Genomic DNA, 144179 nt, shown 5'->3' with positions numbered 1-144179 from the left:
TGTTTAGGGCATATATTCATATGAAGTTTTTTTTGTTAGAATTGGTCCAAGAATCGCCTCCTTAAATATTAGCACGTCATTAAGGAACACCCTGTATACTGTGTCTTATACAGGGTGTTTCAAAAAACATGTGCCATCTCTCGTGAGGATGTTCCTCACGTAAAAAATAGGATTTATTTTTTATATCAACATAGGCCCGATTCTCCTTTGGTTGGTAGCTACAGGGTGTTAAAGTTTATTTTTTTTTGGGATTTATTATAATTTTTCTAAGTGCTTCTAGCGATTCACTAAAAGCACTTGGAAGAAAATTATAATAAATCGAAAAAAAAAAATTAAGCCCCTGTAGCTACGATACAAAGCAGAGTCGGACCTATGTTGATATAAAAAATAAATCTTATTTTTATGAGAGGAATCTCACCACGAGAAATGGCACATGTTTTTTGAAACACCCTGTATATGAATGCACACTACAGGATAATATAAAATAATAGGACACCCTGTATATGTTTAGCTGTGATATATTTTATTTTATTAATAATAGTTAATTATTTGAGATATGTATTTTAAAGCGTATAAAAATTTCATAGTATTAATAATAATACTTTAACGAAAATAAAATTAATTGTTGCATTACTTATTTCTTTATACAGGATGAGTCTTAAGTAAGTGCAAATATTTTTAGAGATGGTATATTTTGATCTCAAGAACACGTCTATGTGGTTTCTTTCATGAAAAAAAAATGAAAATTTTGCATTTTTCGAAAAAAAAAATAATTTCAATTAAAAATCATAATACCGTATAATCGAAAAAAAAAAATGGCGTCAGCGATTGCTATGAACTGAAGATCGCTGTCATTTTATAGCCATCGCTGACGTCGCCTGTCGGAATGTCATCGATCGTCTTTTTCAAGCCAACTGGACGCCATATTTTTTCGATCATACGGTATTATACATACAATACAGTACTGTCATTCTATTCAGAGTGTCATTTTCTATCGAATAAAGTAAAAAAATACCGAGGGTGCCATTTAAAAATCAAAAGTTGTAGTCATTTCCGGTGAAACAGGAAGCGACCAAAAACAATTGAATACGTCAATCAATCCTAACTTATGTCATATACTAACATACCAAATCTCGTTTTTTTTTATCTGAAACAATAAAAAAGTTATAGGGGTGAGTCAACTTTGAGACGCACCCGGCATACTCAGGTCTACAGCCTCTTGAAGCTGTGAAAAAAAATGAGTATTTTCAGTTGACCTAGAACTATAAAATTTGCCAAACAATATCGTCTTTTACTACAAGTATAAAACTAAATCATGTTCATTATAATTGCACTTACTTAAGACTCACCCTGTATGAATCATTCGCATAATTTAATAATCACTGACGATTCTGCACTATCTCGTCCCTATTTTTTCTATTTTTCAACTTTCACTCATTCCAAACAAATCATTAAGATACGTATATACACACGCATCTCTCAGTGATAACCAATTGAACTTTTCGATAAATTACTTAATAGTAACAAAATAAAAAGTAGTGTCGCACACAAGAAAATGCGTCCTAAAGTTTACCATTGTCTGAGTATAGCAAGAAGATTCCTGCATTCAGACCAATCGTTGAAGGTAGGGGTTCTAGGAGTGCCCTTTGACAAGGGCCAAGCTAAGAAGGGTGTAGGGAATGGACCAGAGTTCATTAGGAAGAAGGGACTATTGGAAAGAATAGCAGAAATAGGTACATATAGTTTAATAAGGAAAGAAGTACTTTTTGACTCACCCTCATAGAGAGTATAGTCATCCCATTTTTTTTAAATAGAAACAGATATACAAGGTCAAGCAATAGTGCCTCGGGCATCTGTAGCTCCTATAATATAAAACTTTTGAATTTTGTTTAAGTGTAAACCTAAACTTCTCAAAAAAGTATTAGTGGACCGGGATGGCCTTTTTTAAACGGAACGCCCTGTATATTATTGCATTTTTGGCTTCCTTTCAGATCACTTTACATAATCCTAAGATATGAGTAAATATATTTCGATAATTTGGGAGATATTATTAAATAAATAAAAAATATATATTTTTCAGCCTTTCTTAAAAATATATTAAATTTACAAGAAAGAAAATCCAGAAAAGATCATGTGGTTCTCAAAATTTTAGCAAAAAATCCTTTTTTTTGGAAATTTTTATAGTATTTAGAGATAATTTGAAAAACGATAAAGAGAAAATATGGTTCTTTTATCGAGATCTACCACCCCTTATAAATAAAATATAAATACTTGCACTTATTTCTGGGATGCCCTGTATAAAATGTTCATTTTTTAATTCTCCATCTGATAAAAAAAATTATATACAGTGTTTTGAAATTAAAAAAAAACGAAGAAAAACTATTTTAAATTTTAGAATGTTTGGCGTAGAATTTTGAACACCCTGTATGATTTAAGATAACTATATTTTTAGCAGGACCATCTAAAGTATTGTGTGGCACATCGTTTCAAAATACCGTTGCTTTGTTTTTACAGTTTTCTAGCAAATTCAAATGTTTAGAAATAATATTAAAAAAAAAATACCCAAGATATACAAATCAGATGTAAACAGAAAAATAATAATAAATCATTGCATATTATGTATTTGATATTTTCCTAGTTATGTTTTATTTTGCCTAAAAATGAGATATATTCTATACATTCCTGTATGGCATTTTTTTAAACGTTCCTTTAGAACAAAAAATAGACGTCAAAGACTATGGAGACGTTTCCTACAAAATACCAGACGAGCTACAAAAAGAAATTGTACCCAACATGAAAGCGTATGCTGACATCGCTGCTTGTAATTTTGAGGTATCCAAAATGGTCGAAGATATCATTAAAACTGGCAGAATTTGCATTACCCTGGGTGGAGATCATTCTTTGGGTAAGCCACAATTTTTAATAAAAAAAAATAACGTCATATTAGGCTGAGAAATAACATTTATCAGGTGTGGGCACGGTCGATGGTCATATAAAAGCCAAAAACGAAAACGTTTGCGTCATTTGGGTGGATGCTCACGCTGATCTGAACACTAACAAGACTTCAAGTACGGGAAACGTCCACGGTATGCCAATGGCGCTGTTGGCAACAGAACTGTCAGACTACTGGCCCTATTTGCCTGGAATGGACTGGCAGAAACCTGTTCTGTCACTCAGAGATGTCGCTTATATCGGTCTGAGGTCTGTCGATACTTATGAGCGATTGGTTATCGATAAATTGGGTAAATAATGAAGAATATAAAATTAATAAGAATAAGCCTAGCATGAATTTGTTTAGGAATCAACGCTTTCGGTATGGAAGACATTGAAAATTTCGGGATCAACACTATAGTAGAGATGGCTTTGAACAAGATCGATCCGGCCGGTGAGAAATCGATACACGTCAGTTTCGATATCGATTCGTTGGATTCTCTGGAAGCTCCGAGCACAGGAACTGCACGTAAAAAGTTGCTTCAAAATGCTTATTTTCTTGTTTATTTTTTTATACGGTATTTCAATATTTCGTGGACATAGAACTACCACGTACTTTTAAAATCAAAATAAGTTTAGTGATGAGCCAAACCGTGATTTTCTGTTCACAGGCTTACCTGTGACAGCGACTTTGTATTATCTGTGACTCTTTATTCTTTCGATTATGAATCCGAAAGCACAATCACGGCTAAAAAAACGGAAGAATTTCAGTGAAGCTTTGTGGTCTTAGATTTAATATTTTAAGGAACCGATTTTGTGACACATCCTGTATAAAATTCCTTGTTTCAGTCAGAGGAGGTATGACTCTAAGAGAGGGAATACAACTGATGGAAATCCTTTACAGAACAGGTAGATTAGGAGCTTTGGATTTAGTGGAAGTGAACCCAAGTATAGGCACGGAAACAGAAGTAAACCGAACTATAGACGCGGCAATCCACGTCATAATGGCTGCTCTGGGACACTGTAGAAGAGGCATAAGACCCAAGAACGTTCATACTTTACCTTTACAAACATTCCCACCTACCAGACAAGTTATTTGAAAAAAATAATAAAAATAAAACAATTTTTAGGACATTTTATTGAAAAATCAATCTAAACATAAGTTAACAACATTTTAAATTATTCTTGCTTCGTACATTGGCTTATCTAGTAACAATCTATCGAATCCTAACCTCGTCAAGTCTATGGACTGAAATCTTCCTTCTAAAATCAATTCAGAGATGGCTCTGCCCACTGCAGGCGCCTGTTGGATGCCTATCAACAAAATATTATGTTAGCTTCATCAAAAAAATTGAAAAAAAAATAACGTCGTAGTAAGCGTTCTATAGTTAAAGTAATATAAATCCTTACCATGCCCACTAAACCCAGTGGCGAAAAATATATTCCCATACAAAGGATGAGGTCCAATAATACCATTCTCGTCATAAGTGTTATACTCGTAAAACCCACTCCAGGCACTACATACCTGTAAATTTCAATATACAAGGTGTATTAAAATTAAGAAAAACACATTTTAATTCGAAATCACCACCTACTTTCAGGGCATTGAACGCTGGAACCCTATGGGCCAGGATGGGCCACAATTTTCTGTCAAAAAATTCAAAATTGACGTCTAGGTTTGTCGTTTCCGGTTCCTCATCGACATCCGGTGAAATGCCGGCGATGAAATTGCCTCCGAGACCGTCTCTTCGAAAGTATGCCCCTGTATGATCTATGGTCATTGGTGTGTTCAACCCTGGAGCATTATCCTGACAAAGATATGAGTATACATATCTTTTTCTGCAATAATTTACACGCCATAATGTTATTTTGTTCTATTTTACATCTAGTGATGTGCTAACAATGGATTACATTTTTTAACCAACTACTACAACTTCATAAATTAAGAACAATCTTGGATTAAACGTTAAAACGGATAATATCATTTATAATTAATAAATCATAATCCAGTGTTGGGATACCGTTATTCACATAATCCATTGTTGGGATAACGGCATACATATATTCATATAATCCGGTGTTTGGGTAATAACTTATACTGATTAATGTTACCCGGTTTTTGGACACCGGATTACATTTACGCATGTAATCCGGTGTCGGGATAACGGATTATATATATTCCTATAATCCGGTGTTTGGATAATATATTATATTTATTAATATTATCCAGTGTTGGGGGACCGGATTACATTTATCCATGTAATCCGTTGTTAGGATAATGGATTATATTTTGTAATTTTATTGTCTTGTAATCCAATGTTGGGATAATTGATGATAATGGATTATATTTTGTAATGTTATTAATTTGTAATCCAATGTTGGGATAATTGATGATATATAGTAATCCAAGATTCAACTCAATTATGTTACATAATGTAAATTCAATTACAATAGGATTACAAATTCCTTATTAAACTGGATTATATTTATTCAAGTAATCCAGTGTTGGGATAAAGTATTATATTATGGTTAACATTAAAATTGATTATAATTATTATAATCCTATGGCTTTCTATCAGATTATTTATTATTTTTATTATTTATTTATTATTTTATTAAAAGAATAATCGTTCTTGGATTTTGGATTACAGATTGTCATTAGTGACTATAGATTTATGGTTATAGTAAGATCAGCAATTAAATGGATAACATTCTTTTCCAGAAACTAATGTTTTAGTTTAACTACAGAATCCATAGTTACAGATATTATTTTAAAAGTGAATACCTGGGTTCTACAGGCAATGGGATATTCAAAATTCCAGATCCATTGCCTATTTTTAATAATCTTGCCACTTGACCTGATTGGGGACCAGCAGCTACAACACACAGAGCAAAATTGACAGTTCTTGTCTCACCATCGGGCATTTTTACCTAAAAAAAACATTATGTACATAACTATATACATATTTTTTTTTTAAAATAAAACATACCACAAGTTCATTGGACTGTTCATACACTTGATCATCAAATCCCGATACGACAACCTCTGGTTTAGCTTCAAACTTGAAATCAACTACTTCCGCGTTCAGATATCTGGCTCCTTTTTCGACAGCTGCTTTCTTGAGGATTTGCAGTAAAGACCAAGCATCGAACCAACCTTCTTTTTCTAATCCCAGACATCCAATTGCCACATCTTCCACATTCATCCACGGAAATCTGAAATACTATCATTAGATAAAACATACAAACCTTCAGAAACAATATAAAAAATCTTCAAAATAAGGAATTGTTAGAATTGGTTTATGTTGCACAAAATAAAAATATAAACATCCCTTATTAATACAAACCTATCTTTGATTTCATTTTTGGTCAATACAACATTATTAGCACCTAATTCATTTTGTACTTTGCTATTTGCTATGAGTAATTCGGCACCTTCTTCACTAGCAAGCAGGAGGTACCCGTGAGGAGTAAAATTCACCTCAGCCTGAGGTCCAAACCTTTGTTTCAATGTCCTGAGAAACTCATACCCGTATAAAGACATTTGAATATTCTCTGTTAAAGAAAACTGTTGTCTTAAACCACCCACAGACAGACTTGTTGAACAGGTAGAATACTAAAAAATAATAACATTTTGTATAACTAATAGCAACAAAATGGTGAAGGAACTTGTGAAAAAAAAAATGTTAATCTTGTTCGACTTACTGTTAAATCTTTTTCAATAACAAGCACATTAAAACCGTCGAAACTAGTGTGTTCTTTCAACCAATAAGCTATAGAACTTCCTATACCACCACCTCCAATAATAACTACGTCTGTGTAACTAGGAAATTCTTGTGTCACGACTGTGTTTCTTGACTTTTTATTCGTAACACCCTTAAAGGTATTAGCCACATCGTTTATCAAAATTCTAAACGTCCTCTGAATGGGATTCTCGCGTTTTTTATACAACGAAACACTAGTGTTTAGCGACCTGACTAGGAGGGTGATTTTTGGTATGGTCTTGTTTGCAAACATCTCGCTTGTGCTTGTTTAAAAATAGCGAAAGTTGTCATATATACTTTTCTTGATGATAACGTCCCATTGATAACAGCTGTTAATAATTATAAACAATAGGATAAGAAAAACATTTAAAAACCGTACAAGACACTATTTTAAAAAAAATCGTCACAGGTCTTTGAGGTTATCAATAAATTGAGGTTGTGTAATCTATTAGTGCTGTAGTTGAATGAAAAACTTCGATTTTTTATTGGTTTCTGATGTTATTGATTCATGTATTAAAAATATCTAATTTTGTAGAAATGCAACAAAATATAGAAACAAAACGGGTACGTGTTGATGTATTAATGTAAGCTTGATTTATTTTTTTTCAAGTCCTCAGGATGGCTAATTGAAACTATTTTGACGATATCGATTTTTTTTTTTTGATGAATTGATGTCTGATCACTAATAAAAACGATTATGGCGCTCTCTAGCAGAATATTTATACATTTAATGTCGCTTGTGCCATCTATTTGTCAGGAGTTGCAGTTTAACTAATTTAAAATTAAAGGTTTCTGTAAAACAAAATCTAAATGATGCAGAAAGAAAATTTACAGAAACCTTTAAAATTTTCGAAAATCATATTTTAGCTATTTAACACTAGATCCACTAGACTCATTTTGCTCGACCAGAGGTCGTAACGAGAAATAATTTAAAAAGCGATTTAGGACAAACGCGCTAAAAATCTAGTTCTCTTAGTTGAAGAAAAACAAATAAACAGAAACTGGGAATTGAATTAAAATAATTTATATTTATGTATGTGCGATGATAATGAAGTTTTAAGTAGTAAGTATGTATATGTTATTTTTTTTAGGCAAAATACAGTGCGTTTTTTTACATGGAACATATAATTTTAGGCTAAAACTCCAAATAATTTAGATCAAATCATAATTATTCCTGGATATGACTTTGTCAAGCTGTTTTTGTACTGAAAATCAACATCTGTTTTTTAGTTTAACAATGAATGTTTTACATGATAAATTAATAAATAGGTACAATTTATATTGTGACTATACAGCTAAAACGGAAAAAATATTATTGCAAAGCCGAAATTTAGTTGATAAATATTTTATTTTAGATAACTATGACAATACCTATTTATACAGGGTTAGTCTTAAATAAGAGCAAGTATTTTAGGGGTAGTATATTTCGACCCCAGAAACACGATTATGATGTTTTTTGAAAAAAAAAAATTGGAAACTTTTGTTTTAAAGTAAAAAATATGAGTTCTTGGGAATATGTCAACATAGGTTGTAGATTAAATTTACAAGAAAGAAAACCCAGAAAAGATTCAGTGGTTCTCAAAATTTAAGTAAAAAATCATTTATATTGAAAAAGTAAAATAACTCGGTTGTTTTGGATTTATTTGAAAAACCGTAAAGAAAATATATGCTTTTTTTATCGAGATTTAACCAGCCTTGAAAACATTTACACTTATTTAAGACTCGTCCTGTATATACCAAAACAAAGTTGGAAAAGAACTATATATGTTCATACAATTTAGCAATTACAGAGGTATTCATTTTAAATATTTTAGTGGAGCATAATACAACAGCTAATTGTGACTCACCCTATATATACAGAGTGAGTCTTAAATAAGCGCACAGATTTTAAGATGTGATATATTTCGATCTGAAAAACACATCTATGAGAATTTTTCACGAAAAAAAAGATTAATTTTTTTATTTTTCGAATTTTTCATGCCAAAAACAAAATTCCGCATATATTTTTAAGCAAAACCCATAAAAAAAAATTCTTCCAACTCTCTATCCAGCTGATTATTTAAATCATTTAAACCTTTATCCGTGTAAGGAGCGTAAAAGCTTCATTGTATCCAACGTACACATACACGTACTTAGCCCAACTTAAAGTATAAAAAATAACTCACCCCCGTGAGTGGGGTTGCTCGCCGATTCTGCCCGGTTAGACCGAAGATAATGGACCAGAAAAACCCGATGAATAGAAAACCTTTCGTTCTATCGTCAACCCTTCCCAGTTTGGACACCGGAGCCCTGCCCGCCTGTCGATATACCGGCTGAAATATGCGAACGGGGCCCCTTTATTCCTACAACGAGTCTGTTGTAGTTTTAAAAAGCTCTTCATTTAATATTTTACGTTTTTTATGAAGTGTGATTGATGAGAGACTTATTTGCATACTATGACGCGTACTTATTATTTTCCTATGTCTCTAAAAATTGATGTAAGCGCGTTACAAAAGTAACAGATGTTTTTGAATTGGAAATAATATAATAACTATATATTTATATATACAATACTTTTCTCAAATCAAAAATTTAGATGGCCTATACTTATCTTTGCTATGAATACGTAATCTTAAATTATACAGGGTGTTCAAAATTCTTAGCCAAACTTTCTAAAATATAAAATAATTTTTCTTTGCTTTTTAAATGGAACACCCTGTATATTAATTTTTATTAGATGGAGATTTAAAAAATAAATAGTAGTTTCTTAGATACACGCAGTATTATTTCATATGGCTGTTTCAACGGTAAAATACGAGAGAAAAATCATTGGGTGGCGTTGATAAAAATTTACTGTGAAAAATGCCATATAAATTATAAAACCACGAATATCTGCGAAACCGTTAAAAATTTTGAAATATTCTAAATACAAAAAATATTCAATTTTTAAGTCTCCATTTATTGGAAAAATAATATACAGGATGTTCCATTAAAAAAAAAAACGAAGAATAATTATTTTGTATTTTAGAAAGTTTGGCGTAGAATTTTGAACATCCTGTATCATTTACGTTTACCATATTTATAGCAAAATAAGTACAGACCATCTAAAGTAAATACCTGATATATTTTTGATTTCAAGACAGATTCTTGTATTTTTAATATTTTTTTTAAGAAAGGTTTTGAAAAAAGAAAAAAAATTATTATTTATTAGTATCTCTGAAACTATCGAAATATATTTACTCATATTTTAGGATTATCTAAAATGATCTGAAAGGAAACCAAAAATGCAATAATATACAGGGTGTTCCGTTTAAAAAAAATCATCCTGATCCCTTCACAGTTTTTTTATGACATTTATATATTCCCCAAATATCTTAATTTACGTCAAATAAAATTCGAATTTCCTCCAAACAACCGTTAAAACCAATAATCCGAGATCACCATAAAAACGAATGCCGGAAATTTTACCTTTCTATAGTGGCACAACAGGCGGAAACTTTGATTTCATGGCGTATGCAAGTAGCAACCTCAAATCTTTCTCTACGCTCGTTACAGGCGGCTTTTAGCAGCTGCACGCAGCAACCAGTAGACCATAACAACCCCCGGTAAGTCGCGGGATACCCTTGTACCCCGTACGGACGCCTCAGGGCAGGATTAAGGATCTATTAGGTTTTATTTGATTTGTCTTCTTTAGAATTGCTGTCCGGATCGAGTAAATAGAGGTCTTCTTTTTATTAAGTTGAAGGGATCAGAATGTTGATTTGTCTCGTCAAAGTCTAAACGAATCCACTGTTTATACAGGGGTTAAAGTACAAAAAAAAGTAGAAAAAAACTACACACACCGGAAAAATCTAGGGATATCATTTTATTAAAGTTAAAAATAAATGTTTTTAATAAACATCCACATATTTGTAGGCCGATTCTTTCTACTTCGATTGAAACGAAGTAGTCACACTAGTTATTTCTAAATTTGGGATATTTGCAGAAGTGTTTATGCATTTTTTGTCAAATTTATAAAAAGCACCTAGCATCAATTGTTCGAATTTAACCTCTACTGGCTATGCTTTTATGATAAATGGCCAGAATTTATTCAAATAACTCTGTTTAGTATTAAACGACATTATGGAGCGTAGATATCTTAACAGAGACGAAATGCTAAGGGCCATGGGTATGCTTGAAGCTGGAATCCGCCAAATCGACGTAGCTAGAGCATTAAATACAACGCACAGTTAAACAACGCGATTAAGTGCACGCTATCCTGAAAGTGGTGATGTTGCTGAAAGGCACACAGGGCGACATCGCATTACTACCCCTCAGCAAGATCATTTTTTACAATTAAATGCTCGACGCCGACCGACTCTTACAGCACCAGAGCTTAGTTTAATTCTCCAGGAAACACATAATGTAACCGTTAGTCCTGACATTGTTCGTAATAGATTAAGAGAGGTCAACTTAAGACGCCCCTGGAGAGCTCAACCCTTAACGAGAGGAAATCGAGAGGTACGATATTTGTAGGCTCAAGATCATGTTTAGTGGTCGAATGAGCAATGGGTCAATGTTCTCTTCACGGATGAGTCACGCTTTGGAATTCATCCGGATTCGAGAAGGCTTAGGGTATGGAGAGAACCGGGAAATCTTATTCGGTTGGATCTTGTTCAGGAAGTGCACCCTTATCAAGGTGGAACAGTTATGGTCTGGGGAGGAGTCCAGTTAGGCCGAAAAACCGATCTCGTTTTTCTTGAAAGGTTTCGAACAGGAATCACATATCGTGATTTAATTCTTGAGCCTGTCGTGTTACCATATGCCAGTGATTTTGAGAGAAACTTCATTCTCATGCATGACAATGCACGGCCTCATACCGCCAGAGTGGTAAGTGAGTTTATCAATGTTCATCAATTAAACATCTTACCCTGGCCGGCACAATCTCCCGACCTCAACCCCATCGAGCACGTATGGGACGCGGTCCAAAGAAGAATTTTGAGAATGAGTATGCCTCGTGAAACTCGTAGGGATCTGGTTCGGGCCGTGAATGCAGGGTGGCAGGCTGTACCTCAAGAAGAGATCGACAACCTGATCAGGAGCATGGAGAGACGATGTAGGTCTGTAATGAACAGTAGAGGAGGTCATACCCTTTATTAAGTAAAAATGGTTTTATCTTTTTTTTAATTCACAGTTTAGAATAAAAAAAAATGTGCGTATTTTTTTGAGTTCAATAAAAATCAAGGTAAATTTGAAAAATTCGGTAAATTTCGCATTTATATTTCCAATACGTCCTGTAAACTATTTGTTTATTTTAATTTTATTATATCAGAAATGCAAATAATAAAATTACTGACGATGGCTGGATAAAATTGTAATATCCCTAGACTTTTCCGGTGTGTGTATTTAAAATATTTATATGCAACTATTCGAGAACACTTCAGTTTTTTTTAAACAGATACGACTACAAAAATCGTTGACGTTCTGTTAAAAAATATATTTTTTTTATTTTTATTTTATTTTTATTTTTTTCCATTTTTTATTTTTTTTTAACAGAACGTCAACGGTTTTTGCAGCCGTATCTGTTTAAAAAAAAAACTAAAGTGTTCTCGAATAGTTGCATTTAAATATTTTAAATCGTTTTTTTTTCTTTGTTCTTTGTATTTTTTGCTTCCGACGACGGAAAGAGATAAACTTTCCGAAACGTTAAGCTTTTTTTTGCCCTTTTTTTGTTTATTGGTAGACCATCGCTAATAATTAGTCTCCGTTGGATTAACGCAGCGGTGTTTACAAAAAATAAGTCACTATTTTATTTTGTAGATTTTCTTGCAGTGGCGAAATACCCATATAGGAATTTTTTGGAGAGATGAATCCGTCACATAGGTATAGACATTTTTGACGTATTTATATTGTCAATCACGTCAAAATTAATACTTTTGTAACATTAAAAAAAAATGTTTTTGCAGACTAGTTAATTACCGTTTTTTCAGCAATGTCTGCCTTCAAAACCAAAATTCGAAATTTAAATTAAAATTACAGAGTTAAAACCGAATAAATGAATTGAATAGAGTTCAAATAAATGTATTTGAATCCTGTTCTGTAAACTATCGAAATGGTAGCCTTATTTATACGCGCCATTCGAACAATACAGGCCCGACACAAGGGTACATTCAGCCAGTTCGTACTTCAGTGTTATATATTTTGTAGTGTTCCCGAGTCAAACCACCCCTTGCGATCGCGCACGTGGAGGGTTGCATTCTACCACAGGCGTAACATGCTGGTTTTCTTATATTTATTTTGTTTTTTAAAAAAGCTGCTGTAAAAAATAGAATTTCTACCTTGTTTGATTTTTTTCTTTTGTTGCTTCATCTTCTCTCTATTTATTTGTTGGCCAGTGTGTTGTTGAGTCTCTATACTATAGCGTTTGCCGATAACTTAGTACGGAGATGTATAAGATAACCTCATCAAAAGTATCTTGAATACAAGATACTTAAGAATCAATTTCACTAGCCCGAAAAAGTATCAAAATAAGCGTTTGGCATTTAACGTTTTAAGTAAAACTGGCTAGGTATTTTTACACAAATGAAGAAGGAAATTAAAGATAAAGGATTATACTATGTCGGTATTGTAGCACATTTTTAGATAACTTCTTTATTTTTAAGATTTTGATGGTCAAATATAAACAAAATATACTTTATGCTTGGACTAAATTTCCTCGAAAATAAAGAAATAATTTAAAATATAATCTGTCCCCCCTACAACAGAAATACTTATCCCCATGTATGATGAGTTATAGACTGTTTGATGAGCTATAACACAAGAAAGGGGGACACCATACTTTTACTAATTCTACATTCAACATTCTACACAGCTTGGTAGTGCTTATTGTTTATTAAAACTGGTCAAAACTGGACATTTCTGGAATGACTACGCCACTGCCTGGCTGGTGATGAATGGTAATGTTTATGTGCGTGGCTGGGGGGCGACAATAGCCCACCCCTGCACGCCGGTGGCGCACCTGTTAGGCAAATCGTACAGATTTGACAGCCAGATTTTAACGCTTATCATTTTATTGGCGCACGCGGTCTGTTAGTCTTGCCACTTCATTAAGAAACCATTAAGTCTTGCCCAGTTTGTTTGTTTTGATTTTTTCGATAATTTTAAACACGTAGACATGTAGAAAAGATAGATAGGCCACATATATTGAATTATTTTGGCCATTTAACGGAATAAGGGTCTTAAACATTTTTCGTCCGTGCATGGGCGAATATCTTAGCTCGCAAAAGGGCAACCAGAAACAATAAATATAATAACTTATGATCTAAAGATATTTGCACCAGACCTTCAACTTTAGCGTCGATCTCCGTAACCAGGGACTGCGTACCTACGGGTGGGGACCCGTTAAACTAACTTTCTTCAGTTTTGAACGATATAAATGTGGCATGTTTTGAATGTGTTAAATTATAAACCTAGGTATGAGGACAGTTTCTATATTATTATTATTTCTCTTTTATTAAAGTTCAGGACAGCATAGTTAGATTCTTTGGAATAGTGATCATGGTTTTCTCTGCCGTGATCTTTTACATGTGAATTCCAGGCAGAGTACGGCACTCCTTTCATTTCATTTAATAAATTAAGTAGGCCTATTTACTATTTACAAATTTAGCGTTTTAATTACATAACCTATTCTCCTCAAATTTCCCAAAATATTGCTTCTGTCGAGGCGCATCCGAGGTAATCACAATAAAAAAATATTTAACACTACGTAGGTTCCTTTCTTTCTTTTAAATTTCTTGTTATACAGTTGGCCAAAATATTACCTCTTCAACTTTGTTGACGAACATGGGTTGTTACACTACACATTAAAAAGATTTAAGTCTTTAAAGGTTTTTATATATTTTTATAACATCTAAATTTGATCTCAACAGTTTTTAAACATCTAATTTACGACCAAAAACTGCGAAAGTCTTCTGAACTAACTGAAACTTCTAACTACACACTCTCTCGTTAGTATTTTCATAACATTATTGGTTTCTAACCGTCTATTTACTTTAGACCATGTTAAGTGCGTATGCATACGTGTATACAGGTCCTAGCTGGCAAAACCACCCTAACCCTAATCCTCCGGCCTTCCCCGAGACAATGGGGCCAAATTATCGGATTTCGGGGGCTGCTTCGACCCCCCTGGGGCCCTCGTGGCTCATTATTGCCGCTCTAGAAAAGATAATCGGGGCAGTTTTTTAGTTGCGGCCTAAAGAAAGCACTAATAAAATTGTGGCAGGTTGTCGAGAGAGTCCCTAGAGTCTATAAAATACAGTATATACTTTACTATAGTCTGTCTGGTAAAAGAATAATGTATAGTATGTCCCCGGAGCGTTTTTACAAAAGGCAAAACTTTTTTATTAATATCATTTTGGGAAAAGGTGTTGCTTTCAATGATCTTTATGTTCTTTAATTCGAACACATAAGGATCTAGATGTTTCACTAATATAAAATTTATCAAACTCACATGGTATTTTGTATATTACATTTTTTGTTTGTTGTTCAGTATTCGTTGATTTAGTTTGTCATAAAATCTTGTTCTAACCTATTCCTAACTATTTTAAGTGATTTTTCTACCGGTAGATTAGTTAAAAGACTAACAACGTGAAAACTAACCATTAAACTGTTACAGTTTAATGGTTATTAACTGGTTTTTCAAATTTTAATTAATAAAAAATAATGAACAGTGCTTTCCATAAAATCAATAAAATGAAATATATAGGAAATAATATACAGTACTGATTTCTTTCGAAAATCGACAACTATGAAACTAAGAACCCTTCCTGGACACAAACGGTACATTGTGAGACAGGAAATTGTAGAGAGAAACAAGCCCTATAACATAGGATACAACATTTTAATGAACAGTGCTTTCCATAATGTTTGAGAAAAAGATAGAGTTTCTATGATGAGAAAAAATGTGACAATATAATTGAATTTATTTAGTATTATTTTATTTAACACAACATAAACTTTAATACGACTGATATCGGAGATGGAGAACTAACATCTATTAAACCGTCTCAAATTCCCGTGTGAATACATTCATTTCTATTTCACAAAACCTTTTTTATAAAATTTCTCACCCAATATAAAAACAGCAGACTATTTCAAATTTCAATGACCATATCATCACCACTACTATCCCACTTAAACCACTAGTGTCTTTTTATTTCTTTTAAGGCTAATATGAATTAATTTTTGTTCTAATAGAGCACACGCGTTTAACACGTGTCTAGAGGAAACGATATGATCGGATGATCACTGGCACGTGCCGGTCACACTCTTTCGGAAGTATGATTGTGTTTGGTGTTATTAGAGGATCATTAGGGTTGGAGGTTTACACTTCTAATTTTTTTATCTTTTTGTCGTTATTGCGATTCTTTCTTGTTAAGAGGTGGCAGATTTTTAATACCAGACACGCGTTGAGATGATAGCTTTTTTATTATTACAGTAAGCTCTAGGGATGTAATTCTATTAATATACAGGGTGGTCCGAACTGTATTCCGAAAACTTTGGCAGCATATTCTGCAGATAAAAATAAGTAAAAAAGTTCCTATAAACGTATGTCCTAAAATGCTTATTTTCGGAGATACAGGGTGTAGAATTTTCATTTTCATTTCTACTTTTTTCAAATAATTTATAAAGTAACGTCAATATTTGGATGAAAATTGTTGCCTGGGAGGTTTTTTACATGAGAAATTTGATTTTGATGTCCATATGACTCCTGTAGAGGGCGCCATCTGCATATTTTTTAACTGGTTTGAAGAGTAATAACTTTCCGTCCGTACCTGTATAAAACTACCGAGTAAAAAAATAAAGAGTTAAGACACTACACCCTGTAACTCCGAAAATAAGCATTTTAGGACATACGTTTATAAGAACTTTTTCACTTATTTTTATCTGCAGAATATGCTGCCGAAGTTTACGGAATACAGGTCGAACCACCCTGTATACACAAATCTCAGAGAAATTCTAAAAATTAGAGGGGTATCTAATATAAAGGTTGATACAATCATTGTTTTTTCTTTACATTTAGCTATATTTAACGTGTTTAAAAAATTAGAAAATTTACACACATCCTGTATCAAGTAGTACTCAATTTCTCAATAGCTTAGTTTTAGTAACCTATAAATATTTTTTAATATAAGACCTTTTATAAAACGTACTAATGCGTAACGATAAAACCACATACTGCACATCTGCCAGATCGAATATTTTTCGGCTATTTGCGTAAAAAACGAAAAAAATATAAGAAACCGTTGTTACAGGCATGGTAAAAAACTGTCCACGCTTCAGGTGACATAGGATTAGGGAGGGTCCGACACCTCTTTTTATTCACGATTTTGCTTTTATGGTATGTCATTTGGAATAATCTACAGGTAAGTAGGGTAATAGGGGAGAGTTCTTTGTAAGCTTAAATGCAATTTTTTATACCATATAATATTCACATTTCTGAGATTTTTAGGTTCAGCAACTATAAAATTAAGCAAGATTTTTTCTTTATTGGTATTTTTTACCTTATTTGGTTTACCTTTGGTACCTGAACGACCCAGTCCAGGAAAGTTTTCTCGTTATAATTCGGTTTTAATATATTCTTTTGATAATAATGTTATTTATTAATGAATTTATACCCCCCAACTCAAGAATTGTACTTCTTCAGCTAATGGTAAACTGCTGATGGACACATGCCATCCAGTTCAAAAGGACCCACTCCAGGAAAGTTTTCACGTTATAATTCGGTTTTAATATATTCTTTTAGTGATAATAATGTTATTTAATAATAAATTTATACCCCCCTATCCAAAAATCGTACTTCTTCAGCTAATGGTAAACTGCTGATGGACACATGCCATCCAGTTCAAAAGGACCCACTCCAGGAAAGTTTTCTCGTTATAATTCGGTTTTAATATATTCTTTTGGTGATAATAATGTTATTTAATAATGAATTTATACCCCCCAATTCAAGAATTGTACTTCTTCAGCTAATGGTAAACTGCTGATGGACACATGCCATCCAGATCAAAAGGACCCACTCCAGGAAAGTTTTCTCGTTATAATTCGGTTTTAATATATTCTTTTGGTGATAATAATGTTATTTAATAATGAATTTATATCCCCCAACTTAAGAATTGTACTTCTTCAGCTAATAGTAAACTGCTGATGGACACATGCCATCCAGTTCAAAAGGACCCACTCCAGGAAAGTTTTCTCGTTATAATTCGGTTTGAATATATTCTATTGGTGATAATAATGTCATTTAATAATGAATTTATACCCCCCAACTCAAGAATTGTACTTCTTCAGCTAATGGTAAACTGCTGATGGACACATGCCATCCAGTTCAAAAGGACCCACTCCAGGAAAGTTTTCTCGTTATAATTCGGTTTTAATATATTCTTTTGGTGATAATAATGTTATTTAATAATGAATTTATACCCCCCAACTCAAGAATTGTACTTCTTCAGCTAATGGTAAATTGCTGATGGACACATGCCATCCAGTTCAAAAGGACCCACTCCAGGAAAGTTTTCTCGTTATAATTCGGTTTTAATATATTCTTTTGGTGATAATAATATTATTTAATAATGAATTTATACCCCTCAACTCAAGAATTGTACTTCTTCATCTAATGGTAAACTGCTGATGGACACATGCCATCCAGTTCAAAAGGACCCACTCCAGGAAAGTTTTCTGGTTATAATTCGGTTTTAATATATTCTTTTGGTGATAATAATGTTATTTAAAAATGAATTTATACCCCCCAACTCAAGAATTGTACTTCTTCAGCTAATGGTAAACTGCTGATGGACACATGCCATCCAGTTCAAAAGGACCCACTCCAGGAAAGTTTTCTCGTTATAATTCGGTTTTAATATATTCTTTTGGTGATAATAATGTTATTTAATAATGAATTTATATCCCCCAACTCAAGAATTGTACTTCTTCAGCTAATGGTAAACTGCTGATGGACACATTCCATCCAGATCAAAAGGACCCACTCCAGGAAAGTTTTCTCGTTATAATTCGGTTTTAATATATTCTTTTGATAATAATAATGTTATTTATTAATGAATTTATACCCTTCAACCGGAGAATCATACTTCTTCAGCTAATGGTAAACTGTTGATGGACACATGCCATCCAGTTCAAAAGGACCCACTCCAGGAAAATTTTTCTCGTTATAATTCGGTTTGAATATATTCTTTTGGTGATAATAATGTCATTTAATAATGAATTTATACCCCAACTCAAGAATTGTACTTCTTCAGCTAATGGTGAACTGCTGATGGACACATGCCATCCAGTTCAAAAGGACCCACTCCAGGAAAGTTTTCTCGTTATAATTCGGTTTTAATATATTCTTTTGGTGATAATAATGTTATTTAATAATGAATTTATACCCCCCAACTCAAGAATTGTACTTCTTCAGCTAATGGTAAACTGCTGATGGACACATGCCACCCAGTTCAAAAGGACCCACTCCAGGAAAGTTTTCTCGTTATAATTCGGTTTTAATATATACTTTTGGTGATAATAATGTTATTTAATAATGAATTTATATCCCCCAACTCAAGAATTGTACTTCTTCAGCTAATGGTAAACTGCTGATGGACACATTCCATCCAGATCAAAAAGGACCACTCCAGGAAAGTTTTCTCGTTATAATTCGGTTTTAATATATTCTTTTGATAATAATAATGTTATTTATTAATGAATTTATACCCTTCAACCGGAGAATCATACTTCTTCAGCTAATGGTAAACTGTTGATGGACACATGCCATCCAGTTCAAAAGGACCCACTCAGGAAAAATTTTCTCGTTATAATTCGGTTTGAATATATTCTTTTGGTGATAATAATGTTATTTAATAATGAATTTATATCCCCGAACTCAAGAATTGTACTTCTTCAGCTAATGGTAAACTGCTGATGGACACATGCCATCCAGTTCAAAAGGACCCACTCCAGGAAAGTTTTCTCGCTATAATTCGGTTTGAATATATTCTTTTGGTGATAATAATGTCATTTAATAATGAATTTATACCCCCCAACTCAAGAATTGTACTTCTTCAGCTAATGGTAAACTGCTGATGGACACATGCCATCCAGTTCAAAAGAACCCACTCCAGGAAAATTTTTCTCGTTATAATTCGGTTTGAATATATTCTTTTGGTGATAATAATGTCATTTAATAATGAATTTATACCCCAACTCAAGAATTGTACTTCTTCAGCTAATGGTGAACTGCTGATGGACACATGCCATCCAGTTCAAAAGGACCCACTCCAGGAAAATTTTTCTCGTTATAATTCGGTTTGAATATATTCTTTTGGTGATAATAATGTCATTTAATAATGAATTTATACCCCAACTCAAGAATTGTACTTCTTCAGCTAATGGTGAACTGCTGATGGACACATGCCATCCAGTTCAAAAGGACCCACTCAGGAAAGTTTTTTCTCGTTATAATTCGGTTTTAATATATTCTTTTGGTGATAATAATGTTATTTAATAATGAATTTATACCCCCCAACTCAAGAATTGTACTTCTTCAGCTAATGGTAAACTGCTGATGGACACATGCCACCCAGTTCAAAAGGACCCACTCCAGGAAAGTTTTCTCGTTATAATTCGGTTTTAATATATACTTTTGGTGATAATAATGTTATTTAATAATGAATTTATATCCCCCAACTCAAGAATTGTACTTCTTCAGCTAATGGTAAACTGCTGATGGACACATTCCATCCAGTTCAAAGGACCCAGTCCAGGAAAGTTTTCTCGTTATAATTCGGTTTTAATATATTCTTTTGATAATAATAATGTTATTTATTAATGAATTTATACCCTTCAACCGGAGAATCATACTTCTTCAGCTAATGGTAAACTGTTGATGGACACATGCCATCCAGTTCAAAAGGACCCACTCCAGGAAAATTTTTCTCGTTATAATTCGGTTTGAATATATTCTTTTGGTGATAATAATGTTATTTAATAATGAATTTATATCCCCGAACTCAAGAATTGTACTTCTTCAGCTAATGGTAAACTGCTGATGGACACATGCCATCCAGTTCAAAAGGACCCACTCCAGGAAAGTTTTCTCGCTATAATTCGGTTTGAATATATTCTTTTGGTGATAATAATGTCATTTAATAATGAATTTATACCCCCCAACTCAAGAATTGTACTTCTTCAGCTAATGGTAAACTGCTGATGGACACATGCCATCCAGTTCAAAAGAACCCACTCCAGGAAAGTTTTCTCGTTATAATTCGGTTTTAATATATTCTTTTGGTGATAATAATGTCATTTAATAATGAATTTATACCCCCCAACTCAAGAATTGTACTTCTTCAGCTAATGGTAAACTGCTGATGGACACATGCCATCCAGTTCAAAAGGACCCACTCCAGGAAAGTTTTCTCGTTATAATTCGGTTTTAATATATTCTTTTGGTGATAATAATGTTATTTAATAATGAATTTATACCCCCCAACTCAAGAATTGTACTTCTTCAGCTAATGGTAAATTGCTGATGGACACATGCCATCCAGTTCAAAAGGACCCACTCCAGGAAAGTTTTCTCGTTATAATTCGGTTTTTTAATATATTCTTTTGATGATAATAATATTATTTAATAATGAATTTATACCCTTCAACTCAAGAATTGTACTTCTTCATCTAATGGTAAACTGTTGATGGACACATGCCATCCAGTTCAAAAGGACCCACTCCAGGAAAGTTTTCTGGTTATAATTCGGTTTTGAATATATTCTTTTGGTGATAATAATGTTATTTAAAAATGAATTTATACCCCCAACTCAAGAATTGTACTTCTTCAGCTAATGGTAAACTGCTGATGGACACATGCCATCCAGTTCAAAAGGACCCACTCCAGGAAAGTTTTCTCGTTATAATTCGGTTTTAATATATTCTTTTGGTGATAATAATGTTATTTAATAATGAATTTATATCCCCCAACTCAAGAATTGTACTTCTTCAGCTAATGGTAAACTGCTGATGGACACATTCCATCCAGATCAAAAGGACCCACTCCAGGAAAGTTTTCTCGTTATAATTCGGTTTTAATATATTCTTTTGATAATAATAATGTTATTTATTAATGAATTTATACCCTTCAACCGGAGAATCATACTTCTTCAGCTAATGGTAAACTGTTGATGGACACATGCCATCCAGTTCAAAAGGACCCACTCAGGAAATTTTTCTCGTTATAATTCGGTTTGAATATATTCTTTTGGTGATAATAATGTCATTTAATAATGAATTTATACCCCTCAACTCAAGAATTGTACTTCTTCAGCTAATGGTGAACTGCTGATGGACACATGCCATCCAGTTCAAAAAGGACCCACTCAGGAAATTTTTCTCGTTATAATTCGGTTTTAATATATTCTTTTGGTGATAATAATGTTATTTAATAATGAATTTATACCCCCCAACTCAAGAATTGTACTTCTTCAGCTAATGGTAAACTGCTGATGGACACATGCCATCCAGTTCAAAAGGACCCACTCCAGGAAAGTTTTCTCGTTATAATTCGGTTTTAATATATTCTTTTGGTGATAATAATGTTATTTAATAATGAATTTATACCCCTCAACTCAAGAATTGTACTTCTTCAGCTAATGGTAAACTGCTGATGGACACATGCCATCCAGTTCAAAAGGACCCACTCCAGGAAAGTTTTCTCGTTATAATTCGGTTTTAATATATTCTTTTGATGATAATAATGTTATTTAATAATGAATTTATACCCTTCAACTCAAGAATCATACTTCTTCAGCTAATGGTAAACTGCTGATGGACACATGCCATCCAGTTCAAAAGGACCCACTCCAGGAAAATTTTTCTCGTTATAATTCGGTTTGAATATATTCTTTTGGTGATAATAATGTTATTTAATAATGAATTTATATCCCCGAACTCAAGAATTGTACTTCTTCAGCTAATGGTAAACTGCTGATGGACACATGCCATCCAGTTCAAAAGGACCCACTCCAGGAAAGTTTTCTCGCTATAATTCGGTTTGAATATATTCTTTTGGTGATAATAATGTCATTTAATAATGAATTTATACCCCCCAACTCAAGAATTGTACTTCTTCAGCTAATGGTAAACTGCTGATGGACACATGCCATCCAGTTCAAAAGGACCCACTCCAGGAAAGTTTTCTCGTTATAATTCGGTTTGAATATATTCTTTTGGTGATAATAATGTCATTTAATAATGAATTTATACCCCCCAACTCAAGAATTGTACTTCTTCAGCTAATGGTAAACTGCTGATGGACACATGCCATCCAGTTCAAAAGAACCCACTCCAGGAAAGTTTTCTCGTTATAATTCGGTTTTAATATATTCTTTTGGTGATAATAATGTTATTTAATAATGAATTTATACCCCCCAACTCAAGAATTGTACTTCTTCAGCTAATGGTAAACTGCTGATGGACACATGCCATCCAGTTCAAAAGGACCCAGTCCAGGAAAGTTTTCTCGTTATAATTCGGTTTTAATATATTCTTTTGATAATAATAATGTTATTTAATAATGAATTTATACCCCACAACCAAAAAATCATACTTCTTCAGCTAATGGTAAACTGCTGATGGACACATTCCATCCAGTTCGAAAGGACCCAGTCCAGGAAAGTTTTCTCGTTATAATTCGGTTTTAATATATTCTTTTGATAATAATAATGTTATTTAATAATGAATTTATACCCCACAACCGAAGAATCATACCTCTTCAGCTTCAACATTATAAAAAACCACAAAACTAAAGCGTCAAAACGAATGAAAATGTCAGGAAATTAATAAATAACTGTGGCAACAGTTTTTATAGCAGGCTACCACTTGAATCCCCACCGGGAAATTTTACTTTTAGTTGTATGATGTTTTAGGAAAATTTGCTCACAAAATTATTGCACAGTGTGTTTTACACAGAGTTTTAAAGATAGTGTAAAATACAACTCTTCGATTAACCCTGTATAATAACTCAAATACTAAAGGTTATAATAAACTGAGTTTACAAATGAATATATATATATATATATATATATATATATATATATATATATATATATATATATATATATATATATATATATATATGTATATACAGTTTGCTAAAAAAATCGAGGAAATAGGACTAAAAATAAAAAAAATATTACACTTGAAACTTAACGAAAAATTTTTCCGTTGCGTTTTTTTTGCATCTGAGTGGACATTTGAAAATTTGAGCTAGTTTTTTACAGAATACGAACATTACTTGAAAAGAACTTGCACCTAAATTGTGTTAAACGCCACAATAGTCTGTTAATACAACCTTATACCTCATTCCTTAACCCTGTCCGACAAATTACTTATTCATAGAGACCCAGTCAAGTAGACGTTTGATCTGCGTGAAATGCTTTAGTTTCACCATTTCTACCACCCTAAAATTTTACGTTTCTTCAACACGGTCTTTATTATTACCCTGCATAAGGACGATTTTGGACCGCTTTGCAGGCACAATGGAATAAGCTCGGGCACCCCACTGATTGCCAATGGCAATTATTTGCTCCCTTTGAATAATTAAATTTCACTAGAGCTCCGTTTTCTGGCCATCTGTCCAAATTTTTATATCGTACCTCGTAGAGTTCTAAAATTTCGAAAAAAATCTGATTTGTCAATATTGGTTTGGACAAATTAAAGACAAGTATGTGTTAACAGTGGTTGGGACGGTTATTTGATATTTTTGTTTGTCTTAGGACTTGTTATAAGGGTCGAAAATAAAAATTCTGATGGTTTAACATATGGGGTGGTTCGGTACTTTCTAAATAAATATGTTAATTGATATATCTAAGAGGTAATAGATACAGGTGATTTAGTATATAGAATATAGCGTGTACCAGCGACTTTTCGCGTCGAATTAATCATTTTTAATGGTAATGATAAAGCAAAGCAAGAATTTCCGTTAACATATAAACTGGATAAAATTTTCTCACATTTATGTCAGCATGAGAAAAAACAATATGGCGATATTATTATATAACTTCGTAATATTTGAGGGGTAGTTTCATCTCGTTGGAATTTGACTTTCGAAAAAACCGTTTGCCAAAAATAAGCTTTTTACGTCAAGCAGTTTAAGCAGAATCGTGGTTAAGAAATTACCCAACTTTTTGGAACACCCTGTGTGATTTTTTAAAAAATTTCAAAATGTGTTAAAAAACCAAATAAATTATGCTTGTCCAAGCGTTTTCCCGAAAGACTAACCGTTTTTTAAATAACAAATATTGTAATATTTGGGGGGCGTTTTCACCCTCTTGGAATTTGAGATTCGAGAAACCCCTCCTTATCGAACCTCTACACCCCACAGTCAATCCGTTTGCCAAAAATCAGCTTTAAACGTCAAGCAGTAGAATCGTGATTACTCAATGATCATATTTTATAAAACACCCTGTATAAATTTTTAAAAAATCTTAAAATATGTACAACAACAAAATAAAATATACGGTTTCTAAATAAAAAATGTTTTAATATTTGAGGGATAGTTTCACCCCCTTAGAATGCGAGTTTCGAAAAATCTCTTCATATCGAACCTCTACACCCTAAAGTCAATCTGTTTTCCAAAAATCAGCTTTTTACGTCAAGCGCTTTAAGCAGGATCGTGATTAATCAATGACCAGATTTTTCGAAACACCCTGTATATATTTTTAAAAAATCTAAAAATATGTAAAAAACAAAATAAAATATACTTGTTTAAGCGTTTTTTCGGAAACTTGACCGTTTTTTAAATAAAAAATATTGTAATATGTGAGGGGTGGTTTCACCCTCTTGGAACTGGAATTTCGAAAAATCCCTTCTTATCGAACTTCTACACCCTAGAATCAACCTGTATGCCAAAATTGAGCTTCTTACGTTGAGTGGTTTGAGCAGGATCGTGATTAATCAGTATGTCAGTCACTTAAGGATTTTATACAGGTTGTTAATTTGTTTATTACTCGCGGCAAGAGCTTTATGGTCGAAATATGGCAACCTCGGCCCGCTCGTCGATAGAGGACGCGCGACGCGACGGGACGAGTCGGCAGAAAACCCTATAAGTGCATGCGTTCTCAATAGGCAGTGTTGCCATTCTGTTCCCCTATAAGTAACTGTCCAATTAACAATCTGTATATTAGTATAGATTTATTTTTGTTTCCTAAAATATTTTGATTAAAAGAAAATATGTAAAAGTGGGCAACACTGTGCCGGTCAAGCTTAATCACGTGACACGTGACGAAAAGTTTATTTGGTGTAAAAAAAAAGGAAAAATTATACTGAGCTTTTTCGGAATACTTGGCCACCCTGTATATAACCAATTAATAATACTGCCATTTGATCAAGCGATTAGGATACACAGTGGGCACATTAACTAATACAGCATACCCAAATCCGTTATAATCTTTACTGAAGGGGAGTCAAAATACAATGGCTACATACAAAAGCGTGCGGAATGTCCAAAATTTTAGGCTTTTTCTGATAGATTTTCTGGCACACGTACAAATAAATCGTCGAATAATAAAATTCTTTGTCAGAAAGATTACCATATAAAATTAGTAATTTTATGCGGTAAGCTCACGCCATTTAGCCGAATTGGTTTGGATTGCTTTGGAGATAAATAGGTGGTATAAAGCACCCCGTACACTACGGTTATTTTGGACGGTTTGAACCGAACTAGTAGGAGTTCAGTTAATAACGTCATCAGTGTATGTAAATTCTGAACTGTCCAAATATACCGGCTCTCCTGTTAATTTTACAGCAAAGTAGTAAATAGGTTTTTTAAATGTTGGCGAATGCTGAATATACAGGGTGGAGTCTCTCATACGACGCTATGACAGTTTATATCGAAATTGATTATTATATTGAAATGAAAGCATTTTATAAAAATATGTAGAATTATAGAGGGTGTCTCCAAAAAAGTTACACATCAAAGTTGTGATTTTTCTAATGATTTTCGGATTCTAGGAAAAAAATTAAGGTGAGTTTTATTAAAGATGCATATCCCTAAAATCTAAGGATTTTGACATATTTCCCATTTTGTGAAAACGAATAGTAAATTTTAAATTTCGATAACAGCTACCAAAATTTTAGTTGGCCTAGTATAGCTTGATATTATTTAATTACAGTGACCATTGTATGTTAAACCAAATTGAAATTTGACCCGAAACGTTATACAGGGTGAGACAAAATTAATATAGAACATTAGTCACTTTCAAAGCAAGTTACTACTTTATTTTAAATAGAACACCCACTATATTATTCCTGTGTTCAATGGGGAATTTATATTTCTTCAAAATATTATTAAGGTTGCCTACCCCTCAGACAACGATTTTCCTACATATTTTAATTTTTATGATTTTGCGTCAGTAGATCTTTATAATTTGAAAAAATCTAGGGTGGCTGTGATATACCTTTTGTTAATTTAACGAAAATTAAAGATTGTAGAGTGAAATACCCAAGAGTAATAAAAAGACACGTTTAAAACATCTTTAATTATTACAGAATTAAAACGAGATATTACAACTATGATAGATATGATGATGATTAACACTATGATAGATAGTTTATTACTAATTTTGATAACTGCACCGTTAAAACCGAAACAAATAAAAAAAATGTATGAGGACCTTTAATCTTTTTCTTAATCAGTACATTCTAATTAAAAAAAATATTTTTTTTTCTAAAATATTTTATTAAAAAGAAAAACAATTATACTCATTTCTCTTAAAAATTATGTTCATACTTTTCAGCCACCCTTTCTGATAGTCCAGCTCCTCCCAACTAAATGCCCAGCCGTCAGCCAATGACAGGTCGGCTTTTGTGCCCTAAAAAGGGCCTAAACGCTGGTGGGGGCACGGTATAAATCACCCGGCACCCTATTTGTCGGTTCGAGTCGCATTGGCAAACTGAAATCAGTGCGTCAAAGTGTCGTAGGGACAGTCGGGCAGATTTGCCGAGACGTTTGTGATAGTTCGGTGATTTTTTTGGTGTTTTTACTTGAGTGAAAATTATATCAAAGTGCATTGAATTCGGTGATTTGAGCAATTTTTTGATGGATTAGTATTAGTCTGTATTTTTTGAGAAAACAGGTAAGTGGGTAAAATTATTTTTTCGATTAAGATTTTGTACTGTACTTTGAGTCATATTGACATCAAAATCAAATTTCTCATGTCAAAAACCTTCCGGACACCAATTTTCATCCAAATATTGACGTAACTTCAGAAATTATTTGGAAAAAATCGAAATAAAAATAAAATCTCTACACCCTGTATCTCGAAACTAAGCATTTTAGGAGATACATTTATACAAACTGTTTTACTTATTTTTATCTGCCGAAGTTTCGGGAATACAGTTCGGACCACCCTGTATTTTTAGAAAGCTCATAACAAGGAAAATAAAATAAAAATATATTATACAGGGTATCCCAATTAATTTTTTTTTAAATTCTAATTCCTCATCAAAAAATATGAACTTTTTTTTATAAACATGGGTCTGTATATGTATATTATACAGTATGTCCCCTGATTTATTATTGAGATTTTGAGAAAAATCCATTCTTCATAAAAAAAAATTTATTTTAAAATACCTAATTACGTTATCCTAATTTCCATACCGTTTTAGAGAAAATTAAAAAAAAATATGGTTGAATTTCCTAAAAATCAAAAGACGTTTTTATGGTAGTATAATTTCGGTTTCATTCTTTGATAGATGTTTGTTATTAATTTAACTATATTTTCATGTTTTTTTTTTAAATTTCCTCTAAAACGGTATGGAAACCTCGAAAAGTATACACGGGACTAACCATTTTAGAACAAGCAAAATTTTTATGAAGAATGCACCTATTGTTCTAAAAATGTTAATAACAAAAAAGTTTTTCCTCTTGTAAAGACAATCCCTGAACATACTGTATAATATACATATCTGGACGAATATTTAAAAGAACTTCTTTCATAATCTTTAATGAGGAATCAGCCCCTTAAATTTGGCCATGCATTTTTCGAACATCCTGTGTAAGAAAAAATTGAGGTATCTATTTAAATGATTCTAACTTTATCTAAAAAACTCATTGTAGATATTATAGTAGACTACAAACATCTAAACCATGTCCATAAAAACAACTAACATTTTTTTAATTTCTTACAGGATGTCCCACTATGACACCTTCAAATCCTACGAGTCCACCTACGACGACAGCTGTGACTCCGGCCTGGAATTCTCCTACAAGTCCGAAACCACAGACCTCACAGATGACCGCAGTGACCCCTACGACTTAGATCATGACTTCCACACACCCGAAAAGAGCCTCAAAACCCCAAATATCAACACCACACTGTACAACAAATTCAATTCGGCCTTTTACAACAGCATAAAGGATTTTGATAGAAGACCAATTCAACAGGAAGCATGGCATTCGACTCCGAATTGCCGAAGAAACCTATTGAACGACTTTAATGAAGAATTTGAAGACTTTGAAGAAGACAAAAACAAACTTTCTAATACAGAAAACAAAGATAAACCAAAAAAACGTTATGCAACTGGTCGAAACAGAGTTTCCAGAGCAAAAAGCCCAACACAAATCATGAGAATAAAGAGAGTAAGAAGACTGAAAGCCAACGACAGAGAAAGAAACAGGATGCACATGCTGAACGAAGCTCTGGACAGGTTACGATGTGCCTTACCAACATTTCCTGAAGACACCAAGTTAACCAAAATAGAAACACTAAGGTTCGCTCACAACTACATCTATGCACTTTCTGAAGCTACTAAAGATGTTGACAAGTACACCAACGAAGATAGTGTTATTCTTAACGTAGGGAACGTTATAGTGTCGATTAACAAAGATGGAAACACTATAAAAACTAGAGGGTTTGAAGAAATTAAATCAGGTGCTTCTGTGATCAGTGGAAGTATAACGAATGCAAGTTTTATGCAGGATTATAATACTGACAACAGTAGTAGTCCGTATTCTAGTCCAAATGAAGGATATCAGCAAGTTTTTTGTGCGACAAATGTGCCTTTTGGATCAGGGTATTCTGCTAGTACGCCTTATGATCACTACATTCCTAATAGTGTAGCTCATTATCCTAGTCAGCAATATCCTAGTCATATAAATGGATTTAATAATAATGTGGCTTATGAGTATAATTCTTTTATGAAGGTTTAGCAATATATTTTATGATTTTAATGGGATTTGATATATACAGGGTGTTCTGAGGTGAAATTGATATGAAGAATTGCAAAGGAATGCTTTAATACAGAGCGAGTTTAAAATAAGTGCAAATATTTTCAGGGTTGGTAGATCTAGATGAGAGAACACATATTTTCTCGTTACCGTTTTTGAAATAAGTCTAAAATTACTCAGTTATTTTACTTTGACAATTTAAAAAATATATTTTTTGCTTAAATTTTGAGAACCACTGGATTTTTGTTCTTCCATGTTGCCATATTATCAAGATATTGGGTTTTTACCAAAAAATAAACTATTTTTTTGCGAGAAGTACCTCATAGACGTGTTTCTGGAGTCGAAATATACAACACCTAAAAACATTTGCACTTATTTAAGGCTCACACTGTATAAAATTTAAATAAAAAAATATGGTGATATGGTTTATCTTGGGGCGTAGTAACATACAGGGTGATCTAGTGTAACTCATATTTTATAAATAATTTCATCGTAGGTATGCAGATATATAAAATTCAAACTTCAAAAATGTCATAATCTATATCGAGATGTTACTGAAATATGACCATTTTCGACAAATTTAAAGCTCCCACAAAATTGTAAAATCGCAGTTTTTTATGCTTTTAATTGTCGGTTTTTATTATAGTGTGTATTCTTTTAAACTATATAGTCATACTAAAATAGGCTAAATTGTTTCGTATATACAGTGCGAAATCAAAACAGACACAGTGTTTTTTCCTTATTTCAAAGGAACTGGAATGTTTTTGAATCACCCTGTATATCTGTTAAAATATTTTGTGCTCTTATATTATGTTTTGGAACTTTTTGGGAACACTGGATCACCTTGTAGATATTAGGTATTTTTAATAGAAAAATTTTTTAATAGAAATTTTTAAAGCAAGCTGAACTAGGAACACCCTGTATACATAAATAACAAAGATTGTTTTGTTGCTTAGTCAAAAATTATCAAAATTACTTAAAAATGAATTTATTGTGAACATATTTTAAGTTTCTCAAGCACTGTAAAGAAATTTGTAATTTTATGTAAATCTTTTTTTACTTTTTAGTTGATCTCATGTGTTTTTTTATAGCAAATTAAATTGTGCTAATACCAAATATGAAAAATTATATTTTTATATCTATTTAATAAATCTCTAGTCAAGTAATCTAGTCAATCTAAAGAAATGATTCTTATAGCACAGAAACAAAATGTGATTTTATATTATATTTCTACAAAAAATATGTATATTTAAAAAATGTAAGAGTTATATCGATTTAACAAATATGGATATGTATATGAATATTTTTATTCAAAAAAAGTATGAAAAAGGTTTTATATACATTTTCCGTTTATAAATATTTGTATACTTGGTAGGGGTATATATTTTGATATAACTTTAAATATGAAATTTTATATATGTAAATTTTTATAAATAAAGATTTTAAGTAAAATAAAATATCTATTGTGTGTTTTTACCCATTAGTATAGTTATTATTAAATGGCTTCATCTTATATTCTTTAGAAAATAGTCAATGCCAGACCAAGACTAAGATTCTTTTGGTCTTAGTCTTCAAAATGAAACACTAATTCACCACAATACATTAAAACACTTTATTTTTACACTGAACGCGCGTTTCGCTAACAATGTTAGCATTATCAGCAGGTAACATGGTTAGCGAGATGCGAGTCCAGTGCAAGAATAAAGTTTGTAGCTGTTGTGCCATCAAAGGTTCCAACCCTCAACTGTAGTCTTGGTCTTGCTGTAAGACTCTTGCAAGTCTTACAGTTATTAAAATTTTTAAATTTCGAAAAAATGTTAGTGTTTTTTTCAAAAGCAAATATGTCCAACAAAAATAAAGCTATTGAGATGAACCAAAAACCAAACTATCAAGAAAAGATGCATCTATATGATAAAATAATGTTTAAATTCCTTGCTTGCTTAACATATTCCACAGCGTGTTTCAAACTTTCACCAAAATATCAACCTTTCGATTTTCTTCGTATAATTAACAGTGGGAGACTTTCATTTTAAATTTAGAATAAAACACTAAAAAGTCAAATATTTTAACTATAAATTTCTTAAAAATTCATCAAAATCAGTCCACAGAAACAAAATATATTAAACTTTAAACTACATCAAAATTTTTAGATGCCCGCTTTGAAGTCAAAAAATTATATTTTCATATAGAGCATTTACATGACGATTAACAGCCCCTAAAATGTTTAAAGGGCCCCGCATGGGTCCAAATGCGACCTTTTTATAGCGGTCTTTTGTAGTTAGGGCTTTAGCCACCTGCCCTGTGCCTAAACGCTCCGCTACAATTCTATCTGATGCTGCAGAACAAAATCTAATCTTCCTAATCTCGCAAACGTCGGTGAACTGGTCTGTGAAATCATCCATTCGTAATCTGTACCAGAGATAAAAACTATATGTATTTAATTCTAACAGTTTTTAAAGCAGGATTATGTATACAGGGTCGTTGACAAAACTTATTCACTAAAAGCTAGTTTAGTGAATAAGTATAGTTTACTAGTTTAGATATAGTCTTTCCAACGAGAAGATCCTTGACAGATGTGTCTGTCATTTTAATTTGATTAATTATTTGATTAATTAACTTTAATCTTAATTTTTTTAAACCAGTACCTTTTGACATTATTTTCCTGCATTACTAAAATCCATTATTTACCTATCGTGTGATGTCGTTATTTTGTATGGTATACAAACTTTATTGATGGTAACTTTATTGGCACAAGACTTTCTACCTGGGAACCGAGTATTAACTATAAACTGTGCTCTGGGTCTACGGTTAATTTTCCCTTGATTTTTCCTCCACTTAACTTCAAAAGACACAAAGCACACGTAAAAACACGAATAAACGAATAAACGAACGTAAAAAATGTGTTAAATACGTGTTAAATACAACAAATGTAACAATCTGGAAATTTATTACATTTACTTATATTTGATGAGCACCCACGAGGTTTTATAAAACCCGGCGCCCCTGGGTTCGCACACGTAAAACGCATGAACGAAAACAGGCTACCATGCATAGCTCTTGAAGGAAAACCAATGGGTAAGAAGACCTCCAAAAAGACGGAAAGACAGTTGGCAGTCCATCTCCCAAGAACTCCTACAGAGGCAACCTTAAAATTAACAGATCGACTAGAGAATTTTAGATCGACTAAGAGAATTTTTAAGATTTACATGGGATTTTTTGAGAAATGAAACTCACGGTATATCTAAAAGCGACAAAAAAATAAAATTGATACGGAACATTATTATGTGATAAGAAAACATACAAGTATGCACGGTTGCTATCCACAAAAACCACCTATAATAATTGAAAAAAGAACTCCAGCTAGGACAAGGCAAAAATCAAAATAATTACAAAATATATCTACTGTTTATTTAGGTGTCCTACACACCTATAATCAAAATTAATATATACAAACTTCTTTTTTTGTGATTTTTTCCAATTTCACTTTCCAGGGGGTACGCTACCTCTGTTTGCCATCGACTATATTAAACGGAAGCCCACCTAATAAAGCACGGCTTGGCTCGGCTTATATTTTATTTTGTTAGAAACAATTGTTTACAAATCACTCGTGAAGTCTGTTGGTTCGGTGATAAGACCAAATTATCACTGTCACCCGAGTTAATTAAGTTTTTTCTTAATATATTTTCGCGCTTTATTGGCCCAGATAGGTTGAACGGGAGCTAGAATCAACAGAATGTGATTTGGTGTACGATGGATAAACAATATTATCAGAAAAAAGGTAATTTTAATAAAAAAATCGGTCAGATTCACGAAAAAATGCATTTTCTTTGGAGAAAATGGCTTAGAAATTAGTCAAAGTATTCCGGGGAGAGATAAATATACCTGTTGAGTGTGAAAATGAGATAAAAAAAACCCGAACAGCTTGATTTCGTGCGTATACAGGGTTTTTTACATAAATTTTTTACATAATTTAATTGCTTTCATTTTTGAAAATTTTTGTATTCCTTTTCATAAGTTATTCGGGATTTAAATGAAAGTAGTTTGGATATGGCGTTTGTCGCCTCAGCCTGAATATCTGTGGGTAATTTACTTATTTCGTTTTGAGCCATTTCTGGCCCCAATTCAATCAGCAATCGACACGAAAGAGAATTAAAAAATATTGACTCAAAACTGACAACTAAAGAGACAGCTTTATTTATTTGTCAAATTACGTAAAAACCATATAATATTTCTTCTACTCGTAATAAATTCCTTGAAATAATAATTTCTGAATATTTTTTAAAAAAGAAACTCGCTATGGAAAAAATATTGTTTTATACACGACGATAAAATTGCATTATCCTCTCCCGAAATTAATGAATAAATACCATTTTGTATAAAAAAATAACTATACATTACCCTAAACTATACATTACTATTTTCCGCATATTTTATAAGATTTGAATAAAAATTTTAAATGAAAAACCAGATACGTTGCTTTTTCGGAACACTGTGTACCCCTTTATAACGACCTTTATTATAGAAAATTCCACCTATAATTTTATTTATAGGCGTAGATAAATGTTATACCTTTTTATCCCTTTGCCATAATTTATTTTAACCAGCAGCATGTACTTTTTTTCCTTTTTCTATGCCACCAAACTTACCGTAGTACTTCCCATAAATATCATTCGACATATTAGAGTCAAAGGGTTGGCTTTTTCAATAGAAATATTTGAAGGGGATTGGTTACGATCGAAAATTTAATGTTTCGAAAAAAATCGGAACACAAAATTTATTTATTCTATTTTTCACAGTAGTTATCTTTCCAGGACAGATGTGTTAGCAGTACGCTATATTAAAGTCAGAGTTATTATGTTTTAAAGATTTTGTTTAAAAATAGTTATTTTTTATACAAGACGATAAAATGGTATTTTATCGTCGACCAAAAAGATTAATTCAGGAGTTAAATTAAAAAGATTAATTCAGGAGTTATTAATTCAGGAGAGAAAAAAGTTTAAAAACATATTTTAACCCCCTAAAGCCATCTAGCGGACATCCACCACACCAAACAACCCTCATAAATCCATTTCTGTATTTCTACCCTTATATAATCGATTTTATCCGTGTCATTATACTATTTCAACCCCTATGGGGTGCGCAGATCCAATATCACAGTGTAATTTTATTACACTTGCCTTAAAAAAAGGGTTATTGTGTCCTTATTTTGGACACCGACTGCAAATTTTCAAGAAAAAACGGAAAAATTTGCGTATTAAATAAAAGAGATGCCTTCAGAGCCGGATTCAGGGCTTCAGCCCAACGAAGAAAGGCCAAGAATTTTGTTTGTAAGTCCTGGAAATAATTTGTCTTGGCCTGATAAGGACAGAAACATCAGTTATCATATTCCTTCAGGTAAGTTTTGTGTATTTTTTGTTTAAATTATAGAATACCGAAGTGAAACATGTTACAAATTGACAAAAATAAATTAAATTAAACAAATTTAAACTGCACAAACGCTATTGTTTTCAGATTGTAGTATACCGAGTGCGTCTCAAAAGTGGCTCACCCTTATAACTTTTTTATTTCTTCAGATGAAAAAACGAGATTTGGTATGTTAGTATATGACATAAGTTAGGATTGATTGACGTATTCAATTGTTTTCGATCACTTCCTGTTTCACCGGAAATGACTACAACTTTTGATTTTTAAATGGCACCCTCGGTATTTTTTTACTTTATTCGATAGAAAATGTCACTTTGAATAGAATGATATATCATATATCAACTTTTGGCATTTTCGTATATGGTTTATTTGAAATTGTAACATGCAGTTCATAACGACAATTTGACTCGAAATATTAAGTATGTGGTACTAAATTATTCGTAAAAAATGCTTTTCCTAAAAATGCTAATGAGCCACCATCGTTCCATTTGAAAAAATTGAGATATGATTAAAAATACGATTTGAATGACAAGACACTAAAAATTAGTGTTTTTAACACAATCATGGCACTCTGATTGAAATTTAAAATACGATTTTTTTAACGGGATTGCGAAAAGTTGACATATGAGATGTCATTCTCTTCAGAATGTCATTTTCTATCAAATAAAGTAAAAAAATACCGAGGGTGCCATTTAATAATCAAAACTTGTAGTCATTTCCGGTGAAACAGGAAGAGATCGAAAACAATTGAATACCTCAATAAATCCTAATTTATGTCATATACTAGCATACCAAATCTCGTTTTTTTATTTAAAAAAATAAAAAAGTTATAAAGGTGAGCCACTTTTGAGACCCCGGTAGATCATAGAAATAATTTATTTATTTTAAATTATTTTTTTTGAGCTCTCTGTATAAATATGTAGTGTATTTTTGTCAGTTTATATACTATGTGTCCTATTTTTAGTGAATATTTAGATATACCTGTGGTTTATTTAAAATGTCTAGGTGCGATTTAAAATATGCATTTTGACAATATTGCTAGAGTGTGTTGTAATTTTTAAGCAATGTCAAATAAGCTAAGAAAGTATCTTAAAATTTAAAAATAGAATCAATTGAATGACTTTACTACAGACACACTAATTTTACACTAAATATGGCCATGTCACATATACAGAGTGATCTATTATATTACAAAAATATCTTTTTTTGTTTAAATTACTGCAATAAGTCTGTTTAAGCTTATTGTCTAGGTTTAAAAAAGGCTAGTTTGTAAAACTTGGAAAATAAGTTCGTTATAATAATGCTTTTATTTATTCACTGTTCTAATAAAGAATATGCATTCCTTCGGAAACTCTCTATTTATTTATCTAGTAATGCTAAAACACTCTATTTGAAAGTCGATTAGAGAAAATAGTATGATTCATTGGCAAGCGATGTAAATATTTGTGATCAGGTAAAATTGTGATGTAAGTAGTTTGCCGGCGGCGGGTCAGTAGTAGACGGGCCGGCCGGCTGTTGTGTTGTGTTTTGTCGCAGAGCTGACATTTGGGGGTTGCGAGTCTTTTGACTATAAAAGTTGCATGTCGTTTGACTGTAAGGCAACGGGTCTTTGGACCATTCCTCCCTGGTTGCAAGTCGACTGTAAGGCAACGGGTCTTTTGACTACTGAGAAGAAAACCTCTTGTGACGTCTTGTCTTCGAGGTTGGTCTTGAGAGTTTGAGGTCTCCCTTGTCTTCTCGATTGACACGATGCGGCGTTGGGGTAGTGAGGTACCCCAATTAGCCTATTCGATTGGGATGCCAATCTGTTTAGCGGCAGGTTTGCGTCCGGGGGAAGCCCCTATACTATTTCAGGTGACACTAGCTAGTTGTTGAAGATTATTAACCAATAAATCCGAATAATATTTGAATTAGACCGAAGATATAGAATGGGATATATTGAATAGAATGTCAGTGACGTCAGTGGCTAGGGGGCGGAGTACTCCCGAGTGAGTTTTACTATTTAACTTACAATTTTATCCAGATCAGTAAATGTTTGTTTTGTTATTTTCATATACAATGAGAGAGTGCTTGCCAATGACCACCTAAATGGATATTTGAGGTGAATTTGCATTGTGAGACCCGGTTCAGTAAGCCCAAGAGATAAGCGATTTTACAAGTTTTATACTACAAGCTTGACTAACAGTCTTTCAAACCATATTGTACTATTTAGCTTATTTTACATTGTCTTATATGTGTTTATTTACCCTGCAACCTATTTTTTCCTAAAAAAAATCGATGTTTTTGTGCAGTCTGTGACGATTTTTATTACGCCAGCGACGGGCGTAAGTTTACTGAAGAGATCAGAAAACTTTTTGATGTCTTTTTTGCAAATTCCACCAGTGGAGGTATAGAAAAAAAGCTCTTTCATGCTTAATTATCATTCGAAAGACATCAAGAACTAGTTAAAAACAATAGAATACCGTTTATTTACATCTGATAAACATTTAGAACGATTATTGGTTTAGTAGTATGCTGTAATATTATGCTGCTTTACTGAAATAAGTATGTTCATTTTTTAATCTTGCAAAATATTTTAGAAAAATGTTTTTGGAAAGTTTAAAAGGGCTAGCTTGGATAGGCTTCTTTATTTAGTTGATACTTCCAATTTTTAGTTGATACATAGTTAATAGATAGATATGTGCTCAAAATATAAACAAAAATACAAGAATGTCCAAAATATTAAAATTTATTTTGAGTACGTAATTTATTCAGTAGTAAATCATTAATTCAATTTGAGTAAATTTGGTTCTGTTCCATTCTAACACATTATACTTATCTAGTTTTGCTTCTATAAGGTACGTGGTGGCCTTGGTGCGACTACTGGAAAGATCCTCAACACATTTTGTACCAACTGGCAAATGTCTGCTTTGTTCTGGCTTACTCGTCAACATGCTCCAAAAAAGGAGTACTCTTCATGCATTGCTGGCTGATATTTGGTAAGTATACAATAAAACTGATAAAAATTTTTTTAACCAGATGTATTTTAATGTTATTGTGGCTGATTTCTGTAATTTTAAATACAATTTAAGGACTAATGTTATTCTCAACATGGGCCTGGAACATTATATGTGCCCCAGATGTTTTTACATGGAACTTTGCCTTTATGCTGATGAATATGGCTCAAGTTTTCCATATTTTGTACCAACTAAGGCCTGTGAAGTTTGACCCAGAGCTAGAAGAAGTGTACCATACTCTTTTTGAACCGTTTAAAGTAAAATTTTTATTTTTTTTTGTATTAGATGTCAAAGTAAAAAGTTTTTATCATATTCTAGTTATCAAGACTTCAATTTAAACGGATGGTAAGTCCGGATTTTGCCCAAATCATGTCTCTCCATGCTGGAGAAGCTTACGCAGTCCAAAATTTGACCAGGACAGACAGATTGGGTCTTTTACTATCAGGAAAAGTAAAAAAAAAAACGTTGAAATTAAATTGTTACTGACCAAATAATACTAAAATTTCTATTTTAGGTTAATGTATTATCAGATAATCAATTCCTGCATCCAATATTACCGTGTGAGTTTATGGATTCACCTGAATTTGAATCTAGCAGAAATACAGTGGATGATAAATTCAAGGTATGTGTGTATTTAAGTGTTATGACTCTTATCCCTTTTAATATTATCAATAATCAATGTGTCATTGTCAATATTTGTTCCAGGTGTCAATTGTAGCTGCCAGTTCTTGCAGATACCTCTACTGGCAAAGATCTTCCTTGGAATACCTTTTCGTTAAAGACACTTACATAGCAACTGTCCTAACAACACTAATTGCAAGAGATATAACAACAAAACTTTATGCGATGAACAATAAAATTGTTACAGCTAAAGGATCACATCTGGATATAAGACTGCCCAGCATAACATCGTCACTGACCTCCGGAGGTGAATACAAAAGTCCAATAAGGACTAAAAAAGCAAACGGAGGTATGACTATTGTCATTTTTATAGTTTTATAACTCTCTGATCAAAACTGATGATGTTTTAGGTATGTGTAACGCATCCATAGAAGCGTTTTGTAACGAGAATACCACTCCGAAACCAAAAATCTATGATAAATTTAAAGAAAATGGTAACGTTTCCCAGAATTGTTATGTCAGTGAGATGGAGCCACTGACAGAGCTTCCGTCATCCGATGATCTAACTTCCAATGACGTGGAAAGCTGGTTGGAAACTAGCTCTAAGTATCATAGTTGTGAAATTGTAGATATGGATTAAGAATGGATCGTATTTATATTTTATATAAAATTATATGTGATAGCAATCCGTATTCCTGTAGTTTTATTTATAATTTTTATTTATCCTTAAAATTCTTATAAATTCAGTTGAAAAGTAAAACTAAAACATTAGTGCACCACAATACATCAAAATACATTATTTTTAATACTATGTTAGTATCATCAGCAGATGATAACAGTAAAGTATTATACAGGGTGAGTGCAAATACTTTTAGGGGAAGTATATTTCGACACCAGAAGCACGTCTGCGAGGTTTTTTCGCGAAAAATAAATTTGAAAATTTGGATTTTTTTACTTTTTAGTTAAAAATATAATTTCTTGATAATATGGAAACATAGGTAGTAGATTAAATTTACAAGAAAGAAAACCCAGAAGAGATCCAGTGGTTTCTCAAAATTTAAGCAAAAAATCATTTTTTATCAAATTTTTAAAGATTGATTTGAAAAATATGTTTCTTTTATCGAGATCTACCAATCCTGAAAAAATTTGCACTTATTTAAGACTCACCCTGTATAAGCAGATTGAAATATAAATTAGTATGTATATATAAACGAAAATGTCAAAAAAGTTAACACATTATATCTTATTCTATTCAGAATGTGATTTTCTATCAAATAAAGTAAAACAATGCCGAGGGTACAATTGAAAAATCAAAAGTTGTAGTCATTTCCGGTGAAACAGGAAGTCACCAAAACTAACTGAATACGTCAATGAATCCTGATTTATGTCATATACTAACATACCAAATCTCATTTTTTTACCTAAAAAAAAAAAAAATAAAAACTTATAAGGGTGAACCACTTTTGAGAAACACCCGGTATAGACATGACTCGTCTTTACTGCATAAGTTTAAAATTATCAGTTTAAAATAGACAGTTATTACTCTAAAACACGACAATGTTCCATAACATATGAGTCTTATATTACTTTTAACTAGTTTATGCATCCTTGCATGCATATGCAAAGTTATATTAACTTCTGTAATATTCTGGAAACTAGTTCTTGAAAAGATTATTGTAAATTTATCGTGTGATCGAGAAAATAAAAAAAATATGACCTATCGATTTCTGGGACTAAGAATATTGCAAAATATATGCCCCACTAGGCTTTATACGACTTGATATAAAACTTTTATTAGTCTATCTTATCCTCTGATGGAACGGGAATTACATTTTGAATTTTATGTCCCCGCATTAGAGACTTTTTTTATATTTTTGTTTTTATTAGTCTGAAAGACAGCGTGAAATATCGATTATGTCTTGAATTAGTAGAATTATTATAGTAAAGTTTTCAGACAAATAAAATAAATATTCAGAAACCTTACCTTAGAAAACAAAGGTACCCAAAATACAGAAACAGGAATTAAACAGAAACATGGTTGCCATTTATTTATTAAAAAAGTTTTTTAACAAAGTCTGTATATGATTATTATATTATGCTTATAGTATTCTATTAATTTATAGACATTTTTTGATTTGGTTTGGCTATTCATAATAATATAATTCAGAATTAACAAATCATAGACGTCAATTTTTAGTTTTCAAAATTCAATTTGACAACACTGCAGTTGATTATCTAGAAGTTCTTTGCTTGATATTTCTGCTTCGTTTACATTTTTAAGTTTCACATTACGTTTATTTTTAAAAAATAGATTTGATCGTCTATTGTTTTTTGTGTCTTGTCCCGGCCGGGTCAAAGATCGTATTTTAAATCGTATTTTTAATCATATCTCAATTTTTTCAAATGGAACAAGAGTGGCTCATTAGCTTATTTGGAAAAAGCATTTTTTACGAATAATTTGGTACCAGACACTTGGTATTTCGAGTCAAATTGTCGTTATGAACCGCATTTTACGATTTCAAATAAACCATATATGCGAAAAAGTTGACATATGATATGTCATTGTGTTCAGAGTGTCATTTTCTATCCAATAAAGTAGAGACATACCGAAAATGCCATTTAAAAATCAAAAGTTGTAGTGATTTCCGGTGAAACAGGAAGTGACCAAAAACAATTGAATACCGTTAATTAATTCTAATTTATATCGTATACTAACATACTAAATCTCGTTTTTTTGTTTGAAAAAAAAAATAAAAAAGTTATAGGGGCGAGTCACTTTTTAGACGCATCCGGTATACATGTCTATGACTAGTTTACATTAAAATAAATTTTAAATTTTGAAGTCTATATTTATACTAAACAATATACATAAATTTTATAAAGTCAATAATAAGAAGCAATATTAAAAATTAAAACAATTTTTTTTCTCACGCGTATTTCAATATCTTGAAAAAACCCTGCGTAGTAAAACTCTATAATTTATTGAAATTTCTAATAACTAATAAACATAGAAATGATATTTTATCGTTGTTCCCAACATTTTAAAAATATTTACCACAAGTTATTAGAGTATGAAAATCGTTTTATTATTTATTTTTTTTAGATCATATTTTCTTGCTAAATAAAAAACTTTGTAGTTGACGAACAAAGAAGTTCAAACTCGTCAATTTAATCTTCATAATCTTTGCATTTTTTTTGAAAGTCTATTTTTTCATAACTTAGTAAGGTATGATTAACGTTTCTTTAAATTCTTTTTTTGTCTCACGACGATTCATAACAGACACACTCTCTATCTTTCTCACTCTCTCAAATATCGATTACTCGTGTCTCAGACTCGCCGTAGGTAGGGTACACAATGGGCCAGTCGTCCAAACAAAACACTGTAACAGAATCGATCACTTTCAGTTGGAAAAGCTTGCGCTGGGAAACAGTGTCTCTGGGCGTGTCATAGAGTCTGTCACGCTGACTCAAGTTATTTTTTATCTCGGGAAATACGATTCGAAAACACGTCGCAATGATTGTCAGTGTTTCCCTGTGACACTGGCTGGTTACAGTGCAACATGGTAAAACTTGAGATCGTATAAGAGAAAGATATAATCAACTCTTAACAAAATATGCTTTTTGTAAGTTTTTTATAATGTTTTTAATATTATACTTCCTTATTTCTTATCGGAACCTTTTTTTAGAGGGTTACAAAATAACACAAAATTTAAACGTTAATACATAAAAGAATAGTTTAATGTAGCTTAGAATGTCAAGTTTGCTTTGTCAGAAAAATTTAAAACATATTGTTTACTATTAGATCAAAATCTAGAGTATTTCCCTACTATTCAGTGTGCTTATATAATTATTTTTATAACTAAAGCCGCTTTTTTATTGGTTTTGTATGTAAAATTGGTGTTTCTATACATTTCTAATGATATTACATATCCTGTTCTACGTAGATCTTTTGTTTACATTAAGCTCTCTATTGGTGTATTCATTTTTTATTAGTTTTTCTATAAAAGTTTACTAGAATAATTCCAAATATTATGGTAATACTGTTTTACATCTGTTACAAGAATTTAAAAAATGCCAAAAGAAAATTAATTACTACAATTATTATGCTCAAGATTATAATTTATTAGACACATATTGACACTTCTAATTAATGGATGTGGAAACAATAGCGTCATTAGTTCCTTTCAAGGCGTGGTTTATTTTGTTTTTATAATTAGTGAAGAATTATTGTAGATATGTAATTTATAGCATCCTGTTTTTTTGAATAAAATAAATACTTATTATATTGAAAAACAATAACGATGATACCTGCAAGAAATTTGTTATAAATTCGGTCTTTTCAAAATGTCCAAAATAATGTATTATACATTATCAATATTAACCTATTAACCTTACCACAAAGTAATAGAATTACTTGTATGTGGAAAGGAATATAATTTCATTACGACATAATACAGGGTGGTTCGAACTGTATTCCAAAAACTTCGACAGCATATTCTGCAGATAAAAATAAGTACAGAAGTTCGTATAAATGAATATCCTAAATTGCTTAATTTCGAAGATACAGGGTGTAGAAGTTTCATTTTTATTTCGATTTTTTCCGAATAATTTCTGACGTAACGTCAATATTTGGATGGAAATTGGTGTCTCGGTGTTTTTTGACATAATAAATTTGATTTTGATGTTAATATGACTCCTATTTGTAGGAGGTGTCACCTACATGTGTTTTAACTGTTTTAAACAGTAATAACTTTTCGTCCGTACCTGTATAAAACTACCGAGTAAAAAAATATACATTTTCGTGACTTTTTACGCAAAAAATGTCTCTTGATAAAAATCGCTACGAGCAACCGTTCTCAAGATATTTAGAATGACTTTTACCCTGATAACATTTTTATTACATCTTGGTAAGTACAGTTGACGTATATCCAGAGATGAGAAGATACTGGCTGGTATTAAATAAGCTGTTAACAGCTTAATAAATGTTTTTTTTTCTCTTCATTTCAGTGACTTAATTATGGAAATATCTGTGATCCAATCGAGAACTTACGCGACACATTTGGTTCCTGTTAAAACGAATTTTTCTAGATTGAATGTTGTTGATTCGTCAAAAAACTCGCGGCATCAGTTACGCAACGACATGCACGTGGAATTTAATAAAACCATGCCGAAACTGAACGCAACCAAGTCGAATTATACGTATTTGGAGAACTTGGTCACGTGGAACACCAGTGACTTCTACTACAACGTATCGAATAGTTCGGATTTGGACTATGACTATCAGATGATGAATGGTGAGTCTAGACACTATATTCAATATACAATTTCTTTTTTTGAAAATCTCTGGGTATTAAACTAGTAAAAACTTAAGGAGGTATAGGCTTGGTGAATTCTCGGCCGGTGCTGCTACCATCGGAGAATATCGTAAACAACTAGTATATACAATAATAATTGTAACAAAGTATAATTGGTAAAAATTCTAAAAATAAAAATAAAAAGTAAATATTTTGATATCTTCAAGAGGGCTAATTTGTATTATAACTTATTATTCCAGCTAAAAAAACTTTTTAGATGTGTTCAACTACGGTAGCATAGTTTTAATCAATGGTTCTGTTAGTGGAGTTATAATTAGGGCTATTTCGGTTGTAACGATTTTTTTTAAAGATACATAATTATACTTTTAGAAGATGTTCATAAAACATTTAATCACTAGTTGATTCAAAAAAGTATACCATTAATATCTGTAATTAATATTGCAAATTATATTTTATCCTCTTATAGTATATGGCTATTTAATTTTATGATTATGTAACGAGCGTTTTGTTTAGTCACTTGTTTCATCGAACTGCTTGAATCTATTTTTGCCTTTGATCAAATCGGTGTGAGAAACTATGAAGCTATAAAATGTTGTTTCGGGAGAGTTGAATATCCGAGAAAGTTGAGTTATTGAATGTTATTGCCCCAACAACGCCTTAATTATGCTCTCCTTTGTGTGTTAACAATTTTTCACAGCACGAGCCTAGTTCGATACACTAGCAAAAATTAAAATACTTAAATATTACGACAAAATCACGATTTAACCTATTTTTTTATTTTTTGGCTTAAGGAAAATCTTAGAAAAGGAAAACACTTGTTTGAGAAAGATCATTATGAATTAAATCTGATATTCTCTCTAGCTGTTAAGTACGTTTATCAAACTCCTTTTCAAACTTCTGAGTTTGTTTACGAACTTTCAAGAACAACGTCAACACTTCAAGATATTTAATACTGTTTTCTGTAGTCCAAAAATAGAAATAGATTTATTCAAGCTGTATTTTTAGTTCGTTCTAAGGAAGACTACGGAACGGAACTAAAAACTAAAAAGTACGGAACTAAAAACAAAAAAAAAATCCAAAAAATGTTTAGAAAAATTCTAAATTTTCATGTTTTTTAACTGGGACAACTTGCATACTATAATTAAAAAAAGAATATTCAATGGAGATAGGTAAAGATAGAACAGAATAATATTAAAGATAGAATAAATCTGTATATTGCGATAATATTAAGATTATTAAATATTTTTTTATCTTTATACTTTATAAAATACTCAATTTCGGGGTATTAAAGAAGGTTAATAATATCTGGGATATTCCCTCTCAGACAGGAAAAATAATGGAAAATAATAAACCAGAGACCTAATAACATTCCATTAAACTATACGACATACATTTTCCAAGCACTAAGCTCCCGCGCTGTTTCTCTACTTTCCTTGGAAATTTATCGAAGACCGTGGGCTCAGTTTATTGGACTGCGAGGAGGAAAGTAAAGTCTACGGTTGGACCTGGAAACAAACAGATATAAAATAAATTTACGATTCAAAGGCAAGTCCACAAACATGACTTTATTGGAAATTTATAAGATCTTGGTCTATTTTAGGCCAAGTTCTTGGTTTTAAATTTGTCAGAGAATATTGTAAAATATACAGGTTGGTACAGTATCCCAAAAAAACTCTATAAAGGAGATTTCCCTTATTTTTATCTCTTTAACGCAGTTTAACCGCAAAACGGACCATGCTCAAAATTGTTTAGTAGAGACGAGACAAGTTGGCGATTATATTTAATGATCTAAGCAGATTTAATTTCAGGAAAAGAACAATCACAGAATAAAATTCAAAATGACAAATATCAGATTAGAAAAACAAATATCATGATGAAACAATGCTAACTTGTCATTTCAGATTGATTTAATTCAATTATACAAATAAAATACAAATCGTGTATCATGTTCTTTTCAATTATGAAATATTTTTCTATATTTTTAGGTACCATAGATGATTCATCGTGGTCAATGTGTAAAGAGTGGACACCAGCGCAACATAGTCTATTTCAGACAGCTAACTTTTTCTTTGCAGCTGCATTTCTTGTACCGGGCAGCTTCAAACAGAGTGTACTTCTAGTCAGGTGAAATTAACTATTTTATACTTAGAAAAATGACAAGAACAGACAGATATATTCCTAATGACACTGATGAATTTGGCAAACACAAGATGGCTAGTTTAAATTTCTTAGCTCATAGACTACTTAGTTTTCTAGGTGCTAATGTAGAAATATAGCTGGTTGTGTCCCTTTTTTAGTTGATGAAATAATTAGAAAACGTAGATATAAGTTTACGATTTTTGCAAACTTTTTTTCCTTAATAATTCTATCCTTTCCAGAGCTCTACTGTCCTTCGGCTATTTTTTTCTGGCAATCTGGGGAGGCATGGAAGTGTGTGCTCCGGACATCTTACTTTGGAATTCCATCATAGTAGTTTTAAATTGTACCCACACAGCGATGCTCACGTGGAGATTTCTGCCTCCCACGTTAACTCTGGAGTTGACGGAACTTTATATTAAGGTAGGATCACACGTACGTGACTGTTTTACGTTAGTTAGCGTCAAGTTAAATGAGTTTACTTCAGACTTTCTAACTAATAAATAATAAATAGAACAAAGTTATGTTATATTAAGACAATTTATAACTTAAGAATGACCGGATTGATTTTAATGATCTCTGATTTGTTGGTCTCTGTCCCGAATAGCAGAATAACTATTAAAATATCGAAAAAAATATATACAAAATTATTTTTTTAATAAATCAGATTTGGAACTCCGCCATCTTCAGTAATTGACAGCTCACGTCACGCACGCTTACAGTTTTTTTTTTCTAATAATTGCGATCCATCGCTTGTCATTCGTTTTGAAAGTTTAGTTTTGTATTACGAGATTTTCGTTTAAATAAATTGTGTTTTGATACTTTAAGCTTGCAAATTTTTACTAGCAAACCATGCGGTCGAAAATTGTTCTTTTTAGAACCTCTGTTAGTGCAAAGTGAACAAAATTAGCTTAATAGCCGTTGCAAAAAATTCATCGTAACCTTATTAGAATATTTTGAACGGGAAAGCGGTAGTAATGGCCCTTTATGTCACTTAAGTGCTGTTAAAGAGGTGAGTTTTTTTGATGTAAATAAAAACTGTTTATATATTTATAATTAATTTAGTTTTATTTGTTAAAATATTTTGATTAAAAGAAAATATGTAAAAGTAGGCAACGCTGTGCCGGTCAAGCTTAATCACGTGACTAAAAGTTTATTTGTTACGATCTATAGAAAGATATAATATAGAGAACAATAATTATTGACAACAAAAACAAAAAAATTAAAAAATATGTTAGATATTTTAATTTATAGAAGATTGATGGATAGAATTTCTTTTTCCGATTTATGTTCAACAGATTTTTGAGGAAGACTGAGTAAAATAAATATAATAAAATTTGTAAAACAGATTTTGAATGAAGAATTAAAAGGACATATATATAAAAATAAAAGAAAAATCCTTAAAAGACAACTGGATGAACCATAAAATACAGATAGCACGAATCGGGAAATGGCACGTCAAATGTTAAAAGAAAATTGCTATATTTTTAGAATTTTCACGCGATTTTCCATATCATTTAGAGCAAAGTTCGACTTTAGAATATAAAGACATATCTTAATATACATGGAAATTTCGGCAGCATATTTTGCAGAAAAAAATAAGTAAAAAAGTTCGTATAAATGTATATTCTAAAATGCTTTGCTTAGGAGATACAGGGTGTATTAACAAATCAAATTTAATAATACATTATTTGAAAATCTCACAGATGAAAGACTTATCTATATTACAGAGATGGATCCAAAAATTAACGAACATTGTTAGTTTAAAAAAAAACGTTGAACTAACGAATTATTTAGTTCAAATTTCAACCCTTCTGTGGTTTTAAGTGTCTGTCTGGACAAACAACAGATCGATAGATCATTAATGCATATTTTATGTTTGTTACCAAAACAATAAACTTTTTACTCTGTAAACTTCTTTGAAACTGAAATAAAATTATCAAAATTACACATGGTAGGTATATACATTTTATTTTACAAAGTTGATGTATACAGGGTGGTCAAAACTGTATTCCGGACACTTCGGCAGCATATTCTGCAGATAAAAATAAGTAAAAAAGTTCGTATAAATGTTTGTCCTAAAATGCTTAATTTCGGAGATACAGGGTGCAATTTTTACCAAGAGACATTTTTTACGTAAAAAATCACGGAAATGTATATTTTTTCACTCAGTAGTTTTACGGATGAAAATGTATTACTCTTCAGAAGAGTTAAAACACATGTAGGTGGCGCCCCCTACAAATAGGAGTCATATTGACACCAAAAAATCAAATTTCTCATGTCAAAAAACTCCCAGAAGCCAATTTTCATCCAAATATTGACGTTACTTCAGAAATTATTTGAAAAAAATCGAAATAAAAATGAAACTTCTACTCCCTGTATCTCCGAAACTAAACATTTTAGGACATACATTTATACGAACATTTTTACTTATTTTTATCTGTAGACTATGCTGTCACCACGAACTTATACTCGTAGATCTATTATGTCCTCCTTTCTTGAGTTATAACTAATTATACAATCTCAGTGCTTTGAGAAAAGCCAGTATCTGAGACGGTTTTATAGGAGACAGTGTCCTGCTAAAACCCATGATAATCCGAACATTGCTTTTACTTAAATCAAAGAAAAAATTTGATTTTTCTCGGTCATAAGTTCTGAGAAAATGTCTTAGAATCCATGTTACCGATTGAGTCTTCCAGATTCTTGAGTTCTGCTTTAAGTTCATTAATTAGTACCTTAAGGTTATTAATGCTAAGTTCTTACATTTTTTTACAGGTATTTAAGCCACTTAGAGTCAGCAAAAAACACTTCAAAGAACTGGTAAAGGAAGCCAAAGTGATGACGCTAGAAACTGGTGACATCTACGCGGTGGAAGACATAAGTCCTGCAGATGAACGTCTATCAATATTACTCAAAGGCAGGTAAGAATAGAGAATTAGCTACATTATTTTTGTATAAGTACTGTAATATTTCTTCATAGTGGGTCCATCATAATTACTATAGTCTTGATTCCAAAAGAATTTTGAACTTACAATGACAATTTTGGTCAATTAATGTAAAAAAGTAGCCAAAAACAGACAATTTTTCAACATTTTTCCATACATATAGTCATGAAAATTGACGATTTTAATAAAACTACTGTTATCGACTAAATAAAAGACGTAGATTATGAAAATATAGACTATTTTGGACGACGTTACTAGATGTAGGCAAAGATCTAACAGCCATAAAAAATCGTTCAAAAACACGAGTCGGAAAATTAATTTTCTTACAAAACTGGAGCATTTAAATTTTTAAACGCCCTATACCTTCTAAAAGTACATAGAATTTTCTACTTATCCTGAAATTTGCATAATTTTATAACTCTGTTTACTATTTTTTTGAAAGCCTCGGAAATGTGTGAAAAAATAGCTAAAAACAGGCAATTTTCCAACATTTTTTTAGTCATGAAAATTGACGATTTTGGCAAAGTCACTGATTTGGATAAAACTGCTCTTGTTGACTAACCCAAAAACATAGATTATAAAAATATAGTCCTTTTGGATTGTATGAGTACGGTACTAGATGTAGGGCTAAGATTTAACAACCCTAAAAATTCGTTCAAAAACAAGGATCCAAAAAATTAATTTTCTTACAAAATGGGAGCATTTAAATTCTTAAAAGCTTATATACTCTAAAAGTACATCAAATTTTCTACTAATCCTGAAATGTACATAATTTTATATCTATGTTTACTATTTTTTTGAGAGCCTCACATAATATAGCCAAAAACAGGCAATTTTTCAATATTTAGTCATGAAAATTGACGATTTTGGTAAAGTCACCGATTTTAATAAAACTACTCTTATTGACTAACCAAAAGACACAGATTATAAAAATATAGTCCTTTTGGATTGTGTGATTACGGTACTAGATGTAGGCAAGGATTTAATAACCATAAAAAATCGTTCAGAAACAAGGGTCGGACAAATCAATTTTCTTACAAAACTGGGGCATTTAAATTTTTAAACGCCTATATACTCCAAAAGTACATAAAATTTCCTACTTATCCTGACATTTCCATAATTTTATGACTATGTTTACTATTTTTTTGAGAGCCTTGAAAAGTAGGGCCAAAAAACAGGCAATTTTTCAACATTTTTCGATACATATAGTCATGAAAATTGACGATTTTGATAAAACTACTGTTATTGACTAACTAAAACACGTAGATTATGAAAATATAAACCGTTTTGTTCTTAAGAGTTCGGTACCAGATGTAGGCAAAGTTTTAAACTATAAAAAATCGGTCAAAAACAAGATTTCGAAAAATTAATTTTCCAGAACAAGTCCAGAACATTTAAAAGGCTTTAAACTCTAACTACTACTCTAAAAGTATATATGGGAAATGTCAAATACATCCTCATTCGATATGTTATAGGTTGAGAGTGACCTGTGACGACACACATCTGCATTTCATTGGTCAGCATCAATTCGTGGACTCGCCAGAATGGGAGGCCAATCACGAGCAGTCCGATGACGTGTTCCAAGTGACAATCACAGCGGAAGAGGACAGCACTTACCTTTGCTGGTCCAGGATGAAGCTGGAGAGGGTTTTGAGGCACAGACCCATGCTCAAAACAGTCTTAGACTCTGTTATAGGTAATTGTTTTACCATAGACCTCAGCTTAATCAAAGTAATTATCTATTATTATTTTATTTTATCTTTTATCTTGGCACTTTTTAAGTCGCACCTCAGATATGCCCCTCCATTCTGGGGTACATGTTGTGCGACTCCGCATTTTCAAGCTCCAGAAGAGAACTGTTTGATATTCACTGGGACTAAATAGAAGAACTCATTGCTAGGACTTTTTTAAAAAATTAAAAATGTTAACTCTTACTTCCTTATTTATATCTGAATCCGTTTGCCTAATACGTAGGCATGAATCAGCTCTCATCTCTTCAATATTATACAACTCGAAAAAAATGCACATCACCTACCATTTGAAATCAAATCCATAACATCATTTTCTTCATTTCGCAAAGCATTGAAATCTTATTTACTAGACAAGGCTTTCTACGCCGTAAATGACTTATATTTTGATAATCGAATTTGATCTTGTAAACACTGGTCTAATATTTGCTATTAGTGTATTTATTATAAACTTACTAAATATTTTTGAATCTTATTTTTATTTTTTTATTCTTTTACATTGTAAACATTTATAAACGTTTATTTTAAACAATAAGACTGACAATGTAATTTGTATACTTGTTTTGTATTCTCTTTTGTTTGTTTACTTTACCTTTGTCTAAAAATTGTAAAATTTGTTGACAATAAAGGTATTTATTTATTTATTCGTATTAGGTAAGGATATTACACAGAAACTGTACGCTCTCAACGAGCATCTCAGTGGACTTAATGATGAGAGAAACAGAGGTAAAAGAAACGAAATATGGGCAAAAACGCACAATAGAAGCATGTCAATGGATGCTGTCAACACCGGTACCACTGGATTGGTCAGATCGCAAGCTTATAAGTCAGCTGTGAAGAACTGTAATCCTTTTAGTCCTACAAACAGTAAGTGTTGTCATCTGAACCGTCCTAGAACTCTGCAGCGCATGCGCAAATGAAATAATATCTTCATATTTCCTTCTGCGCATACGCATCACAGTTCTAGGACGGTTCAGAATCGGTAATAACAGGAAAACGAAAAAAGCTTATGTTCTTTTATATTCAGGTTGCCACTGACTTTTTTTCTCATGTTAGCGATATAATTGTTGTGGGTTCAATTTTTTTTCTATACTTTTTCAGTGGGCTCCATAGGAAAACTGCAACAAAACAACCACCAACAGAGCTGGGTACCGATAGTTGTTAGTCAATTTCCAACAACTTCACCATTCATCACTCAAAATTCAACAAATACCACCAAAATACCCGAAGTTCATACACCACAAAGAACCAGATCATTGAAAGGATCGAAAAAAGACAGGGAAGTCAAATTTCAGGCTGAAAAATAAAAAAAATTCAGATGAAATATATCCAAAAAATCGAGAAAAATAAGACTTGTTTTGAAAAAAAAATTCTATCACCTTGTATACATATTTCAAGGCAAATTTTTATTGTTTTTTATAATTTATTTTCTTTATACGTCTAAGAACTATAATATCTGCAAAAATACTTGCATATCGATAGTTCTTTCCTTTTTCAGGTGTATAGTCATCAAATTTTTCACTCAAAATGAATAAAAATATCCTCATGACCACTCACCAATACATATTGAGTTAATTTCTTTATTATGGACTAAAAATTTGCTTTTATTTTTTGTTATTACCAACATTTTATCACAAAAAGTTTGAAAAATATGATTTTTCTCCATATTTCAACAAATTACAAACCAAAACAATTTTATTATTAATCACCATCAGTTCAAGCATCAAGTGTGCTTTGGAATGTAACTCTTCTTCTTTTAATTTTTTCGTAAACTTATAATCATAGTTCCAGGGGCCAACCTTGCCTACTGCGAATTGTAAAAAGCCTTATATTATGAAATAAAAGCTTTATAACGATCGTACAGGGTGAGTCAACTACAGAGCAATATTCATTATCACACTTCTATTGAGAATTACGAATTTTTAAGTGTAACACCCTATTTTTATGTATTCTGCGTAAAATTCTATAACGGTTTTTGAAGTCTGAACATTACTCTATTCGTTGATTCATCCTGTATGTATGATATGATCGAATATATTCTTGATTTTAATTACTTATTTAGTATATTCAAGATTTATTCGATTATAAATATATATCTACGTAAAAAATGGTCTAAAAGACCAACCAAGCATAATATTGTGCCTTTAGAACCAAAAAATATATATTAAAAAATAACCGTACTTCATTTTTGACCTGCACAACTTTTTGTTGAAACTTAGCAGCATACAAACTACATGTATATTATTGTGTAGCTAGCTAAATGTCGTATTTACATGTATACTCAATATAACAAAGTATCTATACAGGGTATATTAAGAATTATATTATTTAGTGCCAAACCCCTATATACTACGATGTTAAAAAATTATTAAAGTATTTTTTAAAATACCCTGTATTATATTTTATACATACACATGTTACTGGGTGTTTGTTTAGTCATAAACTGATGTCATATTATTATCAATCATAATATAAGTGTTGTAAAACCATATATGTAACATTAAAATAATTAAAATATATAGAGAGACGAAAATTATAAACTGAATTAATATATAATTCCACAACTTGCCTTCCAAACATGTAAACTTTATATATATTTTATAAAACTAAACCTCCAGGTATTGCAACTAATTCGTTTTTATATAATTATTATATTTAGAAAAATGCAGTTACTGTAAATAATAGAGGTATATGTTAATATTGTTTATAGATACGTGTACATATTTATATTTGTATGTTTATATTTGTCGTGTTTATAACATTATATAGTTGTGATGTAATAAAGACTTTTTGAAAACTACGCATTCGCATTTATTCAAATTCAATTCTCTTTATTCCTCTTTAATCCATATGCAACTCTTAATACACTCAGCGTGTATGAAAAGTTGCATAACCACTTCAATGAAATTTGTGATTTTTTGGTTGCCTAAATAAATATATCAATTTTGACATGTCAGAATCAGAATTTTAGAATTATTGTATCCTGTTTATTAAAAATATAAAGTATTTAAGAAATATAACTGAAAAAAGCAATAAGTTCTGTTTAAAAGAATAGTAAATATTGTTGGAATACACTCAGTGATATTATATTGCTTTATTCTTTTTAGCAGACAACGTGTTTCTTAAATAATACAAGTAACCTCAAAATCCAATATTTTTATTACCTAAACACATTTTTCTATAATAAGACTAAGTTACAATGCCGAATAAGAAGCAGCATCATACAAGAAGAGGCTTCAGAGGAGGGAAAAATGTTACCAATAAATATAACACACCCAAACTGACAAAACAAGAATATTGTAACACAGAGCAGCTTGTCGAAGAGGAAGTTGGTATAACGCAGTATCTCAGCGAATTAGAAGGCTACCAGGGCGTGATTAAGCAGAGATTTTCCGATTTCCAAGTAAACGAAATCGATTTAAACGGTAGAATTGCCAAACTGACCAATACAAAAATGCCGGAAGGTTTTTCCACCAAACTACAGAAGTTTTCGTATAAAGAAACTGAGAAGAGTCCTTGTGATAAAATACCTCAAGAGACTTGGGAGGCTGTGAGAAACCTGATGAATACTTCTGAAGGGGAATCAGTTATTCTAGATGCACAGCTTTTAAGTAAAGATGATAGACGTGAGATTCATGAAAGTATGAAGAGTTATTTCGGACAAAAAGTGATTCCTACGACTATGGAGAAGGATGGTAAAACAGTTATGGAGTTTAAACGGTGTACTAAGGAATGTTAGTACTATCTAGATTATTAGTTAGTTAGTTTTTTGTAATTTGTTAAACTTTTTAGTGGTAGATAACAGGTTTACATGGCCTAAAGATACACCTGAATACGTACATTTTATTGTTTATAAAGAACTAATGGACACAATGGAGGCTTGCCATAGATTAAGCCAAGCTATCCGGGTGCCTGTACAAAAAATAACCTACGCAGGGCTGAAAGATCGCAGAGCGAAAACTTCCCAGTGGTTCAGCATTAAAAAACTTATACCCTTCAAACTGTTTAAAAAAAGAGTAAGAAATATAAGGATTGGAAACATTGAATTCAAAGATAAACCTCTAGCTTTGGGTGATTTGAAAGGGAATAGATTCAGGATAGCTTTGAGAAATGTCCAGGCCGATGATGAGTTAATTTTGAAGAGCATGGAGCATGTTAAAGAGAGTGGATTTATAAATTATTACGGTATGCAGAGGTTTGGAAATAATAAAGAGGTTCCCACTCATTTGATTGGAGTGAAATTGTTGTTAGGTGAATGGAAAGAGGTAGGTATCTTATTTTTAAAGCTACTATGACTGTTTTTTTTTGGTCTCACAGTAAATATTATGACATTTATATTTTTAGGCAGTTGATTTAATACTTAAGCTTAAAACAACAGATAACCTCGAGTTAGATATAAACAAAATTAAGAAAAAATATGCCGAGACCGGTAGTGCAAAAGAAGCACTACAGTTGGCTGACAGAAACAGTGACAGTTGTATAGAACTGTCATTACTAAGAGGACTTGCCAAAAGTAACACAAATGATTACGTGAACGCATTAGAAAATGTAAGATTTATACTTATTATTCTGTGTTTTAAGATATTTATTATTATTTTTTCCTTTGAAGATTCCTAGACCTACAAGACTCATGTATATTCACGCTTTTCAAAGTTTGATATTTAATAAAATGGCATCGTGTAGGATAAAAGAATTCGGCGTGAAACCGGTTGTTGGTGACTTGGTTTATGTTGATAAATCAGTAGAGACAGAGGTAGAGTCGGATATAAATGACATGGAGACAGGTTAGTCTGACATTATTTTTTTTAGTTTTTCTCTTTATTTATTTTTCTTTAATATTATTTGTGCCATAAATACTAAATTCTCCAGCCTTTATAAAAATCACATTTTTCTCTTGAAATATCGGTAATTAAAACATTATATCTAGTTTTGTCTCGCCCTGTATATAGATACTAAGAAATTTAGCCCAATCTAGTATGATAATTTTGAAGAATACACGGTCTAAAATATTTTTAGATGATACGGAGTGTAGTGATGCAGAAGAAAAATCTCCTAAGCCTGCTGTTAAAGCATTGGCAGCTGATGATCTTGAAAATTACAGTGTTTATGATATTTTACTGCCATTACCGGGATATGATATAGTTTATCCTGATCATATGAAACAGTTTTATCAAGAAGCTATAGAAGAATGGGGATTGAAATTAGAAATGCCTAAACAATCTGTAAAGTATGAGAAAATTGAGAATAAAAATTATATTAATGTTAACTAAAAAGCTAATGAATATTATTATTATTTTTTAGGACATATAATTTAGGAGGAACGTATAGAAAAGTTTTAGGAAAATGTGAGGATTTAGAATGGAAAATAATGTATTTTAATAATCCTACAGATGATCTGATTAGGTCAGATCTTGGAGAGCTTACTGGAGAAGAGGAACCTAAAAGTATCGAAAGTAAGTTTATTTTATTAATTTTACATTATTTTTTTACAATATCATTTGCTCTTATTTTCCTTTTTTAATTATTTCTGAAGCAGTAATACGAGGTTTTTCACTCTGTTTCTTCATTAAAAAAGGTTTTTAAATTCTAATTTAGATAGAAATATGAATACTTTGGGTTAAATATATTTTAGGTGTAATTTCTGTTTAAAGTATTTTCTATTTTCACGCATATATAAGCGGTATAACCGGAATTGGTTTTTATTTTGCTTACTTTAAATAGAAACACCCTGTATCGTTTATGCTTTTTTGAATTTTGTGTGTAATAATGTTTTATACCTTCTGTTTTTGAAATATTTGTAATTTTATGCCAAAAATTACAGTTGTAAAACGAAGGAAAATTTTACATTTTTTGGCATTGATTTTTTGATATAAATTTATTTTGCGAGGTTTTTCACTCTGTTTCTTCATTAAAAAAGGTTTTAAATTCTAATTTAGATAGAAATATGAATACTTTGGGTTAAATATATTTTAGGTGTAATTTCTGTTTAAAGTATTTTCTATTTTCACGCATATATACGCGGTATAACCGGAATTGGTTTTTATTTTGCTTACTTTAAATAGAAACACCCTGTGTCGTTTATGCTTTTTTGGATTTTGTGTGTAATAATGTTTTATACCTTCTGTTTTTGAAATATTTGTAATTTTATGTCAAAAATTACATTTGTAAAACGAAAGAAAATTTTACATTTTTTGGCATTGATTTTTTGATATAAATTTATTTTGCCTGTTTTTTAAAAAAAGGTTGTGATATAATTTTATATAATTTTACATAATTTTATATAATTTTATATAATTATATATAATTTTGTATAATGTCATATAATTTTGTATAATTATACAGGGTGTCCCAGAAATAAGGGCAAGTATTTTAAGGTGTGGTAGATCTCGATAAAAGAAACATATTTTCTCCTTATCGTTTTTCAAATAAGTCCAAAATAACGGAGTTATTTTACTTTGAAAATTTCCAAAAAAAAAATGATTTTTTGCTAAAATTTTGAGAACCACTGGATCTTTTCTGGATTTTCTTTCTTGGAAATTTAATCTACTACCTATGTTGTGATGATTGCAGTTAAAATACTTGCCCTTATTTCTGGGACACTCTGTATATAAATAAAAATTCTGAAACTAGTTGAACTGATATTATTAGTTTGTGTTTAAATTAAACTCTAAAAATACTCTAAATAAACAAAGTATTTGTTTATATTTTGCTTGGATATGTTTAAGGATATGTTGGGTCAACAAATCATGTACAAGTTTGTATTGGTTATGGTGGGTTCATACAGCCAAATAAAATAAAATAAGAATAAAATAAAATAAAATAAGAAAGTTGGTTATATGGGATACCGTACATGCGTTCATACAGCCAAATAAAATAACAAATAAAATAAGAAGTCTTTATCTTTTAACTTCTTGTTTTATTTTATGTGAAAACGGCTTTGCGCACGCTTAATTCTAACCTACAAATATTTTCAGTTTGGATTTAATTTATTTTATAATTTCACATAAGTAAAATGTATAATATAGTAGGCAACGAATAAATAAATATACTATAAATAGTAAAATTACTATAAACAATCGTAAAAGTTAACTTTTATCCAGCCTCATCGTACTGCGCATGAGCAAATATATATTTCTTATTTTATTTTATTTGACTGTATGAACGCACACAAATAAGAAGTCCTTATTTCTTATTTTATTTTATTTGGCTGTATGAACAGGGTTCGGAAAACTACATGTTACTTTTAAAAACTACATAAACTACATTACATGTAGTTAATGTAGTTTATGTAGAGGGTGTAGTTTATGTAACCTATGTATGTAACTTTCAAATATCAAAGGTTTGAGGTGAGGTTATAAGAAGTTGAAGCTTTAAAAACACATAATGTATTTAAGAAAACGGAAGAAATATGGCTTTAAATATAATATTTACATCATATTATCTCTATTGCACCTCATACAAAGGAAAATTATTCATAATATCAATACATAGTTTATTAACGTAGGTTTCATGTAGATAATGAACTGGAAAAGACGTAGTTTTGAAGAAAAACTACACGTAGTTAATCAGGTAAATTACGTCTTAATTAACTACTTCCGAACCCTGTGTATGAACCCACCTAGTCTTCCTTTTATGCACGTCTATGGACATGTCACTTTTCTATATTTTTCTTATCTATGGCTGTTTTCTATATTGCTGGTTGCATAAGGACGTTGTGCTAACGGACTCAAATATTTTTTTTTCCTCAGATGGTACATACAAGGCTGTGATAGTCTCCTTTAATTTAAACCCTTGCTCATACGCGACGATGGTATTAAGGGAAATGATGAAACAAAACACATCGAGCAATCATCAGTCTCTGTTAAATAATTACGCGGATACAGAGGACAAAAAAACAACGCTTAATCAATCTTTTGATAAAAATAAACCTACTAAAGTTATAGAGGAGATTACAAATGGTGTGTTAGATTCAAGTAAGGAACAAATAGAAGAAATTATTACATTGCCAGGGAGTTTGTTGGCAAACAAAGAAAAGTACGAAGACTTTAAGAATAATCTTTTTAAAGACTTGCTAGGTGATAATACTGAGGAGGAGGGGTCGTCGAAACGTTGTTTAGAGAGTGAAGAAATTGATAGGAAGAAGCTTAAAACTGAGTAAAATGTTGCAATGTTAAAATGTATGTTAAAAATAAATATGTTTTTTATATAATACAACCTTATTTTTGTGTTTCTTTATCCCTTTCAATATTTACTATACCAGAGGTCGGCAACCTTTTGAGCTGGAAGAGTTGAAAATGACAAATTACAAAATTACAAGGTTTTTAAAGACTCATAATGTAAATTACTCTCAGATAAAAATTTATTTTTAAATATATTTAAAAAAGGGCGAATGCGCTAGGAACAGAGGAAGAATAATAAATTTTCACAGGCATGTTATATTGAGTACAATTTTGGTACAATTCAGTGGCGCATCTAGAGATTGAGTTTGGGAGGGGTAGAAGCAATATACAGGCTTGTTCACCACATACGACACGGAGTATTGTAACTAAACGATTAGATTTTTACAAATTGTACGTTTTGGGTTCGTTGAAGGACTATTAGAGCTACAATTTAAAAATATTTTTACAAGATACAGAGTGTCCCGAATGTGTAAAAAATATTATAGTTGTATTTTTTTAAATGGAACTCCCTGTATATTATTCTATTTTTAGATTCTACGATTAAAATAAAGGTAAATTTGATTAAGATTTATCACACTTAAACCTTACCGTTTTTGAAATATTTTCAATTTTATAAAATTGCAGTAAAAATGTTAAGGCTTCATTTCTCCAAGGGTATCAAAGTTTTTAATACTAAATATTTACTGAAGATTATTTATTGATCAGATATTGTGTTGCAATAATAAAAATTTTACGACCTTATACAGAGTGTCCAAAAATTTATATTAAATAATTACTAGCTTTAAACGGCAACAACTTGTTTAATTTAAATGGAACACCCTATATATTTTACGTGAATCAGATGCACAATGTAATTTGTGTTTTATTTGATAATATTCGTAGTTCTGCCAGTTTTACAACACAAAAATTTTTGTATCTCGTTGGTATGAATATAACTTTAAGTTGAGACAAATATAAATACGTTAGAGATATCATTCATCCTGAAATAACAGTTACTTATCTACCTCAAGCTGGGCCATCGCGTCAGCTTCAAGATCCTCCGTACCGTATATTATTGCTATATCACAGGTAGTTTTATTTATAAAGGTTCTAACGAACGAAGGAACTAACGTCTGGGATCAGCGCGACCAGGTGATTTCTTTAAAGATTTTATAGCTGCAGCAGCAGCAGATGTGCTTTGTAGGTTTGGCGCGAGCCAAATGACAAAGACTATTTATCACGTCGCGAGACAGACAGACAGAAGTTCGTTTGGGTGTGGAGAACCGGAGCTTTTTCGGCTCGTATTTTTGATTTTCGAAAATTGAAAATGACTGATGGTAAACGCATAGAGAAATTTTGATGACGAAACGATGACTTGAAAGAACTCTATATATTTTCATTAACCAAAATTGGAAATTTTTTTGAATAGGATGAACTTTTTTAGTAATTTTTTATGGCCGTTTTATTACAATATTATCAGGTGTTTTTGATATAATAAACTACTGTTGATCGAATAAAACGACGTCCAAACCAAACCAAACACTTTTACTTTTACACTGGACGCGCGTTTCGCTAACCATGTTAGCATCATCAGCAGATGATTATAAACTAAAGTACAATCTACAAGTTGAGCATTTATATACTCGTTCAGTGGGCACCGAGTGGGCGTGGCAAAATCTAGCCAACCGAGTCAGAGCCCACTGAGCGTAACAGTTAGATTTCCGCCACTAGAGTAGTAGGAACAAAAAACTTGAAGAAATTGGACCGTTGACTCTGTTCATACTATCTTTACATTTATTAATTCTGATGCTTTCATATGCATCTAATTGCCTGTAATTTGAGACTTGTTTAATTAATTTTAAATTATTAAGATCTATACAATGTTCATTATCAACAATATGTTCGGCAACGCAAGATTTATCCGGTCTACCATATCTTATCTGAGCTAAATGTTCTTTAAATCTAGTTAATATTGATCTTCTAGTTTGCCCAACATATTTCTGATTACAATCTTTACAAGAAATTTCATAAATACCCGACCTTTCCATTGGATGTGTTTTATCTTTTGGATTACCTAATAATTGTTGTAATTTATGCATTAATTTATTATTTATTTAAAGTAATTTATTATTTATTAGGTAATTCAAAAGATAAAACACCTCCACTGGAAAAGTCGGGTATTTATGAAATTTCTTGTAAAGATTGTAATCAGAAATATGTTGGGCAAACTAGAAGATCAATATTAACTAGATTTAAAGAACATTTAGCTTAGATAAGATATGGTAGACCGGATAAATCTTGCGTTGCCGAACATATTGTTGATAAAGAACATTGTATAGATCTTAATAATTTAAAATTAATTAAACAAGTCTCAAATTACAGGCAATTAGATGCATATGAAAGCATCAGAATTAATAAATGTAAAGATAGTATGAACAGAGTCAACGGTCCAATTCCTTCAAGTTCTTTGTTCCTACTACTCTAGTGGCGGAAATCTAACTGTTACGCTTAGTGGGCTCTGACTCGGTTGGCTAGATTTTGCCACGCCCACTCGGTGCCCACTGAGCGAGTGTATAAACGCTCAACTTGTAGATTGTACTTTAGTTTATAATCATCTGCTGATGATGCTAACATGGTTAGCGAAACGCGCGTCCAGTGTAAAAGTAAAAGTGTTTTGGTGTAACACCAAAGGTTCCAACCCTCAACTGTAGTCTATTAGACTTGGAAATGAACATCGATGACCCCCCATTCCCCATATAGGTCATATCTATACTAATATATAACATCCTTAAGTAACTCACTGATTAATCATGATCCTGCTCAAACTCCTCAACGTAAGAAGCTCAATTTTGGCATACAGGTTGATTCTAGGGTGTAGAGGTTCGATAAGAAGGGATTTTTCGAAATTCCAGTTTCTAGGGGGTGAAACCACCCCTCAAATATTACAATATTTTTTATTTAAAAAACCTTTACATTCCTTTAGTTCCTTACATATTTCAAGATTTTTTGAAAATGTATAAAGGTGTTTCGAAAAATCTGGTCATTGATTAATCGCGATCCTGCTTAAAGCTCTTGACGTAAAAAGCTGATTTTTGGAAAACGGATTGACTTTAGGGTGTAGTGGTTCGATAAGAAGGGATTTTTCAAAACTCGAATTCTAAGGGGGTGAAACCACCCCTCAAATATTAGAATATTTTTTATTTAAAAACCTTCTATATTGTATTAAATAAATATTGCATCGTGTCTCGGTCTCGTTCTCGGGCGAGACTATAAATCCAGGTTCGGTCGGACCTTCATGGTTAGTCCCAGAACGAAGTGACAACACTGGAAACCCCGCGTGTGTGTGCCAAGACCAAGAAGAGCCTCAAAACCAGAGCTAACGGTAGATACCGCGGCAGAGCTTGCGAAAAAAAGCGCTCTTGGCGCCTAAGCTCCGCTCGGCTCTTTCCGCCGCCGTTTCGCGTCGCGACGAAAGCTCCGGACGGCGTTCCTCGCTCCCATTGGCCGCGAGAAGGGACAGATGGTGGCGGCGCGCCGCTCGAATTTCGGTGGTTGGAGGACGCTTTTCGCCGCTTTTTTCCCCCCTAACTTAGTAGTCGAAAGCGAGTCGTGCGTGCTGCCGATTGTGTGTGCGTGTCGATTATATTTTTATTTACTTCAATGGTCAGTGTTCCGTTTGTTTTCTCTATGTATTTATGTCTCTTTAAACTAGAATAGACGCTGTTTGTTGCTTTGTAATTTTAGTTGTTTTGTTTTGGAGATGACAGTGTTGTTTCTGGATTTTTTCCCTTTGTAAAATAGGTATTTTGTGTGTATTTTTTTGTTTGCTTGGTGCATGAGTTTTATTTGGACTCACTTAAATTATTTAGTGCTAAACGAATTATATTATTTTAAATTTTCACGAAATAACAATAATTATTTATTATATTTTTGGCGCGTTTTTGTCAAAGATGCGTTAAATACCTATAACTACTATGTACTGCTATCAGTTCAAATTTGTTTTTTTTAAATGATTTAAGTCTTATGAGTTTTTTTACTGCCTTCGTTATCCATACGATTTTATTTACATACGGTTAAAGTTCCATTTTTCTATTTTGTTATTCTCTTTTTTTTTGCTTTTTTATTATTTTCTTTTACGTTTCAAAAATGAAAGTGTATTTTATGGCTAACAAAAGGCTTTTTTATAAAAATTAAATTATTTTTTTGGGCTTTTTCTGTTGTTTTATTAAAAATAATTTATTAAATATTTGGCGCGCTTTTTTAAACAACCTTTAAATTAGTGCGACAAATCTGTTTTAATTTTTTTTTTATAATTTCTCTTACTCATTATACCTCGTAGTCTATTTAATTAAACATAAAAATTAGCAAATTAAAACTTGACTGAATTTTTTTAAATTAAATTAAATAAAAAATATTAGTTTTAATTCTTTTCTGGATTTAGAACCATTTGTTGTATTTTTGGCGCGCTTAAAAAAACATTATGTCACTACGTTTATCTTCTATATTTAAGGGTTTTTTTATTTTTGAATGTAACTTTTTTGTGTGTTGTGGACAAATAAGTTGTGTTGTATTGCGTTTTTTTTATTTACTAGATTTTTTCAATTTAATAATTTAAAATTACATAGTTTATATTTTCTTAGATTACAGTTGGGGGTTGGAACTTTTGGTGTTATCAACAGCAAGATAAAACACTAATTTATTACCATACACCAAAACACTTTATTTTTACACTGGACGCGCGTTTCGCTCACCATGTAAGCATCCATCATCAGCAGATGATTAAAACTGGTCATCATCATCAAAAGTAAAGTGTTTTGGTGTATTGTGGTGAATTAGTGTTTTATTTTGCTTATATTTTCTGTTGTATAAAAAAATATGCGATATGTTGTTATTAACTATTTATCATACATCTTTTTTACTGTTTATGGCACTAAAACCTGTTTTATATCATTGACAACGAAAATTTTTAAAAGATATAGAAGCATTGAAACTGAAAAATGCATCTGTCTTTTATCTCCTGTAGGATTCATATACAAAATGATAAAGTCCTGTGTCAAAGCAAACCTATGACTTCTTTCTTTACTTCTACCCCAAAACATACAGAGATAGAGACGCTCTCCACTTGACAGGCACCTCCAAAGGGCGCATCGTCACCTCCACCTCACCTCAATGACGAATACTCACTTAGGGACGTATTAAATATATCGATATTTAAAATATCGATAGTATTCAGCGATAATTTTTGATGATATATCGATATGAGATTAAGTTTTCAGAACTCTAGGTTTATTTTTTTTATGAAACTTAGAAGAAACGCAGAGAAATAGAGAATGTTATGTTACTTAAGTTTTGTGACTTTTATTGAAAATACATAGATCTTTCAGCGTGTTTTAGATTTGCTCAATATCTGTTTACAAATTGCGAGTATAGAATATAAGAGTAATGCTAACCAGTTAGAATTTTACATTCATCAGCTTTCATTTAGAAAACCTGCCAATAACTTTATTTAATTAGAATTTTTGTTTACGTAATAACCATAGACAAAGTAATAAATAAAAATGTAGATATAAAAATTATTTGTATAAATATTGTACCCAAAACTGAACTGAAAAATTTGTGACAAAATTACGAATTTTATTGGACACAGTCGAAAGTCAAAGTAAAAAAGGTAGCAGTGGTCTTAATAGGTAATCTTTGGCAGTGGCAACATTGCGACATGCATTCGTCAAATATTTTGCCAGTCACGCCAACTCTTCACATTATCGATATTTCTAAAAATACCGCCATCCCTACACTCTCTGGCTAGCTGGCGTCAGCCATCGACCAAACTCCGGAGTTGCGCCTGCGTCATCCGTGGCCCAAAGTTTTCGCTTTCGCCAAAACTTCCACGGAGTTCGACGGTCTTTGTTTACAGGCCGTGGGGCTTATCCAGATGTGGAACTTTCACTTTCCTCGTATACTCCAAAACTCTTTGTGGGTCCCGCGTTTCTTTTCCAGCGAAGTTTGGAAGTTTACAACAAGCAAAAGAAAAAAAAAACTTTCAATGAATTAGGATTAAAGATTTTAGAACTTTTGTATGTTGCAGATGTAAAACTTGGAAAATAAGTTCGTCATAATAATGCTTTTATTTATTCACTATTCTAATAAACAATATGCATTCTCATATTGATAAATGAGGTCTAAATTATAAGAAAATGCATTTTCTACGAAAACTTGAAGGTATAGACAATTTAATTGTGCATCTGATTCTCCTAAAATATACAGGGCATTCCATCTAAATTAAAGAAGTTATTGCCGTTTGAAGCTAATAATTATTTAAAATCAAATTTTAGACACTCTGTATAAGGTAGTATAATTTTTATTATTGCAACACAATAACTGATCAATAAATAAACTTCAGTAAATATTTAGTATTAAAAACTTTGATACCCTTGGAGAAATGAAGCCTTAAAATTTTTAGTGCAATTTCACAAAATTGAAAATATTTCAAAAACGGTAAGGTTTAAGCATAATAAACCTTAATCAAATTTACCTTTATTTTAATCGTAGAAACTAAAAATGTAATAATATACAGGGTGTTCCGTTTAAAAAAATACAACTTTGATATTTTTTACTTATTTGGGACACTCTGTATCTTGTAAAATTATTTTTAAATTGTACCTCTAATAGTCCTTCATCGAACCCAAAACTTACAATTTGTAAAAAATCTCATCGTTTAGCTACAATACTCCGTGTCGTATGTGGTGAACAACCCTGTATACTATAGTGAGATAGTATCATCAAAATCAATAAAAGTTGGCGCCAAAATTATCATCGATTGTCATTCTCATCTGTCTTTGATGCGTTTTTTTTTCGATTATACGGTACTATCCTATGTAACTAAAAGGAGCTGTTCTAGTTGTATTTTTTTTTCATTACGTTAACTAAAGAAATAAATTGAAAAAAAGAGGAATACGTTTTCTAGATTTTTTTATTCCCCTTTTTATATCTCTGTCGCTCTCTTTTCTTCTTTATTTGTTCTTTCACGTAAGTGGCCAAAGCAAAAAAGGCTTTTAAAAAGTTTTGTAATTAAAGGAAGTCCGAGCCATGTCGGGAGACACGCCAGAAGTTCCAGAAAGTTTTGTTCAAGTTTCTGGAAGATGGAATCTTTTATATCTCTCTCTTTTGCACTTTTTTAAGTCCATTCAATCCTAAAATTAAAAAATAAAATACAAGAAAAAATCTAATTATTTTTTTTATTATAAAAATAAATCACAACTATCTTATACTAGTTGAAGCCTGGCGCATCCGCCACGACTTCAGGAAAAAAAATACTTTTTATTTTTTTTAATTAAATGAAAAACAAAAAATCCGGCGACGACAGTTTTTAGAAGAGCCAAAAAAAGCAACTTTCTAGAGCAAGTCGTTACTTTAGTAGAAACGACACACAGATAAACATCAGCATTTTATATACAGAGTGTCCCACTTAAGATGGATACAAGCCAATATCTTGGTTGTTTGTTGAGCGATCTTTTTCATTTTTGGCAGGAGGCTGTATGGCTATAAGACGTACATTTTGCCCAGGGTAAGGAATGCGATACCTCATAGACGTACGTTTTAATGGGGTTTGATATTTTTCGAGTCAAGAGTAAACTACCCTTAGGACAGTATTTATTTCAAATCTGATAAATTATATTGAATCCTCCTTACCTAAGATACTAAAGTTCTAATTTTGATAAATATTGATACAGGGTGCGTCATTAAAATAAGGCATTTTTATTATTATTTTTTAGGTACTTACGACGCCACTGGATAAACAACAGGTTTGTCAATAACCAGTTATAACCAATTATCAATTAATAATCGATTTCAGTTTTCAGATAGCTTCCATAATAATTAAGATACGATACAAAAAAAACTAAATATTTTCAATTTATTTTGTTTACTTTAAAAAAATTGTTTTTTAAGTTTGCTAAAATACAAATGAATAAAATAAGTTACAAAATAATTTAATCAATTTTTCAATGGAATCTGAAATATAATTTTTATTCGTTTTATTGAGGAATATTTAAAAAAATCCAAATAGTCAAATATTTAGAACAATCACTATTAACTTTGAGAAATATGCTCTAAACAAAGATTTATAAAACTAACGAACTAAAAGTCAACATCTTCGACCAAACCACCATAAAAAACGATTATTGGTGAGACGATTGATAATTGGTTATTGATAATAAACGAGTTGTTTATCCAGTGGCGTCGTAAGTACTTAAAAAATAATAATAAAAATAAAAATGTCTCATTTTAATGACACACCCTGTATCAATATTTATCAAAATTAAAACTTAAGTATCTTAGGTAAGGAGGATTCAATATAATTTATCAGATTTGAAATAAATACTGTCCTAAGGGTAGTTTACTCGACTCGAAAAATATCAAACCCCATTAAAACGTACGTCTATGAGGTATACAGCCTCCTGCCAAAAATGAAAAAGATCGCTCAACAAACAACCAAGTTATTGGCTTGTATCCATCTTAAGTGGGACACCCTGTATGTACATTAGATATAATAGAATACTGACTATTATAAAATAACTCATAAAAATGTTCAAAATCGAACTCCCAACTGTAATGAATTTAAATATCGTCGAGTTAGTGAGAGTAAGATCTCGTTGTGAAACAATGATGAGCAAAAAATCTCTGATTTAGATGTTCTTAATTATCTAGAAACTTCTAATGCACGTTCAGCCTGGGACACCCCGTATACTAATACAAACTTGTAATACATTATTCTCTTCTTATTGTTCTGTGTCTCTTAATCAATCTTCCTTCTCCATTCAGGCTTGATATAAACACGTGAAAACTTTAGAGCTTTTAAAGGCCCATCCTTCGTGACCTTGAATCGGCTCGTATCGCGTAAATATAACTGGCAGCCTTCTCCCACTTATATCCCCCACTCCCCCCCAGTTCCACGGCCCACTTTCTTTCACAAGAATAAGGAAGGTGGCTGCCGGGGATCTCCCCCCACGCGTCTTTTCAAAAAGGAAAACAAAAAAGATAAATGTTTATAAACAGAAGCGGCGCGGCGTTGCCTTGACGTGACGCAGGAAAACGGCAAGCGGCTACGTCATAAGGTAGCAGGAAAGCTCGCGGGCTGCCGTTGTTATAGGTAGAGGCTACCGCAGGCAGTTTCGTGCCTAGGAAAAAGCTGCGGGGCTTTACGATAACGCGCAGTTGCCGAGTCGTACGTTTTTTCATAAAATTTTACAATTTTTTCGTCATGTGTGGATATACAGGGTATGTCTTAATTCAGTGCAAGTATATTAAAGGATGGTAGTAGATTTGGACAAAAGAAATGTAGTTTCTATTTACCATTTTTAGATAATCTTAAGTGTCTATTACGCTGTACTGTTCGGGTCACCCTGTATATTATTAAATTTCTAGTTTCTACGATTAAAATAAAGGTAAATTTGATTAAGGTTTATTATATTTAAACCTTACCGTTTTTGAAATATTTTCAATTTTGTGAAATTGCAGTAAAAATTTTAAGGCTTCATTTCTCCAAGGGTATCAAAGTTTTTAATACTAAATATTTACTGAAGTTTATTTACTGATCAGTTATTGTGTTGCAATAATAAAATAATACTACCTTATACAGAGTGTCTAAAAATTTATTTTAAATAATTATTAGCTTCAAACGGCAATAACTTGTTTAATTTAAATGGAACACCCTCTATATTTTCGAGAATCAGATGCACAATTTAATTGTCTATCAAATTATATTATACCATTTTTTACCTATCTCTTTAAGTTTCCGTAGAAAATGCATTTTCTTGTAATTTACAACTTATTTATCAATATACCCATGGACTATTGACATTTTAGATTATTTTTAAAGATGTACCAAATTTTTAAAGAGCACAGATACTAATATTGTCGATATAATTTTCATTAAAAAATAAAAAAAACTGTTTAAATATTTGTTAAAGAGGATCAATTAATATGATTCCAGTATTCAAACTACATTAACTGACTGTTTGCGTTGATTAATAATAATTGCTCCAAATACTAAAAAACTGAATTATGTATGTGTATTAGACAGTGTGATAAAAAGTAACACCTTAAAAATGATATTTCATTTTTTAATAAATGTTTATTTATAACCACAGAGACTTTAATTTTGATAACTTATTATTATATTTATTTCTGACTCAAATCCACATTTATTTAGAATAATTTATTAACGAACACACAATTAAGTATGTAATTAATTAGTATATGGGCGGAAATAATGGTGTTATATTTAATTAATTGTATACTCTTTTATAAAGATTTAAATAGTTTTCTTTTTGCATACAAATGGGCTAGTAATATTATCGTTTTGCTAAAAACGATAATATTACTACTCTCGAAGAGGAATCGAGCAAAATATCAAGTATGCCATATTTTTGGAAAGTTAATTTTAAATTATTTTCAATGAATTAAAAATATACAGGGTGTCCCATAAAAAAATCAAATTTTCTGTTGATAATTTTTAAAGTGTTAATTTAAAAAAATTATACTTAAACTATTAAATTCTACGTAAAAAAGTGCTTTGGAAATGTTTTTACAAAAATACAAAATTTTGTATAGCAAAAAAGTTACAGCGATTTGTTAAAAATGCACGATTTTGAAAAACACCCCGTAACTCCGAAACGGTAACAGATATGGATGTGCGGTTTTCACCATCATGTTTTTGATAAAAATTCAGCTCCAGACACCGATATTAGTTTTCGTCTATGTCCTATAGAAAAGGGTGTTTCACTTTAAAAGCGTCCAATTTTACCCACCCTGTACAAGGGAAATCTAAATCAAACTTCTCAATATCCTCCCGTGAACCTGAAATTAACCTCGAATCGATACTCAATATGGCAGGAATTTAATTTACTCCCTATTCAGTAACTTCGTCGTGCTGATTGAACACTATTTGTTCCCATACCCCGATTTTCTAAAGCTTTCTGTCTTTGAATTAATTACAATAGTTTACGTGTATTAGGAAACGTCAAAAACAGTCGTGGGTTTTGGATAGTTTGTAGAAACCTATTTATCGTTTCATATTTTAAGTAGAAAACAGCTCCATTATTAAAAATAAAGATAAAGAAAGAAGGAATCAAAATAAACTCAACAACCTAGGAAATAAAACGCGATCCGGCAACGGTGTTGCGCTACGAAAAGCTCAGGACGATCCGCCGACAGACTCCGCACCGATAAAAGACGTACGTCCCCTTTGTTTTCGCAGCAGGACACCGTAGGCGTATGGCGAATCTTTGGCCGACACGCGCTCCCCAACGCATTTCCTGGTTAAGGCGAGGTCACGGTCGCGGCGTTGCCAGATCTGGAGTGCGTACGTTGAGCGCGGACCTCCTGCGAATTTCGGGGATGATGTCGCGGTAGGCTGGCTAGACGCAGTGGCGGCGTTTGTGACGCTGTTACACGGTTGCGTGTAGCAGGAATGGAGAAGAGCGTAGAAGATCAGCAGGTTTCGACTGATTTTAAGCGGTTTTTTATGTTTATCCGAAAAAAAGGAATTTAAGAAAATGTTTTTTAATTAAATATGCTATAATGTCATCATCTACAGGGTCTCCCAGGCTGAGTGCATTAGAAGGTCCTAGAGAACCACAGTATCTAGATCGGAGATTTTGTGCACATGATATTATTGTTTCACAACGAGATCTATCGATTAAAATATTTTAGCTTACTTTTTAGCTTTTTTAAAATTAAAAATTGATAGCTATTAAACACTAATTACCCAAACTACATGGTATATACATGGTGAGTCAAAACTAACTATGATTTTTTTCTGCAATTTGGAGAAATATACCTACTGGTTAAAAACTCGGCAATGGAAGGGCAACGCCGTCCCTGATCCATAGCGCCCTTTCTTAAACTCTAAATGAGTCACTATACAAAGGAAAATCAATAATTCGAAATCTCGCAGCTCAGAATCACGACTACGTCGACAGCGACAAAGCATTTTCGCCATGTGCGAGATCGTCTCTACCGTTTTATTATCATCCAGATTCTGACACTGATATCAATAAATATCAGTATTTTAGGGCTTTTTTATTGTTTCTCATGTAACCTTGTTAGTCCTTAGGTAAATTTGTTGTTACTTTAATAATTTTTTACCGGTAAAGAGTCAAAAGGTTTTTTTGATGGCATTCATAGTCAAAATTAGAAAAAAATCTTGTATGCACAATGTTGGGAAACATCCATTTTGTGTAACTCAAAACCCCATTTGTTACACAGAATAGTCTGTTTTCCAACTAGCTGATGAAAGAATGATCGGCTGGGGAATAACAGTTGATCATAATTTTGCGAGATCAATCTCTAGACCTCATTTCATAGCCACACCATTTTATAGAAATTATTAAGCTTTATTCATATATATATTAATCGGTTTAAAACGTTCTACGTCTTCCGATGCCATCTCTCCATGCCTGTCTGTCTCTCCATGCACCGTCTCCGAGAGATCTTTCCTCCATAAACGTGTCAATCCCTTCCTGCCAACTTCTTCTCGGTCTACCCGGTTTTCTTCTTCCTGCAGGTTTCCAGTTTATAACTTGCTTTGGGATTCTTATTTCTGCCATCTTTGGACATGCCCGTACCATATGAGTTGACTGTTCTTTATGTCGTCCACTATCGTATGTTTAACTTCCATAATCTCTCTTATGCGTTCATTAGTTATTCGCTCGAGTCTTGATTTGCCTGCTGATCTTCTACAAAAATCCATCTCTGTAGCTTCCAGCATTCGTTTTGTTGTTTCCTTAATTGGCCAGACTTCACAGCTGTACGTGTTTATACTCTTTATGATGGTATTGTATATTAGAGTTTTGTTCTTGTTGTTTATGCTTCTGTCCCACAGTATCCATTCAATACCGTGATAGCATTCTTTCCAAGTTTGTTTCGTTCTTTAATTGCTGTATCCAACAGTCCATCATTTGTGATTTGTGAGCTTTATTCATAAATTACTAATTCAATTATTTATTTAAATTAACATTAACATTAAATGAAAATGATTTTTTTTATAGATTCAGAAATTGTAAAACCTTGTATGCCTCCAGATGTCCAGATGCTATATTGCATAGTAACATAAAGGCACCCTGATAATTTATTAATATTATATAATATATATATTATATAATATTATATGATTTATATGTAAGATAACACACTAGTACCATAAATAACTAATTTGCCTGTAAATATAAAATTACTAATTTAATTTTTTCTTCTTTTTCAGATATTATTTTTGTAAAACCCTATAAAAGATATACCATATATAAGATGTACAAACGATAGCGATACTATTTTTATACTATACGAAAAACGAACAGTACAAATAGAACAAAGTACAAATAAAAACCATTCCAATCTCAGCGAACACATTCAGGACACACTCAGTACCACTCTTCAGAGCCATGACAATAAAGCCAAAGAAGATATTCCAATAAACATCATCAGTACCCAACCCTTCAAGAAAACGCACAATGACAGACAGTTAGCGAACCAAAAATAATGGTAGTACCATGAGCGAGACCTTGAGCCAGGACCCGGACGGTCTGGGAGCGGCCTACACCACGCTGGCACCGTCGTACCCGCCTACCCCGGCTACACCCAGCTCCACGGTACAGGATGTACCACCGGGAGCCAATCTACCTCCGTTTTCAACGTTTAACGCCGACATGGACTCGAACGGTACCTTTACTTCGGTTTCCGACCGGTTGTTTAGTGATACAAGACTTTTGGACATTTCCAATTGGGACTACTATACGGAAACTCGGTTGGTTGATCGCGGCGAGAACGGGTTGAGTATTATAACGTCTCAACCACAGTACCGGCCGTGGGAGTCGAAACCAATCGATTCCGGATCGTTTTCGAACTCGAGTGAAGCGTTTCCGACGCCTCAGAACGGTGCCTCAAAACTACCTTCGTTCCAAAGCCAGTTTCAGTCATTTAATGAACAAGTTACCGGGGGTGAGACCACCACACTCACTACACTCACAAACTTGACTCCAGTCTCACCAAACTCATCTTCTAGTCCTCAAAACCAGTCATTAACCACTTTAAATTCAAGTTTTCATACATTAAGTGCTGTAAATCCTCGTAGTTACCCTCTGGTCCCTGCTCCGATTCAAGCCAGGGAGATTCCATCAATCCAACAACAGTTCCTGGACGAACGACACATACAGTTATACTCACACCCCACTGCTAACCTTACACTGAACAACACCATACATTCCGCGAGTATTTTTCCAGCTCAGAACGGAGCTATCATCCAGAACAGCCAAATAATCTCATCCCCCACTGTAGTGACAGTTTTAAAATCCGATCCGGACATGAAGTTAACTTCCTTACACAATACGGATGCTGGGATTAAAATCCAGAACGTAGCCATCCATCCTGCGCAATTCCAGAACCCGATGCCTCCAATGGGCTCGGATAACGGTATCTACAATGGTCTGGATAAGAAAATTAACGGTTTAACCGATACAATGACCTCGCCGACTCGGAACGACTTTAGAAAGAAAGAAAGACGGAAAATCCGGGCTTCCAGCTTGGAAAGTTCAGCTGAGAGTGACGGGGCGTCCAGTAATATGGATCTGGGGTCCGAGAATTCTGGACAGGTTGCTGCTGTGTCAAGTACGGATGGGTTCAAGACGCAGCACGGGATGGCTGTTATGGAGCACGATATGAGTGGTGGAGTTCTGGATAAGCAGGTGAAGAAAAAAAGGAAGAGGTGTGGGGAATGTATCGGGTGCCAGAGGAAGGACAACTGTGGTGATTGTGCTCCGTGCAGGAACGATAAAAGTCATCAGATTTGTAAGCAGAGGAGATGCGAGAAGCTTACGGAGAAGAAGGTATGTCTTTAAGAATTTTTTAAAACTTTCTTTGTTTCTTATTTTATCGTAATTTTGGTGTTTTTACTATGAAATCCAATAAGTAATCAAAATCTTGTCCGTACTGAAATTATAAAACCCTTGATCCAAAAATTACTATTCTTTTTAATTAATCTTCTTAGATATATAGCTTTTACGATGTGTAGTAGCATATACAGGGTGGTTTGAATTATAGTCGACAAACTCGTCAACATGTTATGCAGATAAAAATAAGTAAAAAAGATCGTACAAATTTATGTCCTAAAATGCTTGGTTTCGGAGATACAGGGTGTAAAAGTGTCATTTCTATTTCGGGTTTTTCTAAATTATTTCTAACAGTTTCTGTTGAACCTTATGCCACGAATGGTTGTCGTCTCGGCGCACTCAGTGATGAGGCGTTCTGGTGTTTCCCCAATTTTTAGAACATCCTATATTTCTCAGTTAATATAGAAATAAAAAATTTTGACAAGAAAATATACATAAGGAAACAAAGAGAATTGTTTATTATTAATGCTAAAAAGCAGAACCAATCGCTGAATGAAACTGTATCTGATATATCGAAAAACTGGGCCTCCGTATACATATATCTATGTAATATATGTGTGTAAACGGGCAGCTGCACGTCTGGCACGTGACAAATATATACACACACACGCACACAAGAGAGAGAGATTTTCTTTATCTGTCCAATTGTTGTTTCATCTGCTCACCTTTTTGTTCCATTCAGAAACGCTGACGGTTCTGATCCGATAAAAACCGTATATTTTATTATCCGAATGCAATAAAATTTTCGGCAAAATATATTGAGATGTGAGAGATACATAATAATAAATTTCCGGATAAGGAGAAATATTTAAAAAGAAATCGGCGATAACTCGTAAACGAGCTAATCAAAAATATCTAAAGTTATTCTTTTGAATGTGGGTTTTAGTGCTCTTCAATAAATCTAAATAACATTATTCTCTATAATAATTAGGGAAGTCAATAATTGACCCCATTAAATTTTACATGGGATTTCCTATGTCCAGTCCGACGATGCAACACCCGGTATATCTACCTGTAGTACTGAGAGTCAACTGACACATAAGTCAACTCGTTTGATCAATATGTATATGTATCTATGATATGTATGTTTTCGGATTATCTTTACAAGAGCAAACACTTTTTTATCATTGACATTTTAAGAAAAAATTTGTAAATTTTCATACCATTTTAGAGAAAATTAAAAAAACATGAAATATGGTTGCATTTTTCCACCAGTCCAAAAAACAAAAAGCGCTTCTATGGTAATATACTTTCGATTTCATTTTTTGACGGATGGTTATTATTAATTTTTATTAATGTCATATTTTTTGTTGTTATTAAAGTACCACATTTTCCGATAATTATTATCTCCCTTTGTGTAGCATTGAACTAAATAAATTTTGATCTTCTGTAACATTTTAAAACGCCAAAAACGTAACGATAATTAAAATTTTTATAAATAAATATAAAAATTCAACCATATTTTCATTCTTTTTTTTTATTTTCTCTAAGAAGCAATGGAAATTTGGAAAAGTATAAACGGGATTAACCATTTTAACACAGGCAAAATTTTTATGAAGAATGCATTTTTCTCAAAATGTCTTGTAAAGACAATCCGGGGACATACTGTATATTACGTTAATTAAAAGTATAGCTGTTGGTTCATTTTAACACCCTGATACCGTACCAAAACCCCATAACCTAATTTCTGTCTCAATTTTTCGAAATTTCGTCTCTCCAAAATACATCGGTTCATTATAGAGAGACCATTGAACCCACCAGAACTTTTCAGGTCCCTGTCCTATCCATCGGGATACATGTTATATATACGCGCATTGGGCATATGCCATGGTGAAATAAAACATTCTCAAACCAGGTAGTACGTTTCGGCGTTCGAAAACGCAACAGCTGCACGGTCGTGAAGAACAAACCGAAGCCAGCTGTTCTGTTGGGCCACAGCGGACCTCCGGAAGGTTCAGGGCTAGCGTAGGTCGGTAGGGCATGGAAGAAATGGCTGGGCCGATGCCCTTATGCGCATAATAGCGAAAATATATTTAGAGAATATGTGCTGCTCGTCCGGGTAATACAATGGTCCGGTAATGATATCGTCGACTGGGAAAAATTGCGTTTAATGTGTGTTTTTTTAATCGAAATATGTTGAAATAAAAAAAACAAGGGCTGGTATGACTCACTGCAATTTATTTATTGAACCATGTCTGTAAATAATGGCTATACTTCTGTGGCGGGTTCGGTTCGTGAAAATATCTGTTTTTTGCCACTGGAAAAGAAATCTACAAAATGCGTTGAATCTTTGGTTGAATCCAAACGGAGACCAGATTGCCAATGAGCTTTTTACATAAAATTTAAAACGGTATGGAAATTTGTAAAATTTCCATACCGTTTAACCATCTTAGAAAGAATGCATTCTTCTCACAATGTCAATAATAAAAAAGATTTTTCTTGACTGGAAATTGTAACGAAAAAGGAATAAAAAATGATGTTGAATGAAGTTCGACTAGAAATTTAAATTAAAATACCTTCAGAGCTGATTCAAATCATTAATTCTTTTCATATTATGAGAATTTTCCAAGCCCAGTGCCCTTCAAGCTTGAACTTTGCACTTTTCATGTCTCAAGACAAGTTTTTAACGGCTCTTTCACAACTTTCTATGCGATCTACCTTTCCCAGCATCACAGGAGATTGAGATGAGAGAGCGCTGAAACCCTTTGATCTATTTTTTAAATCTAGAATCTTGCAAAACTAGTTTTCTCAATGCTGGTTCATTCAAGCCCAGTCTTCGTTTACTTTTCTCAAATCTATATGCCGCTCTTCATATTTAAATTTAATTTGAACCGTTTTTATTTTTTACTTTATCTGTTTTTACTAGTAGTGGGAACTACCGAATGAATACTATCGAAACATTCGATAGTTGCAATTCATTCGAATAATTCGATAGCTAGTAAGAAAACATTCATCGAAAACTATTCGAATAAAAATATCGAATAGATGCGTCATCTGCCTTGAAATATATTAATTCGGCAGCAAAAACCATTCATTTATAAAATTCATTCATTTGTAAAATTCATTTATTCGTCAGGATCGATTATAATAAAATATAAACTGGATTTTATTATAATCGATCCGGCGACGTAGGTTTCTTTCCTAGAAACCCGACAGCGGTCGGCGGTCGGTGGCAATGGTATGAAAAAAGCCGGCATCTTTGATTTTGAGTCAGATAAAGATAAGGACACATTATTTTTTTATTGAGGTGCTAGTATTTACACAGAAAATACATTATGAACGGCGCTGTTGCCGTATGTTCGTATTAGTTGGTATTAGCAAAGAATATTATTCTTTGGTATTATAATTAGTTAGGGATAGTATAACTATATATTTTGCATGTTTTTTATTAATATTCTGTTGTTATACTGCAATAATACTTTTTATTTTGGATATAGGACAATGATTTTTAATGTTTTTAAGCAAAACTGGTTTAATAAATAATAATAACAGTAATAATTTGTTATACCTATTAACACCAAAGTTTAAAATCATTTAATATAAACATTTTTTTAAGTAGTAGCAAAATATAAACAACAAATTAGAAGTCAAAATTATTTATATTAGATCCTATTTAAAAGTAATATAGTCTCTAAATTTTTTGGCAACGTTGGTTTATTAAATAATAATAATTACAGAACTAATTCGTTATATTAACAACAAATTTTAAAATCATGAAATATAAACATTTATTAATTTCCTAAGCATGCAGTGTAATAGAAGAAAAATATAAATAAAAAATTAGAAATCAAAATTATATATGTGTATTACTTTTTATTACTTTGTATTAGTATTTAAAAATAATATATGCTTTTACTGGCATTTACTTTAAAAAATAAATGAAATATTTCTCCGCAAAAATCTACATTAAGAGAATTAGCATAAACAAAATACAAATATCGTTAACTTTTTTTTTAAATTGGCACGTGTAAAACTTTAATCAATCAATTTAATTTTCTCATCCCAAAATTTGAGTTCGATAACCATTTACTTATAACCACATTACCACATTTCTTAAATATGATTATTAAGTTCAACTAATTCATATTACTAAAATATCTAAAATACAAATACATATGTATTTTTAAAATTAATTGTAAGTTCACCTCATCTCTCTTAAAAATTGTTACTTCTCAAAATTTTCCATTAAAAAAATAGACCATATACCGTATAAAATTAAATAATTGAAAGATCGGAAAATCACACAAATTTTCGGAAAAATTTTGACCACCTGCACACGTACACAATCGTCAATTAAAAAAAAACACTACTACTTTAGTATTTTAAATATTTTAATAAACGCAAAAATAGCACAGTATTTAGAAGGCAAGTTATAAAAATTTGGAAGAACTAATAATGCACTGACGCAGACAAAAATCAAACGAATACTAAATTTCATTTATCAAAGGCATTCGATAGTCGTGGCTTAACGATAACCATTTAGTCGCACGGCGAGGTTGTCACATATGCTTTAGTATACAAATGAATGAATGATTTTATTCGAATGAAACCATTCGATAGTTGAAATCATTCATTCAGTAACCATTCGATAGTCTAATTCATTCGATAGTTCCCATCGCTAGTTTTTACATTGGTGGTTGTAATTTTCAATAACGATATTACCTTAAGTTTATCCTCTTGAAAATTAATAAAAGGAATATTGCCGCAAAAAAGCGGCAACAAAATAGTGTATTTTTAATAATAAGAAATGTATATGCCTTTGATATAATTGTAAGAAACGTTGATATTGTAAGAAACGTCGATCTTAACATAAGTAGGAAGGCGTACCGACTTAAGATTAAACTTAAAATTCGATATTGTACTTCCTGTTGTGCGGAAAAACTATTAATTCATCGGAGGTATTCAAATAATCTCGAAAATCTCTGCGGGCCTAATAACACTGCCAGGCAGTTGTTACCTATGTAATATGAGATGCTACATCCTTCATATGTGACGCATGTATAAAGACTGGCACATATGGGCCTATATAGAATCTGAAGAGTTTTACACACCGAAGACTACAATAAATAAAATTAGTACACTGTGTACAGTGTGTACCTACCTATTCCAATTGTAACTTTTTATGTTCCTCTAGTGTTTGATCGTACATTACTAATTTTTTTGACAGTAGTTTTTTATAATTTTATTTACATAAAAGTATTTTGTATATACTTCTATATCCTTTTATCTATATCTTTTTAGATTTGAATATGCCAGATTGCCACTATTTTCCATTGAATTTATATTCTATAATGTCTAGTATGTTACTGATTTGCAGTGGACGAGTTATAACTCAGAATAGCGAGCTATAACTAAGAAGGAGGGAAACAATAGATCTGTAACATTAAACTGTAACTTGTTACTGTAAATCCAGTAAATATAAGATATGGTTAGACACGATCAAAAATAAAACTAACGCCTTATTTGTGCTGGCTGGGGTGTTATTTGGGGGTGTTTGGCAACGTATGTCGTCGGAAATAAGAAGTGTTGTCAGTTGCAGCCGTGTTATTGGCGAAATTTGGCAACATTTGCCATTTGCAGGATTGATTTTTTCGCGTCGTATACGAAAACGAGACGGCAGGAATTGCAGTGGCGTATCAGTTTCTTAGAAATAAGAAAAAATAGGTTGAAGTTTTTATAACGTGAATTGAGATGATATAATGAAGTCTTTTCTCTCAGTCAGCATACGGGGGCATATCATTTATACCAGCATTTTTTATTTGAGACGGTTTTAAAGAGGTTTGTTCTCCATCTTCGATATCAGTCGTACCACTCAGTAGTAGTAAGGAGTAGGACTTGTTGATGAAGTGTTTTGGCGTTTCCCCATTTTCCCCATAGAATCTACTGAGATGTTTATATAGGAGACTGTTAAAAAAATCGTCACAATCCGAATATTGTTCTTACTTAAATCAAGGAAAATTTTTGATTTTTCTTGGTTTTTGAGAAATTACTTCCAGTGTCTTAGACAGTTGGAGGATGCACTGTGTCTTTGCACAGGTTTTGCCTTGCTGTACGTTGCTCTAGTTTTGTGTACCAAACCAAGCAATTACAAGAAATGTTGAACACATATACCTGGGCATACCAGGCTTTGGGTCTTAAGCTGAACATCGACAAAACTAAAATAATGTGCACTCCCCCGGAAGATCACAACAATGCTATAAAAATAGATAAACTCTTGGAATATGTGGCGGAATTCAATTACCTCGGCACACAGTGGTCATAACTGTTATATATCTAGATATAGCTTGACTGCACCTTTTTTAATAGAAATTGATAACAAATGCTAAATAAATGTATATAAGAAACTTAATGTAATATGTATTAAAAAAATTGGGCCCAGTTCTTGTGATTTGCATTTTAAGTTCTAACTATTCGGAAAGGTATAGAGATTATGTTTGCACATATGTACATGTTTTTCCACATTGAAGAGGTCAAATTTATTTTAAATGTTGAAAAAATAAAAGAGACAGTTGTTTTATTTTATAAATACAATTTTATTGTCAATTGATATACAGTGTGGCCACGAAATACGAAGAGGAAAAAATAAGTTACTTTTATTTTAAGACAAAAAGTCAATCTTCAACCACCCGGTATAAGATCCGGCGGCAATTCGCGCCAGCCAGTGGCAATTAATTTATATGATACTTTAAGCAACAAGTATTTTCATGCCGTTTAAGAGGATTTGAAAGGGAAAGTAGTTAAAAGGCTTAAAGAGTGACAAGCAAAAATGTAAAAAAACTATTTATGTTACCTTCAAATAAATTGCCATACTTTAATTAAGTGCAAAAAAGAAAAAACAGTTCTTTTTACTTTCTTTTCGAACGTCCATTACAGAAAAGGCAACAGCTTTTATCAATTTTAATAAAATAAGTAATTAATTGGCGTTATCTGAAAACTGTTTATGTCAGCTTGATACCAGTAGCAAAAATGTGACATTTCTAATAAAAAAAAGCGCTACACCAGGCTTACTTGATTTTGTTATTTATTATGTATCGTTTACAGAAACATGCAAACATTTTGAAATTAATATTTCTAAGTAATGACCTATCTGGGAACCAATGTGCGGCAGTTTGATTTCGGAAAATGCCAATATCGACTCTGAAATTCAGCACAGGATTAGCAGCGCCTCGAGAGCATTCTGGAAATTAAAAGACAGGGTTTCCTACAATCACGACTTGAGCACAAAAACGAATCTTGCAGTGTACCGAGCAACTGTATTGCCTTAGGGATGCAATTGTCCTTTTTCCCGAATCGGGCTAAATAAAAGAAGAACCACTTTTTAAGTTAGAAGGACGCCGCTGGGCGTCGCGGTGCGTGGAACGACGTCTAGGGGGCCCAGGCAGGGGGTTGGCGGGGGTGTGCGTCGGGTCGTTGCATGAGTCATCGTTGCACACGGCCCTTATTGATCTCGGCGACCATCGGTGTCATCTAGGACTACGCGCCGCGGTGCTCACGGACGCGGGATATTGTAATGGCCGCAGGACCGCACAACGTTAGAAAACGTTTGCCATGCTACAAACTTTATATTAATAAAATCTATGTTTCATTATATTATAACAATACATTTTTTTATACACTGTATCTACCAAGCGGCAAAACTAATATTCGTATTCGAATCCCTGGTCGGTTTTTTCGGGTTCTGGTCTTCCGGTATTTGGATTTGATCAAATGTGTCCAGAAAATATTCAATTTTCTCCAGAAGATTCGTGGCAACGTTGGCAAACTCCTCCCACATCAAGTACTCTTGAGTGACGTAAACTTCGACTTCCTCGATGTTTTCATCCACGCCAAATAGTTTTTCTTCGTCTGTTATGAGATAAAATTAATAATATTAATACAAAGCACTGTTGCCAACTTGGCGGTGTTTTTCAGTTTGACGGGGAAAAATCATTTAGGGAATAAAGTTTTTTCTGTGGTTTAAATGTTGGAATAATAAATAAGTAAGATTGACACAAAAATTGTTGTTTAAATACTAAACAACTATTTTAATCGCATAGTTTTCATTTATTCTTAAAGTACCTAGAACTAGAATCGTTTTATTTTGTGATGAAAGCCTTAGGTACTAAAGGTTCTAAATTGGTCGACGCGCAAAATTTCAGTTTCAATATCGCTCCTAGCGAATTCTAACGGTTTTTAATATACGGATCTAGCAGGTATTCAACCTTGAGAATTGGCAACCCTGGAAATAAGTGCAAGTATTTTAACTTGTAATATATTTCGACCTCAGAAACGGCGAAAAATTGCAAAAATTTTAGATTTTTCTTGAAATTAAAAAAAACTTTTTACAGCCGCAGGTTCATTCTCCTGATATTTTTTGACGGTGTTTCGAAGGCTTGCAATGTTGCCACCTCCTACATTATCCGCATTCTGATATTTGTGTGCCATTTTGTGGAATACCACCTAAAATACACACTTTTACGCAAACGCCTAATAATGTTAACGCTTAAATTGATTTAAGAAGAGAATAAATTTTGAACCTAACCAACAATTCGTATTTATAGTGGTTTACTGTAATTTTCTCAAATTTTACGAATGTTCTCGTTGATCATTGGTTTGAAATAAATATAACAGTGTCCTTCAATGAAAATGCGAGTTACTAACTCTAATAATTCTAATTCTGAGCTAGTAAATGAGCTAAATGCTTTATCTAGACCGTTATTCAGAAGCTACAAACCTATTGATGAAAATACACTTCCTAGAACGCAACTAGAGGATTGGTTCAGTAGCAAGTTTATTATAGTGCTTTTCTTAGCCGCGTTTGGCACAGGTCGTTACCCAGAGCGAGTTAAATTGTTTTATAAAGGGGCAGATTTACCCCGAAGCTACCTGCCGTTATCACCTTTCCTGACGCTAGCTCGTGTGTCACGGCCTTTCACTGTAGATATACCAATGCTATATTAGAAAAACTTTATAATAAATAAACGACGAAGCAAAACACGAAGTTGTTGATAATGAATTTGTTGACACTTTTGTTTTATACAGTTTTAGTTCTGTGGACTCGCCGATGATTTTCGCTAGTACAGAACGAAATGGAAAGTTTGGGGGTTGAGAGGGTGTTAGGCAACCCCCGTCGAAAACGAGAGTGGAATTGATTTTGCTCAACGGAAATGGAAAGCGCGCCAAAAAGGATTTTCCGGCCGCAGAAATTGGGAAACACGGCGAAAATAACAACGCGGCGAACGACGTTATAATGGCGTAGGATCGTAATCTCTATTTTTGTGACAATTTATATTTTATTTCTTTTATGAAAATAATAGAACGAAGAATGGAAAACTTCCAAAAAATAGGTACCTACAATAATTGGAATAGCAAAACGATACTTTTTTTTACTTATAGATTTTATAGACTCCATAAACATACTATTGGGTAAAAGAATTTATAGACATTAGGGGGAGCCAAAAAACTAACCTATCGAATTTATGGGTTCAAATGAACCTAATTACAGAGAAAAAAATGTCCCCGGCAGGCAGGATTTTTGGCTCAATTTTAAAAGGTGTCGGTGAACATTCAAAGTTTTTCATTTAAATAACACGTAAAAAACCTATTTTCATTAAAAGTGCCATAAGTTTGAAATGGTTTACGATAAAAAAATTTTCACTGCGGATTCTTGCAGAGCATAAAATTTCCTAAAAAATCTATCTGAGAGTAATTTTTTTCAATTCAATAATTTGTATATTTGAAAGCCTAGATTTTTCACATGTAGCTGTACTATTTTTATATCCATTTTTCAAGTATACTAGTTTTTTGGTAAGTTTCTTGCAAAAAGCGTGGCAGTTTTTCGAAAAAATGGACAACATGCATCTAGAAAATCTGCTCCTCATTTGAACTAGCCGATATACACCTACACAAACAAAACAAAGAATTATAATCGAAAAAAACACATATATCTATATCGAAATCAATCAATTCAGTTTTTAATCAGCGGCTCGCTTGTTCCAATTTTTCCTTTGCTGGTCCGGATTTCGGAAATATTTTTAATCTTAATCGGCAGCCACGCAGCACGGGGCTCGCACATATTTCAATCCCGCGTTGGCACCTATATAACGTTCCCATTTCCCGCTGTTCCCAATTTGTAGCCGGGAAATCCTTTAGCTGAAACTCGTTCGTACTGGCGTTTACGTTCTCTCTATTTTGCTGCGAGTGAGAGAAAGAGGAAAAATCCATTCCGGGTTTCGGGGACTTTTACAATCCGCACCGGATAATTCGACAAAGAAGAATAGAGGTTAATGAAAAATTTTTGAAAGAGAAAATAGAGGAAATTTTATCGATATCTGTGTTAATTAAACTCGAATTTACTATAGGTTACCATAGTTATGCATAACAAACATTTAATTTTTCTAACATGTCTTGAAAACTGTTCTCTAAAAAACGTAAGTAACGTTCACCGGTCAATGGTGAACGTATCCTCGAAACTGTATAGCCAAGAAAAGTTGAACCAATAATCCTACACGCTTTTCTTCATTTGAAAAAGTCTTATTTACAATTTTTGTTTATTTTAATTTACAAAGATTGGATGTGACAATTTCACATTTCTGAGAGCAACGACGATTGAACTTGTTTCCATGGCTAACTTAGTGAAATTAGTCAAGAAAGATAAGGATTGGCTATAACTCAGTAATTTAGCAGGGGTATTATAGTGATAGAAGATTTTTCTGTCGGATATCTTTTTTCATGGATGCAAATTTATTCTCTCCATGATTTCTTGTACACCTCCTCCATTTCCGAAGCCAACGTTGGCAATTTTATTTGATTGCATCCTATTCGTCTCAATTCGAAGCTGTTTCACACGTTTTAGAGGAATATTTTGCGGTTAGTGAGAGATTTCCAGAGGAATAAGTCTAAAAAATCGTATTACTCCGATGTGACGAGCATTGTTAAGTATATAGCCAAAACGAAAGTTGACGATGGCAGCCCAAAAACAAAACGTTGTTTTGAAAATGTTGTAAAATTATTTATATTTTTTTCAGTATAATCTATTATGTGTAAATCTAGTAATCCCTTCATGTCATTTCGATAATCAAAATAATACAAATAAAAAGGGAAACTCCAAAACGAATGTCGTTAGTGTGTATATATATTCCGTGCAGATATATTTTATTTCGCATGTCCCAGGCATCCAGCACAGCCGTTTATTAAACACATAAATTACCCAGTCCAATGGCTGGGCGACCCGGTCGAATAATGCCCTAGTAATTAGAAAAAACTGTAGCACATAAATTTGGACAGCCTGGGGGGTGAATTTTCGGGGGGTGGGGGTGGTTAAAATGGCGAACGTGTCGCTTGCCAGGACCCAGTTTCCATGTTTTTTAGAGAGTTGTTTTTTTCATAAAAAACTGCTGGAAGGGGAATACGGGTTGGATACATTTTTAAATCGGCTAAATGGAATTGGAAATTGACAATTTTTCCTTTTTTGTATAACTGAATGTCGTTTTTTTTTTGGTTTTTTAGAGTGATCGATTAAAAACTACGTCACACTAAATTTTGAATGACCATCGAACTGAGTAACCATCAATTTATAGTTGGTTAAAGAATGCTTTTGGGGAAAATTATAAAATTTCTTTAAAATTTATTAGGACTGGCTCCATCAAGAAAAAACAAACCAATTAGGAGGTAAATAACACGGTCCTAAAAATAACTTATTGTTTATATCCTATTTATTTAATAAACCGGACTCACTTTGATATTAAGTGGCGAATGAGCGGACACCATTTTAGTCATTGTGACGGCTGATAAAAAAAGATATAATAAAAGTAAATATACTAAAAAATAAAAAAATAAAACTATGTGTTGAAAAATTGAAAGATTTGAAGCAGTGATGGGAAAAACCGATTAATTTGAATAATCGAGTACTCGAGTATAAAGCGATTGCAATAACCGAGTGATCACTCGAGCGAAATAACGCTCGTATTTAAAAATACGGTTTTTTGTCCGCCGCATGTTGTAAGTACTCGTTAACGCCAAGCGCCAAGCAGTAAGCTGCGTGCGCAGGGCACATATTCGTTCGGTAATAGCTTACTTCGGGTTTTTCTTATTACTGATTCTGAACCGTCCTAGAACTGTGATACGCATGCGCAGAAGGAAATACATGCGCCAATCTCTTTAGCGCATGCGCGGCAGAGTTCTAGGACAGTTAAGAACCCGAACAAAGCTAATGAACGGCAAGTAGTAAGCGGCGAGCGATTCGCTTGATCGCCCGATTTAGGGATGTCCCAAAAATAAAAAAAAATCGATATTTTGAATCGATTCAAGATCGATCGAGAAAAAAATCGGTAACAAAAGATCGATCTTATTAAATATCGATATTCGATTCTGAATGTATTGGTGTACTGGTATAATAAAAATACGATATAATCATAAAAAAAATTAGATACATAAAAATCGTAAAACCGTTTGTAAAAAATGTACCGGTAAATTCTGTAATTTTGATATATCAGTCCGTTGGAAAGAAGCTAAAATCAAAAAATATTCTGTTATCTAAATTATAAAAATATGGGAATTACCGACAAAAATCTGACACCTAATATCAAAGTGATAAACAGACATCGGCGCATGCGGTAGTGAGCACCATTAATTTTTCAATTCATTGCTAAAACAAACACTGTAAACAAATATTCAAGCAAAACTAAAGTGTTTTTTTTTATTCTAACAAATAAATAAACCTGTAAAAATGTATAAATAAAATCGATCTTCGATTTTAAAAAAATATCGATTCTACCAAAAGATCGTTTGATAAAAATCGATCGATTTTAATCGATATTTTGGGCAAAAAGATCGATCTTCGATTAAAATCGATTCGAATCGTGCATCCCTAGCCTGATTTAGTTTATTTCGAAGCCCTGTCGATGTAGGTCGTAAAATTTTGTCTCTCAGATACGCAACGGATAAATATATACCGGGTGCGTCTCAAAAGTGTATCACCCCCTATAACTTTTTTATTTTTTCAGATAAAACAACGAGATTTGGTATGTTAGTATACAACATAAATTAGGATTGATTGACATATTCAATTGTTTTCGGTCACTTCCGGTTTCACCGGAAATAACTGCAACTTTTGATTTTTAAATCGCACCCTTGGTATTTTTTACTTTATTTGGTAGAAAATGACACTCTGAATAGATTGACATATCACATGTCAACTTTTGACATTTTCGCATATGGTTTATTTGAAATTGTAACATGCGGTTCATAACGACAATTTGACTCTAAATTTTTAACCTATCCTCGCTGTTAAAGTATCATTTAATCTACCTTTGCGGTTAAAGTACTACTTTATCTACTATTTTTGATAGATATGAGGCAATTTTAATAGTTGCTATGGAAAAAAAAGTGACAAACATAACTGTCATAGGCATGTCTATTCTCGTTGGACAGACTATAGTCGATGGTACGACTTAATGAGCTTGATAATTCATTGGCGGCTGCAATTTTTATATCTAGAACATTATATAATTTAGCGGCGATGAGAATATTTTCCAGAGGAAGTACCTAGTCGGACGCGATGCTGAATCTGTTGTGGATTTAACAATCCATTTCCTAAATTGGAGCGACGGACGACGGATTGCTCGCCAGCTTGCCAACTTAATATTTTAATGAATAAATTATGCGACATGAGGTTAATAAGTTCGCCAGACACTTACCTAAAGGTGCGTTTACACGATTTTACACAAGTCAACTTGAATTATTTATTTCGTATGAGTGTCATATTTTTTTGTTTAAACACGAGAAATCATGCCATTAATGTGTCCCCCTTTCATGAGTTGTAATTCATCATACAGGCTCAGGGCTTTGACAAACACCAGTATCTCAGACGGTTTTGCAGAGCGTAGCTCTCCATCTTCAGTTTTTTATAAACTTTAGTTTTTTTACCATAATTTTAAAACACCCTGTGCAATAATTTCGTGTGTAAATTTTCCTAAAATATAATTTTGCGGTCAGAAACATGTCTCCAGAGTATTTTGTTTTTTTGGATCATGTCATTACATGCCTTGGTTAATTTTTAACAGCGAAATGAACTTGCCACCAACAATTTGCAATTTTTTCAATTATCATTTTTTTTGAAGTTATTTTTTAATATGACAAGGTAGTTTTGTTGATTATTGTGAAATATATACTACTATGAACTGCCCATCATGTTCGACGTTTGGGAAATGCTTGGCAGAAGGGTTAGAGGTGTGAAGCGGTACCAGCGTCATTAAACGAACTTACACAATAAGGGAAAACATAACGCAATATGATGTATGCAGCCTCAATGACAGTATGAACGGACCTATACATAGGGTTGACAAGTTTCAAAATAAAAAATAGAGGACGAGAGGGTAAGAAAAGGCACAGGCGAAACATTTTTTGAAACCTTGCCCAAATGTCTAGAATTTACCAAAGAGTTATCGAAACATTCTGCCATTGATGGTTTTTCTTAATCGCTTTCAGCGAGCATGGGCCAGTCCCAAATCATTTTCGCAAATTTCCTTTGTTTAAAAGACGATTTTCGCATGCCAGCACCTAATTTTTCGCGACGATTTACGAGCAAAGAAGCTAAACAACGATAACGAGCTGTTTATTGCTCCTAAACTGTGCGTTTAAGGGCACGGGGGGCTTTTCCCTTAAGCCGGCACGATGGAAATATGGTATCGACTAAGTCGACCAAATATACGAGAATAATCTCGAGCAAAGCTCTGTTTATAGCGTCTAAATTGCCCCAGGCCTCTCCCTCTTTCTCGTTCTTACAGGTTTGGTTTTGCTCTTTATTCTTGTTTGGCAGGACGTCTTCGCAGTTCGACACCGTTTTTATTGGGGTTCCCTTAATTATTTTAATGTGGAAAATTGCAACAAAAGTATTCAAATATGTATTTAGAAAAATGTATGAAGTATATTTAATTTTTTTTCATAGCAACTGTTAAAATTGCCTTATATCTATCAAAAATAGTAGATAAAACAGTACTTTAACAGCGAGGATAGGTTAAAAACTTTATTTCTTCTCGCACGTTTTTTAATTGCTTCCATTTTTTTTAAATTTTTGTATTCCTTTTCATAAGTTATTCGGGATTTAAATGGACGTAGTTTGGATATGAATCTGAGCCTGAATATCTGTTGGTAATTTACTTATTTCGTTTTGAGCCATTTCTGCCTCCAATTCAATCAGCAACGAAAGAGAATTAAAAAATATTGACTCAAAAAATCGTCTTGTATAAAAAATAACTATGATTCATCTCAATAGCTTTATTTTTGCTGAAGATGTCCTTTTCCCTGAACATAGAAGAAATCTACGCTAACTGCTACAAGACGAAAAAAAAATCTTTTTGGTTGTGTCAAAAATTAAAGAAAAATAATCTAAAACAATCTGTATACTCGTGTAGCGGACCCTAAGACACACCCAACTAAGCAGTTTATAATTGAACAACCCCTGTGCCTGTTACTTTAACCCCTACCACGTCAATAGCGACCACTCGTTGTTGCGTCTTTCGCTGGGGAACTCCCCTAAAAAGGGGAAACCCCGAGCGTATGTCCCGTTTGAGGTATTGACACTAACCTGTTAACCTGTTACTTCGACGTCTGTCTACCCCTAAGGTACGAATACTACCCCCTCGAACGCTGGTACCCCTTCTCTGATACGTTTCCCTCTTTACGTGGGGGGAGGATTGTTAATTCAAACGAACGGAAACATTGAGGTGGTTGTGTTGTTGAAAAAGGGGTTAAAACGGGAAGAATTTTGAGACAATTTGTCGTGCAGGTTGTTTGGGGGATACGATTTGAAGAAAAGGGTGTTTGCAGGTTTGTTTTGGGCCGATATGGTGAGGGTAAATAGGGTTAATTTCACGTAGGGAGGGAGTCTTATCAAGTGTAATAAACAGATTTTAAGACAATTAAAGTTGGCGTTTACGATTTGGGGTTATAAAAACGGTGTGTGCCTTTGAATAAGAAGACTAAGGAAGGAGCATAATGCTATCCATGTATTCATGCATGGTGGGCGGAAAAAGGACTCTAGGGTGGGGATCCTTGACAGTTCTGTTTGACGGTTCATTTGACACATTTGAATTTGATTTGAAATTTTGTAGATTTGTCAGTCTTTACGGAGGTTAACTTTTACCGTGCATTTCTTTTTAGGTTTTTCGCAGCATTTTTCTCAACGTTTTTCTTTGGATTTTTCTTCAAGTATTTCTAGACGTTTTTCTACTGTGTTTCGCCAAGTTTTTCTACAAGTTTTTCTTCGAGTTTTTCAATCACCGAGGTAATCAGTAGCAGACTGTTCGGTTAGATTTCAGCTCTGGACTTTTCATTTCATCATTTCATTTAACACTTTAAGTATTTGCCTTCAGCATTGCTTAAATTTTACTTGTATTTGATTATTAAAATAACCATGTTATATTGATTGATTATTCAGATTTAACATCTATTAATGTTAACCTTTTATATCATTACGATCTTCGACCTGTAAGGGTCAATCTTGGGTACAGAGTTTAAACTCTTTCCCTTAACTATATATAAACAAAAAGGTTCATGAATCTTCGTAATAAGTCAAGTCAAATTTAAATATTTATTATTCGTTATTATAAATAATTGTTTGAATAATATTTGAAAAGATATAATTTGATTTTAAACAAGTTTTAAGATAGAGTTTCTTAAATATAATTCTTGTATATTAATAAGTTGGCATTTTAAATTTGAATATGAGATTTGAGACAGTATTTGACGTTATTTTTTTAAAAATCTCAGGTGACCAAGTTGTTTTTATTTTGTCAGTCAAGTTATCAAGCTGTTGCGCGACAGATGTCACAATTTTACAAGCCTGTGCATGTATGAGAACGGATTATTTAATATAAATAGTTTTCGAAGCAATGTAAACATTACAATGTGTCGGCGATGTTTGTTATCTGACCTGATGCCAATAATTTAATCAGCTGCAAATGTTTTTAAACAGATTGTTGTGCTGAGGCATTCACTTTGCTTCACCTGCTATTTATATTACGTGTACATGCAGTATCGGAGAAAATTGAATCGAAATGAATTTACTTTCCACAAAAGTATAGATCTCATAAAATATATTTTTTTAACGCTGTGGTAACAAAACATATTGATATTTAAAGTCCCTACATGAAAATTTTAAGATGCGCATTTTTCGTGCCTCTCAAAGTATTTCAATGAACGCTGTATACATATAAAAGATTGTTTAATTGTTTTCCCAATGTACCAGGGGTTGATTTAATATTGCTACCGTTGTTGTTGCTACGTTGTCATTATTTCCGTAATGCGGCCGAACCACACCGAGCAAAATTAGATTCCACATCCACCACGTTTCACCCTCCGCTGCCTTCATGCCGGATATTCAGCAGCTGTCGCTTTTTTTTACCTATACCGTGTGTACGCCAGTGTGTGTGTGATAAGGAAATCGGCGTGTCTGTACAACGGTCGAATATTTAGTTGCTACCAGAGAAAAAAAATACGATTTAAAACCTATAATCTGAATTTTTCTACCAAATTTAACGTACTATGTCACTCTTTAGAACCTTTATTAATTAAGGAAATGAAAACCTTTATTTCCGATTAACATATGCTACACAATTGTATTAGCTAAGCTATTATTCTTCCTCAACTCAGTTTACAATTGGCTGGAAAAGATGATGTTTGTGAGGTTCAAGTTAACGTCTCCTTTCTGCTGCAATGGCTAAACTGGACGGGACCTACTTGTTTACGCGGAATCCGTACCGCGGTCCTCGGCCATATCATGGTCAATGGCCTACCGACTTAGGAAGTGTCTAAATTAACTCTTACTCACGAGATAACCGATCTCATCCGGCCTTGAACCAAGAGAATTAAAAAATATTGACTCAAAACTGACAACTAAAGAGACAGCTTTATTTATTTGTCAAATTACATAGAACCCAACGCCAACCCAGCACAATATTTTTTCTACTCGTAATAAATTCCTTGAAATAATAATTTCTGAATATTTTTTAAAACGTAACTCCCTATGGAAAAAAAATATTGTTTTATACACGACGATAATATTGCATTATCGTCATTAAATACCATTTTATCGTCTTGTATAAAAAATAACTAGGTATTCATAGTATTCATCCAACACCCGTAATTCCTACTTTATTTTTTCTCCTTGCTCGAAAAATAAAAATGACTGATACTTAATAAAAAAGATGAGTCTGCAAAACGGGCTATTAGTGGGGTGTCATTAGGAGAGCCTCTTTAATATTAATTATTTTTTAAGAATTTGTCACGGTTTTTATAATCTTTCATCTTTTTGTAATTATAATTAAAGATATCAGCATAGCGAGTTTAATAAAAAAACGTACAAATTTATGTAAAAGTGCTTAAAATAAACAATCGATTTCACTGTGTCTTTTCACGTCGAAACACATCCTTCCTCCCCCAAAAAGCCATCCCGGTCCATTACCTGGGACAATGCAACCCCTTAAAACCCCCTTGTCGTCCTTTTTGGCACCGCTCACCCCCGCAGCCGGTGATAAATCACCCCAAAGTCGTCAAAATACGTCTCGATCGTCACTTGGGTGCCGATAAACGAGTTGGGGACTCTCCCCTGGCTCCAGTTCCCCCCATTGATGCTTACGACTCCAAAAGGGGTGCCGAAAACGTCGGGGGAGGAGATAATTTTACGGGTAATCGGTGGTGAGATTGTGAGATTTTTTGTCGGGGAGTGTTTGGAGTCAGCAGAGGGCGATTATAATAACATTAGTTGATATATACCGGGTGGTACATTCTCGTTGGAAACAGGAAATTGCATGCAAATTTTGAACTGTTCAAATATTGGCTCCCTGTTCACTGAAAAAAAAGGATCTCTCAGTCGAAATGAATATGACTTTGACCCAAAAGATTGGCGCTTTTCAATAGGGCCAAGAACGACGTTTCTTTGCCCAAAGCATTGACTCTCTTTTCATAAGCTTTAAAAAATTACTTTAGAGAATATAATAATCTACCTGTCCAAAGCATTTCACTTTTGACCCAAAATGAATATGCAAAGAAGTTCTTGCTACAAGAACAATAGTCTCTTTGATTCATGCAAAAATTCTTGATTGAAAAGGGTCATTTCTTGATTAAAGAGACACTTATCATCTTAAATCAATAGCGAATAATATTGACTCAACTAAAATTTATTTTGATCTAAGAGAAGTCTATACATCATATACGGGCATATTACGAGGTATATTATTTTCTGATAAATTTAGGTTTTCCTGGTCTTTACTTACTACAGAGTAGTAAGTAAAGTGATATTATTTTTCTCGATAGTAGTTATGTCTGCTTCTTCACTCCTTGGTATTTTTTGGGGTGGTTCATCACTCTAAAAATTACAAAAAAATGTTACCGTTATATATTCTTTTGATGACAATAATGTTATTTAATAATGAATTTTTACTCCTCAATCCAAGAAAGGTACTTCTTCAGCTTATGGTAAACTGCTGATGGACACATGCCATCCAGTTCGAAAGCACCCAGTCCAGGGAAGTTTTCTCGTTATAATTCGGTTTTAATATATTCTTTTGATGACAATAATGTTATTTAATAATGAATTTTTACTCCTCAATCCAAGAAACGTACTTCTTCAGCTTATGGTAAACTGCTGATGGACACATGCCATCCTGTTCGAAAGCACCCAGTCCAGGAAAGTTTTCTGGTTATAATTCGGTTTTAATATATTCTTTTGATGACAATAATGTTATTTAATAATGAATTTTTACTCCTCAATCCAAGAAACGTACTTCTTCAGCTTATGGTAAACTGCTGATGGACACATGCCATCCTGTTCGAAAGCACCCAGTCCAGGAAAGTTTTCTGGTTATAATTCGGTTTTAATATATTCTTTTGATGACAATAATGTTATTTAATAATGAATTTTTACTCCTCAATCCAAGAAACGTACTTCTTCAGCTTATGGTAAACTGCTGATGGACACATGCCATCCTGTTCGAAAGCACCCAGTCCAGGAAAGTTTTCTGGTTATAATTCGGTTTAATATATTCTTTTGATGACAATAATGTTATTTAATAATGAATTTTTACTCCTCAATCCAAGAAACGTACTTCTTCAGCTTATGGTAAACTGCTGATGGACACATGCCATCAGTTCGAAAGCACCCAGTCCAGGAAAGTTTTCTGGTTATAATTCGGTTTTAATATATTCTTTTGATGACAATAATGTTATTTAATAATGAATTTTTACTCCTCAATCCAAGAAACGTACTTCTTCAGCTTATGGTAAACTGCTGATGGACACATGCCATCAGTTCGAAAGCACCCAGTCCAGGAAAAGTTTTCTGGTTATAATTCGGTTTTAATATATTCTTTTGATGACAATAATGTTATTTAATAATGAATTTTTACTCCTCAATCCAAGAAACGTACTTCTTCAGCTTATGGTAAACTGCTGATGGACACATGCCATCCAGTTCGAAAGCACCCAGTCCAGAAAGTTTTCTGGTTATAATTCGGTTTTATATTCTTTTGATGACAATAATGCTATTTAATAATGAATTTTACTCCTCAATCCAAGAAACGTACTTCTTCAGCTTATGGTAAACTGCTGATGGACACATGCCATCCAGTTCGAAAGCACCCAGTCCAGGAAAGTTTTCTGGTTATAATTCGGTTTTAATATATTCTTTTGATGACAATAATGTTATTTAATAATGAATTTTTACTCCTCAATCAAGAAACGTACTTCTTCAGCTTATGGTAAACTGCTGATGGACACATGCCATCCAGTTCGAAAGCACCCAGTCCAGGAAAGTTTTCTGGTTATAATTCGGTTTTAATATATTCTTTTGATGACAATAATGTTATTTAATAATGAATTTTTACTCCTCAATCCAAGAAACGTACTTCTTCAGCTTATGGTAAACTGCTGATGGACACATGCCATCCAGTTCAGAAAGCACCCAGTCCAGGAAAGTTTTCTGGTTATAATTCGGTTTTAATATATTCTTTTGATGACAATAATGTTATTTAATAATGAATTTTACTCCTCAATCCAAGAAACGTACTTCTTCAGCTTATGGTAAACTGCTGATGGACACATGCCATCCAGTTCGAAAGCACCCAGTCCAGGAAAGTTTTCTGGTTATAATTCGGTTTTAATATATTCTTTTGATGACAATAATGTTATTTAATAATGAATTTTACTCCTCAATCCAAGAAACGTACTTCTTCAGCTTATGGTAAACTGCTGATGGACACATGCCATCCAGTTCGAAAGCACCCAGTCCAGGAAAGTTTTCTGGTTATAATTCGGTTTTAATATATTCTTTGATGACAATAATGTTCTTTAATAATGAATTTTTACTCCTCAATCCAAGAAACGTACTTCTTCAGCTTATGGTAAACTGCTGATGGACACATGCCATCCAGTTCGAAAGCACCCAGTCCAGGAAAGTTTTCTGGTTATAATTCGGTTTTAATATATTCTTTTGATGACAATAATGTTATTTAATAATGAATTTTTACTCCTCAATCCAAGAAACGTACTTCTTCAGCTTATGGTAAACTGCTGATGGACACATGCCATCCAGTTCGAGCACCCAGTCAGGAAAGTTTTCTGGTTATAATTCGGTTTTAATATATTCTTTTGATGACAATAATGTTATTTAATAATGAATTTTTACTCCTCAATCCAAGAAACGTACTTCTTCAGCTTATGGTAAACTGCTGATGGACACATGCCATCCAGTTCGAAAGCACCCAGTCCAGGAAAGTTTTCTGGTTATAATTCGGTTTTAATATATTCTTTTGATGACAATAATGTTATTTAATAATGAATTTTTACTCCTCAATCCAAGAAACGTACTTCTTCAGCTTATGGTAAACTGCTGATGGACACATGCCATCCAGTTCGAAAGCACCCAGTCCAGGAAAGTTTTCTGGTTATAATTCGGTTTTAATATATTCTTTTGATGACAATAATGTTATTTAATAATGAATTTTACTCCTCAATCCAAGAAACGTACTTCTTCAGCTTATGGTAAACTGCTGATGGACACATGCCATCCAGTTCGAAAGCACCCAGTCCAGGAAAGTTTTCTGGTTATAATTCGGTTTTAATATATTCTTTTGATGACAATAATGTTCTTTAATAATGAATTTTACTCCTCAATCCAAGAAACGTACTTCTTCAGCTTATGGTAAACTGCTGATGGACACATGCCATCCAGTTCGAAAGCACCCAGTCCAGGAAAGTTTTCTGGTTATAATTCGGTTTTAATATATTCTTTTGATGACAATAATGTTATTTAATAATGAATTTTTACTCCTCAATCCAAGAAACGTACTTCTTCAGCTTATGGTAAACTGCTGATGGACACATGCCATCCAGTTCGAAAGCACCCAGTCCAGGAAAGTTTTCTGGTTATAATTCGGTTTTAATATATTCTTTTGATGACAATAATGTTATTTAATAATGAATTTTTACTCCTCAATCCAAGAAACGTACTTCTTCAGCTTATGGTAAACTGCTGATGGACACATGCCATCCAGTTCGAAAGCACCCAGTCCAGGAAAGTTTTCTGGTTATAATTCGGTTTTAATATATTCTTTTGATGACAATAATGTTATTTAATAATGAATTTTTACTCCTCAATCCAAGAAACGTACTTCTTCAGCTTATGGTAAACTGCTGATGGACACATGCCATCCAGTTTGGAAGGACCCAGTCCTGGGAAGTTTTCTCGTTATAATTCAGTTTTAATATATTCTTTTGATGACAATAATGTTACATCAGGATTAATCAAAGTAAAGCAAATAAATTATTAAAATTATAAGCTTTGGTCACATTTTGAATTTTTTAATACGACGACTTGAAATTCTAAAATTTTTGTAATTATTTGCATAAAAAAAATTGATACCTATATTCTTATTCTATCTATAGTCACGCATGCATTATCTAAACAGGTGCATTATGTAAATGTCTCTTACCTTCAAATATAGCAAATAAATGCTCTAATTTCCATTTTTTCAAAAACTCCTTTAAAGAATCCATATATCCTAAAATTTGTCCATAAAAAATGACCAATGCATGTTAATATTAATCACGATCCTGCTTAAACCACTTAACGTAAGAAGCTCAATTTTGGCATAAAAACCGGTAAGTTTTTCGGAAAAAAACTCTTAAACACGTATATTTTATTTTGTTGTTTTACATATTTTAAGACTTTTTTAAAAATTTATACAGGGTGTTGCAAAACATATGACCATAGAGTAATCACGATTCTGCTTAAACTTCTTGACGTTTAAAGCTGATTTTTGGCAAACGGATGGACTGTGGGTGTAGAGGTTCGATAAGGAGGGGTTTCTCGATTGTTTTTTCTCATGCTGACATAAATGTAAGGAAATGTTATCCAGTTTGTATGTTAATGGAAATTCTTGCTTTGCTTTATCATCACCATTACAAATGATTAATTCGACACGAACGAAGTCGCGGGTACACGCTAGTTACGTATAAAGCTTTACATAAATAATCCACCAGCAATGTTTTCCATTAACATAAACTGTTATTTCCATGCCCTAGGATGATTTATCTCGTCAGGAAGCTTCCCCTAACCTAACTATCTCTATCTAGAACATCGACTATCTGTTGAAGACACTTTAATTGACTCTGTCGCTCTCTGGTTCCCTCTAACCTTCCTTCTAACCGAGCAGAACAAGAAGAACACCGTAAATAACTTCTCGTTTACCGTTGACATGCGAGCTCTGGAAATAGGACTCTGGAAATAAAGGAAAAAACATAAAAGTGGCTATAAAAAGAATTTCGTAGGTCAAGGTCAAAAAATAAATATTTTAGCGTTATTTTTACAAGTATTGGGGATGAATGAATAGAGAAAAGTGAATATTTTTAGAACGCAGATAATTTTTTGTAACTTTCTGTATGATTATTTTTAATTTGTTTTTAATTTTTACGTTGTTATGTTTATTTATTTTATGTTCTTTAAAATCAAAGAGGCGATTGCCATACTTTACTGACATCTACAGATGCATGAGCAATGCAGTTATTTTTATTAGATTGTATTAAAAAAAGCAAAAACAAAATGTGGGAAACCAAATGTGAGAGAGTGGAAAGATATATTAGAGGTACAAGAGTGTCAGAAGCGTGGAAGACAATAAGGAACCTTAGAAGAGACGAAAAGCAAAACAGTAAACTAGAACTTATAAGCATGGAAAAGTGGGAATGATTAGACAGGGGAAGTTCCTATCGGAATCCTTCCTGACATTTAAAGGACTTAGACAGGGGTGCAGTTTATCACCTACCTTATTTAAAATATATATCCAGGAGGCATTGAAAAACTGGAGAAGGAAGAGTAGAGCTATGGGAATAGAGATTGACAACCACTGTCTATCGACCTTGTTCTCTGCAGACGACCAAGTTATTGTTGCAGGTTGTGAGGAGGATGCCGACTATATGTTCAGGAAACTTGAGGAAGAATACGACAGATGGGGACTCAATATTAACCTTACAAAAACCGAATACCTGAAAGTAGGAGAAGAACAAACTGAAGATCCTGAACTACACATACATGAAATGAAAAGATGTAGCGAATATAAATATTTAGGAAGTATTATATCTGAAGAAGGGAACTCCAAGAAAGAAGAGTTCAACAAGGTAAGAAAGTAATCGGTCTTTTAAACCCTCTCCTGTGGTCAAATAAAAAATCCATCCAAACAAAGGTGCCGAATGCTGGCAATTTACACCAAAAGAAAGAAGGATGGTCGAGTCAGTGGAGATGGACTTTCTCAGAAGAGCATGTCGCATATCAAGGATGGAACACATTAGAAATGAGGAGATCAGGCAAAGAACAAGGCGAATATATACCAGCACCGACAACATCGAATCGAGACAGCTACTATGGTATGGGCACGTAAAAAAATGTCATCATATAAACTTTTTATAACACTTATACTGTGATTAGATGTGAAATTTAAGTATTTGTCTGTATTTGTATTTTTTACGTAGAATACAGTGGCGTAGTCTGTTTTTCTACGAAAAAAATATTTTTGAAAATATGAACTAAAGTTAGGTTTTTTCAAATGGGACACCCTGTATCATAGACGTTATTCTGATTTTTTTTTATTTTCTCGGGATTTAGGTTCGGGAAAACTCCGATTAAGTTTTCATTTGGTTTTTCATTATATTTATTTGGTTTTTAAAGGAAAAACAAACATTATAGCCTTCATCAGTGTAGTGTCAAATCAAAAACATAGTGTCGAACATAATCCAAAAATTACATACATTTATTAATTGTAGTGTTGTGAATATTTTGTATGTAATTTTTGGATTATGTTCGACACTACACTGATGAAGGCTATAATGTTAGCCGAAACGTTTGTTTTTCCTTTAAAAACCAAATAAAGATAGGCAATGAAAAACCAAATGAAAACTTAATCAGAGTTTTCCCGAACCTAAATCCGAAGAAAATAAAAAAAAATCAGAATATTTAGAAACAACGTTAAGGGACTTCTATATTTACTTATATCTTTAAAGACCAACCCTTTAATTTTACCCACAACCCGGCATTATCACCTTCTTTATCAATTATTATAGCCCTTCGGAGAGAGCAAACAGGGAAACACAAATTCATCTTCGTCCCTTTCGGACCCTATATCCACCCTTATCCACCGTCTGGGTCCTGTCTAGCCATCTAGTAGGCAACACCCCCTCGCACCCTTCACGCTGCCCTTCGTTGACCGACGGACGGTCCGTCCGTCTTTTGGCTGACTGATAGGCGACCCTTACCTAAGCCAACGTGCAGCGTAAGGGTATACTCAGCCCTTTCTGTCCCTCTTTCGCTTTCTAGATTATCAATTTTGTCGTTTTTCCGTGTTCGTACGGGTTTTCCTCCCTTCAGGGAAAAGGGTGTTTTATAAACGTCTAGGTGGAAATAGATGAGTCAATGTCAAGGCGGTTGCGTTAGATTCAGTCTTGCTTAAGCTTTTACTGTTGGATTTATTTGGTTGTAATATTTTTGTTAGAGAAAAGTAACAAAATATGGAATACCGTTTAGTTTTTGTGTTATACAGTGTGGTCCGAACTGTATTCCGGAAAACTCGGAGGCATATTTTGCAGACAAAAATATTCGTATAAATAATGTAATATAAATAATGTACGTCCTAAAATGTTTAGTTTCGGAGATACAAGTGTATAGGGTGGGTCAAATACGACGCTTTTAAACGGAAACGCCCTTTTCTATAGGAGATAGACAAAAACTAATATCGGTGTCTGGAGCTCAATTTTTGTCAAAACATGATGGTGAAAACCGCATATCGATATCTGTTACCGTTTCGGAGTTACGGTTTTTTTTTCAAAAATATGCATTTTTAACAAATCGCTGTAACTTTTTTGCTATGAAAAATTTTGTATTTTTATGAAAACATCTTCAAAGCACCTTTTTACGTAGAATTTAATGGTTTAAGTATAATTTTTTTAAAATTAATAATTTAAGAATTATCAACAGAAAATTTGGTTTTTTATATGGGACACTCTGTATATTTTTAATTTATTGAAAAGGATTTAAAATTACCTTTCCAAAAATATAACACACTTGATATTTTGCTCGATTCTTCTTCGAGATATAGAGTAAATAAATAGGCTTTGAACGGCACCGGCTGTAATGCAAAAAAATCTAGCTGTGAGCATCAATTAAAACGAAAATAATATTTGCTATGAGAGATGCAGAATTTTATAACAATTTAAAATATATTTAACCAACATCAACATATTTAAACTATATCTAATAACAATAAAAATAAATAGCAAACCAAGACATGAGATTTTGCTACAGGTGTTCGACAAACAACAAACAAACAAACAACGCTTTATTGTGCAAAAAGCCAAAACAGCTTCATCGACAAAGCACTCACAAACAACAAAATCACAAAAAAAAATACAAACAACAAAAAATACACAATACAAATAATAGCACAATCAAAAAACCGCTGTTTTTCTTGAAAATTAACAGAAAAAAAATTGTAGCTCATTTATTAAGGGTTGTGCCGCAACGAGTCCATCTGGAAACGATGTACAGATGACAAGGGTAAACCACCCCGTATTCAAAACCATTTGCCGGTCCGTAGGAAAAGGGCCAAGTTCAAAAAACCGCTGTTTTTCTTGAAAATTAACAGAAAAAAATTGTAGCTCATTTATTAAGGGTTGTGCCGCAACGAGTCCATCTGGAAACGATGTACAGATGACAAGGGTACACCACCCGTATTCAAAATCATTTGCCGGTCCGTAGGAAAAGGGCCAAGTTCAAAAAACCGCTGTTTTTCTTGAAAATTAACAGAAAAAAATTGTAGCTCATTTATTAAGGGTTGTGCCGCAACGAGACCACCTGGAAACGATGTACAGATGACAAGGGTACACCACCCCATATTCAAAACCATTTGCCGGTCCGTAGGAAAAGGGCCAAGTTCAAAAAACCGCTGTTTCTCTTGAAAATTAACAGAAAAAAAATTGTAGCTCATTTATTAAGGGTTGTGCCGCAACGAGTCCACCTGGAAACGATGTACAGATGACAAGGGTATACCACCCCGTATTCAAAACCATTTGCCGGTCCGTAGGAAAAGGGCCAAGTTCAAAAAACCGCTGTTTTTCTTGAAAATTAACAGAAAAAAAAATTGTAGCTCATTTATTAAGGGTTGTGCCGCAACGAGTCCATCTGGAAACGATGTACAGATGACAAGGGTACACCACCCCGTATTCAAAACCATTTGCCGGTCCGTAGGAAAAGGGCCAAGTTCAAAAAACCGCTGTTTTTCTTGAAAATTAACAGAAAAAAAATTGTAGCTCATTTATTAAGGGTTGTGCCGCAACGAGACCACCTGGAAACGATGTACAGATGACAAGGGTACACCACCCCATATTCAAAACCATTTGCCGGTCCGTAGGAAAAGGGCCAAGTTCAAAAAACCGCTGTTTCTCTTGAAAATTAACAGAAAAAAAAATTGTAGCTCATTTATTAAGGGTTGTGCCGCAACGAGTCCACCTGGAAACGATGTACAGATGACAAGGGTACACCACCCCATATTCAAAACCATTTGCCGGTCCGTAGGAAAAGGGCCAAGTTCAAAAAACCGCTGTTTTTCTTGAAAATTAACAGAAAAAAAATTGTAGCTCATTTATTAAGGGTTGTGCCGCAACGAGTCCACCTGGAAACAATGTACAGATGACAATGGTACACCACCCCGTATTCAAAACCATTTGCCGGTCCGTAGGAAAAGGGCCAAGTTCAAAAAACCGCTGTTTTTCTTGAAAATTAACAGAAAAAAAATTGTAGCTCATTTATTAAGGGTTGTGCCGCAACGAGACCTCCTGGAAACGATATACAGATGACAAGGGTACACCACCCCGTATTCAAAACCATTTGCCGGTCCGTAGGAAAAGGGCCAAGTTCAAAAAACCGCTGTTTTTCTTGAAAATTAACAGAAAAAAAATTGTAGCTCATTTATTAAGGGTTGTGCCGCAACGAGTCCATCTGGAAACGATGTACAGATGACAAGGGTACACCACCCCGTATTCAAAACCATTTGCCGGTCCGTAGGAAAAGGGCCAAGTTCAAAAAACCGCTGTTTTTCTTGAAAATTAACAGAAAAAAAATTGTAGCTCATTTATTAAGGGTTGTGCCGCAACGAGTCCATCTGGAGACGATGTATAGATAACAAGGGTACACCACCCCGTATTCAAAACCATTTGCCGGTCCGTAGGAAATGGGCCAAGTTCAAAAAACCGCTGTTTTTCTTGAAAATTAACAGAAAAAAAATTGTAGCTCATTTATTAAGGGTTGTGCCGCAACGAGTCCATCTGGAAACGATGTACAGATGTCTAGAAGTCTTTAAAATTACAAAAAGAATATACATGGACAATTTTAGAACAGTACGCAGTAAATAGATATAATTTTAAAGTTATAAAATATTAAATACTTGACCTTTGACCAGTGTGTGAGATGATCAAAATTTTAAAATTCAAAATTGTTCATAATTAAACATCAACAAAAAAGTCGTTTACCGCATATAGGGCTCCCTCCAGTAGGTATGATTTTAGAGCTTTGCGAAATGCGGGAAAGAATGAAAGCGATTTGATATTCAAAGGCAGATGATTGTACATTTTTTTGGCATTGTACAGTATTGAACCTTTAACTAGTTCTGAGCTCGGGGTTGGCAGATAAAGATAGTGCTCTGCATTCCTAAGTGGATAGTTTTGAGATGGCCTTTCGGGAATAGCAGATATGTGCTTGCGGATTAAGCAAACGGATTCAAAAATGAATAAAGAAGGAAGAGGTTCCATATCGACCGTCTTCTGTTATGGACAGACGGGGGGGCAGTTTTTGAACATTTCTCGCGGAATTCATTAACTCAGTGGGGGGTGAAAGATACTCTCTCATAACTGCTAAGTATTTCTAATTCTTGTCTAGATTATACGGAAGAATAAGGAACCTTTATTCTTCCGCAAATATATCCATAGGATTAGATCCATGGGCACTAAGTCAGGCGGCCTCGACGGCCAACGGCTGGGATCTTGGTTAGCTATTCAATTATTCTTGAAATTGGCTATAACTTCAGCGTTTAGAGGCGGTGCGTCGCGCGTCGTCTTGCTGGAAAAATATGTTTTCCAGTTCCATTAAGGGCATATCATCAATACCAAAACCTACTAGTTAAAAGTGGCGAACTTTAAAAATTTTGTATTTTGAAGGGTATTATAACAAAATATCAAGTGTGCTATATTTTTGGAAAGGTAATTTTAAATTCTTTTCAGTTAATTAAAATTATAGGGGGTGTCCCAAATAAAAAATCAATTTTTATGTTGATAACTCTTAAATTATTTAATATACTTTTTCTTCTAGAAAAAAACCTAGAAGTCTCTTTAAGAAATATTGTTTATATTAAACCAGGTCGCGATATCTCAACCATGATCCACCTCTCTCTCTCCCAAAGCACAAAAGCCACCTGGATTCGCACCTGGGTCCCCGGCCTATTGTGCCGCCGAAAATTTTAATGCCACCCAATCGCTGTCGCGCCCGGACCGGCTCAAATTCACGTCGCATCCGCTTTTTTCCAACTCGGCTCGTCTCTTTTTCGATGGATGAAGAAGATCAGACAATGATGTAGTAGCGAAGTATTCTCCAGTATAAATTTATTTAAGAGATTTAAATGGGATGTATGCGATTGCTGGGTTGGTTTACGGACGGATATCGTAGGTAATACGAGATAAGACTGTCGATAATGATGGGTATTTCCGAATGTTTGTATAGGAATCTAAAAATGTTGGCCAAAATTAAATAGTATTCATACTAATCTACTTTACTCGCATTTTAAAGCGGCAGTTTCACATAGCAGTTGTCTGCTATAGCAGTAATTGAATTTTGTAGTGGGAATTGGGGAAAAAGATAGTGTTAAAACGAAGATACTCGACAAATATGAAACTATGAACCCTTCCCGGACACAAACGGTACATTGTGAGACAGGAAATTGTAGAGAGAAACAAGCCCTATAATTTAGGATACAGATAATCCGATGATTGTGCTTACATAAGTCAAGGATGATCTTTGATTTTTCTCGTGAGAAAGTCCTGAGAAATTTCTTCGAGTGTTGGCGTTAGAGGATTCCAGGTTCTTGAGTTTTGCTTCAAGCTGGTTTCCATTTAGGAAGCAGAACGGTTTTGGTTCAGTTAGTGGAGTGTTTGCTCCTTTCCTAGCTAGATAATTTGCTTTTTCATTGCCTTCTATCCCTTGGTGGACTTGCACCCAGAGTAGAAGGACTTTTTTTTTGCCTAATTTGTTCAGCGTCTCTAGGTATTCTTTGACTAGTTAGTAGTTACTAGCTTCACACACACAATTAATAACGCATAGTAGATTTTCATAGTAGATCATTGTAAATAAAAAACAACATAATTTTTCAGAGATTATACAACAAAAAAAAAATAAAAAAATATATAGAGCACCAATAACGCAGCAAAATCGTGTTTTATCAAAACACCGAAATTTACATAAGGATATAAACAAGAAATACCCTTCCCTTAGGCTGTCAACAGACGGCACGATTTGTTTTGACGGGACGGGACACGATCCCTTTTGAGAAAGGTCCATCACACGAAGAATAAGAGTGCCTGGCCTCGGCCCCAAAACCCAAACAAGGGCGACCTTCGGACTTTTTACCCTTGCCCTTCCGCTCTGGGATCCCCCCTCGATGTCAGGGGGGCTATAATACCCCCGGGCGATGCTTGCTGCCTGCTTCTGTCATAAATTTAGGGTTGGCCGACGGTATCTTGCGTGTTTGTGTGTGTTTTGGGGGGAATGGACTTGATAGGGAGGGCGGAAAGCTTATATATATGCCGTTTGTTATATGATGTTTGGTTTTTGAGGTGAAGACAGTTCAAAGTTGGTTAAAAGGTCCGATTAGATTTATATCTCCGAAACTAAAGTTTCAAAAAAAGTCATACTATACTACAAATTCATTTACCCAGTAGTAGTTATGAAAAACATTTTTGGTAAACTCTGTCTGAAATAGTTTCTGAAAAAAAAAATATTTTTTTTAAAAGGTCCGATTAAATTTGTATCTCCGAAACTAAAGTTTCAAAAAAAGTTATACTATACTAGAAATTCATTTACCCAGTAGTAGTTATAAAAAACATTTTTGGTAAACTCTGTCTCAAATAGTTTCCGAAAAAAATTATTTTTTAAAAGGTCCGATTAAATTTATATTTCCGAAACTAAAGTTTCAAAAAAAGTTATACTATACTAGAAATTCATTTACCCAGTAGTAGTTATAAAAAACATTTTTGGTAAACTCTGTCTCAAATAGTTTCCGAAAAAAAATAATTTTTTTAAAAGGTCTGATTAAATTTATATCTCCGAAACTAAAGTTTAAAAAAAAGTCATACTATACTAGGTACAAATTCATTTACCCAGTAGTAGTTGTTGGATTTGAATTAAATATTTTTCTGTAAGGGTATTTTCTAGACAATTTCTTTTTTATATCGATAAATATGATGTTTAAATCTTGTCAAAAATTAACACTAAAGACAACAGTAACAGAAAGATTAAAAAAGGATAGCACAAATGTGTGTGTCCAAATAAACAAAAAATAGTCAAAATTGTCATCAGCAATAATTTCCCAACTTTATGCGTATAGGTTAAGAATCACCCTGTATACATAGGTCTGAGAGAAGTTGCTATTCCGAGAAGGGTCATCCAGAAACATAACACTTCCGCAAATCCCCGTTAGGGTCAAGGTTACTCTCGACCGCACGCCTTTCTGACTGGGGGATTCCCTCCAAGTTGCGGCGCCCCAAAAACCATTAACCCTTCCTCGTTCTGGTCACCCATAGGGCCACCTGCGGAGGGACTTACCGAAAACGGCTCGTGCCGATGCGGCGCCTCGCATCACAGAGATAAGTAACAAAAAAAGAAAACCAAGGAGGGTCACCCACGCTCTGTAGGGCTGTCGGCGTGTCTTTAGGGTGAGGTGTAAAAAAGATCGAGGGGAACGCATATTTACCGCTAATCTGTCATTATTACTGTGCTGGTCGTGCCGAGGTTTTATTTTCATGGGGAGAAAGATGACGAGGTGGATTATGGTGGCGTAGATCACGTATTCTCAATTTTTTTCGCTTGAACGAGAGGATAATATTCTTTATTTTTCAAACGTCATAAAAGTATTCATCAGGGGCGGGAAAGTGAAATAGCAAAAGCGGTTTCACCGTTTCCACGGAAATTTTAAATAAAATAGTTCCAGCCTCAGGCGCTAGGTGGTAGTGCAATTAATTTTTAGGTTAAGAAGTTGCTACTAGTTATTGCCAGATGGCGTTAAATCAGAATTTTTTTGTAGTTTCCATAGTTTCCAACGGCCATTGTCATACTATTGTCAAATTCTCAAAAAATATTGTCGTTGTCATAGCGCCAATCATAATATTATCAAATGATTATCAAAACGTTTTTCAAACTATAATTTGTTATATGTGTTTTAATTAGACATGAATTAGACAATTCCTTTTGTTTGTGGCCCTAAAAATATAATGTAAGTCTTTTATTTTTGCCATCATTTAAGTATACCTATTTATATTTACAAAACTTTGGGCGTATTACGTTGATCTTGTTTTCTTATAATAAATGATGTTTAAATATTTGACTTATAAATAAAAACTTTAAATAATAAATAATATTTACACATGTTTGGCTTTAATCTTATTTATAATAATTGTATAAATTATACTGTTAAATCTTATTTTTTACACATCACAACGATACTTGTTATTAGTACTGTTGAGTTAGTGTAAAAAATAAGATTTAATAATCAAATTTAATTAAAAGCCCACGCTTCGATCCATTTAAAACAAGCCCTACTCAATAGATGGCGCCACTTCTGTAGAACCATTTTTCAGTATGGTCCATTCTTTTTCTAGCTAGGTATATTCTTTGGTATTCATTTTTGGCAACGTGATTGACAGTAAAAAAAGTCATTTTAACGCATAGGCATAAAAGTGAAGCACTTTTACGCCCAAGCACAACAGTACGAAAATATAATATTAAATTAACATGTCAAATTCAACGAGCCGTAACCATAGTTTCTCGATATACAGGGTGTCCCAGAAATAAGTGCAAGTATTTTAACTGATAGTATAGTTCAACCCGAGAAACCTTCGAGAAACACGCCTATGAGGTTTTTTTCACGAAAAAATGAAAATTCGATTTTTTTTACTTTTTGTCTCTAAGTCTAATTTTATCAATAGATTAAAATTTTAATTAAACTTTTGTATAATAAAAATAAATCTAACTGCTTTCATCAAAACCAAATCCGTATTTTGTGCTTATTAGCTTTAAAACAAGCGAAGAAAAGGGTAGTAATTAAGCCCAAAAGAGCAGCCAGGACAGGAGCGCATCGAAAGGGCCAATCATTCGGACGATTACACTCGAAACGGGTCCCTTTTGGCAAAGTTTTTTGAATGGGGAGCCCTTCAAACTGCTCTCCCTGACCCTAGAGGGCGGCACTGCGGATCTTTTGACTTTCCATTACCAGATATCATAAATTCGATATGAATTTATATCGGGAGTAATGGTAAAACGGGTTAAAATATACTCGCTGAAAAATTATTTTACTCTGATTTTTCTCCTTATCATTACTATAATCTACCGTAAGATCGAAAAAAAAATAATAACCATCGATAAAAATTTTGGCGAGGTTCCTAGACGTCATTTACTAAAAATGGACATAATACTTGTCAAAAAATTAACACTATTTATAGAAGGATTAAGCCAATAGCAAGGACGTAGTGACGTGTAGGGCTTGACCTCACGAAAATTATTACCGAATATCATTCGTCAGCCGTCTTTGACGCTCTTTTTTTTTCGGTCGTATGGTATTTTAGAATTTTGTTTAGTATTTTATAGGATCAAATGCAAGTACTACAGTACTCTAACACTAAGAGTATTAGGTACTCCCAATTTTTTTTCTAACACTAAGAATATTAGGTACTACCAAAAAAATATTTTTTGTCACTTTTAAAGACAAGAATCAAGACAAATCTCGTACTAACTATAAATATACCTAGCCCCAGTTTTAAAAATAGACCTTTTAAAAAGTCGTACCACAGGTCGTACGCTGCACGAATTAAGGCCATATTGGGCTTTGGAGTGGTGGAAGTTTCATGATGGCAGTCGCTGTAATATCCGGTAAAGCAGCCAGATGTACTATAAGGGCTGTCCAAATAAGGGTCTCAAGGTCACACAGCTCAGATATTAGTAAGGAAATAATAGAAAAACTGATTTTTTCCTTGAGGAAATGGAACATTTTTTTGTACAGATTTATGTATTTATTTTGGCAGGAATTTCTTATAATTTGTATCATGTTAGTGTAATTTTTTTTTACAAAAACGCCACAAAAGTATTAATTTTCGTGACGTGGTTCAACAATATAAAAAGATCATTTTAACGCCTATAGGCATAAAAGTAAAGCACTTTAACGCCTGAGCACAATATACAGGGTGGTCCGAACTGTATTCCGGAAACTTCGGCAGCATATTCTGCAGATAAAAATAAGTAAAAAAGTTCTTATAAATATATGTTCTAAAATGCGTAGTTTCAAAGACACAGGGTGTAGAAATTTCATTTTTATTTCGATTTTTCCAAATAATTTCTGAAGTAACGTCAATATTTCGATAAAAATTGGTGTCTGGGAGTTTTTTGACTTGAGAAATTTGATTTTGATGTCAATATGACTCCTAGTTGTAGGGGGCGCCACTTACATGTGTTTTAACTCTTTTGAAGAGTAATAACTTTTCGTCGGTACCTGTATAAAACTATTGAGTAAAAAATATACATTTACGACGTTTTTTACGTAAAAAAGGTCTCTTGGTAAAAATCGTTACAAGTAATGGTTCTCGAGATATTTGAAATCGAAATTATCAATACCGATCATCATTGATATAAATTAACCATGTTGACCAAATAGTTATTAGACTGAAACCATGAATTTGAAATGTTTTTGTGCCAAAAGTTCAGCAGAAACTGTTTTTCGTACAAAAATTTATGATTAATTTAAAAATATAAATGTTTCCCAAATTTATTATTTCGTTCAAATAACTATATCTACTCAACGTGTTTATTTTTTGTCAATAATGACACGTATTGACATGCTTTGCTTTAATGCCTAGGCATTAAAATGACGTTTTTATATTGCCAATCATTGTGTCAAAGATGAATAATTTTGTGACTTTTTTGAAGGCTTTGGCGAATCTTTTTTTAAACTTATTTTTTTATCGTCAATTTTATTTTTAATTTATCTGAAAAAAATGGAAAAATACTTTTATACTGAACAAATAAATAATTAATATTAAATTTAAACGGCCCTATTAAAACATAATAAGACTTTACTTTTCTTCAATAACACATTAGCAAAAATGAAATCAAAACGAATGTAGTAGAAGGTAGAAAAAAAGCAATAACATAGAAAAAAATAAAAATCGGTATACCCAAAAGGGCTGCTGCCTTTTTTAATCGATCCCTTCCTCTGTGTCGTAGGGTTAACGACCCCGACATCCTGGGCAACCTCTGGCTTCAGCCCTTAAAATGAAAACTTTAAATTGCACATCTAGAATTTCAGTCGAGCTCAGTAGAATTATTTGGTCTCTTTTAATTAATTTTCTCTATGGTTTTTTCGCTGTAGTTACTACTATATCAAGTGTCTTTCTCTGTAAAATTTTTGTAGTGTTTATTTTAAGTTAATATGTTGATTAAAATAAAAAAAAATATAGTTACTATATGAAATGTAAAAATGAAGTTCAATATATTTTGTTCTAATGACCGGACTTTGATGATTTTTTAAGCAAATTGTAGCTAAATTATTTGAATTTTTTGGCCTCTTTTCAAATTAAAAATTAAATTCTTCATCTGCCTACTATACGAGGGGAAAGAAAATGTGGTTATTTTGGCGAAAGTTTGAAACACTCTGTGGAGTGATTTAACAAAGTAAGGAATGTAAAAATCGCTTTATCATCAAGGTGCATATTTTCCCGGCAATTTGTTTTTTGATTCATCTCAATAACTTTATTTTTGTTGGTGATATTCGCTCTTGAAGAAGACTGTAACAATTAATATAAATTTTAGCATTAAAAGCATGTTTTTGTTTTGTTCCATGCACACGTTGTTCATCAGCACACCCATGAAAATAGAGTTTATTAATTTTCTAATGATATTATTATGAAAAAGTCATACTGTTAAAGTTTGTTGAAAGTTACTCTAGGGAAGATGGTTTTAAATTCAGAAGTTATATCGACTATTATTGGGTTAATTGCATTTAACATAGTACTATAAAAATAAATACATAAATGCCTTTATTGTCAAAAATTTTTTCAATTTGTAGACAAAGGTAAACTAAACAAACAAAGTAAACAAACAAGGTACACAAACAAACAAACAAAAGATAATACAAATAATATTGTCAGTCTTATTGTTTAAAATAAACATTTATAAATGTTTACAATTTCAAAGAATAAAAAAATAAAAAAAATAAAAAAAAAAAAATAAATAAAAAAAAAATAAAAAAAAATAAACAAATAAAAAAAAAAAATAACTGATTAACTTCTGGATTTAAAACCATTATTTGTCCTAGAGTAACTGTAGATTTTGTAACTGTAGCATTGACAGATTTTGCATTGACAGTGACATTCGAAAAACAATAAATCCTATGTCATAGGTGTGCTGATGAGGATCAAAAGCAACGGCTTTTAATGCTAAAGTTGTTGTAAAATTCCATACTGTATTAAACTATTCTACAGGGTGCTTCAAACTTTCGCCAAAATAACATTTTTTTTTTCATTTGCATAATAGACAGTGATAGGGATTTTACCTTTTAATTTGACAGAGGCTAAAAAGTCAAATAATTCAGCTACAAATTGCTTTAAAAATCATTAATTTAGTTATATTATCATATTGCAATATCGTAACACATATTTGAGACATAAAGAGTTCTAAAAAAATGCCAAAGAATAAAAAGAATTGAAATCTACGCCTATGTATATTAATTCTTGGGGTAGTTTAGTCTAGGATCGATTTAATATATACAATTCTAAACGGCAACCCCGGATAACACGTGGTTCATATAACGTTGACAGCTGCCGGATAAGCCACGCCCACCTTTCGTTGGTGCCGCTGTTTCTCAGTGATGGTACAGTTTTAGTATTACGATATTTACCTGCAGATTAATAATTTTTTCCAACCCAATATTTGTTATTAACAAACGATTTAACATAAAAAAATCCTAACTCATTTTCTCCTACATAAAACTTTTAAATTATTAAAGTCTGTTTGTTGATGTAATGGTTTTTACTAAAGAAAACCAAATAACACTATTAATACTTTTAGTAGGTTCTAAAAATATATTTTACATTTTTTATTTTTCCTATTCCTGCTTTATTTTCCTTTGCTTTTTCAGTTAGCTTCCTTTTTATTTATTTTCGTTTTTATCTTTTCTGTTCTAGAATCTGTATGGCGAGCCATACATGCGGGGCGAGTCGAGGCGAGGTCGTGGAAAAGGCCGAGGTGGATCGGTAGGTGACTTTTTAATTTTATTTTAGTTTATTTATTTCGATTTTTAGTTTGTTCTTTTTACCCCTTTGAAACTACCCACCTGTTTGCAGTGAGCTTTAATTCCCTAGTTTAGTTTGGTGTAGGTTTGTATATTGATTTGGTACAACCACAGATTTTAGTAGTGATTGTGTTTTTGTGTGTGTGTGTTATTTTTAATGAAAACGCGTTTGCTTTTATTAAGCTCACATACGTATCTGTCAAATTTAACGTTTAAAGTTAATGGTTAAAGATGGATAAGAAACGGGTTTTCTAGGCAAATTTCCAAAAAATTTATTTGAAAAGGTTGTTTTTTTTAATTTTACATAAATAGACAAATTTTTGAACCATTTAGATGATTTTTTTTGTTATTTTTAACCAATAACTACCATCTAACCATCTATGAAAATATGAACCCTTCCTGGACACAAACGGTACATTGTGAGACAGGAAATTGTAGAGAGAAACAAGCCCTATAACATAGGATACAACATTTTAATGAACAGTGCTTTCCATAAAATCAATAAAATGAAATATATACGAAATAATATACATGTTCTGATTTCTTTCGAAAATCGACATCTATGAAACTATGAACCCTTCCTGGACACAAACGGTACATTGTGAGACAGGAAATTGTAGAAAGAAACAAGCCCTATAACATAGGATACAACATTTTAATGAACAGTGCTTTCCATAAAATCAATAAAATGAAAAATATACGAAATAATATACATGTTCTGATTTCTTTCGAAAATCGACATCTATGAAACTATGAACCCTTCCTGGACACAAACGGTACATTGTGAGACAGGAAATTGTAGAGAGAAACAAGCCCTATAACATAGGATACAACATTTTAATGAACAGTGCTTTCCATAAAATCAATAAAATGAAAAAATATACGAAATAATATACATGTTCTGATTTCTTTCGAAAATCGACATCTATGAAACTATGAACCCTTCCTGGACACAAACGGTACATTGTGAGACAGGAAATTGTAGAGAGACAAGCCCTATAACATAGGATACAACATTTTAATGAACAGTGCTTTCCATAAAATCAATAAAATGAAAAATATACGAAATAATATACATGTTCTGATTTCTTTCGAAAATCGACATCTATGAAACTATGAACCCTTCCTGGACACAAACGGTACATTGTGAGACAGGAAATTGTAGAGAGAAACAAGCCCTATAACATAGGATACAACATTTTAATGAACAGTGCTTTCCATAAAATCTATGGACATCTATATACATATAAAATAAAACAACTTTTCAAATGAAGTTTTTCGAAATTCTGCCAGCTGCCTGTAAACCCGCTTTGTAGTCTTGTGATACATTAAATGTTAAATTTTGGAGATATAAGGATTTTAATCTAAATTAAAGCAGAAATCTAAGTCAACGAATACAAAAGTTTCATATGATGCCATTTCATACTGACTTTATCTGCGACAGTGTATAAATCTAACTTAATAAACAATTCAAAAGCAATCAGTGTAAATGACACAAATATTTACACATTTTCGTCATCATACGTATGTAGAATTGGAATAAAAACTTTTTATAAAAAAGTGATAATCGTATCCAGTAAAATTATGAAAAAAATAACTTCATTTTATTTAAGCTAAGACGCGTTTATTATTGACGACCTAAGAATGCCATGAACTAACTAGCAAGTAAACTTTCAAGAAGATAGTATATTTTTTACAACCCCCTTTACTTTGATAGATAAGCAAGATAATTACTATTAATAATTAATATAAAACCAAATTGAAACTTTAGACAATAGAAACTGACAGATAAAAACACCTAAAATATACAACTTGGTTAAAAGTTGTTATTTACTCTAAATTAGTGAGAGAGAGACAACTAAAAGTGATAGAACAAGATAGAGCAAAGCGTCGAAAGCAAAAGTGATGCATACATACATACATACATACAGCCGTTACTCGCTGACGAGTATTCGACACACATAAAGAAAATGGTCACGCAAGGCGTTTTCTTTCATGAGCTTTTCTGTGACTGAAAAGCCCGATACGTGATGTTATCTGCCTACCGCACTCCGGACATTCAAAAATCTCATTGCTTTGTTGCCTCTCTACTTTTTGGTTGCCGCTGTTAACTGAGTTTACAACCCTTCTCCATTGAGTTCTATTGTGAGCTGCTTTTTCCCACTCATTCTGCATGTTAATTCCCTTTAAATTTTCGTGGAAAATGTCCTTGTATCTTTTCAGTTGTCCACCCGGCCTCCTCTTACCGTCCACAAGCTCACCGTAAAGCAGAGATTTTGGTATGCGGTTTTCTTGCATTCTGCATACGTGACCAGCCCATCTTAAGCGGGATTTTGTGACCATGACTTCAATACTCTCGCAGTTAGATTTTTCAAGGACCGATACGTTTGAGACATGATGGAACCACCGGACTCTTAAGAGTTGTCTAAGGTGTCTCTGTTGCAACTTGTTCAATGCGTTCATGTGTCGGCGGTAAGGCACCCAGGTTTCGCTCCCATATATCATGGTGGGGATTATAATTGCTCGGTATACTGCAAGTTTTGTTTTTGTACTCAAGTCATGATTGTAGAAAACCCTGTCTTTTAATTTCCAGAATGCCCTTGAGGCGCTACTAATCCTGTGCTGAATTTCAGAGTCAATATTGGCCTTTTCCGAAATCAAACTGCCAAGGTAATTGAATTCCGCCACATATTCCAATAGTTCTTCTCCGATTTTTATAGCATTGTTGTGATCTTCCGGGTGAGTGCACATGATTTTAGTTTTGTCGATGTTTAGCTTAAGGCTCAAAGCCTCGTATGCCCAGGTATATGTGTTCAACATTTCTTGTAATTGTTGTACCGTGTTTGCAACTAGAGTGCAGTCGTCAGCGTATTGAAGTTCTGTGATAAATTTTGTACGTGTTTTTGCCCTGAGTCTTTTTATGTTGAACAGACCGCCGTCATATCAGTATCTAATGCCCAATCCTCTCTCCTGCAGTTTGCTGTCCACTATAATGGAGAGCGCTGCCATGAATATGTTGAATAGGAGAGGCGCTAAGACACATCCCTGCCTAACTCCTGTATTTGTTAGGAATGGGTCTCTCAGTGATCCATGATGTGACACTCTTGACTTGTTGTTTTGGAGGCTTTTACACACTGTAAGAAATTTGTTGGGTACTCCGAACTTTTCCATAATTGCCCAAAGCGCATCTCTGTTCACAGAGTCGAAGGCTTTTGTTAGATCGATGAATGCAACATAAAGTTTAGACTCCTGCTCTTTTACTTTTTCCTGTAGTTGACGGATGGAAAATATGGAATCGACGGTGCCGCGGTTGGTACGAAAACCCCTTTGCGATTCTGGAAGGATTTTTTCTATATATGGGTGCAGGCGGTTTGACATTATTTTTGCAAGAATTTTTCCGCCGATAGCCAATAGCGAAATTCCCCGGTAATTTCCGCAGTCTGATGCACTTCCTTTGTTCTTAAATATATTCACTATATTCGCGTTCGAAAATCCTGAGGTACCTCTCCGCTTTCCCATACGACATCAAAGAGAGCCTTAAGATGACCAATAAGTTCTTTACTTGCACACTTATAGATTTCCGCCGGAATATCGTCACAGCCAGCTGATTTGTTGTTTTAAGCTGTTTTATGGAGGTCTTTATTTCTTGTTCTGTTATTGGGATGTCTAATACATCGAGGCTGTTATACTGAGGTATTGTGTTTAATGCTTCCATATTGGGGTTGTTTTCTTGGTTAAGGATATGGCTGTAATGTTCTTTCCAGCGATTTCTAATTTGTTCTTCCTCTTTAGAAGTTCGCCATTTTGAGCCATGATTGGGCAGCTTACCTTCTTAGTTGGGCCGTATACTTCTTTTACAGCCTCGAAGAATTTACGATAATCGTGATGCGTGGCGTACTCTTGAATCTGATTCGCTTTTTGTGACCACCAGTTATCCTTTACTTGGCGCAGTTCTCTTCGAAGCGTGTTGTTGGCTGCTTTAAAGTTGTCTACCAGTCTTGGATTATGTGGATTTGCAGTGACGGCTTGATATGCTCTATGCTTTTGTTCCAACAAAGCCTGTATATGCGGTTGATTTTCGTCAAACCAGTCTGGTTGTTTCTTTTTGTTCGACTTTCCCAGTACTGCTTCGCTGGTTTTATGAATCGCATCCCTTAATTGTGTCCAGCCTTGTTCAGCTTCCAATACTGAGATTGAAGTTATCGGTGGAAGTGATTCTTTGATGGCTTCCCGGAGGGCGTCGGCGGTATTGTTGTTTTCTAGACCCCGTACGTTCAATCTGGTCATGTTGTTTTGCTTTTTACAGCGTGGATGTTTGGGTTTTAACTGGATTTTCATTTTTGAAATTAAAGTCGGTGGTCAGTGCCGCATTCGGCATCTACTCTAGCTTTTGTGAGCCTAACATCTTTTAGATGCGTCCTTCGAACGATTATGTGGTCCAATTGATGCCAGTGGCCTGATCTAGGATGTTTCCAGGTACCTTTAAACTTGTCCTTCAACATGAACCACGTATTGGTGATGCAAAGATTATACTCTGCGCATGTTGTTAATAAGCGTTCACCATTGCTATTTGCGTTTCCCATTCCATGTTTTCCCAATACGTCAGGCCATATTTCCTGTTGTTTGCCTACACGGGCATTAAAGTCACCTAGCAAGATGATTCGTTCGTGCTTTGGAATTCGTTGAAGGGCATTTTGTAAGGCTTGGTAAAATTTATCCTTATCTTCAATTTTAGCGTCAAGGGTGGGAGCGTAGGCACTAATGATGTTGACGTAAGTTTTGTCTGATATGGGGTACCTTAGGGTCATAAGACGTTCGGAGACACCAATAGGTACTTCTGTTAACTTGGTGGCGATTTCGTTTTTGATCGCAATGCCTACACCATGAATTCTCCTGTGTGTTGCGGGATGACCTTTCCAAAAGAAGGTGTAATGCTCCTCAGTGAGACTACCTTCATCTGCAAAGCGTGTTTCGCTTAGAGCGGCAACATCTATATTTAATCGGTGGAGTTCCTGTGAGACCAGTGCTGTTCTTCTCTCTGGTCGATTTGAATTTATCTTGTCCAGTAGAGTGCGGACGTTCCACGCCGCGAACGTGAAACATTGATGTTTTTGTTTCTCCGATGATACGCTCGAGTAGGCACCCCCTCCCGGAGATCCGATTGAGGGGGTATTTTACCTCCGGACGATAATTTTGTCCCACTCGAATGTTCCATCATTGCTGTGTGTAAGCTGCGTGAAAAGGTTTAACTGTGGCGGTTACGCTGCCGCACAGTTTTGGCTGCAACTGTAGCACGGGATGGCTATGGCACAGTGAGGACTGCGACGATAGTTCCCTTGTGCTACGTTCTCGGCCGGCTAGGTGTATTTTATTACTCCTTTTCCCCAGAAGATGGTAGGTCTGAGGGTTGTATAAGGTTATACCGCCTATACTCGGACGTCAGAGCCTCGTTTGTGTAAACAGGGTGCACCACGTGAAGGTGAGGTTGACTTTTGGGTAAGCTAGGCTATATGTATCGCTTCAATACCCCTTGCACCCCAAAAGTGATGCATAGAGCGGCGACAAGCGCCAAACAAAAGGGAAAGCGACGTTTCTATCCTCCCTCTTCGCCCTTCTCCTCCCCGTACAACTACCCGATGCGCATTTCGGCCGAAATCGGGACAGGGTTGCCGAATTTTGTCGTGCAGAGTGTGCCTGGACATATTGCAATTTTTAACATGGGGTTAAATAATGTATATGACATGTTTAGGGGAGGTTTGAGACCGACTGGGCTGTTTGCCTATATCTAATGGTGTAATGGTCTATTTAGAAGACATATTTTAGTGTTTTTGATGTGTACACTGAAAAAAATAGATTGTGTGGCACTTAAGTTTCTAGTGATTTACACAGTGTAGTAAAAATTATTTTAACTTAAGGTCTTCTTTTTGCTTCTAAAGTAAATCTGGACGGGATCTATTTTGTTTACGCAGAATTTGAACCGCTGTCTTCGACCATATCATTGTCTCATAAATAATTCTCATAAATCTTTTCTCTCTTTATTATCTGTATTTGTTTTTCTCTTTATTTTATTTTTTAATTTTTTTCTGTTTAGTTTTCTTTCTATTTTTGGCTTTTTTTTTCTCTTTATTTTTTTATTATTTTTCTTTATGATTTTCTCAAAATAGAATAACTTCGCTGATTTATTGGGAAACAGTGTTGAAGAGAATGAAAGCGAAATTATATTATCATAGAAACGCGTTTTGGTTTTTAAGACTTTTCAGAAAAAATTTAACTGTATTTTCATATTTTTTCTAAAATAGTATGGAAATTTAGAGAAGTATAAACGGGATTTTAGAACAATTAAAATTAAAGGATGTATTTTTTTCAAAAAATGGTTTTAATAAAAAATATTTTCCCCTTATAAAGACGATCCGCGGACATACTGTACACTACGAACCCCCGACCACTGTCACTTTCGTTTAGCGCGAGAGGATTAGACGCGGCAACAGCGCTACTCACCCCAAGGCCCGTGTTGTCAGATTGTAAGAACTATCTTGGAAAATAGGGACTTTATTTTTCAGTTAGGTATTTTATGCTCATGATATATCTAAATTTTTATTCGTGATGCTACTAGCTTACTCGGCTTAATACCAACTAACATTGAAGTGGAAATGTGAATTATGAGTTTTTTTTTGCCAATAATAATATAATAATTTATTCAAAAATTATTTTTGCACATCATTTTGACAGTTTCCTGAAAACAGCGTCATTAAGGAACACCCTGTATATATATTTAAAAGTTTTTGTGTGAAAAATGATTTAACGCTATTATTTTGCCTCCCCAAAATCGTATCCTTTTAAACAAAAACATCAAATCACAAAAAAAGAACATCTCCAAAACAAAGAATTAGTCACGTGGATCGCCACAACCGATACACAGAGCCTCAATGACTCACTCCACGCTCTCTACAACCGACCCGGCAACACCGCGCGACCGTTATTGATCCCGCTCAGCGACGTTTTTCCGCTTCGCGTTCAGCGCCTGCGCCCTCAATCGCTTCGCGCAAAAATTCGCAATTATGGCGCGAGAAGCGCTAGAGGAGAGAGAGCGCGAGGAGTTTTCGGCGAAATTATGGCAGCTAGCTCTAGATAGGCGCGGATAACTTTTATAATAACATTTTCACCCCGTTCGGCTGTTCGTAACAGCCCCCGCAATGTCCTCGGGGGGCTGTTTCGATTTTCGACGGGATATAATTATTTTCCGGCGGTTTATAATTAATTCGATAGAGAGAGAGAGAGAGAGAGAGAGAAAATCAACTCAAAATATTTTTTTTAATTATTATCTTGTTATTAGATATTTATTTTTTGAATTTTCTTTGCTAGTTTACAGTTTTTTTAATTTATAATTTTTTTTTTCATTTTTGTTTTTTATTTTTTTCTTATTAATTCGACAGAGAGAGAAAATCACTTCAAATTTAATTTTTTTTAATTATTATCTTATTATCGAATTTTCTTTGCTAGTTTACTTTTTTTAATTTTTGTTTGTTATTTTTTTCCTATTAATTCGACAGAGAGAGAAAATAACTTCAATTTTATTTTAATTATTATCTTATTAGATGTTTATTTTTTGGATTTTCTTTGCTGGTTTACTGTTTTTTTTAATTTTTGTTTGTTATTTTTATCATTTTTGTTTTTTATTTTTTTCTTATTAATTCGACAGAGAGAGAAAATCACTTCAAATTTTATTTTTTTTAATTATTATCTTATTAGATGCTCATTTTTTGGATTTTCTTTTGCTAGTTTACTGTTTTTTTTATCTATTAAGTATTTTGGTTGGGTTGGTTTAGTTATTTGGCGGGTTGGTTAGCGTGGTTATTTGGAGGGTGTTAATTCATTGGTTAGAGTTAGTATTATTTTAAGATTAATTCTATGATACGTGATGAAAGGCATGTCACAAGGGTATTATGAATAACCGTATGATCGAGAAAAAATGGTGTCAAAGATAGCTGGGAAATGACAACAAAAAATAAACTATCCGGAAAAGATGTACTTAGACGATAAAATTATTTCTGTTTCAAACTTTCACTAAAATATCAACATTTTGTTTTCCTCCGTATAATTGACAGATGGAAAGTTTCATTTTTAATTTGGAAAGAGATACCAAAAATTCAAATAATTTAGCTACAAGTTGCTTAAAAAATCATCAAAATCGGCTCACTAGAACAAAATATATTAGACTTTGAAATACAGCAAAATTTTAAGGTGCCCGTTATGTACCATGAGTTATGTATGAATCACCCTGTAGTCTGCATAATATCTCTGGATCTGGAGGCCATTTCCTTTTTCTGCTAGAATTTAATTATCTCACAGCGGTTGATAATTCGGTAGGAGAAAAATTCAATCCAATTTCGATCCAGCTTCATTTTCTCTACCTTTTTTTTCTCAATTTCAGTCTGATCAAATTCTGGAAAATATTTTAATTAATTTTATTTTACTCTCATTCCCAACTAAATTTGAATTTTGGTCTGAAAAAAAAACAGCTGTCCAAATTTTGTTTTTTTATGTTTTTGGAATACACTTTTTTACTATTTACTTTGCAATTTGTACAAATATTACTTTACCTGAAATTTTTAAATATTATTAATTAAAATAGCATTCTGTGAAATGATTTTGATTTTTGAGTTCTCAATTTTTTGATTAGTTTAACATTTTTCTTTTTTACAGATGTCAGTAACAGTATGGGTTTTATTAGACTTTTTTGAATTTTCTTTTCTGTTTTGTTTTTTATTAATTTTATTTTGTATTACTTTTTTGTTATATTTTTTTTATTTCAACATTTTACATTCTCTAGTCGTATCATTTTGAAAAAGTGTAATAATTTGGAGACTTCACCTTCTATAGAGTCCTTTGTCAATGGTTTATTGCTTAGCTCAGGCTATATTATTCCTTCATTTTATACCTTTAATTTTTTTAACAATTCTAATAACTAATAACATTATCGATTCCTATTTTGGCCAGTACTGGAAATACCCCGATATACAGTGTGTTTCTCAAACGTAAGTCTCTATAATCTTTTTATTTTGTGATGTGGTAGTATATGACATAAATTAGGATTGGTTGACATATTCAACTGTTTTCGGTCACTTCCTGTTTCACCGGAAATGACTACAACTTTTGATTTTTAAATGACACCCCCGTTATTTTTTTTACTTCATTTGATAGAAAATGAAATTCTGAATAGAATGACATATAATATGCCAACTTCTGACATTTTCAATTAAAAAAAAATATAATTTTAAATTTTAATATAGGGTTTAAAGTAGTTAGTGTAACGACAACATGACCCGAAGTACCAAGTGTGTGGTACCAAATTATTCGTAAAAACCTTAGCAAACTGTCGTTCTATTTGAAAAAAATGAGTTATAATTAAAAATACGATTTGGGCATCTTTTAACCGGCCAGAACAAGACAAGAAAAACGTTAGACGATCAAATCTATTTTTCCAAGAAATTTCCATTTTTTGATTGAAAATTAGTGTTTTTACCGTTAATACAACTTTAACCGTACGGTACCGTTTAAAAATCAAAAGTTGTAGTCATTTCCGGTGAAAGAGGAAGTGACCGAAAACAATCGAATACTTGAGTCAATCCTGATTTATGTCATATACTAACGTACCAAATCTCGTTTATTTATCTGAAAAAATAACAAAGTTATAGAGGTGAGATTCTTTTGAGACACACCTTGTATAATCTATTGTAGGAAAAAAACTCTGAATCAGGGAAGAACAAATCGTCCACTTCAGTAAGACGTGTTTCTGAGGTCGAATTATACAACCCCTAAAAATATTTGCACTTACTTAAGACTCACCCTGTATATAGAGAAAAAAAAACTACTAATAACTTTCCTATTAAACAATTAAATTAAACAATAACATAAATTACATTTTAAATACGCATGTTTTAACGACGCCTATTCCTGCTACAAAACACAAACCTCTAAAATTAATTAACATTCATCCATTATTGGTGCTGCAACCAGAGATACACACCGCGCGCGGTTTGTAGTTATGCAACTCAAAACGAACAACGCACACTTCCTCGACCTGTCATAAGCACCAACAAGCAGCATTTCCTTTATTTTTGTTTTTTCTACGTGTTTACGTCACGCTCGGTATCGACAGCAGCAGGAGTACAGAGCCACGAAAACGTTCGAGCTTTCACGAACCGCACGGCGCTCCGTTTGTAGCTAGGACGTACGTTGCGCTCGTCTGACGATTTGCTGCAACGCGGCAGAAAAAATCGAGCTTTCAGTGGGAGCGTCTGAGATTGACTCGGAGCGTTCCCACACTGGGGGTCAAGATAAAATAATTTTAGACTGAATAGACTGAAAAAGATATATATGTATCCTGTGTGTCTGACTCGTATACGCGCTACCACGTACATATTATTAAAAGAATAATTGTATTAAAAATTATTAAAAATCCGTCACTGCCATTTTTACAAGACTGATTTAACTTTAGATAAAGTAATTTCGTTTTTATGCTTAGTAAGAGTATATTTTTAATACAAAAATATCTTGTTTGGCGTTATTTGAATGTGAATTAATTAATTATTCGAGTGAATTTGTATATAGATATACATAAATAGGACGGGCTTGCGCATATAGTCTTTTTTCAGGTACTGTTATGACATAATGTAAGATACTTTCCATTTTTAATTAATATTATAAATAATTAACTTAAATAAAAAAAAATTCTAGAAAAAATTAATAATATTTTGGTGTTGGTTGTTTTCTATTTATTATTTTTGTTTTCCTGCATGGTTGTTGGTATTAAATATACCTGGTAATATTAAGCTCATACATATATTTTAACTAAAAAGTATTGATTAATAAAAATATGTCTGGTTATAGATATTAATATTTTATATGTCGTTTTTTAAATTTTTTCTTATTATTAATGATGTTATTTTATTTTTATTTGTGTTAAGATTGTTAACATTTCTATATCCTTCGTTATCTAATCTTTTATTATACGTTCTTATTAATTAGTTTTTTTAAATGTTACTGTTACCATTAAAATTCCATAAATACACATACTATACAGGATGTGTTAAAAATAAAGAAAATAATAGTGAAATACAAAAAAAATTCTAAAAGAATAAAAATTAAAAAATATATTACTAGAAAAAGATAATAATATTTTGGTGTTGGTTGTATTGTATTTATTATTTTTATTTTCCTGCATGGTGGATGGTGTTAAATATACCTAATAATATCAAGCTCATACATATATTTTAACTAAAAAGTTTTGATTAATAAAAATATGTCTGGTTATAGATATTAATATTTTATATGTCGTTTTTTAATTTTTTCTTATTAATAATGATGTTATTTTATTTTTATTTGTGTTAAGATTTCTATATCTTTCTTTATCTAATCTTTTATTATACTCTATTTATTTAAATGTTGTTTTGTTACCATTAACATTTACAGGATGTGTTAAAAATTAAAAAATAATAATTAAATACAAAAAAAAAATCTAAAAGAATAAAAAAAAGAAAAAAGAATTAATTAATTTTTAATTTTTATGTAAATAATTAACTTAAACTAAAAAAAATTACTAGAAAAAAATAATAATATTTTGGTGTTAAACATACCTAAGAATATCAAGCTCATATATATATTTTAACTAAAAGTATTGATTAGTAAAAATATGGATGGCTATAGATATGTTATATGTAATTTTTTGAATTTTTTATTGATGTTATTTAACCGTGATATTATTTTATTTTTATTTGTGTTAAGATTGTTGTTATTTTTATATCTTTCTTTATCTAATCTTTTACTATACTCTATTTATTTAACTAAATTTACAGTTCTTTGAAATGTTATTATTACCATTAAAATTCCATAAATACACTTACTATACAGAGTGAGTCAAAATTAAAAAAAAAATATCAGACAAAAATGTTTCTACAAGATTAAAAAAAAATATACTTGCATGTTTGTATTAATAATAATATTACCAATTTTATATTTTAATTATTAGTTTTGTTTTATAAATAATAATATATCTGGATTTATTAATATTTTATATGTTATTTGTGAATATTTTATTTTAGAATAACTAAGCATTATTAAAAAAATATATTTTATTTCTATTTGGATACGAATGTTAATATTTACTATTATCACTGTTTATCTAATCTTTTATTATACTATATTTAACAGTACAAGTCAATAAACATTGCATACATTCAAATAGTATACGGGGTATGTTAAAAAAAAATGCCTTCTCATCAAACTGTTGCAATAATAGCACAGTAAACATAAACAAGTGAATTTCAATCAATTCAGTTTTATGATGCCTTTTATTTATACCGAGTGTTTTTTAAACTATCGCAAGTGATAAAATAAATAAAAATTAAAAATAATTAATCATATCTACTCTATATCAAAAATGGTTTTAAAAATGAAGACACAAAAAATCTCAGGTAAAAAAAATTAAAAATGTCTGTAATTTGATTCAATTCAAACAATACACAGTAGCCTATACAGGTAAAATGCTAACAAAGAACTCCCAAATTTGGGATCTTTTGTAAATAATGGTATTCCGTTTGTAAAATCTCAAAGGTACGGCTGGATGTAACCAATACAAATATTTTATTCTACCTGGGGAATATAGGAGATACCTTAAACGGAAATATATATTTTTAATTCATATCTTGTTAAAATTAAACCGGTGCTAGTCGTTCTTGAGTTATAAATAGAGTAACTAACTTAGATATATGTAAAAAAATTCTCTAAAATAGTTTTTTCTGTTTTTTTTTCAGAGTTATAGAGGAAGGAAACCAAACGGTCCTATAACGCCTCTTGGAGTGCCCGTTGCAGGTATTCCTCCATCTCACGACTCCAACGGGAGTTCCGTAGCAACTCCTCAACAGCCCAACTCTCGACCCAGCCCTCAACCGGCTGTAGCACAACCCTTGACAGTGCAACAACAACCAATGGTGAGTAAAAACAATCACTTATTCATCTTTAAAAAAAAAAAATCTTGAATTGTTAATATAACTTTGACATGAAATGGGGTGAAATAAATAAATACAATAATTTTGTCAAAATTTCGGAGAAACGGTAAGGACTCGAAGAAAAAAGTTCAAATAAATTTTGTAAAGCGTCAAATTTTTCATAAAAATGATCTCTATACTTTTTTTGCTCAATTCAAAATTTACCGTGATAGGGTGGCTAGAATCTAGGGTATCGTTTTTATTGAAATATTTTTTTCAAAGTCTTTACCGTTTTCTCTGAAATTTAAAAAAAAACTCTTTATTTTTACAAACGGGTTTCGAGATTTTTTACTGTTTTTTAATTTTATTTTTATTTTAATAGTAAAATTCAAAATTAATTAATGATGATTTTTTTTCTAATTATTAGAAGTCTAAGACAAGAAAAAATAATATGATCATGATTCTTAAACGAAAAGCCGATGTTTAGTGGAGGAAATAAAATTAAAATCTTCATTTTTTTAACCTTTGTGAAGTATGTCACTGACTAAAAATTGTCAGAAAATGTCTTTTATACTTCTTTACACTCAGGAATTTTTTAGAATTTTTTGAAGTGGTGGAACAATATGAAAAAAATTAAAAATTATTTTTTTTTCTAAAATCTTCTGTTTTAACTAACTTTTATTTTTGTTTGGTTTAAAAAAGTGCGTTAGATAATATTTTTTCATTAAAAATACAAGCTTGCCGGAAATAAACATAAAGATTATTATAAAAAAACGAGTTCGAGAAGATTTAAAAAAAAAGAAATCTAGAGATTGACCTCGCCAAAATTATTATCGATTGTCATTCCTCGGCCGTCTTTGACGCCGTTTTTTTTTCGGTCATACGGTACTATTGTACAAACCGTAATCTCTAATAGCCCTGAAAAAATAAATTATATTCCAATGAGAAGAAAAACTATCTGTTATGGCCTATTTTTTATCTTTCTTATTTTTGACATTAAAGTAAATAATAAAATTTAATGAAGTAAATAATAAATTTTAAGTTAAATTTCACGTTTTTCAAGGAAAAACGTTTTATATCTGACCTTCGTTTTAAAAATATCTCCGTATAGTTCTTCATAATGATTGAATAATAAATTAAGAAGAATAATAAGACTTTAGTAGACATATTAATTTATCAGCATAAATAGTATCTGTTAAATTGTTGGACAAGTTTTGAAACATACGACATTATACGGTGTGATCGAAAAAAGGCGTCCAGTTGGCTTGGAAATGACGATCGATGACATTCCATTCCCCATATAATCTATACTAATATATAAAATCCTTATACTGATTAATCACGATCCTGCTCAAACCACTCAACGTAAGAAGCTCAATTTTGGCATACAGGATGATTCTAGGGTGTAGAGGTTCGATAAGAAGGGATTTTTCGAAATTCCAGTTCCAAGAGGGTGAAACCACCCCTCAAATATTACAATATTTTTTATTTAAAAACGGCCAAGTTTCCGAAAAACGCTTAAACACGTATATTTTATTTTGTTTTTTACATATTTTAAGATTTTTTAAAAATGTATACAGGGTGTTTCAAAAATCTGGTCATTGATTAATCACGATCCTGCTTAAAGCGCTTGACGTAAAAAGCTGATTTTTGGAAAACAGATTGACTTTAGGGTGTAGAGGTTCGATAAGAAGGGATTTTTCGAAACTTGAATTCTAAGGGGGTGAAACTATCCCTCAAATATTAAAATATTTTTTATTTAAAAACCGGTGAGTTTTTCGGAAAAACTCTTAAATATATTTTATTTTGTAGTTTTACATATTTTAAGATTTTTTATAAATTTTTACAGGGTGTTTCATGAAATATGACCATTGATTAATCACGATTCTGCTTAAACTGCTTGACGTTTAAAGCTGATTTTTGGTAAACGGATTGAGTGTGGGGTGTAGAGGTTCGATAAGGAGGGGTTTCTCGAATCTCAAATTCCAAGAGGGTGAAAACTCCCCTCAAATATTACAATATTTGTTATTTAAGAAACGGTTAGTCTTTCGGGAAAACGCTTGGACAAGCATAATTTATTTGTTTTTTTTACATATTTTAAGATTTTTTAAAAATGTATACAGGGTGTTTCGAAAAATCTGGTCATTGATTAATCACGATCCTGCTTAAAGCGCTTGACGTAAAAAGCTGATTTTTGGAAAACAGATTGACTTTAGGGTGTAGAGGTTCGATAAGAAGGGATTTTTCGAAACTCGAATTCTAAAGGGTGAAACTATCCCTCAAATATTAAAATATTTTTATTTAAAACCGGTGAGTTTTTCGGAAAACTCTTAAACACGTATATTTTATTGTGTTGTTTTACATATTGTACGATTTTTTATAAATTTTTACAGGATGTTTCATGAAATATGACCATTGATTAATCACGATTCTGCTTAAACTGCTTGACGTTTAAAGCTGATTTTTGGTAAACGGATTGAGTGTGGGGTGTAGAGGTTCGATAAGGAGGGTTTCTCGAATCTCAAATTCCAAGAGGGTGAAAACTCCCTCAAATATTACAATATTTGTTATTTAAGAAACGGTTAGTCTTTCGGGAAAACGCTTGGACAAGCATAATTTATTTGTTTTTTTACATATTTTGAAATTTTTAAGAAAATCATACAGGGTGTTCGAAAAAGTTGGGTAATTTCTTAACCACGATTCTGCTTAAACTGCTTGACGTAAAAAGCTTATTTTTGGCAAACGGATTTTTTCGAAATCAAATTCCAACGAGATGAAACTACCCCTCACATATTACCAAGTTATATAATAATATCGCCATATTGTTTTTTCTCATGCTGACATAAATGTGAGAAAATTTTATCCAGTTTATATGTTAATGGAAATTCTTGCTTTGCTTTACCATCACCATTACAAATGATTAATTCGACGCGAACGAAGTCGCTGGTACAGAGCCATGGCTGACGCCCCGTTTATTTTTCTATCATATTATATTTTCCTATATCATTCTAACCTTTAATTTTAATTAAACTAAATTTTGTTTTGCATGAAGCAATCATAAGACAATTCTACTCCCTAATATTTACACCTTTTTCCGCTGTATCTCTCCCCAAGTCCAACACATCTCCCATCGAAAATTCGCGTGGGGTAGAACCAACCCTTATTCACGCTCCTTTGAAAAATGCACCACCCGAAAACATTAACCTTGAAAATAAAAAGTCCGTGTTATTATCAGCTGAGCCTCACGACGACTTCCAGGGGGAGATTCTCCATTTGATAGCTTCGGTGGAGGAGTGTGAGGGGTTGAAGATGAAGAAGGAAGGGTCCGTCGGTCGTGTAAACAAGGCGGCGCGTTGGGGCAGGTCAGGGAGGGCCGGTTTTCCCCCTTTGGGGTCTCCGGCCGTCGCTCAACTTTAACCCTGTCCAAAAATAAACTCTGGGGGATGGTTTTTGTCCTTTTCGGGGTGACGGACCGACGATTAGGAGGATGATTAGGGATGGAATTGACCAGGTCTCGGTTAATTAAGTGTTTTCTGTGTTTGTCCGTATAGGCTACACAGCAAGCGTTTAGTGGTAGTATATTTCGACTTCAGAAACACGTCTATGGTTTTTTCCGCCAAAAAAAATTGAAAAATTGTTTTTCTTTCTGGTCAAATTTAAACTGTTATATTTTTGTTACTTTTAACCAGGGTTGGTATGATTTAAATCAAGTGACTCTTTTAATTTTAATCATGTGATTTAAATAAAAAAAATAATTTTATTGAAACTTTATTATAAATAAAAAAATAACTGTAAAAGTTATAAAAACGTATCCTAGAAAACTATAAAAGATATTTCTATAAAAGATATAACAGATAATAAATCGAAAAGTAATTGTAAATGTTATAAAACTATACAGGGTTGTTCACCACATACGACACGAAGTATTGTAGCTAAACGACTAGATTTTTACAAATTGTAAGTTTTGGATTCGTTGAAGGACTATTAGAGCTACAATTTAAAAATATTTTTACAAAATACAGAGTGTCCCGAATAAATAAAAAATATCAAAGTTGTATTTTTTTAAATGGAACACCCTATATATTATTACATTTTTAGTTTCTACGCATAAAATAAAGGTAAATTTGATTAAGGTTTATTACACTTAAACCTTACCGTTTTTGAAATATTTTCAATTGTGTGAAATTGCAGTATAAATTTTAAGGCTTCATTTCTCCGAGGGTATCAAAGTTTTTATTACTAAATATTTACTGAAGTGTATTTATTGATCAGTTATTGTGTTGCAATAATAAAAACTTTACTACCTTATACAGAGTGTCTAAAAATTTATTTTAAATAATTACTAGCTTTACACGGCAATAACTTGTTTAATTTAAATGGAACGTCGTGTATAATTTTGGAAAATCAGATGCATAATTTAATTGTCTATCAGACTGTATTATACCACTTTTTACCTATACCTTCAAGTTTTCATAGAAAATGCATTTTCTTATAATTTAGACCTCATTTATCAATATACCTATGGAATATTTACATTTTAGATTGTTTTTAAAGCAACAAATGTACAAACTGTACAGGCTAGTAATATTATCGTTTTTAACAAAACGATAATATTACTAGCCCATTTGTATGCAAAAAGAAAACTATTTAAATCTTTATAAAAGAGTATACCATTAATTAAATATAACACCATTATTTCCGCCCATATACTAATTAATTACATACTTAATTGTGTTCGTTAATAAATTATTATAAATGTGGATTTGAGTCAGAAATCAATATAATAATAAGTTATCAAATTAAAGTCTCTGTTGTTATAAATAAGCATTTATTAAAAAATGAAATATCATTTTTAAGGTGTTACTTTTTATCACACTGTCTAATGCCCATACAAAATTCAGTTTTTTAGTATTTGGAGCAATTATTATTAATCAACGCAAACAGTCATGTAGTTTGAATACTGGAATCATATTAATTTATCCTCTTTAACAAATATTTAAACAGTTTTTTTTTATTTTTTAATGAAATAAACGAATTATATCGACAACATTAGTATCTGTACTCTAGTTCTAAATTACAAGAAAATTTATTTTCTACGGAAACTTAAAGAGATAGGTAAAAATGGTATAATATAATTTGATAGACAATTAAATTGTGCATCTGATTCGCGTAAAATATACAGGGTGTTCCATTTAAATTAAACAAGTTATTGCCGTTTGAAGCTAATAATTATTTAAAATAAATTTTTAGACACTCTGTATAAGGTAGTATTATTTTTATTATTGCAACACAATAACTGATCAGTAAGTAAACTTCAGTAAATATTTAGTATTAAAAACTTTGATACCCTTGGAGAAATGAAGCCTTAAAATTTTTACTGCAATTTCACAAAATTGAAAATATTTCAAAAACGGTAAGGTTTAAGTATAATAAACCTTAATCAAATTTATCTTTATTTTAATCGTAGAAACTAAAAATGTAATAATATACAGGGTGTTCCATTTAAAAAAATACAACTTTGATATTTTTTACTTATTTGGGACACTCTGTATCTTGTAAAATTATTTTTAAATTGTACCTCTAATAGTCCTTCATCGAACCCAAAACTTACAATTTGTAAAAATCTCATCGTTTAGCTACAATACTCCGTGTCGTATGTGGTGACCAACCCTGTATAATTATATAATCTTTTATTCGTAAACTCAGCTTTTTATAAACTTTAGTATTTGGCATATTATACAGGGTTAATCGAGGGATTGTTTTTTTACCTTAACTTTAAAACACCCTGTGCAATAATTTCGTGTGTAAAAATTTTCCTAAAATATAATTCTACGGTCAGAACTATGACTCCTGAGCAGTTTTGTTTTTTGATTAACGTCAATACATGCTTTGGTTATTTTTAATGTTTATCTCCAGACAAACATTTTAAAATTAAGAATGCTTTTTAACGAGTTATGATTATATTTTTTTATTACTATTGTTATAATAATTTTTTATAACATTGTCTGTTTTTTCCAGACCCCAATGCCGTTCTACGCTGACCCCAACCGTTTTCCCACACCTGTATGGCAAGCAGACCCATCGCAAGGTTAGTACCTTCTATTTTCAGTACCATACACCATACCAAAACAATTTTTTCTTTTTCTTTTAGTATCAGGATGGCAAGGACAGTTCATTCAGCAGATCCCTTCAGCTGGACAACCTATTGATACTTACCAACAGTACCCGAACGGAATCTACCAAACCACGTACCAACAGCCTGCTTTCGAAGCGAACACTTTCTACACTGGCGCCGTCCAAGTGTTGACACCTGCCAACGCCAGACCACCCAGGTTAGTTTGGAATATTTAAATAAAATAAATAAAATATTGGACTGCAGTTATATTTAGAAAATTTGGTCGTACGAGTGTACTTTGATGAAATATGATTGATTTTCAAGCCTTATTCTTTATTATGTTAGTATAATATTCTTTAATTCTAACTTGTAATGCTGTATAGATTCGTTCTTACTTGTGATCAGACTATTTTTAAATTTCCAAACACCACATAATATTCTATAACTCAAATTATGTGATTATTTACTTTGAATTACAGTGTACCGACTCAGCAAGCTCAAATGATATCTAGACCAAACCCCGACTATGCTCACACACCTAGTCCCAGTCCGGCAGCTCAGCAACAAAATCAGCAACAAACTCAGCAACAGGCCAACACTAACAGACAGTACCAGGAATACAATCAGTTTGCTTCGAACAATTCTGGAAACGAAGGATCTCAATCAAGACCCAGCTCTGTAAGTATAGTATATCTTTATAATTTTATTATTCTCCGGTTTCATGCTAACTTTTGCTATTGTTGGTTTTTGCAAGGTCTTTGGCCCATTATTGATAAATTGGTTGAATTACAAATGGTTGTTTTCTTCTAGGTTAACAGTGTGGTGAATCAGAATCCACCAACTCCCAATCAGAATTTCAATCAGGGACAGCAACAGCAGAATCAGCAGCAACAGCAAAACCAACAGCAACAGACGGTGTATACGACTGTCAGTGCAGCTAATTTCAGTCCTAGTTCCAATCAGCAACAGCAACAGACTCAGTACGTTAACGCGAGTTCGGGAAACGGTCAGCCTGGGTATCCACAGGTAAATTATACCTACAATATTTTGATCGCACTGTATATGCTTATAATTTGAAACTAAAAGAATTACGGATATTTTTTCTATATTCTCTTTCTAAATTGCTTCAGAAAACTAGAACACAATCTATAAAATATTAAAAAACATCAAAGTTCAATTCTATATTTTTCTTTAATTTTTTTTATTTAGGTGAACGCCAGCAGTCCGCAGGTGGGTTCACACAACTCTAGTGGCTACCCAGGCACAGAGCAGTACAGCGGACAGCACAATCCCCAACAGCAATGGCAAGAACACCAACAAGCCATGTGGGAACGTCAGCAACACCAGCAAATGCAAGACAACACCAAAATGGAACAAACCTACCAACAATCCGATCAGTACATGCCACAACAGCACCAAACAACCTCAGATAACACTTCTCCCAATAAAATTCAGAGTGACAACTCGCAAAAGACTTTTTCCCAAGCGGATAAGGTGAACCTGAACACACGGATCAAAACGATGATCCTGAACAAGCAACAGAACGACGCCAAGATGGAACAGGACATGAAACCAGTAGAACAGGGAAACTCTACCGGTCATTTTTTATGGTATAGCCACCATCATCGCTTAGATCCGCTAAGTGTTGATGGTGGCCCCCGAAAACACTCTCTTCCCAACTCAGACAAAGCTTACCCGTATGAAAATACTCAGAATCTTGCTCAGAATAACTTTAAATCGGAACAAAACAATTTAAGACTAGGCTACAACGATTTTTCTGGTAAACCAAAAGAGGAAACCCAAAATGGTACTAAAACTGAGTTGAAAATTGAGCAAGGCACTAATAGTGATAAAACTCTTTCAAATGTCAGTATTAACAATGCACAAAACAAGTATCCAGAACCAAATTTATGGAATTACGGGACTAAAAACATATCAAACCATAGAGCAAATTCTACTGAACCTAAGCCAGAAATACCTCCTCAACCTTCTTTCACTAGTTTAGAACAAAACTCTCAGGCAGTACTTTATAACAAAAGCACATACCAACAGCATTCAGAAACCTCATTTGCATCACCAGAACCTACTAGAACTTGGCTGAATGAAAAAAGAAAAGAAAAATCATCTCCTCCTTCGATGAATCTATATTCCCCTGATAGTACCAGGATAAATGAGAAGACTTCTCCTCCCAAAGTTGGTGAGGAGATTCCGAGATGTCAGTGTTTTCCTCCGGATCAGAGTCCCCCAGAACCGGGGACTTATTATACGCATTTAGGCTGTGCTAGTAACCTTAGAACACTAAGACATAACCTGGAATGTCAGACGGGGTTGAGTGGACCAGCTATTAGGATTGAGAAGGTGAGGTACACTGGGAAGGAGGGCAAAACCGCTCAAGGGTGTCCAATTGCCAAATGGGTGAGTCTGTAAAATACGTTTTTTATTGATAAATACAGGGTGATTTATGTTAGGACTTTTATAGAGAACCGAAAATTTTTTTTTATATGATTTTAATCTCGTCTAAATTATTTTCAGCATTACAGTGTTGTCGTTTCATACTAAAAGTAGTAGCATCTTTGTTACTTTAAATGGAACACCCGGTATATTACTACATTTTTCGAAACTGCTTTCATATCTCCTCATTTTTCTATTATACTAACTAGTTCAGTCATTGGGGATCAAAAAAAAGGCCTGCCCAAAATCGGTATTTTGTAAATATCTCGAAAACTATGCGTTTTTTGCAAAAATTTGAAGAGAGCAAAATTAAAGAGAATACAATTTCATCTTCAAATTTCCGAAAGAAAGAAAAACACATAGTTTTCGAGATATTCACAAAATACCGATTTTGGGCGCCATCTTGGCAAGATGGCGGCGCCGGCGGCAAGTCTGGAAATGTGCATTTTATGGATTTTAAGTTAGGGTCCCCAAAACCTATAAACCTGCAAAATGCAACTTTCCAAGCAAAAATCCCCAATGACTGAACTAAACCTATCTCTATAGTTTTCGAGATAAAAAATAAAATATGTTTAAAATTAACAAAACCATGATCTCGATTAAATCAAAAACTCGGCATATTGAAGCTGAAATTTGGTTTATAGGTTAAGGAAAGTCGACATATTCGATTTGTCTAAATCCACTGATTGGATATCAAACAGGGAGGTCAGAAAAAAAAAATATTTATAATATAAATAATATAATTTATAAAATAATAATATAAATTTGCTAATAAAATTGCTTTTAAACGATATATCATGTTCCTATCTCTAAACCTTCTGGTTTCAGTAAAGCCATTTAAAAAAATGTTACAGATAGTTATAGGGGTTAGTTTAATAGAAAAATTATGAGATATGAAAGTAGTTTCCAAAAATGTATTAATATACCGGGTGTTCCATTCAAAATAAGAAAGATAATACAACTTTTCAAATGACGCGGCAACATTGTAACGCCGTAAATATTTTAGATAAATGGACACCAAATTTTCCAAAAAATTCTATCACCGGTTCTTCATAAACGTCTAACGTGCCATCGCCGTGAATCACACTATACAGGGTGGTCCGAACTGTGTTCCGGAAACTTTAACAGCATATTCTGCAAAATAAAAACCCTAAATCGCCACAATACACCAAAACACTTTTGGTGTATTTGTGGCTCACAAACTGAGTTTATAATCATCTGATGATGCTAACATGGTTAGCGAAACGCGCGTCCAGTGTAAAAGTAAAAGTGTTTTGGTGTATTACTTATTGTATACTGTACTACTTGCTGTATTACATTTACTTTTACACTGGACGCGCGTTTCGCTAACCATGTTAGCATCATCAGCAGATGATTATAAACTGAGTTACAGTAAAAGTGTTTTGGTGTATTGTGGCGATTTAGTGTTTTTAATTTGCTGTGTAACACCAAAGGTTCCAACCCTCAACTGTAATATTCTGCGGATAAAAATAAATAAAAAAGTTCGTATAAATGTATGGCCTAAAATGCCCAATTTCGGAGATACAGGCTGTAGAAGTTGTATTGATAATTTCAATTCCAAATATCTCGAGAACCATTACTCGTAGCGATTTTTTTCAAGAGATATTTTTTACGTAAAAAACGTCGTAAATGTCTATTTTTTTACTTAGTAGTATTATACAGGTACGGGCGAAAAGTTATTACTTTTCAAACCATTTAAAAAATATGTAGGCGGCGCCATCTACAAGTAGGAGTCATATTAACATCAAAATCAAATTTCTCATATCAAAAAACTCCCAGACACCAATTTTCATCCAAATATTGACGTTACTTCAAAAATTATTTGGAAAAAATCTAAATAAAAATGAAACTTCTACACCCTGTATCTCCGAAATTATGCATTTTAGGACATCCGTTTTTTCATTAGTTTCCGGAATACAGTTTGGACCACCCTGTATATTAGCGAGAGTTTTTATACAAAACATGTTTATTCTATCATAAATAAATTATATTATACGAGTTAGTTCTTTTTTATACATGCCAGAAAACACAAAATTAAATTTTCTAGGTCCATCGCAGAGTAAGTTTAGAAGAAAAATATCTAGTCATAGTTAAGCACCGAAATGGCCACTCCTGTCAATCAGCTTTCATCGTCATCTGCATGGTAGTGTGGGACGGCATCACTCAAGACCACGCCTCTGACCTCTACTCCCTCCTAACAGACAAACTCAACAAGTTTGGAGTTCCAACCAAACGTCGATGCGCAACGAACGATCCAAGAACCTGCGCATGCCAGGGAATCAACGAAGACACGTGTGGAGCCAGCTTTTCTTTTGGATGCTCTTGGAGCATGTACTATAATGGATGCAAGTTCACCAGATCCAAAGAAGTCAGGAAGTTCAGGCTGAGTGTCAAAGAAGAAGAACGTCTTGTTGAAGATAGACTTCAGAATCTGGTGGATCATATTAATCCACTGTACAAGACCCTGGCACCAAGATCTTTCAGAAATCAGATCGGTTTTGAAGAAGTTGCCTCAGACTGTAGGCTGGGTACTAAACCAGAAAGACCGTTTTCCGGGGTGACAGCTTGCGTGGATTTCTGTGCTCACGCTCACAAAGATATCCATAACATGAACAACGGATGTACTGTGGTGGTGAGTTTGACCAAGCACAGGGGTTTGAGTAAAGCTCAAGAAGAACAGTATCACGTGCTTCCTCTTTACGTGCCTGACGGTACTGACGAGTTTGGTTCCAAGGAGAATCAGGATGCTAAGGTTCAGAGTGGTCAGTTGGAGGTCCTTAAGAAGTAAGTACATTAGCACATTTTATATAATATATGTTCCCGTCATCCCTTCGTGGGACATAGGGCTTCTAAGAGATGTTTCCATCTGATCCTATTCTTAGCTGTCTGTTTGATCTCTCCCCATGTTTTCCCGACCTCTTGGGCTTCAGAGGTTACTGTTCTTCTCCAGGTATTCCTTGGTCTTCCCCTGGCACGTCTTCCCTGTGGAATCCATTCAAGTGCCTGTCTAGCGATATCTCTGTGGGGTCTGCGCAAAATGTGCCCAATCCAGCCCCACTTTCTTTTCTTAATTTCGATATCTATTCGATTTTGTGATGTTCTTCTCCACAGTTCTTCGTTGTTAATTTGATTGGGCCAGAAAATTCTCAATATTCTTTGAAGACACTTGTTAACAAACACCTGTAGGCGATCCATGAGACCACACGTAACCTTCCATGTTTCGCATCCATAAAGCAAAATAGATTTGACATTGCTATTGAAGAGCTGGACTTTAGTTTTTTTGCTATATATAGAGGCGTTCCACACAGGTGTAAGCATGCCAAAAGCTCTTTGTGCCTTCAAAATCCTTTCCTCTATATCTTTCTCTGTGCCCCCATCGCTGTGAACCATACTTCCCAGGTACTGAAATTCATCAACTCTTTCGATGACTCGGTTGGAGAGGTATAGATCTTGGTTGTTGGGAGTATTTGACCTAATTTCTTTGGTTTTCGCCACGTTGATTTGAAGACCGACATTATTAGCTTCCTCTTGGAGTCTAAGAAGTTTTTGAGACATATCCGAATGTGAATGGGAAAAGATGCATAGATCGTCTGCGTAATCCAGGTCTTCTAGCCTGCTTAAGAGTCTCCATTGTATCCCTAGTGGTTCTTTAAATGTTCTATTTAGTGCTACATCCAGAACGATGTTAAAGAGTAGCGGCGAAAGTATACAGCCCTGTTTTACACCTACTGCAATAGAAATTTTCTCCCCTACTTAACCTTTATGTAATACACAGCTTGTAGCATCCTGATAAAACATTTTAATCATGCGGATTATTTTTTCGGGTATTGCTTTTTCTCTCAAAGCTTTCCAGATGGCTATGTGTTTTATAGTATCGAATGCTCTTTGAAAATCCACGAACACCATGTATAATGGCGATCTGAACTCTTGAGATTGCTCTATTATTATTCTGAGAGTATTAATTTGGTCGATACATGATCTTTGAGGCCTAAAGCCTGCTTGTTCTTTTCTCAAAGTCGGTTCAAGGGCATCTGATATTCTTTTTTGGATGACTGTAGCAATTATCTTGTTAATGGTACTAAAGTGCTTATTTCCAGTGCTTTATTGTTCAACGTCTGCCAGTGGGTTTAGGGCAACAAGCAACAAATTCTCTTAGAAGGGCTAAGTCGTCATCTGCTGTAAACCTAAGCCTCTTTATAGGTTCTTTAATATTGGAAGAGGTGGAATCCATATTTTGGGCCATATTTATTTAATTAAAACTAATCCCAGCTACTTAAATATCAAATTACCTAATAAAACTAAAGTAATAATTCAAAACAATTCAAACATAACCTAAAATAAAAGATCTCGCCGGCCGGCCCCGGTCGTCAAATACCCGCACATGCCCATTTAAGCAATTTTTAAACGTTATTTAGAAATTGCGCTTGGTGTAATTGATCCGCAAATTACGTCAGGCGGTAACGTTATTAGCGGGTGTTGCGTTAAAAATTGACTCGCGATATCGTAACCATGATAACGTACGCGTAAATACTGCATGACGCTATTCGGTTTTCCGATATATCTCTAATAACTGTGCCGGTCAGGCGCTGTGCACAATTTTAGAGGCCATAAGTGGGCGTGCTATGTGCTAGTAACTAGTGCCCGATTCCGAAAATTGGAACCACGAAAAACAATAAAGAAAAAACAAAGTTTATAATCTGTATAATCTGTGGCACTACAAACAATGTTTTATCTTTATATTTTGTTTTTCTAGGTACGAATGTGAGGTGAGAACCTTCTCAGAACCGGCTGCCAAATGTCGAAACCGCAAAAGCAAAAAAGAAGAAGGCCAAAGAAAGAAGAAATCTACCAATTCTCAACCATCATCTCCATCGGTCTCTTCAACAACTCTTCAGCAACAATACCCAGCGAAACCTTGCCCGAGTCACTACAGTAACCCACCGGAAATACAGAACGGTCAAGTATCAAGTACTGTGCTTGATTCACCTAACAGGCCTCCTAATACTTGGAGGTATGATAACTTTCCTGGTAATAGCAGTTATGAGAATACTTTAAACGCTAGTAACTTCCATAATCCTCACAACTTACCTCAATTTTCAATTTTTAAGACTTCATACGCGTATAACTATACGGGATTCAATGATCATTACTCCCATAACAGTCCTTACAATGCTTTTGCCCATCATTACAATCCTTACGCTTACAGTAACCATCCCACACCACATTTACTGTCTCATTACGCTTCCCATCAGTTCCCATACAGAAGCAACAACCCTTTTGATGATTTCTATACAAACAACATGATACCTCCTCCTCCACATCCACATCCACATCCTGTAGTCCCTCAAGTTTTTGAACAACCCAAACCATCCAAATCTGTGGATATTAAATTTACAGACAATTCAGAATGTTTCAAAGACCCTGAAATAGGTGGAGTTGCAATCGCATTGTCTCATGGTAGTGTTCTTTTTGAATGTGCCAAACACGAACTCCATGCAACCACAGCTCTTAGGAGGCCTAACAGGCAAAATCCTACTAGAATATCTTTGGTTTTTTACCAGCATAGGAATTTAAATAAGGCTCAGCATGGTTTGGATGAGTATACGATGAAACAGAAAAATAAACTGGATGATTCTTCGTCTCAGTCTGAGTTCGATGGTAGTTTTGAGGGTAATAAGTCTTCTGAGACCTCTGAGGGGGTTATGGTTAGGACTGCTACGGCGCCTACGATTTCTTTGACCACGATGTTTCCTATGTACCCCTGTATGGTTACGGGTCCCTATCAGGAACATTTACCGATGATAAATAAATGACATTGTTATAAGAGTTGTTGATATTAATTATTTCCGACATTGTCAATGGCTGTATAGGTTTCAGAAAGAGAATTATAAACATAGGAAGCGTAGATTTCTTAAAGACCATGTATATGTTTTATTAAAACACAAATATTTTCGATGATTTTGAATTGAGAAATTGACCTCGAGAAAATTATCATGGATTGTCATTCCCCAGCCGTCTCTGACGCCGTTTTTTTTTCGCTTGATTCTTGGGGAATTCATCTGACCATATTGCCATTTTTAAACGATCCCTTCTTATATCATATACAGGGATATAAAGGAAGTAAGGAATTTACAATGTTTTTGAGACACTCTGTGGAGTGAGCAAGTGACAATTAAAAATATTTGGGAACTTCACTTACTTGCGTGTAATCTACATTTTTTTTCTTTGAAATCCTGTATATTTTTTAATAATTAAGATATCATAGTGAATAAAAAAAACAAAATGTTCGGTAAAAGTCAGGCTACAATTTTATGTAAAATATTATTTTAAATCTTATGTTGCTCACTATATAGAGTGTCTCATAAAACATTGAAAATTCCTTACTTCTTGTCCATCTCTGAGAAACTAAAAAAAAATGTTGTTTATAATACCTACGCTTCTTGTTTTTTGTGTTCTTTTTCTGATATTTAGTTATATTAGCTTTTTGTGGTTATATTTTTATCTATCAGACATTTACCTAAAAAGACATACCTAAAGAATTTGAATTGTGGAAAATTAAATAATTTTTCCGAGTTCTTAATGGAAATCTTTTGAGCCTAAATTTAGTAAGAAAATCAATGCAAAATATTTTTTTTAAATGAATAAATAAATTTACAGTTTACCCAGCTGATATTTTGTGTATTTGAATATAAAAAAAGTAAGTTTTCGTGTACTTTGAAAGAGTATATATTATTTTTATCAAAACACTTTATTTTCGACAAAAAATCTACCCCAATACTGTCTCTAATCCTTAAAATCCATCAAAAATAAACTAAATTAGTGCCTCTGTGATCTCAGATTAAAAAAAAATGAATATAAGAAAAATATAAATCACTGAAATAAAGTACAAAGTCATAATATTTAAAGTTATAACGAGTTAATTTCTAATCATCGTCGCTCTTTATATGCCTCTGTATATTTTTAATAATTTTATACCAAAGTTGATTTTATATTACCAGAAAATAGTATTAAATCGTTTTATTTTACGTAATTTTTTTCCGTGTACATATAATAAGTATTTTTAGTTAATTTTACAAGACTACTTTATTTTTGCTATATGGGAGAATTAATAAAAAAAAACGTCGTCATAGTGACCTTTGAAATTTTCGAAAGTTACCATGACGGTGTTTTTTTTTCATAGTTTGCCTTGCCGTCGTAGCGCCATTTATATATTTTTACGAAGCAGTGGCGTACATTAATTTATTCGAATTTTCAATATAAATTATGTTTAGGAGACTAAAGGAAGCTGTAGAATTGTAAAAAACGATAATCGTTCTTCTGATTAATGAAAAAAAGATGAAAATAATGGCCATAATAATGTTGTTTGTAAATTTAAAGCGATAATATACCTTTTAGAGTTTTTAAAGTATATTTTTACTAAAAAAAGAAGATAATATTAATAAGAATAAGAAAAAGAGTATAATATAAAGTTTTTTTCGTCGATTTTGAACGAAAACTATTATATGTATAGGATTAGTAACTCGTTTTTTGGAATAAGGAATAATATATATGTTTATAATTATTATAAAAAAAATGATGCCAAATTTCTAATATTAAGAACATATTATTTGTGTTTGAAAAATAGTATTATGCCAATTTTATATAATTCTCGATACTTACACAGGGTGTTTCAGGTAACTGGTTAATATCAAGTTTTTTAGGACGTAATATTTAAATACAAAATGAAAATTTCTTATATACAAAGTATTTTTATATTTTATTCATTTAGACTACAAAAATTACAAAATATACAGTGTGTTCTACTTAAAATAAACAATTTGGCAGCCCTTCCAAAGCTGAGTAAAATATATTTGAAAGAAAAAAACACCTAGTCATATAACTTGAATTTCAAAAATTCAAATAAATTAAACCCAAAAAACTTTAACAAAGCAGTTTCCTGAAATACCTTGTATATATACTTGACAAAAACAGAATTTTCGAAAAAAACAATAAGAAAATATCTGACAGACTTAATAAATAAAATTATACAGTGACAGAGTCTTCCAACTATTTTACGTATTTTTTAATAAAATCTTACTAATATACAAAGAAATACATTCTGTTTTTGATCAAGTATATTCTTTATTGTTTACTACAAAAATACATTTTGATTTAATAAAAACAACGTCATAGTAAGCGTAGAGTTTTTAAAACGATTTATTGGGACGGTGTATTTATTTAATCTTACCGTATTTATTATACAGGGTGGCCCATCGAAAACGTTCCGCAAGGTATAACGGCCAGGGTATTTTTTTTTCAAAAAATACAAAAACACATGAATTTTCTATTCTCTATATTTCCCCGCCCCGTTTTTGAAAATCGGACGAGCCATGAGAAAATATGAAGGAAAAGTTACACTGGCCGTTATGCGTTGCGGAACGTTTTCGATGGGCCACCCTGTAGTTCGCTTCCAACCTTTGTACACCCGAAGAATCTGTACTATAGTTTTTAGAGCAAAAGCTATTTTAATTTATTTATTTATTTATTTTAGTTTTATCGTGACAAAACCAAAACTACATATTTATAAAACCCCCAATTTTGAAACACACAAAATAAATCGATAAAAAATAAAATATAAACAATCTATTTCACGAATAGAATGTGCAATAAGAATTGAAACAAACTTGTATCAGTATTATATTCAAAGTTTTGTAAATATGTGGTTTTTAAGATTATTATTAAATCGAATTTAGGGATGTAAATATTTATATTTTTTACGCCATTTTTTTTAGCGATTACAAAGTAAAAAAAACCATGGAAAACATGGAAACAAAAGCAATCAAGTTGTGTATATATTTTTTTAAGTGGATACTTGCATTCCATTACGTTATATTTATAACTACCATTTGTAATATTTCTTCATTCATCACCTTTCATTGTTTTTAGTATATAAAAAACTAAATTTATAAGACGAGAAAAAAATAAGCAATATCTACTAATATCTAAAGGGTGTTTTTGTAAAATGTTTCATATCACGCGTGGAAGTATCTACTGAAATTTTTTTATTGATTGATTAATAATTGATTGATTGGTTGATGATACCTATCGTTTGTATTTCCTCTAGTTGTAGAGTTTTTATTTTAGATTTAAGGTACCAAATATGTGTAATTGTCATGTGAATATATTTATAAAATAGGAAAACTTTGTGTTTTTTTTTCTTGTAGACTGTTTCGTGTAGGTGACAAAAAAAATGTTCTAAATTGACTGTTATACAGGGTCGCTGATATGTATGGCGGATATGTATCAAACGGTTAAAAATAAAAGTTAAATACAGGGTGAGTTTTCTACGAAGTTCTCTACGGGTATCTCGGAAACTACTGGAGATAGAGAGTCGGTTAAATGGGGAAAGAATTGCAGCTTTGTGGGGTCATAAACATGCGCCTTTCGGATTTTTCAAAAAGTTCATGGCTTACTAGATATTTCGAAAAAAAAACAAATTTTGGCTATTTTAAAAACTGTCCCCAATTCCAATCTATTTTAGACAAAAAGTTTTCATTAATGAAACGTGAAATAGGTGGAAAGAGAAGAAGGGGTAGACCGAGAACCAGATGGAAAAAGGATGTTAAAGAGGACTTGAGAAGGAAAAGAGTGAATGGGTGGAGAATAAAGACGAAAGACAGAAACAAATGGAGAAAGACAACCAATCAAGCCATGAGCCTTTTAAAGTTCATGGCTTACTAGATATTTCGAAAAAAACAAATTTCGGCTATTTTAAAAATTGTCACTAATTCCATTATAAGCTATTTTAGACAAAAAGTTTTCGGATAAAAGTTGTAGATAATCACATTCTTAATGAGATTGTGTCCTCCGTTTTTTGCTAAAGCCTGTCATTTTTGACATATGACACAACATGTTTTTTTTTAAATGGAAACCATAGTTGCCCATGACTTCATAAAAAGCGCCATTTTTAAGCTTTTCAGCGATATAAGCTCTAATATGTATGTATGTTATTCTTATTTTTCTTGACTATTTCACTTAGTTTGTATGGTATTCTTATTCTGTTATGATTTATCTATACTAATATATAAAATCCTTTAAGTGACTGACATACTGATTATTCACGATCCTGCTCAAACCACTCAACGTAAGAAGCTCAATTTTGGCATACAAGTCGATTCTAGGGTGTAGAGGTTCGATAAGAAGGGATTTTTCGAAATTCCAGTTCCAAGAGGGTGAAACCACCCCTCAAATATTACAATATTTTTTATTTAAAAAACGGCCAAGTTTCCGAAAAAA

The 144179-nt window shown here is 32.8% G+C and overlaps 6 protein-coding genes across 7 annotated transcripts; 5 read left to right on the top strand and 1 right to left on the bottom strand.

The window, feature by feature from the left end:
• Window positions 1-1370: 1370 nt before the first annotated feature.
• Window positions 1371-4109, top strand: LOC115876273 (arginase, hepatic). Its single transcript, XM_030891984.1, has 5 exons — window positions 1371-1733; window positions 2714-2905; window positions 2970-3242; window positions 3299-3460; window positions 3781-4109. The coding sequence occupies exons 1-5, from the start codon at window positions 1556-1558 to the stop codon at window positions 4029-4031; spliced, it is 1056 nt and encodes a 351-aa protein (XP_030747844.1). The 5' UTR covers window positions 1371-1555; the 3' UTR covers window positions 4032-4109.
• On the bottom strand, window positions 4052-7126 carry LOC115876272 (FAD-dependent oxidoreductase domain-containing protein 1-like). Its single transcript, XM_030891983.1, has 7 exons — window positions 6637-7126; window positions 6279-6547; window positions 5922-6147; window positions 5717-5862; window positions 4527-4770; window positions 4342-4456; window positions 4052-4245 (listed from the first exon to the last, which is right to left on the bottom strand). The coding sequence occupies exons 1-7, from the start codon at window positions 6946-6948 to the stop codon at window positions 4106-4108; spliced, it is 1452 nt and encodes a 483-aa protein (XP_030747843.1). The 5' UTR covers window positions 6949-7126; the 3' UTR covers window positions 4052-4105.
• Window positions 7127-27658: 20532 nt separating this feature from the next.
• Window positions 27659-30125, top strand: LOC115876332. The gene is made up of 2 exons (XM_030892068.1): window positions 27659-27835; window positions 28890-30125. Exon 2 carries the CDS (start codon window positions 28891-28893, stop codon window positions 29908-29910), a length of 1020 nt encoding a protein of 339 aa, XP_030747928.1. The 5' UTR covers window positions 27659-27835; window position 28890; the 3' UTR covers window positions 29911-30125.
• Window positions 30126-33680: 3555 nt separating this feature from the next.
• LOC115876326 lies at window positions 33681-53818 on the top strand. Its single transcript, XM_030892062.1, has 17 exons — window positions 33681-33706; window positions 34952-35322; window positions 37644-37739; window positions 38190-38330; window positions 38424-38605; window positions 38667-38798; window positions 38863-38970; window positions 39054-39318; window positions 39380-39594; window positions 40226-40248; window positions 43977-44263; window positions 46270-46408; window positions 46663-46843; window positions 49196-49341; window positions 50841-51061; window positions 51768-51980; window positions 52215-53818. The coding sequence occupies exons 2-17, from the start codon at window positions 35196-35198 to the stop codon at window positions 52418-52420; spliced, it is 2682 nt and encodes an 893-aa protein (XP_030747922.1). The 5' UTR covers window positions 33681-33706; window positions 34952-35195; the 3' UTR covers window positions 52421-53818.
• A 236-nt stretch (window positions 53819-54054) lies between these two features.
• LOC115876271 (pseudouridylate synthase 7 homolog) lies at window positions 54055-59332 on the top strand. Of its 2 annotated transcripts, none has more exons than XM_030891981.1 (8): window positions 54055-54167; window positions 54221-54847; window positions 54906-55378; window positions 55458-55661; window positions 55723-55897; window positions 56130-56340; window positions 56415-56566; window positions 58862-59332. In XM_030891981.1, the coding sequence occupies exons 2-8, from the start codon at window positions 54313-54315 to the stop codon at window positions 59269-59271; spliced, it is 2160 nt and encodes a 719-aa protein (XP_030747841.1). In that variant the 5' UTR covers window positions 54055-54167; window positions 54221-54312; the 3' UTR covers window positions 59272-59332. The 2 variants fall into 2 exon arrangements, with proteins under 2 accessions (XP_030747841.1, XP_030747842.1); XM_030891982.1 differs by having other exon boundaries at window positions 54059-54167; window positions 54224-54847.
• A 3535-nt stretch (window positions 59333-62867) lies between these two features.
• On the top strand, window positions 62868-142207 carry LOC115876270 (DNA N6-methyl adenine demethylase-like). The gene is made up of 11 exons (XM_030891980.1): window positions 62868-62935; window positions 72534-74151; window positions 112225-112293; window positions 125144-125320; window positions 131336-131405; window positions 131469-131649; window positions 131912-132110; window positions 132243-132458; window positions 132642-133847; window positions 135952-136688; window positions 138658-142207. Exons 2-11 carry the CDS (start codon window positions 72820-72822, stop codon window positions 139715-139717), a joined length of 5247 nt encoding a protein of 1748 aa, XP_030747840.1. The 5' UTR covers window positions 62868-62935; window positions 72534-72819; the 3' UTR covers window positions 139718-142207.
• Window positions 142208-144179: the final 1972 nt, after the last annotated feature.

Source organism: Sitophilus oryzae, unplaced genomic scaffold, assembly GCF_002938485.1.
Source record: "Sitophilus oryzae breed Bouriz unplaced genomic scaffold, Soryzae_2.0 scaffold_1430_pilon_pilon, whole genome shotgun sequence".
In the NCBI taxonomy this organism is placed as follows: Eukaryota; Metazoa; Arthropoda; class Insecta; order Coleoptera; family Curculionidae; genus Sitophilus; species Sitophilus oryzae.
The sequence above is the reverse complement of the archived record's forward strand: the minus strand, read 5'-3'. Positions and strand labels throughout refer to the sequence as shown.

What these genes read in the sequence shown, in the direction of transcription:
- LOC115876326 (XM_030892062.1), top strand. Translation starts at nt 35,196, where the DNA reads ATGCCTTCAGAGCCGGATTCAGGGCTTCAGCCCAACGAAGAAAGGCCA. An exon ending in CTCTTTTTGAACCGTTTAAA is followed by an intron (nt 38,606 to 38,666) that starts GTAAAATTTTTA and finishes ATCATATTCTAG; the next exon opens with TTATCAAGACTTCAATTTAA. An exon ending in AGTCTTAGACTCTGTTATAG is followed by an intron (nt 51,062 to 51,767) that starts GTAATTGTTTTA and finishes TATTCGTATTAG; the next exon opens with GTAAGGATATTACACAGAAA.
- LOC115876273 (XM_030891984.1), top strand. Translation starts at nt 1,556, where the DNA reads ATGCGTCCTAAAGTTTACCATTGTCTGAGTATAGCAAGAAGATTCCTG. An exon ending in GGAAAGAATAGCAGAAATAG is followed by an intron (nt 1,734 to 2,713) that starts GTACATATAGTT and finishes ACGTTCCTTTAG; the next exon opens with AACAAAAAATAGACGTCAAA. An exon ending in GGGTGGAGATCATTCTTTGG is followed by an intron (nt 2,906 to 2,969) that starts GTAAGCCACAAT and finishes AACATTTATCAG; the next exon opens with GTGTGGGCACGGTCGATGGT.
- LOC115876270 (XM_030891980.1), top strand. Translation starts at nt 72,820, where the DNA reads ATGAGCGAGACCTTGAGCCAGGACCCGGACGGTCTGGGAGCGGCCTAC. An exon ending in GCCAACGCCAGACCACCCAG is followed by an intron (nt 131,650 to 131,911) that starts GTTAGTTTGGAA and finishes TTTGAATTACAG; the next exon opens with TGTACCGACTCAGCAAGCTC. An exon ending in CAGTTGGAGGTCCTTAAGAA is followed by an intron (nt 136,689 to 138,657) that starts GTAAGTACATTA and finishes TTGTTTTTCTAG; the next exon opens with GTACGAATGTGAGGTGAGAA.
- LOC115876271 (XM_030891981.1), top strand. Translation starts at nt 54,313, where the DNA reads ATGCCGAATAAGAAGCAGCATCATACAAGAAGAGGCTTCAGAGGAGGG. An exon ending in ACGTGAACGCATTAGAAAAT is followed by an intron (nt 55,662 to 55,722) that starts GTAAGATTTATA and finishes TTTCCTTTGAAG; the next exon opens with ATTCCTAGACCTACAAGACT. An exon ending in ATGCCTAAACAATCTGTAAA is followed by an intron (nt 56,341 to 56,414) that starts GTATGAGAAAAT and finishes ATTATTTTTTAG; the next exon opens with GACATATAATTTAGGAGGAA.
- LOC115876272 (XM_030891983.1), bottom strand. Translation starts at nt 6,948, where the DNA reads ATGTTTGCAAACAAGACCATACCAAAAATCACCCTCCTAGTCAGGTCG. An exon ending in AAAAATGAAATCAAAGATAG is followed by an intron (nt 6,148 to 6,278) that starts GTTTGTATTAAT and finishes ATAGTATTTCAG; the next exon opens with ATTTCCGTGGATGAATGTGG. An exon ending in CACTGGGTTTAGTGGGCATG is followed by an intron (nt 4,246 to 4,341) that starts GTAAGGATTTAT and finishes TTTTGTTGATAG; the next exon opens with GCATCCAACAGGCGCCTGCA.
- LOC115876332 (XM_030892068.1), top strand. Translation starts at nt 28,891, where the DNA reads ATGTCCCACTATGACACCTTCAAATCCTACGAGTCCACCTACGACGAC.